We start from the raw sequence: 101369 nt of genomic DNA, 5'->3' as shown, positions 1-101369 counted from the left end.
CAGCTCTAGATTATAAATCCTTGACTTTATTTTGGTACTACCTACCCACAAAATGAACACTGGAGTTCAGAAAAGAATTGTAAGGAATTTCATGTTCATTACTCTGTCATGTCCCAAGTTCTCAAAGAAAAGTGAGCATCATAGCCTATAAAATTATCCCAAACTTGAAAAAGATTAGTCAAACAATCCTTGACACATTTTAGTGGAAGTATAAATTTGTGCCGCATCATTGCAGAGCAGTTTGGCAATACCAAGTTTTCAAATGCCCATATTCTCTGACCTATCAGTTCTACTTTGGGGAATTTTGTAGATTTACTTCTTCATTGTGAGCAGTATCTAAGGATATTAGTTGCAGAGCTGTTTAAACCAAGGGAAGAATGGAAACAGCATATTCCACTGCTATTTATGGTGGCAGAACATTCACAAGAGAATTAAGGGGTCAGGAATAGGTTACATTTCAGTTTGCCCTTTCATACTATTTTTATATTGTGTGCACCTGTTACTTTTAAAAAAGAAAAATGGGTTAGGCATTCTAGATCAGTGAGGGAGAAATAGGTTGTTTGAGATGTGAATCCGGACCAGCGTGCCAGCCATTTGGGAAAAAATGAAGTTGCTCTATCCTTCACATCTTACATCAGAACAAATTCCACTTGGCTCATGAACTTAATTAAACATTAGAAAATGAAAACAAATGCTACAGCAAAAGCATGTACAACAAATTCTATAATGGGCTCGGAAAGATATTTCTAAGTGCTCATGAAGAAAAACAGATTTGAGTACATGCAAATTTAAGAGGAAAACTAGCACCAAGGGAAAAATGGAGGTAGAACAAGAAATTCACAAAAGAAATAGGGATCAATAATTGCATATGAAAAGATGCTTGGCTTCATTAAATAAGGAAATACAAGTGAAAACACTGATAAGACTATTTTTTTTTAAAGATTTTATTTATTTATTTGACAGAGAGAGATCACAAGCAGGCAGAGAGGCAGGCAGAGAGAGAGGAGGAAGCAGGCTCCCTGCTGAGCAGAGAGCCCGATGCGGGGCTCGATCCCAGAACCCTGGGATCATGACCCGAGCCGAAGGCAGCGGCTTAACCCACTGAGCCACCCAGGCGCCCCAAGACTATTTTTGTCTAAGACAGCCAATAGCCAGTTTTGCTGATAATATGGGCAAAGAAGAATTTTGGTGGGAAAGTAAAATGAGTTAACTTCATTAAAAAAGTAATTTGGCAATATATGTCCAAGTTTCACTGTGCATAATCTTGGTACTGGCCACTGTACTCTTAGGAATTTATTTAGAGATATGCACCTAAGGCTGGGTTTTTGAGAGGATTTTGGGAAAGCAGCACATGTTCATTTATAGGGAATCAGCTAAATTATGTTACTCTTTTCCAGAGACTACAGTGAAGGCATTTGAAGAAGTTTTTGGATAGCTATATACATAAAAATTGAAGTATCTCCATGGGAAAGATCTCGAAGACATTACTCTACCTACATGGTATGATTCCCACCTAGAGCTTTCAAACTACATATGTGTACCTGTGTGCTCAAACTCAGCTAATTTGTTGAGCATCTGCTCCAGAGGTTGGGTGAGTGCTGGGACCAGAGAGAACGCATAGGCACAGCCTGCCCTGCCTTCCAGGGCTGACTTGGGGTGGGTGGCAGCTGCTCCTACCCTCATGGCTACCTCCACACTGAGATGGTAAAGAAAGCTCCCAGTTCCGAATCCGCCAGGGCCCAAGCAGGCAGTGCAAGGGCCCAGGACATCAGCAGGCCTCTGGGCATTCTGGTACAGGGGATGAAAAATGGCCACTTATGAGGTGCCTCCTTTGGCTGCTTGGAAGTGATGACCACCTGTTTGGAAGATTTACCAACTATAAACCTGTGTGTATAGTGTAGATAAGTTTCTGTAAGCCTTTCCCACAGCCTTTTAAACTTGAAGCCCTTTTCGGCGACCTGTGACCTTTCTAGATGCAGAGAAGCTATCAACATATGCTAAAAGGACAATTAGAGAAAAGACTTGTTTTGTGAACTTTTTGTTTGTTCACTCAAGAGACACTTCATCTGGAAATGACTTTTGGAAATGCAGCCTCTACATCACGTTTTGGATTCACATCCACATATTTTGTCCAGGGTTGGAGGGAAGGAGAGAAGACAATGAATGAGAGGCAAGGAAAGGTTTCCCCAGAACTGGTGTGTTGGAGCCATTTCCCTGGATGTGTGCTATCACTCAGCACTCCTGTATGCAGTATATATAGTGATTAAACTTCAGTCCTTAATTAAAGTATGTTGCTTTTCTAGATGTTTAGAGGTGCTCATCCTATTTAACAGTAGATACAGAAAGGGTTAACATTTTGCTCTTCTTCAATTGTCTTTCTAACAGAAACACTGAACCACTTTGAAAAATAATTCATCTATACTTTTCACTGAGTAGATGGAGAAGACTGGGGAGTGAATTATACACATTTCCTATAATGTTGCTGTATACATGGTGTATACACTAGAAAAGGGTGTGCTCTGATTTCATATGACAGAGGATTGATAAATATTTTGTATACTTTCTTGGTTAAATTTGTAGGAAGACTTTTAAACGGTACTTTTAGAAGTGAAATTCTTAACCTACCTCTGGAGTACAGCATGCCTGTATTTTGTCCTTTAGTTAGGTTGGGAAGACAAAAAATAAGAGATTTTGCCAAAATGTCATATTTTGGAGACACTTTCAGTTATAACCATCCTTCCCCCTGTGCATTTTATTCCAAACAGCTATACCTAGAGTTAACATTGTAGGTCCATATTTTAACATCTAGTCTTTCTAGATACTTTGAAGTGAAGATGTTTGTTACACATAGTAAAATAATGTGCTTTTGGTACTTTTTTTTTTTGGTTATTAAGTTCAAAACCTAATATCCTGTGATGGAGTTTATTTTAAAAGAAAAAAAGGACTGTCTTCTGAAACTGATGTCGTTTCCATCTCTTTGAGCTGTATCACATTTATGAACTCTTTCCTGGACAAATTACAAAAGAATGTATGGAAGGAAATGTCCTATGCCATCTGTTCATTTTTAGAAAACACTCCAAATTACACTTGATTCCATATGTGTGGGGGGTTTGGGGGTTTTGTTTTGGTTTTGGTTGTTAAATGATACTTTATTGAAATGTTTTTCTTTGTAGTTCTTAACTAGCGGGGCATTCCACTGCACCATTATTGATGTCATCTATGATGTCATGAGGGCAGCAACCATCAGCATTGCAGCCCAGGACCTCTCTAATGGTTTCAGACAGTTCTCTGGCTAAAGATTGGTGCCACATCTGTCGGGCATTGCTGACAATCTCATCAAAAGTGATATTTCCACTGTGCTTAATGTTTTCCTGCTTCTTTCTGTCTCTTGGCAGTTCCTTGAGGGCTTTGATAATCAGGGCAGAGGCAGAAGGTAGCCCTTCAGTCTGGGCCTACCTGTACCAAATGGTCGATCTCATAGTAATCCTCAAACCCTTCCAATCACCAGTTGCCTTAGTGATGTCATCACCAGCCATTTTTTCTAGAGACAGACCAGGGGGCTGATCGTAGGTGCCAGGGCAGATGTGGCACCAGAGCACCACAGGTACATGAGTGTGATCTCACTGGGGTCGAACTTAGGGGTTGTGGTGGAGGTGGCTGACTGAAGAGAACACTCCTCAGAACCCCAAACCAAAAGGTCCATATGTGTTTGTAGTGGATACAGTTAAATTTCTTGGAGTGCCTGGGTGGTTCAGTCTGTTAAGCATCTGCCTTCAGCTCAGGTCACGGTTTCAAGGTCCTGGGATCAAGTCCCACTTCAGGCTCCCTTCTCAGTGGGGAACCTTCTTCTCTCCCTCTGCCATTCCCCCTGCTTATACTCTCTCTCTCTCTCAAGTAAATAAATAAATAAATAAATAAATAAAAGAAATTAAGTTTCTTGTTTTGAAACAACCTAGATGTCTTGGGTGATGACGCATGATATAGAGCTAGTGGAATAACATTTTATAAATATCTTCCTGTTTAATTTTATGTAAAACTAGAGAACTATTTTAGAGGTAGAATTGTTAAACCACTTTGGGAAGTACACATTCAGTGCTATTTTATTGGTTTGTGAGTGAGATCAAAGGCAGTACAAGGTTGAGGTTCTACAGATGTGTTTCTATGTAAATTATAGCTGCAGACTGATCTGTATCAATCAGCATTTGATATAGCTATACTCTATAGATACATTGTTAAACAGTTAAATGGAAAACATGCTTTCTTGCTAATACTCTAGTAGTATAGGTCAAGTATTGATTAGAAGCATTCAATGATATATTCTGTGCTTTATTGTTTAATGTCTTATTTTATTCTGATTATTAGAAGACACTCTTCTAATTGAAATATTTATAGGGGCCTGATGTTCTTTCTTGCTTCTAAAATGAAACATTTTATTCTCCTACTGAGGACTAGACTATCTTTCTTTATTAACTGAGTTGGTGGGGTGCCTGGGTGGTTCAGTGGTTAAGCCGCTGCCTTCGGCTCAGGTCATGATCTCAGGGTCCTGGGATCGAGTCCCGCATCGGGCTCTCTGCTCAGCAGGGAGCCTGCTTCCTCCTCTCTCTCTCTCTCTGCCTGCCTCTCTGCCTACTTGTGATTTCTCTCTGTCAAATAAATAAAATCTTTAAAAAAAAAAAAAACTGAGTTGGTGATGTTCACTCATACTGATTAAAAAAAAACTAGTGCTTCCAAACTTTGATACAGAACATTATTCATGACAAATGAAAAAGTGAGGTACAAAACCATGTGTATGATCCTAAGTCATATAAAAAAAATGTGTTTGCTTAGATACCATGCTCTGATATTGTGGTTTTAAGTGAATTTGTTTTGGGACTCCTGGGCAGTTCAGTCGGTTAAGTGTCTGACTCAGTTTCAGCTCAGGTCATGATCTCATGGGTGGTGGGATCGAACCCCCAGTCAGGCTCCAGGCTCAGCAGGGGGTCTGCTTTTAGATTCTCCCCACCCGGGCTCACACGCTCTTCCTCTCTTAAAAAAATAAATAAATCTTTAAAAAAATAAGTGGATTTACTATTTAATTATTTTTCAGTTTTCTGTGATAAACACATTGCTTTTAAATCTGTGGAGAAAAACATACATAGAAACATCAAAGGAGACTAGAAGGAAACACCAAAACAGTTGGGAAAAGGGGGAGGGGTCAGCAGGGCACTAGTAAAGGGATCTTCTGTGTTTTGCTTTATATGTTATATACTACAGGAATCTTTCTTTTTTAAAGATTTATTTAATTAAGAGAGAGAGAACAGGGGATGGGGGAGGGAGAGAGATGATCCCAAGCAGACTCCCCACTGAGCATGGAAGCCATCACGGGACTGGATCCCACAATCCTCAGATGATGACCTGAGCCAAGATCGAGAGTCAGATGCTTAACTGACTGAGCCACCCAGGCATCCCTATGTAAATCTTTCAAAGTATGTATATTAAAACCAGATGAGAAAGTGAAAAAAAGGTTTTTGTGAGAAAAATTTATAACACTATCTTATTTCACTATTCTCCCAGTACCTAAAAATAGTGCCAGTCATAGTAGTCACTCAGTAGTTTCTCAGTGTAATTCCCTACAAAGAAAACAATAACTGTGCAGACATGGAGATCTGGAAGGATATTATTTTTGTAATCAGGAAAAAACGTTCAGTACTACCTTCTGACTGGAAGATTATCTTCCAGTACCAGTGCCAGGCATTGATACAGGAGTTCCACTTGGTGGGACCTGTGCCTGGGAAATGCAGCTATGTGAGTATGCCTGCACACAGATACACATGACAGCATCATTTGAGATTGGAAAAAAATCAGAAATAACTAATTATCCATAATGAAAGATATTAAATACTTAATGGATATATCCATTCTCTACAATACTATGCATTTTTTTTTTTAAGCAAAAAGAAGTATCTATATAGACTGACAGGGAAGGCCCATGATACATTGGTGAGTGAAGAACAAGCAAGTTCAGACTGTCGGTAGCTGCAACAATTCCAGTGGCTCTCAAGGAATTACGCTGAGTGAAACAAGCCAACATAATCCCATTTATATAACACTCTTGAAATAAAAACCTTCTGGAAGTGAAGAATAGATGAGTGGTTGACAGGGGTTGGGAAGTGGAGACTGGAGTTATAAATGGAGAGTGTGAGAAGCCCTATGGTGATAGCACAATTCCGTACCTTGATTGTGGTGGTTACACAATTCCACACGTGACAAAATTCCGTAGGAAAATATACACACTAACAAGTGAGTGCACGTAAAACTATGAAATTGTAGTAAGCCCTAGGTTGTACCAATGTCACTTTCCTGGTTTGGTACTGTACTATAGTTAAGTAAGATACTACCACTGGGGGAAACAGAGTGAAGGATACACAGGGCCCCTTAGTACTTTTTGCAACTTTCTGTGAATCTCTAGTTCCAAATAATAAGTTGGAAAAAGCAAGTTGCAGAACAAAGTATATAGTATGATTCCTTTTTTAAAGTATATTATGGGTCAGTCGTCTTGACTCCAGCTCATGTCATGATCTCAGGGTCGTGGCTTCAAGTCCTGTGTCAAGCTCCACGCTCAGCAGGGAGTCTCCTTGAGGATCTTCTCTCCCTCTACTCCCCCCAGCTTGCCTTCTCTCTCTCAAAACTAAATAAATCTATAAAGAGATAAACATATGTTATACACACACATGCACATGTGTTAGCATATCAATTTTATATGCACAGGAAAACACCTAAAGGGTAGATAGCAAATTGTTCCTACTACTTAGCCCTGGGGACGAGAGGGGCAAGCAGGAGTGGGCTGACACAGGAGGGAAGATTTCACTGCTTCCTCCACATGTTCACACTGTTTAGACTTTTTTCCTCAATGGAAATATTATACTTTTATGTTATTTCAGTAACCAATAAGAAATGTTTTGAGTGGTGCCTTTAAAACAGAAGGACTGGGGCGCCTGGGTGGCTCAGTGGGTTGAAGCTTCTGCCTTCAGCTCGGGTCGTGATCCCGGGGTCCTGGGATCGAGCCCCACGTCAGGCTCTCCTCAGCGGGGAGCCTGCTTCCCTTCCTTTCTCTGCCTGCCTCTCTGCCTACCTGTTATCTCTGTCTGTCAAATAAATAAATAAAATCTTAAAAAAAAAAAAAAAAACAGGAGGACTATGGCCAAGAAGTTGTCACCTCCCTTTTTAATGAAATCTAAACACCATGGGAATCAGCTCAGTAAAATTCCCACAGCATCAAAATAAATACAAAGTAATATCTGCTTCTTAGAAATTTCAAGGAGGCAAGGGAAGCAAGGGCAAAAATGAACTATTGGGACTTCATCAAGATCAAAAGCTTTTTCCCAGCAAAGGAAACAGTTAACAAAACCAAAAGACAACTGACAGAATGGGTGAAGATATTTGCAAATGACATATCAGATAAAGGGCTAGTATCCAGAATCTATGAAGAGCTTAGCAAACTCAACACCCAAAGAATAAAGAATCCAATCAAGAAATGGGCAGAGGACATGAAGAACAGACATTTCTGCAAAGAAGACATCCAGATGGCCAAAAGACACACGAAAAAGTGCTCCACATCACTCAGCATCAGGGAAATACAAATCAAAACCACAATGAGATATCACCTCACACCAGTCAGAATGGCTAAAATTAACAAGTCAGGAAATGACAGATGCTGGTGAGGATGCAGAGAAAGGGAAACACTCCTACACTGTTGGTGGGAATGCAAGCTGGTGCAGCCACTCTGGAAAACAACATGGAGGTTCCTCAAAAAGTTGAAAATAGAGCACCCTACGACCCAGCAATTGCACTACTGGGTATTTACCCTTAAAGATACGAATGTAGTGATTTGAAGGGGCACATGCACCCGAATGTTTATAGCAGCAATGTCTACAATAGCCAAACTATGGAAAGAACCTAGATGTCCATCAACAGATAAGTGGATAAAGAAGATGTGGTATATATACACAATGGAATACGATGCAGCCATCAAAAGAAATGAAATCTTGCCATTTGCGACAACATGGATGGAACTAGAGCGTATCATGCTTAGCGAAATAAGTCAATCTCACAAAACAAACTGAGGGTTGCTGGGGGTAGGGGGATAGGGAAAGGGTAGTTGGGTTATGGACATTGGGGAGGGTATGTGCTATAGTGAGTGCTGTGAAGTGTGTAAACCTGGGGATTCACAGACCTGTACCCCTAATAATAATGCATTATATGTTATACATTATAATACATTGTATGTTAATTTTAAAAAAAAACTTCAATGAACCTTAGTTGTCATCATAAATAAAGAGAATAGTCAACAGAAACAACCTTGACTGTGGAGATAAAGCTACCTGGCTAGAATCAGACTAGTGTGCCCTAAGGCTTTCAGGATCTGTGCTGACACCACAAATAACTCTCTTGATTTCAGTTAGGGACAATTTATTGAACATAGTATAAGAGGAATTTAGGATTGTGGCTAGAAGTAAAGTTAATGTGAAACAATATATATGATCTTTATTGTGCTGCTCATGCATCTTATGTGGGTAAATTATTCATGTTCAAGTTAAAGTACAAAGAAGGAAGAAAAATGGCTGGAATAGAAAGGCTTCCTTTTTAACAACATCCTTTTTAAAGAAAAACAAAGAGGGCAGCAAGTAAGAAAAATAAAATGAGGAATCAATGATTTGAAGTTTCTGGCTTCTGGTATGAGAAAATGTGAGTTTCCATAATAGAGAAGGCTAGTAAGAAAGTAGATGTTTTGAGGTGGAAGAGAGAGTTTGGTTTTGAACATCTTAACTTTGAGATAACATGTAGGTAAGATATCAAATAATGGGATGTTTCAATATGGAGCTTAAAAGAGATAGTACAAATTTTGTGCATCAGATCTATAGCCTGGAAATGATCACCAGTAATGGCAAATTCATAGAGAAGTATGTAAAATTATATTTTATAATTTCTCTAAAAGCTGTTCTTCTTTAAAACAAAAATTATAGGGGCACCTGGGTGGCTCAGTAGGCTAAGCCTCTGCCTTCGGCTCAGGTCATGATCCCAGGGTCCTGGAATTGAGTCCCGTATCGGGCTCTCTGCTTGGCAGAGAGCCTGCTTCCTCCTCTCTCTCTCTCTCTCTGCCTGCTTGTGATCTCTCTCTGTCAAATAAATAAATAAAATCTAAAAAAAAATTTATAATGCTATATTGTGAGATTTGTAACATTAAAAGCACAAAAAATTGGGTTGGTAAATGAAACTATACAGTTGTAATGAAAATAGTGTAATATTAACTCTAAGTAGCTGATAAAGATGTAGTTCCTAATTCCTGGAGATGCCACTAAAAATTATGGTAGAGCAATATAGCCTAAAAGTGAACAGAGGAGCTAAAGTGGAATAATAAAAGATGTTAACCCAAAAGAAGTCAAGAGAGGAACTGACACAAAAACCAAATGAGAGTAGTAGAAAACAAATAGCAAAAAGCAGACCTTAATCATAAATTAAATGTAAATATACTAAATACTACAATTCAACGATAGTAATTGTCAAAACTAGATTTTTTTTTTTAAGCAAGACCCTAGGGGGCAACTGGGTGGCTTAGTCGGTTGGACATCTAACTCTTGATTTCAATTCAGGTCATGATCTCAGGGTCATGAGTTCCAGCCCCACCTCTGGCTCTGTGCTGGGCACGCAGCCTGCTTACGGTTCTCTCTCTCCCTCTCTCTCTGCCCCTCGATCCACACTTACACATGCACTCTCTCACCCTCTCTCTCTTAAAAAAAAAAAAAAGTAAGACCCAATTATATGATTATATGCTGTCTCTAAGAAATGTATTTTAAACACACACAAAAAAACCTTGAGAGTAAAAGAATGAAATAAATATACATGTCATGCAACATTAGTCTTCAGATAAAATATGCTTTTATAATGATAAAAGATCAATACTTCAGGAAGGCATAATACAGATTTATATGTGCCTAATTACAAAGCTTCAAAATACATGAAGTAAAAACAACTAAAGGGAAAAATAGACAAAACTGGAGCATAATTGCAATATTTTAAATCACTTTCTTTATAATTGATTAAATGTCTATACCAAAAGTCAGAATATAAGAATATAAAGAGTTGAGTGACACTATCGCCCACCTTGACCTGACATTTACAGAGCAGTACACCCATTATCCATAGAATGCACTGATCTTCATTAACACATGGGATGTTCACTAAGACCACATGGTGAACTATAAAAATATTTCCAAATTTTGAAAGATTCGGGCACCTGGGTGGCTCAGTTGGCTAAGCGCCTACCTTCGGCTTAGGTCATGATCCCAGAGTCCTGGGATCAAGCCCCATATCAGGTTCCAGGCTCAGCAGGGAGCCTGCTTCTCCCTCCCCTCTCCACTCATGCTCTCTCTTGCTATCTCTGTTGCTATCTCTGTCTCTCTCAAATAAACAAAATAAAATTTTAAAAATTTTTCTGAAAAAAATATTTTTCAATGTCTTATTACCATGACAGAATAAAATTAGGAATTAATAGCAATAACACCTCTACAAAAGATTGAAGTAAGACCCAAGGTCACATAATACCTAAAATGTCCAAGATACAATAAAAAATCAATCATACCAAGAACCTGAAAAGCCTCAACTTGAGAGAAAATATAAAGACACTGACACAGATGTTGGAGTTATCTGACAAGAATTTTAAAGCAGTCATCATAAAAATGTTTCAGTGAACAATTATAAATATTCTTGAAATAAATGAAAAATAGAAAGTCCCAGCAAATAAATAGAAGATACAAAGAAGAAACAGATGGAAGTTATAGTTGAACTGAAAAATACAATAACAAAAAATAAATAAATACAATAACAAAAAAATAAATACAATAACAAAAAATACAATAAATAAAATAGAAAACATAATGGATGGACTTAGCAGTAGAATGGAGGAAACAGAAGAAAAATATAGTGAAGTTGAAAATAGAATTATAGAAATTAAATCTGAACAACAGAAAATCAACTCAGGGTCAGGGAAGAAGGGGGAGAACAGAGCCTCAAGGACCTGTGGGACTATGACAAAATATCTAACATTCCTATTATTGGGGGTCAAGAAGAACAGGAAGAAGAGTGTGGGGCTGAAAAAGTATTTGTAGAAGTATGATTGACAATGCCCCCAAATTTGACCAAATACATAAATCTACAGATTTAAGAAGTTGAGTGAACCCCAAATGATTAAAAAAAAAATCCAAGCCAACACCTATAATAATCAAACTTCTGAAAACTAAAGACAAAGGAAACAATTCTTAAAAACAGCAAGAGAAATGACACCTTTACCTAGAGGGAAAAACAAGTTGAATGGCAGTGGATTTGGATTTCTTACCTGAAAATAAGAAGCAGGAAGGAAGAGACACATTTTTCAAGCACTGAAAGAACCACCAATGCGGAATCCTACATATGTCTGGTGAAAATACTGATTAGGAATAAAATTCACTTTCTAAGTGAATTCATGGTGACAGATCATAGCTACACTTGTGGTGAGTGCAGCATAACAAATAGATTAGATATTGAATCACTATGTTGTGCACCTGAAACTAACGAAATATTGTGTGTCAACTATACTTCAATTTTATTTTTTATTTTTTATTTTTTGGGGATTTTATTTATTTGACAGAGAGAGATACAGTGAGAGAGGGAGCACAAGCAGGGGGAGTCGGGGAGGAAGAAGCAGGCTCTCTCTGTTCCGATATGGGGTCCCAGATATGGGGCTCAATCCTAGGACACCTGGGAAAGCTTGGCGCTTAATGACGGAGCCACCCAGGCGCCCCTATACTTCAATTTTTAAAAAGTAAGTGAATTTATTGCCAGCAGACCTACCCCAAAAGAATGCCTAAGCAGAAAAGAAATGATAAAATAAGAATTTTTTTTAAAAAATATTTTATTTATTTATTTGACAGAGAGAGATCACAAGTAGATGGAGAGGCAGGCAGAGAGAGAGGAGGAAGCAGGCTCCCCGATGAGCAGAGAGCCCAATGCGGGCCTCGATCCCAGGACCCTGAGATCATGACCTGAGCCGAAGGCAGCGGCTTAACCCACTGAGCCACCCAGGCGCCCTAAAATAAGAATTCTTGCAACATCAGAAAGATGGAAGGAGCAACAACTTAGATTTGGCTCCATGTTACATGTGATGGAAAAACTAGCTGCAGCGGCCATAACTACTAATCTTTGGAGGTTTGTACCCAATAGGAATATGAAGGAACTTTATCCCAGTACTCCAAGAGAAAGCATCATTGCACCCCATGGATCTCCGTGGATCACATAACATTCCCTGAAACAGCCACAACTACAGGTGTACAATGTGCTCACTGGACCCATTCTTGAGATGGAGGAAGACCCACCTGCAGCAAAAGACTGTGAAAAGGGATAATTCCCTAGTGGAAAATCAGAGACTTGTTAGCAGGGGGGAAAAAAAAGTGTTCTCAGAGGAATTAATAAACGTTTCACCGTAATGAATAAATAAAGATGAAGAGCAAATGGAAAAAAAACCCAAAAAACAAAAAACCCTTCACCGCAAAGAAAACACCAAACTCAGATTGTTTCATTGGTGAACTCTATCAAACAGCTAAAGAAGTAATAATACCAATGTTACATAAATCTTTAAGAAGATAAAGGAGGAAGCTCCCAGCTTATTTTAGATATGGTGTAACCCTAATACCAAAACTAACAAAGGCATTACAAAAAATTAAGTTCCTACATAAACATAGGCAAAACAATCCTTAACCAAACAAAGCAAATCAAATCCAGCAATATATAAAAAGAATAATATATATCATAACCAAGTGAGTTTTATCTCAGAAGCCCTAGATAGTTAGACATCTCAAAATCAACCAATATAATCTAGCATATTACCTGAATAATAGAGAAAAACCAAATGATTAAATCAGTGGATTCAGGAAAAGCATTTTACAAAATTCAGCATCATTAATGATAAAAAAAAAATGCTCAGTAAAGCAGGTATACAAGGAAACAAGGCAAAATGTCCACTCTCATCACTTCTATTCACTGTAACACGGGAGGTTCCTATCCCATTCTAGAGGTTCTGTCCCATCTGGTAAGGCAAAAAGAATAAATGAAATGCATAAGCAACATAAAATAAGCAAAACTGTCCCTACTTAGGCATAACAATTCCTTTTAAAATTCCCAGAAATTGGTAACAATAAAAAAAAAAAAAAACCTGCTATAACAAATAAGACTAGCAAGGGCTCAGGATACAAGGTCAATATCAAAAATCAATTGTATTCCTATATATATAAGTATCAAAGGCATATAATAGTTATAATAATAAATTAAGGGTAATGAAAATTTTCTACACTGAAAACTGCAAAACATTGCTGAGACAAAGAAGATGAAATAAATGGAGACAGAACACATTTGTGGAGGGGAAGACTCAATATTTTCAAGATGTTAAAAAAATACATTTTCAAGATGTTAGTTCTCCTCCAGATCTATTTGTAGATTCAATACAATCCTAACTCGTGATCACAACAGGCATTTTTTATGTTTAAGAAACTGAGAAGCTGGGGCACCTGGGTGGTTCAGTGAGTTAAAGCCTCTGCCTTCAGCTCAGGTCATGATCCCAGGGTCCTGGGATCAAGACCTGCATCGGGCTTCTCTGCTCAGCAGGGAGCCTGCTTCCCCTTCTCTCTCTCTGCCTGCCTCCCTGCCTACTTGTGATCTCTGTCAAATAAATAAATAAAATTTTAAAAAAGAAAGAAAGGGGCGCCTGGGTGGCTCAGCGGGTTAAGCCGCTGCCTTCAGCTCAGGTCATGATCTCAGGATCCTGGGATGGAGTCTCAGCAGGGAGCCTGCTTCCCTATATCTCTCTCTCTGCCTGCCTTTCCGTCTACTTGTGATCTCTCTCTGTCAGATAAATAAATAAAATCTTAAAAAAAAAAAAAAAGAACTAAATTGAGAGGCTGATTCTAAAATGTATTTAGAGGGGCGTCTGGGTGGCTCAGTGGATTAAAGCCTCTGCCTTCAGCTCGGGTCATGTACCCGGGGTGCTGGGATCGAGCCCCGCATCGGGCTTTCTGCTCAGCAGGGAGCCTGCTTCCTCCTCTCTCTCTGTCTGCCTCTCTGCCTACTTATGATCTCTCGGTCCAATAAATAAATAAAATCTTAAAAAAAAATAAATAAAAATAAAATGTATATAGAAACACAAAGGACTTAAAAGAGCCAAGACAACTTTGAAAAAGAAGAACAATATTGTAGTAGTTACACTTCAAAGTTTACCCTGAAGTAAAAATAATTGAGCCAGTACAAAACAAATGGACAGAACAGAATGAGTCCAGAAATATATGCACATTCATACAGTTGATGTATTTTCAGTAAAAATGTAATGCAAATGTAATGGGGAAGTATTCGAACAAACTGTACTGAACCAACAGTGTCCAAATGTAAAACAAAAGTGAACTTTGATTCCTATCTGATATCATACACAAAAGAATAGGAGAGAGAGAGAGAGCATCAAGTTAAACATACAAGGTAAAACTAAAACCCTTTCAGTGGGAGAAATAGAAGAAAATCTTCATTATTTGGTCACAAATAAAGATTTAGAATCTAAGGGGTGCCTGGCTGGCTCAGTCAGTAGAGCATGTGACTCTTGATCTCAGAGTCCTGAGTTCAAGCCCCACATTGGGTATAGAGCTCACTTTACAAAGAAGAAGAAGAAGGAGAAGGAGGACCCAAAGCAATAACCAAAAAACTGATTTTGGACTTTGAGAAAATTGCCAAATTCTAACTGGAAAACTGTTAAGAAAATAAGTTAGACAAGTCTCAGATCATGAAGTTGATGATATTTGTGAAATTTTCACAAAACATTTCTGACAAAGGACTTGTATCCAGAATATATATTAAGAAAACAACTACAAGGGGTGCCTGGGTGGTTCAGTTGGCTAAGCCTCTGCCTTAGGCTCAGGTCATGATTCTAGGGTCCTGGGATTGAGCCCCACATCGGGCTCCCTGCTAAGCAGAGAGTCTGCTTCTCTCTCTCCCTCTGCCTGCTGCTCTGCTTATTTGTGCGCTCTCTCTCTGCCAAATAAATAAAAAAAATCTTAAAAAAGAAAACAACTACAATTCATTAAGAAAAATCTAAACATGTGCAAAAGACTTGAATAAGGTCTTCAGAAAAGAAGCTACACAGATAGCCAAGATGTATGTTAAAATGTGCCAATCATTATTAGTCATCAGACAAGTACAAATTAAAACCACTCTGATACATTGCTGGTAGGACTGTAAACTGCTTTAAAACCACTTTGGAAAATACTTGACAATTTTTAAAACAGCTTTATTAAAGAATAGTTAACATAGGATAAAATGTACATATATAAAATGTGCGCTTTGCTAATATTTTACATATATAGAGCCATAAAATCATCACCACAATTAAGATAAAAATATCCATCAAGCACAAAAGTTCCTCACACCAGGTTGTAATCCCGTTCTTTCCCTGCCTTTCCCTGCCTACCCACTCTAAACCCAGGCAAGCATTGATCTGTCACTATAGCCTAGCTTGCATTTTCTAGAATTTTATATAAATGGAATGTACTTTATGGGGTCATCTAGCTTTTTTCATTCAGCCTAATTGTTTTGAGATTCACTCATATTATTGTGTTTACCAGATCATTCATTTGTTTCATTTGTACAAGGATATACCACAAATTGTTTGCCCATTCATCAATTGAAAGTTAATTGTTTCTAGTTTTTTTTTTTATTAAAACAATAGAGCAGATATGAACACTTAGGTACAGGCCTTTCTATGGACACATGCTTTCATTTGTCTTAGGTAAATACCCAGGAGTAGAGTGGCTGAGTTATGAATAATGAATGTTTAACTTTTTAAGGAACTTCCAAACTTGGCTGCAACATTTTACATTCTTACCAGTATATAAGTATTCCAGAAGCGTCATACCCTTCATAACACTTGGTATTGTCAGTGTTTTAAATCTTACACTAGAGCGTATCATGCTTAGCGAAATAAGTCAAGCGGAGAAAGACAACTATCATATGATCTCCCTGATATGAGGAAGTGGTGATGCAACATGGGGGCTTAAGTGGGTACGAGAAGAATAAATGAAAGAAGATGGGATTGGGAGGGAGACAAACCATAAGTGACTCTTAATCTCACAAAACAAACTGAGGGCTGCTTGGGGGAGGGGGTTTGGGAGAAGGGGGTGGGATTATGGACATTGGGGAGGGTATGTGTTTTGGTGAGTGCTGTGAAGTGTGTAAACCTGGTGATTCACAGACCTGTACCCCTGGGGATAAAAATATATGTTTATAAAAAATAAAAAATTATATTAAAAAAAAAATCTTACACTAATAAATATGTATTCTAATGGATAGGTAGTGGTAATCATGATGGTTTTAATTTGCATTTCCCTAATGACTAGGGATATTGAGCATTTACCCATGGGGTTGGTGGGTATTTTGTTTGTTTGGTTGGTTGGTTGGGGTTTTTTGGCAATCCATTTATTTTCTTTGATAAAGTGTCCAAATATCTTGCCTATTCAAAAAAAAATTAGGTTGTTTTCTTGTTAGCAAGTTTTTTTTTTTCCAGATTTTATTTATTTGACAAAGATCACAAGCAGGCAGAGAGGCAAGCAAAGAGGGGGTCGAGGAGTGGGGAAAGCAGGCTCCCTGCTGAGCAGAGAGCCCAATGCAGGACTTGATTCCAGGACCTTGAGATCATGACCTGAGCTGAAGGCAGAGTCTTAACCCACTGAGCCACCCAGGTGCCCCTTGTTATTGAGTTTTAAGAATGATTTACATAGGGGCGCCTGGGTGGCTCAGTGGATTAAAGCCTCTGCCTTTGGCTCAGGTCATGATCTCAGGGTCCTGGGATCAAGCCCCCCATTAGGCTCTCTGCTCAGTGGGAGCCTGCGTCTTCCTCTCGCTCTGCCTGCCTCTCTACCTATGTATGATCTCTGTCTGTCAAATAAATAAATAAAATCTTAAAAAAAAAAGATTTACATATTCTGGATATGAGTCCATCAGGTATTTTTCTTTGGCTTTTCTTTTCATTCTCTTAACAGAGTGTCTTTCAAAGAACAGAAGTTCTTAATTTTGATGAATTCTAGTTGATCAAATTTGGATTTTATAAATCGTGATCTTCATATACATTTAAGAAATCTTTGCCTAACCCAAGGTCACAAAAAGTTTTCCCCTATGTTTTCTGTGGGAAGATTCTTTTGTTTTTTTAAGATTTTATTTATTTATTTGACAGAGAGAGACACAGTGAGAGAGGCAACACAAGCAAGGGGAAGGGGGAGGGAGAAGCAGGCCTCCCGCAGAGCAGGGAGCCCAATGCAGGGCTCTATCCCAGGACCTTAGGATCATGACCTGAGCCAAAGGCAGATGCTTAACAACTGAGCTACCTAGGCGCCCCATGTGGGAAGTTTTATACCAATTTTAGGTTTTATATTTAGTCCATGATCCATTTTGAAGTAATTTTTGGATATGGCATGAGAGCAATTTTTTGCATATGAATATTCATTTGTTCCAGTACCATGTTTTGAAAAAGATTATCCTTTCTTCACTGAGTTTCCTGTGTGTATCTGTTAAAAATTAAGACTATACACATGTGGTCTGTTTATGGACCTTCCATTTTATTTATCTATCTATGTATCTATCTATCTATCTATTTATTTATTTTTTTAAGTAGGCTCTACACCCAGCATGGAACCCAGTGCATGGCTTGAACTCACAGCCCTGAGATCAAGACCTGAAAGGAGATCAAGAGTCAGATGCTTGACCAACTGAGCCACCCAGGTGCCCCTATATATCTTTATGTCAACATTATACCCTCTTAATTACTGAAGCTCTATAGTAAGACTTGAAATAATGTAGTATTAAGTCCTACAACTTTGTTTTTCTATTTCAAAGTTGTTTTGGCTATTCTCAGGCCTTTGAATTCCCATATGAATTTTAGAATTACCTAGTCAATTTCTAAAAATAAGAAAAAAATCCTACTGGGACTTGAAAAGGGACTGTATTGATACTATAGTTTTGGCAAAATTAGTAGTTACCTTATTGGCTCTTCTGACCAATGTGCATAGAATATCTCTTCATTTCTTTAGGATTTATTTGATTTCCCTCAAACACTTTATAATTTTCACTGTGTGGCGGTGTACATTTTTTTCAGACTTATTCTAAGTTAAGTTTCTCTCTTTCTTCGTAAGTGAGATTAATAGTTTGCATCTTTAAAAGATTTGTACATTTCATCTACTAGCCCAGTTTGTTGGATAGTATTTCTGCCACGTGTCCATTAGTAATACTCTCCATAAAGTCAAAGACATCATTTCTTGTACTTTCCTGGAAATTACCCTTCCTGAGTCTTCCAACCTCCTGATCCAATCTGGACCTATTGACTTTTACACAAATCCCAAACAGTTATGTTTGTACTTTCCTTCCCTGCTCTCCTATGTCAATTCTGTGCCTTTTTCATTCTTGTTTTACTCTCTAGTTTTCCTGGAGTTCATCATCCAGCTGCTTTCCACATGAGCTTCTTGGGAGGCTCTTTGCCTCTCTCCTCAGATGTTTATTTATTTTTTTTTTTAAGATTTTATTTATTTATTTGACAGACAGAGATCACAAGTAGGCAGAGAGGAAGGCAGAGAGAGAGAGGGGGCAGGGGGGAAGCAGGCTTCCTGCGGAGCAGGGAGCCCGATGCGGGGCTCGATCCCAGGACCCTGAGATCATGACCCGAGCCGAAGGCAGCAGCCCAAACCACTGAGCCACCCAGGCGCCCCTCCTCAGATGTTTAGATTTCAACTTTCTTCCCTTTGTTATGTCAACATCCCAGACATCCTTATTTCTTCCAAAATATTCATTGAAATAGCTCCTATTGGTTTCTCTCCCTTTCTTCTCATGGGTTAATAATTTTAAAAATGTCTTTACTGTCACCTCACTAAAGTATTGTGAGAGAAACCTATGTGTTTGATTAATCATCATAAAATTGGAACCCTGGCATTGCGTTTGGAACAAGGGATATATCTTTGATTTTAACAAAGGAGAGAAAATTTGGTGCTGTGAAGATGAAGGGATTCACATCCATGGGCTTTAGTTTTATCAGTAAAATATGAGTCCCCAGCTGAGAGTGATGATGGAGGAAGGTCTGTAGGTAAAAGGCTTTTGGAGAGAAAAACGTCATCTCACTGAATAGGAATTACAGCAATCAGAGAAACATGATATAGGCTTATTTGTGACCCCCAAATACATATGTTGGAGTCCTAACACCCAGTACCTCAGAATGTTATCATATTTGGAGTTAAGGTCTTTAAAGAGGTGATTAAAACGAGGCTATGAAGGTGGGCCCTAATATAATATGGCTGTCCTTATATGAAGAAGAAATTTAGACACACAGACTGGTATCAGACACATGTAAGCACAGCATGACAAATGTGAAGACACAGCAAGGTAGTCATTTGTAAGCAAAGGAGAGATGGCTGGAACAGATCCTTCCTTTGGCCCTCAGAGAAAACCAACTTGCCAACACCTTGACCTCAGACATCCAGCTTCCAAGTATTATGAAAAAATAAATGTTCAAGCCACTATGAATTTTCTTCTGGCAACTCTAGCAAACGAATTCACATGGTCAAGTTCCTGGGCAGTGTTCGGTTCCAATCTGAGGTTTGTGGTCATTTAAGAGTTTTAAACAGAAACTAATAATCCTAATTAAGTTATTTTCTCCAGCAATATTCAGCAGTTCAGTGGGTTCCCAACAAAAGGAAAATGATCCAGTCATCCAGGGGATTTTTCAGGGAATATGCTGGAGAGGGAGACACTGAAGGTGTATGGACTATCCAAATTAAATCATAAAGTACCCTCCATTGAGGGACCCAACGCAGAAAATTAGCAGTTATACAAATGGTCACAAACTTCTGTTAATTCTCTTAACCTCTTTCCACCTCCACCACCCAAATATCAATATGTAATTTGATTATTTTAATAGCTACCACGTGTTTCTATTCCTAGTCATTTCTTTTTTCAAGTCACTTTCCACAATGCTTCCCATTATTTAACTGAACATTTTTTAAAAAAGATTTTATTTATTTATTTGACAGAGTAGGCAGAGAGGCAGGCAGAGAGAGAGAGAGAGAGAGAGAGAGCAAGCAAAGCAGGCTCCCTGCTGAGCAGAGAGTCCGATGTGGGGCTCCATCCCAGGACCCTGGGATCATGACCTGAGCCGAAGGCAGAGGCTTTAACCCACTAAGCCACCCAGGCGCCCCTTAACTAAACATTTTTGGTGGCTCCCCATTACTTACAGGATAAAAGCCAAACCACTTGAAGTGTCATACAAGAACTTTCACAGCCTCATTGTCTATCACTTCTGTTCCCCATTCAGATACCCTATATTACAACTAAACTACTGGCAATTCCAGGACTAATCATTAGACTGTTATTTCTACCTTTACTTCCTGCCAGGCAAAGGAAGAATTTGTTCAAAGATCACTTCTTCTGAAGTTTTCCTGACTCTTCAGGTAAGATTAACAAATGGTCCTTTCCCTGGACTCTTATTATACCTTATACTTATATCCATGAAGCCAATCATCATGTTTATTATTTACATTGTGCATTTTATCCAGTGTGATAGTAGAGTCCTTGAGCTTAATGATCAATAGCACCAGAATGAGTCATGATAGATCTTCCATAAATATTTGCAAAGTGAACAACGGGATGACACACAGAGCCTTAGGAGCTGTATTACAGATAGAAAGGAGGAACTGTTCCTAATGTACAGGTTGGCATGGATATATCTTATTACAATGTAATTATAATCAGCTGTGTGGCAATGAACTCTGTTGATAAAAAAAGATTAACTTTATGATGACTGTGGAGGTAATAATTGTAGAGTTTCAAGGAGAAAATTCAGCTGTTTCAATAGTATTGCTTTGACTAAGAACAGATTAAAACAAAGCTACAATCTTTTTTTTTTTTAAGATTATTTATTTATTTATTTGACAAAGATCACAAGCAGGCAGAGAAGCAGGCAAAGAGAGAGAGAGAGAGAGAGAGAGGGAGAGAGAAGTTCCCCGCTGAGCAGAGAGCCTGATTTGGGGCTCGATCCCAGGACCCTGAGATCATGACCTGAGCTGAAGGCACAGGGTTTAACTCAGTGAGCCACCTAAGCGCCCCTAAAGCTACTGTCTTTTTATTTCTAGCAGCTAGTAAGTGAATATGAAAATATAAAATATAAAATAAATATGATCTTTTGAAAAACCTTATCCTGAATTCTACCTTTATCGTTTATTAGCTGTGTGAACATGGGAATGTTGCTGACATTTCGGAGCTTCAGTTTCTAACCTGCATAATGGGGATGAAACACCTCTCTTCTCATGAACTGCTTTCTATTTCTTCAGACTCAAGATTTTAGCATCTTTTTCCTTCTCCAAGATTCAATTAACCATTACTTTTTCAAACTCCAAAGTCAAAGAAAGTTTCTGAGTTACATGAATATCAAAGCAATTATAATTATGGTTTTAAGCAAATCCCCTGGGCCCACTTCAACTTTCTCCTAAACAACATCAGCTGTCACCATTTCCAGGTGTGAAAATAAAAGGTCACAGGTACTAAATTGCTCACATGAACCAGAGACATTTCTGTAAGCTATAAAAAGCATTCAAGAGGCGCCTGGGTGGCTCAGTGGGTTAAAGCCTCTGCCTTCGGCTCAGGTCATGATCCCAGAGTCCTGGGATCTCTGCACTGCCGGGGGCCTGCCTTCTCTCTCTCTGCCTGCCTCTCTGCCTACTTGTGATCTCTGTCCAAAAAAAAAAAAAAAAAAAAGCATTCAAAAAGTATACACCACCAAGAATATGACATATTAATAAGGGTTCAGCCTGGTTAAACATTCAGCTACCATGTGGCAGGTACTTTTTAGGCACAATGACTTAAAAAAAAACAATTATGTGCACCAAAGCCTATACATTCCAATGGCAGACATTTAAATATAAATCACGAATCATTTATTAATGAAGGTAACAGTCAATATTGGCAAATGAGATTGGCACACTTTATACATAATCTTGCTGTTCTACAGTCTTTCTGGAAAGCCACTGGCAATATGCATCACGATCTTTATTTTTTTTTTTAAAGATTTTATTTATTTATTTGACACAGAGAGAGAGAGATCACAAGTAGGCAGAGAGGCAGGCAGAGAGAGAGGGGGCAGCAGGCTCCCCACCGAGCAAAGAGCCCAACATGGGGCTCAGGGGCTCAATCCCAGGACCCTGAGACCATGATCCGAGCCGAAGGCAGAGGCTCTAACCCACTGAACTACCCAGGTACCCCGCATCATGATCTTTAAATGTTTTAGAGTTTTTAGCTCTAAATTCTGTTTATGCATGTAAATTCATTATTTCATCTCTGGGTAATGCAGCTGAGTTATTTTTCTTCTGTTTTGAAAGTGTTCTATTAAATATATACATAGCAGTTATTATTTCTAGACTACACAAAAACTGAAATCCAAGTCACACTCCTTATTGGGTATGATTTTGGACAAGTTTCTTAAATATGTCCTCACATGTGAAATAGCCCCAGGTGATAGGATTGCTATATTTGGTAACACCTCTGAAGTGCTTGACGGTTAATATTCTTCAAAAGGTAATTTGAAACAACAAACATCTTCAACTGGTGGACTGTAAGGTTATTAATTACATCCCAGAAAGGTCTTTTTAAATTTTTTTAAAAATTTTAAATATTTGAGGTAGGGGGAGGGGCAGAGATAGAGAATCGTTAAGAAGCGCCTGCCCCCACACCCTTCCGCCCAGCATGAAGCCCTATGCAGGACTGGATCTCACCACCTCCGGGGAAACCACAAGTTAGAGGGGCTTAACTGACTGTGCCACTCAGGTACCTCAGAAGAGGTTTTTACATTTGATTTTTTTTAAGCTTTTATTTGACAGAGAAAAGGAGAGAGCACAAGCAGGGAGCCTGACCCAGGGTTCAATCCTAGGATGCTGGGCTCATGATCTGAGCTGAAGGTAAATGCTTAAGGACTGGGCCACCCAGGCACCTCAAAATGTTTTTAAAATACTTCATGTAGCAGTTCTGATGAATACCTTTTACTTCATTTAAGTATCTTTTAGTAGCAATCCCGGAAGAAAATGCTATTTTTAGGAGTATGTTTAACCAAAAAAACTTTTTTTCCACTTATGTTTAGGCAATTATTCTTCGTAAGAAAGGTAAGGCCCCATCAAGTATCTCATACTTAAACATAGATTCCAAACCATAGTTCGTAGCTTTTTTTGAAGCTTTCATCGGAATACATTCTATATCCTCTGTGACTTCGGAAATCTCTTGTATCTTCCCATCAGGGTGACGGAATAGGAAACACTGTCACAGAGACTGAACTATGAAGTTTTATTGAAGAGTCTGGAGCCCCAGATACTCTACATGCAGACCACCACACTCGTGCTTGCTGTTCAGGAAGACTGGTCCGAAGGATCCTCCCCCCACCCCCCCTTCGGTTCCAGAATCAGTCCAGAGGTGGCAGCCCTGGGACTGCCTCCGGGTCAGGACCACTTCTTGCTCACATTGAGATGGTCGAGCTGGTCTGCCACAAATCTGTGGGGGGGGAACTTGGACATGCTGGCCGCCTTAATGGCCTCGAAGGCCGCCGCCCTGCGCTCCGCGGCGTGGCCGTGCTCCTGCTCCGCGGTGAGGTAGGGCATGCTCAGCCAGTAATGGTTCTCCGCCTCTATCTCCAGGCGGCGGATCATGTTCTGCTTCGCCTGGGAAGACACGGTCCGCGGCCGCCGGTGCTTCCCAATCCACTGTCTGCCAGGAATGCGATTACGGCGGAGGAGGGCGGTCAGGAACATGGCACCTGCTGAGACGGCAGAAGTCGCGCGAACACTGACGCCGCGGAAGAAGCAAGGCGGGCGAGCGAGCGCGAAACCGGCTCCCTTGCCACTCGGCCAACCCCGACAACGCACACCGCACCCCATACAAAGCGGGGATCCCAGCCAGGCGCGACAGGGGAAAGAAGGGCACTCGTTTAAGAAGCAAATATGCCAAGCAACTCACCGGCTGCGGCCCTCAGGAGACCACGGCTGACGTCCTGTCCTCCGCAAGCTGGCGGTCGCGATCCCGGAAGCGCGCTGGTCTCTCGGAACGGCCTTTGCCCCTTCTCGCGACACTTCAGCTCTCGCGAGAGAGGACTTGAGCGACTCCGCGGACACAGGGACGCTTCCGGCGCAAAGAGATTCAAACTAGTGGCGGGCGCGAGCGGAGCGGTGGGATTTTCCAGCGTCTAGTGTCCCGCGGGGGAGTCCTTACCATGGATCTGATCCGAAGCTTCCACGCGAAGCTACGGTCGCTGGCCATCACCCTAGACAGCGAGACGGCTCGGCTGCAGCGAGCACTGGACGGGGAGGAGAGCGGTGAGTGAAGTGGGCGGGCATCGGGGAGATCGCGGCTGCTACGACCCACCCGGCCGCCCCAGCCAGCCCCGAGTGCGGCATTTGAAAAGGACCTTAACACGTGAAAACGCACACACTTGCAGAAAGGTTATCGTCTGCAGTGGGGAGGAGTGCTTCGAAAGAGATACGGAATGGGGCGTGGTACGCCTATCAAAATGCTCGATGTTTGTCGTTAGCAGAGTTCCGAGGTGACAAGTGTCACCTTTTCATTATTCTTATGCGCCCCTCAAATATGTTGTGGCTGTTTCCACTTTTATGTACGACTACATTTGCTCTCCTCAAGTAATGAAATAGCGCTATTACTGTGTTGCGAAGAGAAACAGCATAGACTAAGAATGTAAATTGACAGATTGAGCTCATAATGCGTGCATGATATGCTTTCGAGTCACATATAATGGGTATTTATCAATAAAAATACAATATAATAAAACAAAATGCATTTATTTAGCAGGGTTCTTTACATGCACAGTGACTTTGTCTCACCCAAATTGTCCACAGTTGCAGGAAATGCCCGTGTTTTTTCAGCAAACAGTATTGCCAACACAAACACTAGGACTCAGTACTGCTTTTTTTCCCTCCCTCCCTTCTTCTACACCCAATGTGGAGCTCGAATTCAAGACCCAGAGACTGAGAGTCACATGCTTATGAGACTGAGCCAGCCAGGCACCCCTGAATACTGCTCTTTAAAAAAATAAATATAGCAGAATTCTTCACCACTAATCTTTTTTTTTTTTAATATTTTATTTATTTATCAGAGAGAGAGAGGGGGAGAGAGCGAGCACAGGCAGACAGAATGGCAGGCAGAGGCAGAGGGAGAAGCAGGCTCCCTGCCCAGCAAGGAGCCCGATGTGGGACTCGATCCCAGGACGCTGGGATCATGACCTGAGCCGAAGGCAGCTGCTTAACCAACTGAGCCACCCAGGCGTCCCATTCACCACTAATCTTTATGCTAGAGTTTTTTTAATTGTTTCATTCAGATTTTGAGATTATTTTATAAATGTCATAATTGTTATTTGCCTTAAAATATTGCATCCTGTAGACACAGACTCCTTTTACTTTAGTTATATTATGAAGTATTCCAGCTATTTAAAAATATTTATTCTTTTGACTGTAAAACAATTCGTGTACATGGCAAAATTTTGAGATATATATGCAAAAGTAGAAAGAGGAAAATAAATATTTCTTGTAACTCAACCACTTAAAGACACCACTATTAGTATTTCATTATTTTTTGTTTTCTCTCTCTCTCTCTTTTTTTTTTTTTTGGTTGTTGAGCTCTGTGCCTGATGTGGGGCTTGAAATCATGATCCTGAGATCAAGAGTCACATACTCAAGGGTCTGAGCCAGCTTGGTGCCTTTTTGGATTCTTGAGATATAGCTGAATTGCTTTCCACAAAGCTTGTGCCAATTTACCCTCTTACCAGTATATTAACTGTATACAGACATTTTGCATTTTCATCTGGTTTTATAAGAAAAAGTTAGAATGATTTTTCTATTTGCAGCCAGTATGTATTACAGAAAATATGGAATTGTGATAGAGAAAATGATCACCAAAAAATCTCACCTATTATGATCACAGTGATGAGTCAGCATGGAGTCTACTAGGGATTCTCTCTCCCTCTGCTCCTTCCCTCTGCACATGCTCTCTCTTTCTCTAAAATAAATCTTTAAAGAAATAAAGGATACAATTCAATGGTTTTTTTATATACTCACAGAGTTGTGCAACCATTATAGTAAGTTTAGATTTTCATCACCCTCAAAAGAAACTCTCTTGCTTGTTAATATCCACTCCCCATAGTCCCACCTCCACCTACCACACTAGTTTTATGCAAACACTAATCTATTTTCTGTCCGTATAAATTTGCCTATTCTGGATATTTCAGATAAAACAAATCATACAATTGGTGGGCTTTTGTGATTGACTTATTTTAGCATAATGTTGTAAGGTTTATTCATGTCATAAACATATATCAGTACCTCATTTCATTTTATTGCTGAATAATATTCCATTGTATGGCTATACCAGCCCACTGTGTTTATTTATCAGTTCATGAACATTTGGGTTGTTTCCACTTTGTAGCTATTATGAATGTATGTAAACATCTATGAGTGAGTTTTTGGGTGAACATAATGTTTTCAGTTCTGTTTGCTATGTGATTCAAAGTAGAATTGCTGTGTCATGTGATAACCCTATGTTTATCTTTTTGAAGAGCTGCCAAATTATTTTCCAAAGTGTATACATGATTGTACATTTGCACCAGCAATGAATGAAGGTTGCAGTTTCTCCACATCCTCATTTATTATTATTTATCTTTTTGAATATAGTCATTCTAGTGGGTATGAAGTATCACCATTGTGTTGACTTGCCCTTCTGAAATGAAAATTAGTCTGCTTTTAGCAATGAAGGGACATCTTCAAAGGAGGTGTGTTTTAGAAAGAAATTATTTTAAAAACTGCTTTTACATGATGTATATTATACATACTGCAACTGATTAATAAGGTGACAGTACAGTGGGTGAAGGATGTCTTTTCAATAAATGGTGTCAGGCTAGTTGGACACTCATGGAAAATAAGAATGGATCTTGATCCTTACTTCTTGCTATATTAAAAAAATCAATTAGATTGTATTGTAGCTTGTAGCTACAGGTAGGCTGTAGCTCTAAATGCAAAAAGCAAACAATAAAGCACTTAGAAGAAAATGTAAGTGTTGTCATTGGCAAAGATTTTAAAACTAGGAACCAGAAGTTTCTCACCATAAAAAACTTGCTAAGTCAGATTACATTTTCTCCTTCTCCCTCCCTTCTTCCCTTCTTCCCTTCTTCATCTGAGTACTGACTGTGTAGGGTATGTTTGCTTTCAAAATTCATGAAGCTATATACTTATGATTTTTGTATGTTATAATTTCATAAATTTTGAAAGAAAGGCCTTAACTTTTTTTTTAAATTGATGGATAAATTATGAGTAAATATTGACAAGGATTTTATGATTCTGGGAAACAACACTAAATTATATTTTCTATTTTGTACTTTTTCCTTTCTCTATTCATATTGAAGACTATGAAGATTATCCAATGAGAATTTTATATGACCTTCATTCAGAAGTCCAGACTCTAAAGGTATAGCTTCTGCAATATTAATGTATCATCTTTGTGTCATAATTTTAAAAATCTAAATAGACTTAGTCAAAAGACAGAAATTATAATGTACTTTTTTCCTTATAAAAGGATGATGTCAGTATTCTTCTTGATCAAGCAAGTTTGGAAAGTCAAGAAAGCATTGGTTTCATAAAGGCAACAAAAGTATTGATGAAAAAAAATTCAGTGGATATCATGAAAATAAGAGAGTTTTTCCAGAAGTATGGATATAATCCACGTGCCAAGAAAGATTCAGGTGTGGACAACTTGTATTTTACGGTATTTGTGTAGTATTAAAGAAGGAAGCCTTCATGATTAAATATGACTACTCTGGACTTGGCCATGCTTTCTGGTTCTAGCTCTGCCATTATGACTGTCATGCGTGATCATTATTTATTCATCACTGTGGTGGATGCAGTGCTGATTGGTGTTGTAAAACAAAGACAGTCCTTGCTCTCTTTTCCAAAGTACTAGGTAAAAGAAGAGTACAGGATATAAATCTACATGATTTCAGGATAGTTGGTTTCTAGTCAGCTTTGCCAGTAAATAGCTGAGGGACTAATCTTAAAGTATGCTATTTCCTTTTTCTTCTCAATTTTCTCTTCTGTAGAATGAGAAATTATAAATTGAAAAGGCCTTTTTAAGTTCTACAGTTTTAATGAAGGTTAGTATAGCATGGTGGTTTAGAATTTCACCCACAATCTGAAGGCAAATCTCTATTTCCATCATTTATTAGCTGTATTATCTTTGACCAGTTACTGAGCGTTGTACCTCAGTGTCTCATCTGTAAAGTGGAAATGTTTAATAGTATCTACCTCTGAGGTTGTATAAGGATTGAATGAGATAAAATTTGTTTAGAATAGTACCTGGCGTGGTAATCACCCTGTGTTAAGTACTGTTAGGCCCATACCTATGAATGACTAATTTCAGTATGCTTCATTGTCTTTGTTTCTGTGAAGAGAATGATCTTTGTACATAAGTAAACCATTAATTAAATTCAGCGAATGTATATTGAGGATATGTGTGGAGAGTAAATTGAACAGTCTGCACGGTACAGTGGAAAGAATTCAGTTGACTTAATTGTAAACAAGCTATAGATTAAAGTACTGGCTCCACCAGTTACTACATGTGTGTGACCCTGGATAATTTCTTTGAATTGCTTTTTCCTCACTTGCAAAGTGGGAATGATAATATCTCCCAAGAGGCACTGATATGATGATGATTTTATTAATCTCATCAGTGATAACCTTGTGATAGGTTATCACAAGAATAGGTTTTTGGTAGCTTTTATAACATTTCTCCAAATTAACAGAAAGCACAATGCCTAAACAGAAAGTAAATCATCAGCTTTTCCAGGGGCCAAAAGTCAAGAAACCAAAGTCTGTAACTTTTTTTTTTTTTTTTTTGGTATGGTACATACTCCATATTTAACACATCCTTGTTTATCATGCATACAAAAATAGTACCCTATCCTAGTTCATTTCCTATTACCAGTCAAAACAAAGAAAATCCTATCTTTAAAGAAAAAAATGTGCTCGTCTTCACTTCCTCCAGTCTGTTGGATCTCTTAGCTGGACCAGAAAATGTATAGCCTAAATTTATCCCTTTTATATTCTTTTGGATCCAAAGGATTCTGGGACGGATGTGTACCAATGTATGAAAGACCCCATTTTATTTTTATTTTTTTAAAGATTTTATTTATTTATTTGACAGGCAGAAATCACAAGTAGGCAGAGAGGCAGGCAGAGAGGGAGGGAGGAAGCAGGCTCCCTGCTGAGCAGAGAGCCGGGTGCAGGCCTCAATCCCAGGACCCTGAGATCATGACCTGAGCTGAAGGCAGCGGCTTAACCCACTGAGCCACCCAGGTGCCCCTGAAAGACCCCATTTTAACTACAGATATTCCTTTAAAAGATGAAGTGAAGAAAAACAAAAAAGGTCATTATCCGATTTGCAAAAATATGTTCCAATTCATAACAAGAAAAGTACAAATACTTCTTTCTTTCTTTCTTTCTTTCTTTCTTTCTTTCTTTCTTTCTTTCTTTCTTTCTTTCTTTATTTGACTGACAGAGATCACAAGTAGGCAGAGAGGCAGGCAGAGAGAAGGAGGGGAAGCAGGCTCCCTGCTGAGCAGAGAGCCGGATGCAGGGCTCAATCCCAGGACCCTGGCTGGGATCATAACCTGAGCCGAAGGCAGAGGCTTTAACCCACTGAGCCACCCAGGTGCCTCCAAATACTTTATTCTTTTTTTTTCCCCCCAAATACTTCATTCTTAAAAAGAATGCAACAGGGGCACCTGGATAGCTCAGTTGGTTGAGCAGCTGCCTTTGGTTCAGATCATGATCCCAGGGTCATGAACGAGCCCCGTATTGGTCTCCATGCTCCAAGAGAAGCCAGCTCCTCCCTCTCCCTGCTGCTCTGCCTACTTGTGCTGTCTCTCTCTCTGTGAAATAAATAAATAAAATCTTAAAAAAAAAAAAAAAAGTGCAACAAATTATGGAGAAACTTTTTCCCATTTCTTTCAATATGTGCAGTTGTTACAATTCATATTTCCAGTTTGGCAACCAAATGTTATCTATTCAAGGTCATCTAAAACAGATCTTTGTATGAACTCCCTCCCTCCTTATTCTTAAACAAATGGTAGTGTTTGGAATCAAAAGATGTGGGTTCAAGTCTTGCTCTTTAAATTTTAATCAGCTGAGTGTTTTCCAGAACGTTGTTTGATACCTTTACCTATAAAAGCAAAGAAAAAGATCCTAAGGTATTTCATGCTTGAAACAATTAATACAAAAATTAAATGGAGGGGCGCCTGGGTGGCTCAGTGGGTTAAAGCCTCTGCCTTTGGCTCAGGTCATGATCCCAGGTCCCACATCAGACCCTTTGCTCAGCAGGGAGCCTGCTTCCCCTCCTCTCTCTCTGCCTGCCTCTCTGCCCACTTGTGATCTCTGTCTGTCAAATAAATAAATAAAATCTTAAAAAAAAAATTAAATGGAGTGAAACATTCAAGCACTCGTCCCGGTGGGGGGGGGGGGGCGCGGGTGTCTAAACACGTTTTTATTTGTCTTCCTTCATCTCAACTCCTCCATTTTTTCTTCCTTTCTGGTACTCTTTCTAATTACTGGTTCATTTTCTTCTCCACTGCATGCTACACATTTTACATCTGTCCTGCATTTTCTTTCACCTGTTCCGTTCTCCATACCTTGTTATCTCACTGAAGCCCTGTCCTTTCTTAAGTTAGTCTCTGCCCAGATCCTGGCCAAATCCAGTTATCTTCTTCTGGTTATCCTCTTTGACTTTCTGTTGTCTTGCACTAAAACCTGTTATTTCTCTTAATCTTTCTTGGCATCATAGTGCAATCCCAGACCTTTTAACTGCCACTTGGGTCCCACACTAAATTCATTAAGCATTAATGTTTGCGGGGCACGTAGGTGGCTCAGAGGGTTAAAGCCTCTGCCTTCGGTTCAGGTCATGATCTCGGGGTCCTGGGATCGAGCCCCGCATTAGGCTCCCTGCTCAGAGGGGAGCCTGCTTCCTCCCTCTCTCTTTGTCTGTCCCTCTGCCTACTTGTGATCTCTCTCTGTCAAGTAAATAAATAAAATCTTAAAAAAAAAAAACCCAAACCATTAATGTATGCAAGGAATGGCAAAGGACTGTGGCGGAAAAGTGTAGTTGTTTTTCAGTTATTTCGTCTGAAATGCTCAGTGTGGTGGTTGGGCATATGAGGTCTGGAGCCAGATATAACCTACTCAGGGTTGAGAGACTATATTTGTTTCTAATGCTCTCTTGTCATTTTCCTCAACCAGACTTTTGTTACATGTGTTCTAGACTGAGGATAAAAATTTATCTTGGTTTAATAGTCTTTCCTTTTTAAGTTAGGTATCTATAAATGAAAAATCTAAAATAATACTATACTTCATGTTAAATCTAGATCATCGTTAATTCCACCCTGTGCTTAATGTCATAAAATGGTAAAGTGATTCTACAATCTATTAAGAGAGATGGGTAAATCACAGTAACTGAGAAAGTAAGGATATTGGACTTTTATTTGCATTGATTTTTCATCGTTTAACATTTTAGTTTACTTCTTAAATGTCCTCAAAATGGGATATGGCTACACAAGAGGTACATGTCAGAAATTTCCTAAAGGGACAATTGAAATAAAACTTTAGAGACTAATAAATAAATAAAATCTTAAAAAAAAAAAAAAAAAAACTTTAGAGACTAAGGAGGGAATCAGGACCTTTGCTGATTTGGGACATTTCAAATGGAGCTGTTTTATATGGTTTTAGTACATGGAATTTTGTGGTTTGATGTTTGACCAAAATATGACCTCTTTGGTTCTTCCTCACAGTGAGGGAACAAGAAATCATTGACTCTGAATCAGAGTCCACTAAGCATGAAAATTTTCAAATGCCTGATGTGAAGGACAGTCTATCTGATCCTGCTATTCCGAGGACTTCTGGTTCTGAGAAGTCTCCACGGAGTCCGCAACTTTCCGATTTTGGACTTGAACGGTACATGATATCCCAAGTTCCACCAAACCTTCCACAGGCAGTAAATGACCATGAGGAAGAGCCAAAAAATTTAACTCCATCTTCTAAACAGTCACTAGATAAAGTACTAAAAACTCCAAAATGTGCTCTGAAGATGGATGATTTTGAGTGTGTAACTCCTAAATTAGAACACTTCGGTATCTCTGACTATACTGCCTGTTTAAATGAAGACTACACAATGGGACTTAAAAATATGAAGGAGAATAAAAGGTAAGCCGCTTTCAAAAAAGGCACATTTTATCTGACTTTCTAAATCTTTTGTATGATTGATTTTTCCTAGAAGAGATATGACATTTCAGACTGTAACTTTCCTTCAAATAAACTTTACATTTCAAACTTCCCTGAATCACCAATTCCGTAAGTAAAGTGTGAGCTCTTGGATTCCCAGTTAGATGCTGTAGGAGTAATTGATAGGGTTTGGCATTTGGAGGGATAGAGAAGAGGTAGAGTCAGTAAGAACCTGTGAATGATTTTGCATGGAGATGTGGGGAAAGACTTGGGGATCCAGGATAAATCACAGACTTCGGTTTTGTTACCTGCGATGATGTTTGGGAAAACAATGAAGACAGGAAAACCTGCAGCCTCGGTTAAAGGTGGATGTGTTTCCATGTTGATTTAGAGGTCCCGGTAGAGGTGTTCTTGAGTGTAGGTATTTTAATATGAATTAGAAGCTCAGTGACCCATTTTTGTGGAGTGAATAGTGTGGAAGTGGTACTTAAAGAGTTACAATGAAAATGAAAATGCCCCTTGGGACGCCTGGGTGGCTCAGTTGGTTAAGCAGCTGCCTTCGGCTCAGGTCATGATCCCAGCGTCCTGGGATCGAGTCCCATATCGGGCTCCTTACTCCGCAGGGAGCCTGCTTCTCCCTCTGACTCTGCCTTCCACTCTGTCTGCCTGTGCTCGCTCTCACTCTCTCTCTCACAAATAAATAAATAAATAAATAAATAAATAAAAAGAAAATGAAAATGCCCCATATTAAAGCAGCCAAGCAAGAGCTAAAGATAAATCCGTATCGTTAAGAACTGTAATTATTAAAGAAGTCAAATAAACATTCAACCTAAGGAGTCAATTAAAAACCTCAAAAATCTTTGTTGTGGGACAAAGAGAGGGAGTAAACACCAAAGATAAAATGTGATTATAAAAGATTTTTAGAAGAAAAAAAAAAAAAGATTTTTAGAAGAGTAGTGTTGATAAATCTAAGAACTGGTTCATACTTAAACGTAAATGCAAATAGCAGAATTAGAAAGGAAGGGCTATATTTATTATTCTTTAATCTATTAGAAATACTATAGGGGATAGTATTGGGAAATATGGAAAATTCAGATAATTGAAATTTTTTTAAAATAATACACAGTTATCAAAATCATCTTGAAATAGAAAACCTGTACAGACCAAAAGAGAAGAAAACTGAAAAAGCTATCAAAGAACTAACTACAAAAAGCTCTGAGCACAGATGGTTTTCTGGATTAATCCTTTCATAATTTCATAGAATATATACATTTCATCTTACATAAAAAGTTATTTTCCTGAGGAGGGGATATACATTATATTGTGGGTCCCAGCATTTCACCTGGACTCTTCAGATTCATAAAACCTCTGTTTTCCATTTCCTCACTAGTAAAATGCATATAACCATACCCATTGCTGCTTACCACATTGAGTCAGTGGAATAGAGTGGATAACAAAGTTATAAATTGCCTTAAGAATGAGATGCTATAAAAATAATTACCTTTAAAAGGAGCTCATTATCAGGGGTCTACAAACTACTGCTGCAGGCCAAGTCCAGCCTGCTGCCCATTTTTTGGTAAATAAAGTTTTACTGGAGCATAGACTAAAAAAAATTCTTTTTCTAAAAGTAGAATAAGACAGAAAAATGCTGCAGTTTAGTTTATGAGGTTGACATACCCTTGATACTAACCCTGACAAAGCACACAAAAGGAAAGTATAGCCATTCTAATTTAGAATATGGATGTAAAATCCCAATTAAAATACTCACAAATTGATTTTAGCAGAATATTAAAAGTGTAGTGAACAACTTTCAAGTTAAGCTTATCCTAGGAATGCAAAGATAGTTTAATACTTGGAAACTCATAAAATACATTATTTTAATGACTTTATAAGAGAAAGGATAATCTCAATAGATACCAATAGGAATTTGAGAAAAATCTGATACTCATTCCTCATTTAAAATGCTTGGTCAAAGTCAAAATAGAATATTTCATTAACATGATAAACTATGGGTATCTCAATAATGAAGCTATCTGTCACCATCATTTAATGTCATTCTTGATATCTGGCCAGTAAGAAGTATGTTTAGGCCATGTTTTGTACCTGGGCTACTCAAGAAACTCATCTAAAGTTTCAAGAAAGAGACTGATATATGTTATACAGTTAGAACCATGTAAAATAATGTGCTTTCCTTTATTTTATTAAAACATAATTTTTTTTTTAAAGATTTTATTTATTTATCAGAGAGAGAGAGCACAGGCAGACAGAATGGCAGGCAGAGGCAGAGGGAGAAGCAGGCTCCCCTCTGAGCAAGGAGCCCGATGCGGGACTCGATCCCAGGACGCTGGGATCATGACCCGAGCCGAAGGCAGCTGCTCAACCAACTGAGCCACCCAGGCGTCCCTTATTAAAACATAATTTTGTGGGCACCTGGGTGGCTCAGTCTGTTAAGCGTCTGCTTTCAGCTCGGTCATGATTCCGGAGTCCCTGGATTGAGCCCCACATCAGGATCCCTGCTCAGTGGGGAGTGTGTTTCTCCCTCTCCCTCTGCTTCTCTCCTGGGTCTTGCTCTCTCTCTCAAATAAATAAATAAAATCTTAAAAAAAAAATAATTTCTAAACAAAGTGGAAAAAAACAAAATAAAATACCAACATCGGTGGTAGGTAAAAAGGTCTGTGTGATAAAAACCGTAAGACATTTCTGAATTATATAAAGGGGAAATTAGGGAATGTAATGTTTTTCTTCATCTGAAGATGGACTGAATATTGCTAAGATGTTTAATCACAACAAATTAACTTACTGATGTCATGCATTTACAGCAAAGCTTCATTAGGATTTTTTAAGGAGAAAGGGATATTTGATAAAATGATTCCAAAAGTTATTTGGAAGAATAGGGGCACCTGTGTGGCTCAGTTGTTAAGCAACTGCCTTCAGCTCAGGTCATGATCCCAGGGTCCTGGGATCAAGCTCTGCATTGGGCTGCCTACTTGGCAGGAGGCCTGCTTCTCCCTCTCCCACTCCTCCTGCTTGTGTTCCCTCTCTCTCTCTCTAGCTCTGTCAAATAAATAAAATCTTATTAAAAAAATTATTTGGAAGAAATAGAAAGTAGGAGTAGCTTAAAAAAATAATGAAAAATAAGAATAATGAGGGAATTTGACCCCCTAATATGAAAATATATAAAGCTATAATAAGTAAAACAGTATAAAACTGTCCCAGAATAGATCTGTAACTAGAATAGAATAGCCCAGGAACCAACTCTAAATTTAAATAATTTATATAAGAAGGCGTTTTTGAATAAGAATGTTCTGTAAATTATGCTAGGACAGGGATGCCTGGGTGGCTCAGTTAATTGTCTACCTTTGGCTGGTGGGAGCTGTTGAGCTCATTGGGCTCCTTGCTCAGTGGGGAGCCTGCTTCTCCCTCTGACTGCCGCTTCCTAGCTTATTCTCTCTCTCTCTGACAAATAAAATCTTAAAAAAAAAAATTATGCTAGGACAGTTGGTTAATTGAACCAGCTTGTAATACTTGATGACACTCCTCTTTATAACTATATTTCAGACATCTGGGTAATTGACTGGAATACCCTTAGTAACTAGATGACAGGATCAGTCTTTTTAGTCCAAAAAAATGAAAAGTTCTTAATCTATGTCTGGTTATGATTGCAAAATTCCACTTCATGGTTTTGAAACCATGAGCTATATAATTCCTATATTTGAACTAATGAGTTAAACTTGTGGCTTGCCCTTAAGTCAAGAGTTTCTTTTCTTTTTTTTTTAGATTTTGTTTATTTATTTGACAGAGAGAGAGCACAAGTAGGCAGAGGAGGAAGAGAACCAGGCACCTCACTGAGCAGGGAGTCTGATGCGGGACTCAATCATGACCTGGGATTATGATCTGAGCCCCTTAACTGACTGAGCCACCCAGACATCCCAGGTCAGAGTTTCTTAACCTGCTTCTAAGTCACACCTGTCAATACAAAATGGTGTATAACCTTTTTTGACCCGTGGGTATACATTAATTTAAAAAAATTTTTAAAAAAGATTAGTTCCATGGGACTTCTGTTCCTTAAAGCAGAACTGAATGTTTGTCCAGACTTCTTGATTTATAGTAAGATTGATTTTTTTCCCAGAGGTTCAATATTAACTTTTTTTAAACTTAATTTCCCTATGATTCTCACCAGGGAAGAGGCCACAGAACCAGAACCAATGACCAGTGATAATTTCTTTGTCACTCCTGGCCTCCAGCAGTTGAAAAAAAATGGTAAGTATAGCAATCACATTACTTCTCAGCTATCCTCTTTCTAGATTATCTTTGTACAGAAATGGTTCTGTATCTGCATCTTTTCAGTTCATAACACTGAATTATATAAAGTATCATCCCATCAGGTGCAACATGATTTCATACTGTAGAAAGATATAATTCTCTGGTATGTTTTTCATATTTTTCCTGATTATAGTATCTCGGCTTGTTGTTTTTAACAAGTTTACTAAAAACGTGTGTGTGTGTGTATTTAGTTATCAAACTTTTTTTTTTTTTTTAAGATTTTATTTATTTATTTGACAGAGAGAGATCACAAGTAGGCAGAGAGGCAGGCAGAGAGAGAGGAGGAAGCAGGCTCCCTGCTGAGCAGAGAGCCCGAAGCGGGACTCGATCCCAGGACCCTGAGATCATGACCTGAGCCGAAGGCAGCGGCTTAACCCACTGAGCCACCCAGGCGCCCAGTTACCAAACTTTTGATACAGAGCCAATAGTACCTTTTTAAAAAGATTTATTTATTTATTTTAGAGGGGAGGGGCAATGGGAGAGGGAGAGAAATTTAAGTAACTCCACGCAGAGTTCAAAGCTGGTTTCGGGGCTTGATCTCACAACCCTGAGATCACAACCCAGTTATTATGACCTGAGCCAAAACCAAGAGTCGGATGCTTAAGTGACTGTGCCATCCAGCTGCCATCAGTAGTACCTTTTTAAAATTTAGCATCAGCCTAATGATTAGAATTCTACATTATTTTTCTTATATAAACCACACTCAGAATACATTAGCTACCATTTCAAATTCTGTTTTTTTAAAATACTAAAAGATCTGAAAGAAAATTTTCATGTAGTGTTTTCATATTTGTCCCACGAAACATGAAAACATTAGTTTTCACAGAAATGTAAAAAATTCTAGCGTTTGTGATTTTTTAAATTTACAATTGTCCATATAAATTTATTGGCATATTTTTTTGAAGTAACTTGTCTTCATCAGGTCTTTCCAAATTTATAAACATATTTTCAGAAAAATTCTCTTTTTGTACTAATTTCACTGACATGTTATTAAGTTAAATGTTATTAAATTATTTAATATGAAATGTGTTATTACATATGTTATTAAATTATCAGGTACTTCTGGTATACACAGAAGTGAAAAAATACAAATGACTTCTAGTAAACTTAGACCTTGGCTTGTTGGAAAGAGCCTGCCTGTACCAAAGAGAGGGAGAGAGTCGACCACCACCTCATACAGACCCAGAATTAATTCCCAGTGGAGGCAAACTTTTAGAAAATGATGAAGGAGGGGAATATCTGTGTAACTTCTGAAGTGGGATGGATTTTTAAAGAATAGCTTCCTGACTGAAAGTCTTCAGTAACCACAGGCAGTGTATTTTGTGAAAGGAATGGCAAGCTCAGGTTTATCCACTAGTACTTTGGTTAAGTGGAGCCTTGTTAAGAGAGTTTCTGTTGTATTTTATCTTGACCCTATTCTTAGGCCACAAAAGTACCATTATTGCAGTCCATACCTGGGAAAGTTTAGTAACTTGTTTACCATTTTCTTTACTTACTCTTGCTTCTTATATCCCACTCATTCCTTCTGGGTTCAGTTTTCTTCTTGTTAAAGTACATCCATCAGCACTTCTTTCAGAGATGTTATTTCTAGTCTGCGAGAAGTCATCTCTGGTTTTGTGTCTGAAGACTTTTTAAATTTTTCTTTCTCATTCATTCATTTTTAACAATAATTTAACTGGTTATAGACAATAGGTTGACAGCTGACTTTCTTCAATATTTTATAAAGAAATTATTTCATTGTCATCTGGTGTCCATTGCTGATAAGCAGAATACTGTGGGTCTGATTCGCTTTTCTTTGTAGATTGTTGGTCTTTTCTTCCTGGTAGTAAGATTTTTGTCAATATCTTTGACATTCTACATTTCTCTATAATTTTAAAATATATATTTTTAAAATCTATTATGCTTAGAATTTGGTATGATTTTTGAACTAAGGACTCATGTCATTAATTTTTGAAAATTTTTGAAAATACTCTGAGATTCTCTCTTTAACAAAATTACCTCTCCCCTAATTTTTTCCTGGGTTTCCTGTACACTGTATTTTAGAATGTTATTCTTCAGTATTTTAGAATGTTATTCTTCAGGTTAACTTCCCTTTGATATTTTCCTTCCTTTTGTCTCTGCTACCTTGTGCTTTAGTTAGAACTTTCTTCCATTTTGCTATTTTTCTCTTACCCTGAGTCTAAATTATTATTTTAATCTATTGAATTTTTACTCTGGTGATATTTTCTGTTTTATACGTTTTTCTTTCAAATGTGACTGTTCTTTTTCCGTTCCATAATACTGTTCTCTTGCCTCGTAATTTCTGTGCCTTCCTTTATCTCTTTGAATATTTTCTTTTTTTTTTTCTTTTTTTAAATGAGAACCACTGGCTTTCTTCTTTCTTTTTTTTTCTTTTTTTTTTTTTTTTAAGATTTTATTTATTTATTTGACAGACAGACATCACAAGTAGGCAGAAAGGCAGGCAGAGAGAGAGGAGGAAGCAGGCTCCCTGCTGAGCAGAGAGCCCGATGTGGGCCTCGATCCCAGGACCCCAAGATCATGACCTGAGCCGAGGGCAGCAGCTTAACCACTGAGCCACCCAGGCGCCCCTCTTTGAATATTTTAAATATATGTATCTGGAAGACTGTTTAAAGTATTGATACTTCTCTTTATTTTGCTCTGTTCTTTCCTGGAGGTGCCTTTCCTCACAAGCCTTTAATTTTTAACTGTGAACTCCTCTTCTGGTGACACTGTTTTCAGTGAAGTTCTGGGAGTCACAGGTTGTCCTGTGGAGCTGTTTCATGCTCACCCCAGCTAAGGCTCTACATTACCAGTTGCACACAGGTTTTTAGGTGAACTGCTGGACTCAGGATGCCTGCACTGGACTTCTAGGGTGAACTTAGACCCCCACAACACTGCACTGGGTAGAGTTGATATTCTGATTTTCAGTCTTTTCTGAAGACTTAACCCTTAGCCTGGCTGACTTCATCCTGTTCCACTGGAGCTGGCGCTGGTGAGCAAGTATTTTCCAGTCTCTGCTTCACATACCTCACTGCTCTTCCAGGCTCTTGGCTTGATACACCATGCTCTGTTTCAGTGCCTTCTACGTTGGAGACTATGCCCTTAACTTCTCTCTGTGCTGGTCTTAGAATCCCAGGTGTCTGGATGTGTACTTGGAAATTTTGGATTAGGTTTATGTTAGCATCTTACTGAATTTGCTGCAGATCTTCATGTTACACCTAAAGCTAAATCCTCACTCTGTTATTCTCCTTCCCTTCCTATCCTAAAGTGATGATTATTCTAGAGTTGTGTTTGAAAATTTCATTTAAGTTGCAACATCCAATTTGTGTTCTTCTGCCACTTGCTTTTTTCACTCAATTCGTGTAAATCCAGTTCATCCATTTTAATTGTTGAGTGTTGTATGAGTAAGCCGTATTTTATTTATTTACTTGCTTATTAAGGAGTAGTTGTTTTTTGCTATTACAGGCAGTGCTCTGACAAAATTGTGCCCTGATGAAATTGTTCCTTGTACACGTGAGTTACTCACGTTAGAAGTGGAGCCTCTAGGGCGCCTGGGTGGCTCAGTGGGTTAAGCTGCTACCTTCGGCTCGGGTCATGATCTCAGGGTCCTGGGATAGTGTCCCGCATCGGGCTCTCTGCTCAGCGGGGAGCCTGCTTCCCCCTCTCTCTCTGCCTGCTTCTCCGTCTACTTGTGATCTCTCTCTGTCAAATAAATAAATAAAATCTTAAAAAAAAAAAAGAAGTGGAGCCTCTAAATCAGATGGGATGCACATCTTCCCCTATTCTAGAAAATGCTAACTTGCCACTTGAGAGTGGCTGTTCTGATTCTCACCAGCAGTGTTTACATTTCTATTTCTCCATCTTTTCCAGCACTTGATGATTTTCAGACTTCATAAATTTTTGCCAGTCTTGTCATTTTTCTAACATTTAATTTTTCTTTTTGTTTTTTTTTTTAAAGGTTTGTTCATTTATTTGAGAGAGAGAGACTGTGTGTGTGTGTGCAGGGGTTGGGGCAAAGGGAGAGAATATTCAAGTAGACTCCCCACTGAGTGCAGAGTCCTGTATGGCTTGATCTCACAACCCATGGATCATGACTTGAGCCAAACCAAGGGTTAACCAGCTGAGCCACTCAGGTGCCCCTCATTGTTTTTTTTCTTCTTTTTAAGATTTCTTTCATGATACTATATATGGTAGAGGTATAAATGTCTTTATACCCATAATTCTGTTCCTGGGATCTCTTTCTAAAAGTTCTGATAGTCAATTACTGCTTCAATTACTGCTTTAGAAAAACCCAGTGGAAGTCTTAGAAGGCAGATCTCCTTGCCCTCTTTCTCCTCCTTTTTCTTCTTCAGAAATTTTATTTTCTCCATAAAGATCATAGATTTTAATAGAGTCACATGTAGGTGTCATGTCTTCTTTGTTGTTGTAAAAAAAATCTTTTTTAAGATGTTATTTATTTATTTGAGAGAAAGAGGGAGTGAGAGGGAGCACACAAGCAGTGGGAGAGAGAGAAGCAAGCTCTCCACTGAGCAGGGACCCCAATGCAGAGCCTGATGCCAGGACCATGGGATCATGACCTGACCTGAAGGCAGACATTTAACTGACTGGGCCACCCAGATGTTGGCTTTTCTCAAATTATGTTTTTAATAGTTTGTTGCTCTTTTGCTAGAACTATTCATTTTTATGTATTGTTCTTATATCTTGCAGCCTTGCTGAGGTTTTATTAGTGCCGATGATAACTAGATAGGCAAATATGAAGTTTTATTTCTTCCTGTCTAGTCAAGCACACACTATAGCTATTTCTTAAGTTATTAAGAAAGTGCACAAATTATCTTGACTACATTTATAACCTAAAGTTGAAATAAACATTTCAACTTTATTTTCAAATATATCTTTTCATGCCATTGTTTGTGTCTTTTAGATGCTGACTGTGCAGATTCTCCCTTAGCACCTACATTCTGCACTCCTGGTTTGAAAATTCCTCCTACAAAGAACAATATAGCTCTGGTATGGTTCCGTAACATTGAAAGCTCTAATCTATTTCTTGATGACTCCTATATACTACTGTTTCTAGACTCCAACAGTCTGTTTTAAAAACTTAGATTATTGTATGTCAACTATACTTCACTTTAAAAAAAGCACAGATTAATGCAGGCTTTACGAGTATTTTTACTCATTTCTGGAAGGGAGTTTATTTATTTATTTATTTATTTATATTTTTTAAAGATTTTATTTATTTGACAGCGAGAGACACAGTAAGGGAGGGAACACAAGCAGGGGGAGTGGGTGAGGGAGAAGCAGGCTTCCTGCTGAGCAGGGAGCCTGATGCAGGGCTCGATCCCAGGACCCTGGGATCATGACCTGAGCTGAAGGCAAACACTTAATGACTGAGCCACCCAGGCGCCCTGTCTGGAGGGGAATTTAGCAGTGTATAGCAAAAGCTTTAAAATTTTTTCATACACTTTGACCATATCTCAGAATTTATTCTAAGGCACATTGGCACAAAGAATTATAATAATGAAGTTATAGAAGAAAGAACAGCAAAGAATGGGAAAAATCTGGATGTCAAGTGGTAATGGAGAAGCGAAATACACTGTATGTTTTAAAGAATAGATAAGAACATATAAAGAATATTTTCAAGAAATATTTAATGATGGAAAATGACATGCATACATATGGATATACAAACACACACACAATATACTTTATTTCAAGGAAAAAGAGTAAAAGAATGAAAACTGTCAAAATGTGATTATTTACAGGTGATTACAGGTGATTTTTTAGGCTTTTTCCAAATATTTCTCAATGAACAAATTTACTTTAAGCATATCTCAACCCTTTTTTAAAGTTGCTGTGAATACTTAGAAGACAACCAGTGCAGAAGACTGCACTGTCCAGAAAACTGTAGTGCTGTCCATAAAATGTGACCATATATCTGTGGAGCTAAGTTTTTATTTTTAAAAATTTGATGAATTTAAAATTAAATAGCCCCATGTGGCTTGTTGCTATTGTATTGAACAGTGTTGCTCTAGACCAACCAAATGCTATTTGTATCAGTCTAAGTACCTCTCGGGTTATTGCCTGCTAGTACTTGCCTTTTACAGTTAATCCACTACTTGTGTTCCAGTGTGGAAGGCACTATACTGATGTGACTCACCCTCTTTATTAACTCTGACCCTAGGGAAATGAGGGGATGTACTGGATTGGTGAGTTTAGTGTGAACTTCATGCTAAGCTACGTCAGATGGGCTTTCTTAGTCTTGAGAGTGAGGGTGTGTGGAACACTTGTGCTCATCCGTGCTGTTACTCTCACCTGGCCCAGCTGGTTGCCTGAAACTGGTGGGTGAATCAATCTAAATCTAGATCAGTCAAGTCCATTTAGTTTTCATATTAAGCTGTAACTCAGCCATTATTAGTGACAAAGGATGGTATTTTGTCCTCCCTATGCCATTTCTTTGTTTTCTCAATTTTCTTTAGTCGAGGAAGAACAGGTCATTTTTGTGCTTACTTCTATGTCACTTTCGTGCAACAGAACTAAAACTGACTCAATTTTTGTTCACTGTATTTTATACCATCATAATTTAATGATTTATTTTTGTTCACTAGGGGGGCACAGATTATCCATTACCAAAAACAAATATTTCATCAAATGATTTGGAAATGAAAGACTGTACATCATTAGTTTTAAATTCAGACAAGTGTTTTGAGAGTTTTGCGGATCCCTCTTCTCCTGTAATTTCTTCTTATGAGAATCTGCTGAGAACACCTACACCTCCAGAAGTAACTACCATTCCAGAAGATATTCTTCAGGTTGTTTTTCCATGCTATTTCTTTCTCTGACACATTCTTTTCAAAATTAGATATTTGAAGACCTGAAACTGTATATAAATGGTCTTATTTCTCAGTGGGCTAATGTGCTGTTTTTGTGAACTAAGAAAATCTAAATTCTGTGCCCTTCTGAGAGCACCTGGCAGAAGCTCTTCTGAGCTGAGTACAAGCTCATGACTTCATCATACTTTTATGTCCTCACACTGTATTTTCTGTCTAGCTTCATGTTCTGAAATGTATTCTTACAATATTTTGTAATAATTGTTCAACCACAGTTGCCATGCTGGCCATTGTTTCCACTGGAGCTATGGCTGGCAAAAAGCACAAATGTCGTTTACCCTCCCGTTCTCTAGGGTAGAGTATCCTGAACCACTTAGATCAGCGTTTCTTGAACCCAAGACATCTTGGACCTCAGTTTGAGAAACACTGATTTAAATGTTAGAATATCATCTAACATGAATATCATCATGTATATCATCATTTACCTCTAGTCTACTCCTGGTCTGTACACCAACTGCCAGCTCTGTTAAATAACCACCAGTCATTCCCCCTCCTTAATGGAAGTACAGTGCTTGGTGGAATGGCTTAGGCAAGTGGAATTGTTAAGAACCATTCTAGCAACTGACCTAGATTGGGAGAGCTGTGAGAAGGATGAAAGTACTTGGAAGAATACCTAAATGCCATTAGAGCAGACTCATCCTGTGACAATCAACAAAGTATTTGTTACCCTTTTTTCTTTGTCTTCTGTTTTCCTGGGCATTATAAGAAGTAGGGTGGGCATTTTCTGTCTTTAAGGAGTTTTCTTGAGTTTCCACTTTACTGTGGTTGATCCTTCTCTTTTTATTTCTACATGGAAGAGGGGAAACCTTGTATTTAATGAAAAAAATCATAGGTGATATTTCAGACTCTTTATAATCTTTAAGAGCTGATGATCTTTTGAGCATGTATCTTGCCTTTTTCCTACATACATTTTCCCTAACAACTTTGTAGAGGCTTAATTTGCTCTGAGGGATGATTTGCTGCTTACTCCTATTAATCTTAGAGTACATTATAAAAGGCTCTAGAAATCAAGCCTCCAAATTCAATTTCTGATAACTCCATCTTTTCTTTGCTGTTTAACGTCTGTCTGTGCTGCTGAAAAATTATTAATTTCAAAAACTCGTATCTTTCAATTTTCCTTGGCTTTTCTTGAATGTTTTAAAAGACCTTACAAATTTGTTGTGTTGTTTTAATGACTTGGTAAAAAGGAGTATGTTTTGTTTCAGATTTTATCAAAATACAACTCAAACCTAACAACTCCAGTAGCAGTGAAAGCCGTGCCACCCAGCAAAGGGCTCCTCACTAAACATGAAGGACCAAACATCCGAGGTGTTGGCAACAAAGAAAACTGGTGAAGGTATGTTACCGTTCTAAAGAAATTACCTGTGTTATTTGAGAACATTTAAAAATTAACATTAATATGGGGGGGTAAAAAAAAAAGTCAAATTTTATTTGACATTTCGCAGCTTAGGTTAACAGCCTTCTCTCTTTTGATACAGAGCTTGTTAACCCTGGAATTCAGACTTCACGAGCAGGTTGGATGACATCATTGGAAATCTATACCCAGTTATTTTATTATTGTATATAGCCACAATATTCTAACATTTTATTCGTGTCTATAAATTATGCTTGATTTTTTAAAAAAATTGCATCTTTTTGCAAAAGTTGTAATGGATCCACCCCCAATAGAAACTGAACAGAAAATTGGAAGCAGATCGGGACTTTGTTGTTCACATCGCCTTACATTTTCCCCTTCTTAAAAACCAACCCATATTAAAGATGATCATGGACACTGGTGTGATAACATGGTTTGTTTTGTTTTTGTTTTTAAAGTAGGCTCCATGCCCGGTGTGGGGCTTGAACTCACAACCCTGAGAACAAGAGCAGCATATTCTACTGCCTGAGCCAGTCAGGCGCCCCTGTCATAATGTTTTTTATTGAGATCTGCTTTAGTTTAACCTTGGTCTTAATCAGTTATTCACTTTTCAAAGATCATTAGTATTTCACTGATTTCACATTTACACTGCCTAATCTGACAGAATGGCTGAGTAATATCAGGAAGCAGGGCAAATAATTTAAAAATTTAAAATGTTTGTTACTCGAGCAGGGCCACCCTGATCTTATGGTGAAGTGGTGTTGCTGTTGGCTGGAGCTGGGCTTCCTCCCTGATTCTGGCTCTGCCCTTGTCCTGTCTCCTCTCACAACTGCCCCCAGAGCCTTTCACACCATTTATTTCAGCAGTGCTTTTAAGACTCTCTGTCCACAAACGACAGCTCAAATAACTTGAGGAAAAGGGAGGAATTTGCAGGTCTGGACAACTGTATAGCAGGTCTCAGAGAGTTGGAAACAGACTACCCGTCAGGATGTGTTTTTTTTTTGTTTTTACTCCCAGCTATTTACTTCGTGTCAGTTTTATCCTCTCAGATCAGCTCTTTCCATCACATGTCTGCTGACCTCTCCAAGCACCCTCTCCAGTTCGGCTACCCAGCAGCCTTGAACCTCTATCTGGAAGGTTCTGATGACTCTTCCTGGACTGGGTGCCCTTCTGTGGCTTGTTACCTGAGAGCCCAGGAGGCGGGAGACCTTTGCCTCTCGAGCTCTTTGATAGCTTCAGGCTGCCCTGTCCATTGAGCCCAGGATCCTTCCCATTTAAGTATAAGCAGGAAGTAGTTCAAAGTTCATGCAAGTATTATTGGCAAACTCCAGAATACAGCCAAAGAGAAAATAAGGACCTGGTCTATTGCAGAGAGCAGTTAAAATGTTGAAAAAAAACAGTTTGCAAATATTGTGACAAGGTGCTTCAAAGGCTTAGGTTTCGGAAATCTATTGCAGTGAAGACTACCCTCTTTTGGGATGCCTGGATGGCTGTTGGTTAGGGGTTGGCCTTCAGCTCAGGTCATGATCCCAGAGTCCTGGGATCAAAACCCATTTTGGGCTCCTCACCAGCAGGGAGCCTGTGTCCCCCTCTGCCTGCTCCTCCCCCTGTTTGTGCTCTGACAAATGAATACATAAAATCCTAAAAATAAATAAAGACTACCCTCTGTTATGGTATCTTGGAAGTTCATTGTGAAAACCTGTCACATTGTGCTTTTCATCTTGTCAGAAAATCATCACTAAAACAAAACTTTGCTCTTTGTTTTAGGAATTCCTTTGTGGTTAGAATATTATAGTGTAAAACAAATTATTTTCAAGGTAAAGCTCTGGTCAACTTTATATATGACAGAATCCAAATTGCTGTCAAACTCTTGTTCGCTGTTTTCCATAGCTACATGCACGGAGATCCACAGAGCAGAGACAGCTTGAGGAGGGAGGGGCAGATTCAAAGCAAACTCAGGACTGAACCCTGGAGTTCTCCTAACTTTGGAAGAGCAGTCTAGCAAAGGGGGTTGAGAAGAGGCCAGTGAAGGAGGAAGAAAGTATTTCAGAGAGTAATCAATTCTGTCAATATTGCTGAGAATCTAAGTGGAAAAACAGAACTGACCACTGGACGTGGTGAAACTGATTGACGGCACTAAGGTCACTAGGTCCACTAAGGACCCTAGGACCAGAGGTCTGCAGTGGGCTGAAAAAAAGGGGGGTGGGATGAAGAGCAAAGGGTATTTTAAAATGAGAAATAAATAATGCTGTAGTGTCTGCTAGTATCCCCAAATTGTTTTGTGATGGCCCCCCAAGTTCCATTTGTCTAAAACTTTTCTTTCCCTGACACTTCCCGCTTTTCTGCTATGATCCTAGTTTCTGTTGTAACTATGATGCTTCCAGGTTATCAAGTTAGGATCTTGCAAGCCTGTTCCTTGCTTAAAACCCTTGGAGTGTCTCCACATTGCTCTCAAAATGAAATCCAAGATCCTATGTAATCTGACCTTGAGGTTACTTCTCCATGTCCTCTTGCACCTTGTGCTCAGCCCCGCAGGCCAACTTTCCTTTCCTTTCCTTCTTTTCTGCTTCGGGGCTTCAGGCACACTGCTACTTTTCCCTACCTGCTCTGCTTAGCTAACATCCTCTCATCCATCTGCCCCCAGATGCCTGAGGTTTGTCTGCCCACCACTACTAGCCATTTAAAGGAAAAAAATATTATTTTCCTTGAAGAACTGACAGCCCTCCTCCAGGCTCCACCAAGCAGTATCACCATCCCTGACTGGTGTGATCAGTGATGAGCATATGACCCATTAAGTCCGTGAGAGCCAATTCTTGGGACTTTGGGAACTGCTGGGAAACACCACTTCTTTTCTGGGGGCACAGAGATGCAGACCTGGAGCTCTTGGCCACCATCTTCTCACCATGATGGGAATGGACCCCGAGCAAAAGAGCAAGAGTGAGCTGAGGTGTGACAACTTGGAGTCTCATCATCTAGCTGGGCCCACAGCGAGCTCTCGCTAGCTGGAGACTTCGCAGTTAAATGCTTCCTAAACTGTACTATGCTAGCTGGAGTTTCCTTGTTATCTGAATGGAGTTTCAGCTGATCTGTTTCAGGTCTCAGGTTAAATGTCACTTTGTTAACTTTCCCTGGCCCAAAGGTCCTCCTTGCTTAGTTCTGAGCTCCCTATTATCCTTCACAGTACCTAGTAGAATTTGTTAGAAAATATCTTGTGTTATTTTAATTTTTTCCTCTACTACTGGACCAAAAACTCAGTAAGGGCAATGATCTTGTTTGCTTTTGTTCATTACGCAGATACTTAGCAACTTAAGCTCCTGAATCATTTCATGGTAACATCAAACACTGAGAGCACACTATGCAGATTAACCAATTCTTAGATCAACTCTTAGGAAGTAGGTACTATGGTCCCAACTTTTCGGATGAGTACACTGTGGCTTTAATGGCTGACTTAACTTTTCTGTGCCCCATTTCCCACCCCAGATCTTGGCCACAGATCTTTTTGACGGCCTAAGATCTCTGGGACTCGTTCCCTCCCCCATTCCCTCTACCACCATTGCACTTCTCACCTAGATTATTGCAGTAGCATCAGACATTCCTTTTTATCCTCAACTCCAGTCAAAACAGTACTTCAGTGCTCTAGAGACTGTTCCTTTTTCACATTCCTGCCTTTATTCATGCTAGATCTGTATCTGGAGTATAAATCCAACCCAACTTCTCTGAGGAGTTCAGCAAGCTCAAATGCCACCTTCAGTAGCAACTGTCTTTGGCATACCCTTTCCCCTCCACCTTTTATCATGTTTATACGTCCATGACTAGACTGTAAGACTTTCCAAGGAGGACCTGTATCTGGGTCAGATTTATCTGTGTACCACACCAAGCCCAAAGTACTACCGGGAAGCACTTTCTAAATCTATTTTATCCCCTGGTACAGTACTGGAAAGCGAAAAGGGTTAATCAGGAATCCTACAAATTCTGACGGTTCCCAATAGTCATGCTACAGATTTTGAAAATGCCTCAGGAGGTTCAATTCATTCACAGTGGAAACTGCTTTAATCTCATCAACTCCTATCTGAAATTTTCTTAGGAGCTGCTAGCCTGGACAGGAAATTCTGACAGCTGAAAGCACAAAACAAGGAAGCACCAAATGCCTTTTTTCTTCTTTGTAAATTGCTCTTCACTGAATATTCACCATCAGGCACACTCAACACCATTTTATTGGCTCCTCCCAACAAGCCTTTGTGGCTGGTACTAATGAGAACACCTTTCTACAGTAAATTATGCATAACATTCCTGGTTCATTTTTGCTTAGGAAGATTATTTTTTAGTATTAAGTATTAAAATTGCTTTTTAGACGTTAGCTTATTTGCTTGGTATAGGGGGAATGAAAATCCATAAATAAACATACTTCCTTCAAGCTTGTTCCACTGCAGGCTCCCAAGAAATTACAGCTGTTGGTAAAACAACCTGTATGCAAGCAAAAGAACACACTTTGAACACAGACCTCTTTTGGCAGCTCTGGCCCTCCAACTGGAAGCAGAGACCGTATCAGTTAAGACACATGTTCTGGTTTGTATAAAAACTGAAACCAGTCCATACTCAGGACAATGCACCTTGGCAGAAATCAGTTACAGAGGATAACTTCCCTAAACAAACAGTAACCTGGGGGGTGCGGGTGGAAGCCAGGGTGCAGAGTTGAGGATCAAGTAAACCGTCAAAGAACACCACTTTTGGAAATGTATTATTTCAACATCTGTTCAGTACCTAGGTTCATGTGACCCACTTGTGACCTGTTAAAGCAGGCTTCAATCTCACCTCTAAATGGGAACTAGTCTTTAGAGCTTGGTTGGGAAGGTTCGTTGAGGGGAAACACTGTCAAGTTCCTCATGCCCAGCCCAGCACTCCACTGACTGTAATTCTGATGAACTGTTTCAGGGTGTGACCCTCTTGGGAGTCTGAGAAGTACTCAAGTCTGGAATTTGACTGAATAGAAAGAGGCAGGCTAAATTCAGCTCTTTATTGAAGAAGAACAGTTTTAAGTTTTTAGAATTCTAACCTAACAGTGTAATAGCTCCTTCCCCCTCACATGCGTGTGTGCACTCACACACATGTGCACATGCCACCATCTCAAACATCACCTGAGCCAGCAATTACTGTGGGTGTAATGGTCCCACAGCCACATTTTGTAAAATCCAAATATAAATTTAACAGCGAGACTCCCTACTGAAGATCTGGTAAATAACTCAAAACACCAAGTTCACATATACTATGAGGAAACTCAAAAGATAGGCAAATTATAGGCAACACATGAGCTAGAACACATACTCTGAAGGGAAAATTTCAACTCCAGAAATACCTTCTGAGCAAACAAGGCAGTCAGGACACTAAGCACTGAGCATGGTACTGTCACGGTGACCATTTATTTCTATTTTATATTTGAGGAAACAGCTCAATTACTTACCTATAAGCCATACTTACCAAAACCAGAGGTAAATAAGGACTAAGTACAAGTCATCTGATTCTTAGCATTATGGTCAATAATAAATCCATCAGGTAGTCTTTAACTGTACTTTTCGTAGAAGACTGAAATCTTTAAAGGAAAAATTCCATATTGGAACCAGGCAAATAAACCACTTTAAAATTACTGGGAGAATAACCTGGAATTACAGGAGAGCCCTCATTGTAGTTCACGCCATATAAAAAACTGGCTTACAAGTCCTGTATTTCATTCCTACCTTCTTCTCTGCATAGTAAATCAGTTTCTTCCCCACAAATAGGAAGATAACCATGGTTCCTCTTCTCAAAAAAAAAAAAAAAAAAAAAAAATGGTTTAAATTACTTTTATGACTGACAGAACTCAAGTCTATCTAATCTGAAAGCAAAAAATCTAAGGGTTTGTGGTGAACTTCAGAGAAGAGGCACTACATCTAGGTTCTGGGCTGGTTCTCTGCCGCCTGGTGATGGGCTTTGCTGAAGGGACATCGATTCCACAGAACCATTACATTTAAAAGGCTGCTTCTGTATGTACAAGATAAAATGACTGGAATCTGACTGAAAATCACTGCTAGCACCTATTTGTTCATTTTGGAATATAAGTTTTCCATTTCCTACTGTAACAGACTATGGTAATTTAAGCTACTACACTCTGGCCACACTCTAGAAACTTCAAGAGGCGAATGTAATAGAGCCACAGAAGATTCAGATCCAGCTTTGACTACTTTATGGCTACTAGCTAATATTTACTGTTTCTTACAGGTCAAGTCCTAGAAATATTTAATCACCACAATCCCATGGGCTGTCCTCTCCATTTTACAAATAAATACCAAGAGATTCATGTAACTGGTCCAAGGCTGCCAAGCTGCTGGTGCAAAAATGTTTAGCCCAGCTTGTCTTCAGCACGACGCACGGCGACTCGCCAGACACTGATACAAGCCAATCCCCGGCACTGGTAACTCCAAGTGTCGATAGCCTCTATTTACTCAACTTCACCAAATCCCTAGCTCTGCTCCCAGGTCTTGGGATTCCTCTTTTGTCCCTCCATTTTCAGACCTTCGAAGTAAACCTTCCCAACTTATCCTAAGTGCTAACCCTTGTTTCCTCTATACTGGTTCGTCTTCAAAATGCCCTATTCTCCCCATTTTTCAAACATAAAGAGCCCTCACCATGGCACCCACTTTCCTCTTTTTACATCACTGTACCTTGTTTTAGGCAGGTCCATCTCTTTGAGCAGACACAGCGTCTTCAACTTGCCTCAGCTCATGCTATTCCAAAATGCCACCTCATCCTTATTCTAACTGCAGGCAACAGTCCAGGCCACAAACTCGCCCTCTAATTCATCCCAAGGCTCTCTTAGTCAGCCCCATTTGGGCTTAAACATACCATCCTCCATTACTCAGCATAAACCCCAAATACTACATTAAACCCTGTTCCCGTGCCTTCATGAATTTTCACACTCTGGTTGATTGCACACATATATTTAACAATACAGTTTTACAAAGAATGCTAAGAGCACTTTTCTTTGTATTCTATGGAAGGACCAGAAACATATAGACTTTCTATTAATATCCATACCAAAGCACAGCCAAATCTAATTCCTAAATAGACGCATTACAATTTGTTTAGACTTTAAAGGCTTAATGGCAATGACGAGGGGAGGAAAAAGAATTTATTTTACATAACTGAATGAAAAATAATTCAAGAAATAGTAAATAAAATTTAATATGGTCTCATGCGCCCCGAAGGTGGTGGTGCCCGATTTGGAGGTGTGATTGCTATGTCCAGATAGTCTCCTATTTGGAACTTCTGCGACTGCAGGGTCATCGAGTCATCAGTCCCCTTCCTCCCAGACATGGTGCTGCCAATCTCCTTTACTCTGCGGAAAAGGAGACCCAACTGTTAATGGATCACAAGTCAATGAAACTAAATATGCACTGCAAAGTAAACATGGGACTGGATTTGCTCCATATCTTATGGCACAATTAAAAATTAATTACTGCATTAAGCTAAGCCAGAGTAATAGAATTTATATCCCCCCCCCCCAAACCAGAGACTTATTTAAAGGTGAGGGCTTATCCCTATCTATTAACCAAAGAGATTATAGGAATTAAAAATTAAACGTTACCTACCGATAGCCAGGCCTTTTAGGATCTGTAAAAACAATTGCAAAATTGAAGTGTGTGCCCTTCTTTCTAGCTTCTGGGTAGACTTCTTTTACTAAACTAGTCAGTTCTTTCAAAGTTGCATCCATCCTGAGTTTTAAAAAAAAGAAAACATATTTGATTAATCAATAATAATAACATAACAAGAATATTGATATCAATGAGTTAATTATGTGTGAATTGTGACCTGTTAGAATTACAGCTGTCAAGGTCTTATACTTTAACTTTATTTTCTTTCTTTCTTTATTTTTTTAAAAGATTTCATTTATTTACCTAACAGAGATCACAAGTAGGCAGAAAAGCAGGCAGAGAGAGAGAAGGAAGCAGGCTCCCTGCTGAGCAGAGAGCCCGATGCGGGGCCCGATCCCAGAACCCTGGGACCATGACCCGAGCCGAAGGCAGAGGCCCTACCCACTGAGCCACCCAGGCGCCCCTTTAACTTTATTTTTTAAGAGTTTATTTTTAAGTAATCCGACACATAACATGAGGCTCATATCACAATAGTGAGGTCGAGTCACATGCTCTACCTGAGCCAGCCCGGTGCCCCATGCTGGATTATAAAGCAGCTAATAATCCTATCTGCCCCCATAAACTCCCTGTACCAGCCCCAATGATTGAAATGTTAATACATTAAAGTCAGACTATTAGTGCTAAAAGGGAATGCAAGCTGGTGCAGCCACTATGGGAAACAGTATGAACATTCCTCAAAAAAGTTGAAAATAGAGCTAGCGTTGACCAACAAGTGCCCTGTTAACCGCAAAGATACAAATGTAGTGATCCAAAGAGGCACCTGCACCCCAATGTTTTTTGTTTTTTTTTCCTAAAGATTTATTTGACACAGAGAGATCACAAGTAGGCAGGGAGGCAGCTGGAGACAGGGGGAAGCAGGCTCCCTGCTGAGCACACAGCCCAATGCAGAGCTCTATCCTAAGACCCTGAGATCATGACCTGAGCCGAAGGCAGAGGCTTAACCCACTGACCCACCCAGGCACCTCACACCCCAATGTTTACAGCAACAAGGACCACAATAGCCAAACTATGGAAAGAGCTCAGATGTCCATTGACAGATGAATGGATAAAGATCATGTGGTATATATACACAGCCCTCAAAAGGGGGAAATCTTGCTATGTGTAATGACATGGATGGAACTAGAAGATATTATGCTAAGCAAAATACGTCAGAGAAAGACAATTATCATATCTCACAGATATGTGGAATTTAAGAAACAAGATCATAGGGGAAGAGAGGAAAAAAATGAAACAAGATAAAACCAGAGAGAGAGACAAACCATAAAAGACTCTTAATCTCAGGAAAGGTTGCTTGAGTGTAGGGGGCTGGGACGGGGCTGCTGAGTGATGGGTCACTGGGGAGGGGAATGTACTGTGGTGAGTCCTGTGTGTTGTGTAACACTGATGGAATCACAGACCTGTACCCCTGAAACAAATACTACATTATATATTAATAATAAAAAAAAGGAAAAGAAAAAAATAAATATACCTATCAAAAAAGGGGGGGGCACTTTAGGGATTATATTTGCTATCTTTCGTTGCTATATAACATCTTACTGGCATAGTGATTTACTTTTTTAAGAGTAACTACTTCAAAGTAATCCAATTAAATTATATTTCCTTATCTCTAAAGCATGTACTTTTCCACCTTTCATGTCTGAAGTTGGAATGCATCTTAGAATCAATAACAAGAAAGCATTTTCATTAAGATGTAGTATTTTTTCTTTCTAAGATGGAATCTAAGAGTTTTACATTAGATAGAGCCATAAAATCAATGAAACATGAAATTTTCTTTAGGACTAAGCATAGTTTCCTTTCACAGTACATATTCTTGCCCTGCAAATATTTATTTCAACTCAGAACTTAAAACAGTCCTTTGAGCACAACCTGAAAAAAATCTAAACATGAGCAACTTGGAAAAAGTTAACAAACTATAATAGTGTATATTTTTATAGTTTTCTTTCATGACAACTGAAAGAATGAAATGGATGATGTGAAACTGAAACAACTTTGCCTACAGGGGGCCATAAAATGAAAACAAGGGACACTAGATACTCTCCAAGAGTGTTGTCCCCAAAACATGCCCTGACTCTCCCCTAGTACCATCAAAACTACCATCACTGGGGCGTCTGAATGGCTCAGTTGGTTGAGCATCTGACTCTTGACCTCAGCTAGGGTCTTGAGTTTGAGCCCCATGTTGCGTTCCACAATGGGTGTGGAGCCTACTTAAAGAAAAATAACAAAAAAATCTCTTATTATCACTCACGTCATTGCTCAGGCCATAAACCTGAAAGTTTTTCCCATCTCCATCCCGTTATTTCTTACCTCCTAAATACAGAGCATATAATTTTCTCCATTTTTCATCATCACAGATTTCTACACCTCATTATTTAGCTGCCTTTGATTCATCTTCATCTCAGTTTTTTAAAGATTCTGTGTAAAGCTGTTGTCACATGAGTGACACCTGTTACCACCGCCCAGGGAGGAGACCAACCACCTGGAGGATAGCAAAGAGCCCAAAAATGCCTTCCACTAGGAGCAGCAATCCCAGAATATCAACCTACTGCCTTAGCTTGCAGGTGCTGGGGTTGCCAAGACAGACACAACTCAGAGACAACAGAGGGAACAATGCTTTACTTGCACTGAGAAAAGACAGCAGAAGATATGCTTCATGAAGTGTGGATCCCCCATGACCTGCAGGTCTCCCCCTGTAGCTGTTGCCCAGACAGTCTGCATATACCCTTCTTGAGCTGCAGGTAAAGACCCCTGAGAACAGATACTGCAGGTCAGGTCCCACACAATGGCACACAGGCAGAACAAAGATCACATCAAACCCAGAATAGGGAAAGATACTCCCAAAGACATTTACCAAGCACAGTTGTGAGAGCTCTTTTAACTATTTGCAAAAAACAAAACAAACAAACAAACAAAAAAAAACCAGGGGCACCTGGGTGGCACAGTGGACTGAGCCTCTGCCTTTGGCTCAGGTCATGATCTCAGGGTCCTGGGATTTAGTCCAGCACTGGGCTCTCTGCTCTCAGGGAACCTGCTTTCCCGCCCTCCCCCCACCTCTCTACCTACTTGTGATCTCTATCAAATACATAAATAAAATCTTTGAAAACAAAAACAAGAACAAAAAACCAAATGAAAAGACCCTTCTGGGCCCCAGGTCACGCTTACGTGGCCATGCAAGGAAGGGGTGAGAAGCTGTGCATGACTGCCTTTCTCCACTTGACGGATCTTCATGTTTCTTAAAGAGGCAGGAAAACCATATGCAAAAAGGTAGTAAATTATATCCCAAATTTCACCAATCAGAAATAACCAGTGAGGGGCACCTGGGTGGCTCAGTGGGTTAACGCCTCTGCCTTCGGCTCAGGTCATGATCCCAGGATCCTGGGATTGAGGCCTGCACCCGGCTCTCTGCTCAGCAGGGAGCCTGCTTCCTCCTCTCTCTCTGCCTACTTGTGATCTCTGTCTGTCAAATAAATAAATAAAATCTTTTAAAAAAATAAATAAATAAAATAACCAGTGATATTTAACATCACTTGTAGGCATCTTTTTTTACATATACACAATACAACAGAAAAAAAATCTTAAGATTATCAAGCATATTATACATACTAAGATTATAATTGTAATTATTTATTATTAATAATGAATAATGCAATTATTAATAAGGTAATTATTTTATATAATTATAAGTGTAATTCATGCTTCAAATATTACATGTATTTTTAATAAAACTCACATTTACTTGAGTTTAACAGAATAAAAAACAAGTAAAATTGAAGGAATTATAAAATTTCAATAAAGATTCAGTTCCCCTATCACTACCTAATTTTGTAAATTCTTATTTACTCTGTCAGAGTTCTACTCTGTTCTGCAACAATTCCTGGCTACTTTAACTCTGTCCCCATTAAGTCTGAGGCAAGACTGATTTTTTTAAACCCAATCTTCTGATGCTAATTACTCTGCATCAGCTATTCCCTGGTACACCTTACATGATATGTGCAAGAAAGGGTCCTTTCTACCTTTCTAAAAACACTTCCCATATTGTCATCTTGTTTACATCTGTTAAAAATCAGTTCTGACAGTGAATCTCCTACAAGCTTCCAACCTGACGACCACCTCCCTAGATCAGTAGTTGGGAGTGCCAAGTATTGCTTTCTGACCACTGGTCCAAAGCTTGAGTACACAATGAGGAAGCAAGAGCTCTATTTGGGCTGAAGTCTTTGTGTTGCCAATGTGAGACTCAGTTTTGTGTCAGTTTGGCAAAGCTACAACCTCAGTTATTCAATCACAATAACAAAGTGTTACTAGATGGTATTTTGTGTATATGGTCAAAGTCTATAACCAGTTGGCTTTAAATTTAAATCACCCCAGTTAATCTGAGTAAGCCTCACTCAATCAAATCAGAGTAGGCCTGATTTTATTAGTTGAAAAGGGCTTACGAGGAAAGCAGAGGCTTCCGTGCAGAAGAAATTCAAGCTGCTATGGGGAGCCTTAGCTCTTAAGAGTTCCTGCCTGGGGAAGAAGAAAAAAAAGAGTTCCTGCCTGGAGGTGCCTGGGAGGCTCAGCCGTTAAGCACCCGTGTTAAGCCTCTGCCTTCGGTTCAGGTCATGATCCCAGGGTCCGGGAATCAAGCCCGGCATCAGGCTCCCTGCTCGGCAGTAAGCCTATTTCTCCCTCTCACACTCTCCTTGCTTGTGTTCCCTCTCGTCAACTAAATAAAATCTTAAAAAAAAAAAAAAAAGAAAAAAGTTCCTGCCTGGCCCTTCCTTAGAGCTCACCTCACAGATTGGGGATTTAAGGGGACTTAAGAGTTATCGAGGTAGCCCTCGGAATCATGTAAGCCAATTCTCTGCAATAAATCACTTCATAGAGATCTCCTACTGGTTCCATTTTTCAAGCTGAACCCTGATAGAGCTACCTAGGTAATTCTCTTTCTATATAACATGTTTAATGATCACCCAAGCACAGGAGATTGACCACTCCTGTGGTGTCTGGCTTGTTCCCCCAACTCCCAACTCCACACAGTGCTTTGAACTTTGGCAAACTCAACTTGCTTCTGTTAGGCTCCTCTGGACTTCACTCCTTTTTCTCTATCTTAGGACTACCTATTTAGTCTCTCAGTCTACTTCTACAAACAGAGAACTCCCAAGATTTGTTGACTAATCTTCCTTCAGTACTCCTTCTGGAAAAGGGGGCAGGGCTCTGCTGTCACACCAACCACTCAATCTTTTAGAATCTTTGTCTCTGGCCATCACTTTGAGGTATAACATAAGGTTGCCTTTCCTTATTCGGTTGCAGTTTAGGGATAGGGCAATTTAGGGCAGAATTTCTTCTGCATTTTTTTTTCCTGGATTAGAAATACAGGACTTCTAGAACAATCTCACTCTGCCATCTTCACCCTAAAGTTTTACCTAATTATTATTTATTATTTACCTAATTATTATTTATTGCTTTCTCCGTCAGACTGAACTTATTGCAGGGAGGGGCAGTACCTTCTTTCCTTCATACCCTCAGAATCTAACCACAGCACCTAACAAACAGAACTCTTACTGCTGGAAGAAGTATACACTTTAATCTCCAAACAGAGGTTTTCATCAATACATTAGTAACAGTTCTTCGTCCTAAGTTAAATCAACCTTTCTGGAACTTTATCCTGGAATGATGCTGAACTAAAATCATACTACATAAATTTAACAAGTACCTACAAAAGACAAATAGGGTCCCAATCTTTAAAAGAATCAAGTTTTACTATGCTGGGCTCACAGTTTAAAATTACACACCTTTCTGGGGCTGTAAAATGGTGCAGCTCCTGTGAAAAGCAGTTTGGCAGTTCCTCAGGAAGTTAAACATACAGTAACAGTATGATCCAGCAATCCCATTTCTAGGTCTATACCCCAAATAACTGAAATCAAGGACTCAAAACAGATACTTGTATACCCAGTTCATAGCAGCGTTATTCACAAAGCCAAAAAAATGGAAACTCAGGTACCTATCAACAAAAAAGTGGATAGACAAAATGTGGTACGTTGATACACACTGAATATTCATCCATAAAAAAGAGTGAAGTTGTGTTACATGCTACAACATGGATGAACCCTGTAAATATTATACTAAGTGAAATAAGCCAGACACAACAAATACTGTATGAGTCCACTACACAAGTGGACACAAATATCTAGAACAGGCAAATTCATATAGATATAAACTAAATTAGAGTCTAACAGGGGCAAGACAGAAATGGGGAGTTATTGCTTACTGGGCACAAAACTTCTGCCAGGGGGTAAAAGAAAAAGTTTTGTAATAAGTAACGGTTACACAAATGTGAATGCAATTCTACCACAAGACATATTTTTAAACCTTATTAACCTTTCACTGCTACTAACAGCTATTATGATGTCAAACTCAGGAAATATATGCAGCTCTAAAGATACGCTTGTAATATGTAATGGCCCTAGACAGACTTGGGGGTATAGAAGGTACAGGTAAGAGAGAAACTTTAAGGGGCAGGTCTTCAGGAAACACACATCAAAAGCTTTTCCATTAAGCACCAGATCAGAAACCAATTGGTTATTTTTATTTTTTTTAATGCACCCAAGGCCTAGTATTACACAGAAATGCTCTTGATGAGTCCTCCTTAGCATGTTATTCCAGTACCACTTATTTATGAGCCCCTTAACGGGAGCTACTGCATTTTATTTATCTACATATTGTATTTGTACCAGGCAGCCACAACAGTGATAGCCATCTTGGGGGTATCAATTCTTCACAACCCACAACTTTTGAACATTAAACCTAACAGTATTACCAGATGGCGTGAATCGCCTTTTGCCTACCAGCTAAAATCTCTAACTTTCCGGGAGCTGGGCCCAAAGACCCCGAGTGACAGAAAGCAAAGTCGAGAGGCTATTTCTCCACTAGCACAGGGAATTATTTAATGTTACTGCCGGCCCCGCCCAACCCCCAACGGCCGCGCCCCCCACCACCCCCCGCCCTCACCAGGTGTAGATCTGCAGCTCGCTGGACGGTACATTTCCGCGGGAAAACTCGTCCATTCGGTGGTGGCGGCCGTTATTGGTGGTGAAAACACGCAGCAGCAGCGGGCACGTCTGAGAGCGAGAGGAGGAAAAGGAAGGGCAGAAGTTAAAGAAAACGACTGTGAGTTCGGAGCTCCCTTTCCTTCCGGAGATGCCAGGGCCTCCGAACTGCCCGGGGAGCAAAACACCGCCGCCTTCCGCACACAGGCCGCGCTCTCCGCCCCGCCGGGCCCACCTCCACCTCTTTCCGGACCCCATACTTTCTCCCGATCGATCGGTTTCTCCGGCTCCTTCTTAATTTCCTCCTGGGTAACGCGCGACTCCACCGCCATCTTCCTCCTACGGCCCGCGAGACGTTCCGTCTGACCTCCGACCCCTGCAGCGAGCATGAGAACGAACTCTCTCGCGAGGAGAAAGTCGAGGCTTTATAGAAGACCGGGGGAGGAGGGGAGGGGCGTTCGCAGGCGCAGGCGCAGTTCATTGTGCGGCGCCTGAGCCCGGGCCCGGCCGCGCTTGCGGGTTGCGTCCTCAGAAAAAGGCGGGCGTTGGCGTCCGCGGGGCGGAGCTTCTGAGGGATACTCGACTTGGTGGGTCTTTGGTGGTCTGGGAAGTGATCACCAGGGATGAGCACAAGCCACACGAGCTTGCGGAGGCATTTTTCTTACGCAATGAATAAGTTAACCACTCTTAAGAGTGGTACAGAAGGTAAGTGAGTAAGCAAAAGCATATCTTTATTAGCAAGATCCTACTTTTTATAAAGGAAAAACAAGCTCTGAAATGCACCCGTGTATGTGGACCCTTGAGTGAAGACAGAAGACGCTCTGCAAAGCTGAGGGGAAGACAAAATGCCCTGCAGTAAGTGCTCACGTAATAATTAGTGATCTGAACGGGGGGAACGTGAATTGGACTCTTCCCGCACCACAGTGGAGCAAAGACCGAAATGTGAACAGCAAAACTAGAACTTTGTGGATATAACATCATAAACTATCTTCATGATCAATGGATTGGAGCACCAAGAAAAAAAAAATCAATCAATAAAAAGCAAATCCCAAGATTAAAAAAGTAAATAAATAAAGGAACACATGCTATAAAAAGCACTAACCAGGAAAGATTGATAAATTTGACTAGATTTAAATTGAAAATACACACACACACACACATACAGACATACACACACAACCTGACCTTCAAAATACACCTTAAAGAAAGACAAAAACCACAGAGTGGGAAAAAATATCTATGATGCATGTGATTGACAAAAGCTAGTATCCAGGATATATAAGGAAAAGGACAGAAATCCCAATAGAAAAGGGGTAAAATAATTGAATAGATACTTCTAAAATGAAAAAATCCAAATGACCAATAAACATATAAGGTACTCAAACTCATTACCAACCAGGGAATGCATTAAAGCCATAGTGATTGGCTTTAATTGATTGGTTTGTAACAAACTATACTCACTAGCTTGGCAAAAATTAGAAACTGATATTTGTTGGTAGACTAAAGGGAATTCTCTAATACTTGTGGTGAATGCAGAAACTGGTATACCCACTTTGGAAAGTAGTTTAGGATTATTTAATAAAGTTGAAGATATGTATACATTAGATCCAATAATCTCACTGCTTGGTATATACCCTAGAGATAGGAGATCTTGGTATCCAGAGACATTATAAGAATGTTCTTAGCCATTTTGTAAGAACAAAAAGCTCAAAACAACCCCAGTTCCATCATGAAGACAATAATTCCAAGAATCGTGCTGTACTATACAGAAACAAAAGTACCAAACAGCAATGGAATACTATACAGCAACAAAAATGAACAAACTACAGCTACATGAAACTGCAACTATGTGAAACAGCATGAATTGACTCTGGGAATCAATTTTTTTTTTTTTTAGATTTTATTTATTTACTTGAGAGAGAGACAGTGAGAGAGAGCATGAGCGAGGAGAAGGTCAGAGAGAGAAGCAGACTCCCCATGGAGCTGGGAGCCCAATGCGGGACTCGATCCCGGGACTCCGGGATCATGACCTGAGCCGAAGGCAGTCGTCCAACCAACGGAGCCACCCAGGCGCCCACTGGGAATCAATTTTTATAACGTTCAAAAGCAGGCAATACTAAACTATACTGTTCAGGAGACATTCCCAGGTGATAAGTCTATAAAAAGAAAAGTAATGAAGTAATTGCCACAAAAGTCAGAATGGCAATTACCTCTGAGAAAAGATGGTGATGAGGATAGGGGAGCGCAAAGGAGGTGTTGCTCGAGTGTTGGCAACATTCTTTTACCTCTGTGGTGGTTGCACAGTTTTTAAATCATTCATTAAGCAGTGTGTTTATGTTTTACACTCTCTGTATGAAAGCTGTATCTTGCTATTTAAAAAAAGCCCCCCGCAAGAATGCCTATCAGTTTATAAAAAACATACACTCCAATAGAAAAGTGAGCACAAGTTGTGATAGGTATTTCATAGAAGAAAAAACACAAATTACATATAAACATGAAAATGCCCAATCTCATAAATAATCATAGAAATGCACATTTAATCCACAACAAGGTAACATTTCACTCAGATTGGTCAAAATGTAAAAACCTAACAAGTATGGGCAAGGATATGGAGAAAATGGAATTGCCGTAGACCACTCTCATCCACTGTAGAAACACTGGTGTTATCTAGAGAGACTGAATGTGTGCATACCTGAGGACCCACTGTTCCACTCCTACTTGAACACCCAGAGAAACTGTTACACATGAGCCCCAGGCAACAGGTTCAAACACTTATTCTTAATAACTAGAAAAAGCTGAATGTCTACCAAGAATATATTCATAAAATGAAATTCCATAAAGATTTGAAAATATGAATCAATATGCTTTTTTAAAAGGTAGACTTAAAAAAAGCAAGTCACAGAACAATACGTACAATAGGATTCAATTTATGGAAAGTTTAAAAATAGGAATTTTCTCTCTCTCTTCCCCCAAATACTGTTTAGGGAAACAAACACTAAGTGGTAAAGCTTAGAGAAACAAGGCAATGATTAACACTATATTCAGGATAGTGTTACCTCTGACAGTAAGCTAGGGCAATATAATTTATGAAGGGCATCCAGGGAGCTTTTTAGGGACTAATAAGTACTCTTTCTCACTAGAGGAGGTATGGTTTTTAACTGGCTACATTGTAGCTATACATTATAAATACTGGTGTGTATGATTTAGAGCTCTGTTAAAAAAGATTTTTTTTTAACTGCTTAGAAATGGGTCCTTGTATGTAGACAATATTCAGCTTTTTAAAAGGTATTTAAATTTCTTCTCCAGTTCTATGATTCTATTTTTTAAATTAAATTTTATTTTTTTATTTAAGTTTTTCTTCTAATTCCAGTTGACATACAATGAAATATTAGTTTTAGGTGTACAATATAGTGATTCAACACTTTCATACATCACCCTGTGCTCATCCCAAGTGCATGCCTTGGGATGCACTATTATCATCTTATCATCCTATTTCTCCCATCCCCCCACACCCTCTATGATTCTAATACCAAATCTTTTTCAAAACTTTCATAGCACAAAAATACAGACACATGAGGGCACTCTAACCAATCAGTTAAAGGGACAACATTGAAACTGGGAAAATGAAGAACTTCACAGTGTGTTATTGCTATTATTGGGGAGGTTTTGTTTCTTACACATAAGCTGTCCTTTGGAGCTTTACAAATGACAAGCTTTAATCAAAACAGAGTTTTCCAATACCCTGAGGCAGTGGAACTGCATAGTTAAGGTAGATCTTCAGCATCCCTCAGTCCATGTACCTGGGCTTCTAGGTCCAGCCCTGAACACAAATTATAATATTTAAGTATATGCATCCTTTAGAATTTACACACATGAATATTACATTTGTAGGTATATTCCCCAGAGAATTGAAAGCAGGGACTCCAACAGGTATTTTTTTTTTCATTTATTTATTTTCAGCATAACAGTATCATTATTTTTTCACCACACCCAGTGCTCCATGCAATCCGTGCCCTCTATAATACCCACCACCTGGTATCCCGACCTCCCACCCCCCCGCCACTTCAAACCCCTCAGATTGTTTTTCAGAGTCCATAGTCTCTCATGATTCACCTCCCCTTCCAATTTCTCCCAACTCCATTCTCCTCTCTAACACCCCCTGTCCTCCATGCTATTTGTTATGCTCCACAAATCAGTGAAACCATATGATAATTGACTCTCTCTGCTTGACTTATTTCACTCAGCATAATCTCTTCCAGTCCCATCCATGTTGCTACAAAAGTTGGGTATTCATCCTTTCTGATGGAGGCATAATACTCCATAGTGTATATGGACCACATCTTCCTTATCCATTCATCCGTCCAACAGGTATTTGAACACCAATGTTCATATCAGCATTAGTCATAGTAGTCAAAAAGCGAAAACTACCAACTGTCTCTCAACTAGTGAATTGATATACCTATAATGAAATTTTATTCAGACTTAAAAAGTAATGAAGTACCTATACACGCCAACAAGGACAAACCTTGAAAACATTCTGCCAAATGAAATAAGCCAGACACAACAGAGCAAACATCGTATGATTCCACTCATATGAGGCACTTATAATAGGCAAATTCAGAGAGACAGAAAGTAGAAAAGAGGTTACCTGGGGGGGTGTGGGGGGTTGCTGGGTAGTTTAGTGGATTAAACCTCTGCCTGCAGCTCAGGCTATGGTCTCAGGGTCTTGGGATCAAGCCCTGCATCCCTGCATCAGGCTCTCTGTTCGGCAGGGAGCCTACTTCTCCCTCTTTCTCTGCCTGTCTCTCTGCCTACTTGCAATCTCTCTGTCTCTGTCAAATAATAAATAAATTCCTAAAAAAAAAAAAAATAAAAGAGGTTACCTGGGCCTGGGGACAGAGAAAGGAATGCGGAATTATTGTTTCATGATACGGAGTTCCTATCTGTGCCAATGAAAAAATTCTGGAGATGAACAATGGTAATGATTGCACAAATTGTGAATATACTTAATGTCCCTGAATTTTAAACCTAAGAATGGTTGAAATGATAAATTTCATGTTATATATATTTTACCACAATAAATATTTTTATTTATTTTTATTTTTTATTTTTCAAAGATTTTATTTATTTGTTTGACAGAGAGAGAGAGATCACAAGCAGGCAGAGCAGCAGGCAGAAAGAGAGGGGCAGGGATGCAGACTCCCCGCTGAGCAGAAAGCCTGATGCGGGGCTCTATCCCAGAACCCTAAGATCATGACCTGAGCTGAAGACAGAGGCTTAACCCACTGAGCCAAGCAGGTGCCCCTATTTTTTATTTTTTAAGGATATTTTAAATTTATTTATTGGAGAGAGAGACCACAAGTGGGGGGCAGGGAGGGGAAGAAGCAGGCTCCCCGCTGAGCAGGGAACCTGATGTGGGGCTGGATCCCAGGATCCTGGGATCATGACCTGTGCTGAAGACAGAGGCTTAACCGACTGAGCCACCCAAGTGCCCCCACAATAAACATTTTTAAAATGAATGAACATTTGAAGTATGTGAACTCTGAAAATATCTCATCAAACTCTCTCTACCTGCTATTTTCTCTCTCTTTATGATGTTCTGGCATTCTGAATCATTTGAATCATATGGCATTTTGAATTGGGGAAAGTAGATTGCCCTAATTAAAAAATCAGAAATATGTAATGTGAAGTTTTACAAAATATGCCTCAGTCAGTCACTGCAAGTGCATGTTTTTTGTTTTTTTCTTCTGAGGTTCAGAAAGACAGCTTTCTCATGGCAAGAAAACATATTCATAAACATGTACAAACTGTGTTTCTGGAAAAGGTTTAATAGAATGTATTATTTGTAGAATTTTGTGATTCCTTTTACAAAAATTGTGGGTTGTAAATTTGGATATTTTGGAAGGTTTTTAAACCTTTTCAAATTCTTTCAGATGTATCTGTGGGAGACTAGGTGTACAGCATTTATAAGCACAATATTATGGGTTCTTTTTTCAAAAAGAAGTGTATGTAAATACTCTCATTTAAGCATCTGCTTATTACCAAGAGTAGAAAAATGTGTATTTCCATAATCATTCCTAGAAAAGTTAAGCCTAGAGACAATATAATTACTACTTAGAAGATACATTGCTTTATATTACCGTAAGAACTGTATTTTTACAAGTGAGCATACATGCCTGTTCGGCATTAGCACTGAAAGCAATGCTGCTGTGAGCCAATCCTGATGCTCCCAACTGGTCTCTTTGTGTTACCCCTTCCTCACACTATAGCCAGAGAAGCAGTGTTTTTAAAGGCTGCTCCCACTAAAATGTTCTCTAAGGTATGGTTCTGGGTATCAACTTTTTTTTTTTTTAAATTAAAGGTTTTTTAAGTAATCTCTACACCCAGGGTGGGGTTTGAACCCTGAGATCAAGAGTCACATGCTCCACTGACTGAGCCAGCCCGGTGCCCCAGGAATCCACTTTTTAACCAGCTTCTCGGGTTGTTCTGAGAACATCTCATTTACAGTACATTTTAAGCCATTGGAACAGAATGAGGACACATTGGTTTTTCAGAGAATGGAAATATCTCTTACTTTCTACCCCTATTTTATGCATTTAAATAATTAGATTGATAATGGTTTTTAAAGACATCCTCTTCTTCAAGAGTCTGCAGTGCCACCAACATATTCCCCAGAAGCAAGCTGTAGAGGGCAACCAAAAAGTTTAATTAATGGTTGAAAAATCTTGGGCTTTGAATTTAGATGGATTTTAAATTTAAACTTTACCTTAGTCACTTGCTAGCTGGTTAATCTTGAATCACTTAATTGTTCTGAACTACAGAGTCCCGATCCATAAATTAGGATAATAAAATATCAAACATCCCCTTATAAGGAATAAATACAACTAAAACTGTTGGCACAGTGTCTGCTCAATGAATGTGAGCCACTTAAAATCATCATCTCGTAGACTGCATCTCCTTTTGCAAGGAGGCAAGGGGGCAGATTAAGAGGCTAATTCCCTGTCAATTTCCCTCAATTTTGAAGGGTAGCAGATTCTATGAAAATTTCAATGGAAAAAACAGCATTGCTGTCATGATTCTTTAATTATAAATCTTCGCCAACTCATTATCATGTACATTCAAATAGTTATGTACTAATCACTGCAAAAAACTGAGAGTGTGTTTATTCACCTGAAAATAAAAGAGCAGCTAAGAAAGTTATTTGGCTTAGGTATTTAACTATCAAATCTGGAATGATTGGTATTTTGGGAGACTCAGGGTGGCTCTTCTGGTCCTGATTCCAAGGTGGTACATGAAGAAGGATCTTTGATAACTTACTAGTTCTTTGAAATTAGGAAATGCATTTAATAGATGTCCTTGTGGTACTGAGACCATCATAGCATAAATAAAATTTAACATCCTCCTTTCTGTATGTCTAAGACTAAAATATGTATGATTAAATACATTGTAAAGTGCTTAGGTAACATCTCATTATCATATTATCACCTTTTAGATTCATAAGGTAATAATATCAGTTTATATCTGTTGCTCACTGTGTCAGTTACCTTTTTAGTGCTGTGTAACAACCACCTGAAAACTAAGAAGCTTAAGACAACATGCCTTTTATTAGGGCTGAACTCAACCGGGCAGTGTCTTGGGTCTCACCTGGCTTCCCTCAAGCAACTGTAGTTATCTGATCACTCAACTTGGAGGTAAGGGGTTAAGATGCTCTAAGATGACTTTGCCTCCTCTGTAGGTGATGATGCTGGCTGTGGGCTGGGTCCTGTGTCTTTACCAGGCTAATGCAGGCTAATTATAGCCTCAAGATTCCAAAAGAGTGAGAGCAGAAGCTTCCAGCCATCTCGAAGAGTTGGCTTATGAGCTACACTACTTCACTTTGGCCACATTCTCTTGGTCAAAGCAAGTCACAAGGCTATGCCAAGAATGAAGAAAGTAGAGAAATAGACTTCACTTCTTGGTCAGAGTTGTGGCCAAGACACCCTACAAAGGGGCATGCACATTAGTAAGGAATTTGTGGCTGTTTGTTTTTGTTTTTTACAATCTACATTGCTAGGCACTTTGCTATATATTTTGCATGCATTTTTTAATTTCACAACATTCTTTGAAATGAATGAAACCCATCTTACAAATGAGAAAACTGAACAGATATGTAATTTAACATTTATAATGAAGGAATTAGTGAGTAAAGTCATGCTAATAATGGAATGTTATGTTTAAAAGAATGACAGAATATTATAAAATAATTCCATTATATTTTTAAAAAACATGTACACACATGCAAGCATCCTGGAGGGCAATACTAACAAATATTAATAACATTCTCTGAGTTAGAAGATAATGAATAACTGTGATTCCTATTTCTTGTATTTTCTACATTTTTCATAGTAAGTATATATTTACTTTCAGAAATTAAAAGTAATGTTTTAAAAAGTAAATCTCTGGGGCGCCTGGGTGGCTCAGTTGGTTGGGCATCTGATTCTTGATTTTGGTCATGATTGATGGGTTGTAAGATCGAGCCCCACTTTGGGCTCCATACTCAGTGGGGAGTGTGCTTGAGATTCTCTCTCTTTCCTTCTGCCCCTCTCACACCTCTTTCTCTCTCTCAAATAAATAAATCATTAAAAAAACTAAAAAATGAAAAAGGTAAATCTAGCAAACCTCACACAAGAAGATATAGATTATCTGAATAGCCCTATATCTATCAAAGGAGTGGAGCCAGTAATAAATAACTTCTCAGAACACAAGCAACAGACCCACATGAGTTTACTGGTGAATTCTACCAAAGATTTAAGGAAGAAATCATAACAAATCTCTACAACCTCTTCAAGAAAGTAGAAGCAGAGAGAATACTTCTTAACTCACTCTCTGAGCCCAGCATTTCTCTAATATCCAAACCAGCCAAAGAAATTTCAAGAATTGTAAACTACAAACTGATATTTTTCATGCATTGGATGTAAAAATTCTCAACAAATATTAGCAAATCAAATCCAACAATGTATAAAAAGAGTCATAAACTATGATCAAGTGGGGTTTGTCCCAGGCAAACAAGGCTGGTTCAACATTTAAAAATTAACATTTAAAATTTTAATTAATGTAATCCATCACATCATCAGGCTAAAGAAGAAAGATCATATGATCATATCAATAGATGCAGTAAAAGCATTTATCAAGATCGAATACCCATTTATGGTAATGACCCTTAAAAAGCTAGATTAGAGGGGAACTTCTGAATCTGATAAAGAACATCTACACAAAACTTACAGCTACTACTATACTGGTGAGAAATATTATAAATATTATATATAAATATTATATTATAAATATTATAATGGTGAGAAAGTCGAAGCTTTACTAAGATCAGGAAAAAACCACGATTGTTCCCTCTCACCACTCTTACTCAGCTTCATACTGGAAGTCCTAACTAATGCAACAAGACAAGAAAAGGAAGTTATAGACATACAGATTGGGATGGAAGAAATAGAACTGTTCTAGTTCATAGATGACATAATTGGTTATGTAGATAAATCCAAAATACTGACAACACCAAATGTTGACAGGGTGTGGAGCAATGAGAATGGTCATTCACTGCTGGTGGGAATGCAAAACAGTACAGTTACTTTGAAACACAGTTTGGAAGTCTCTCACAAAATGAAACATATTCTTTACAGAGGATCCAGTAATAATGCTCATAGGACTTAAAAAACTTATGTCCACACAAAAACCTACTCATGGATATTTATAGCAGTTCTATTCATAATTGCCAAAACTTGGGGAAAAACATGATGTCCTTCAGTAGATGGATGCGTAAATTCAGGCAATGAACTATTACTCATTGCTAGCTATCAAACCATGAAAAGCCATGGAGAAAACTTAAATACATATTGCAAAGTGCAAGAAGCCAATTTGGAAAAGCTACATATCATATGATTTCACCTATATGAAATTCTAGAAAAGGCAAAACTAAGGAGGCAAGAAAAGGTCAATGGTTGTCAGGGATTGGGAGAAGGAAGTGATGAAAAGGCACATCACAAAGGATATTTAGGATAGTGAGACTATTCTGTATGATGCTATAGGGTGGATATATTCTATTATAAATTTGTCTGAACCCATAGAATGTACAACACCCAAGAGTGAACCCCCATGAAACCCATAGACTTTGGGTGATTATGTTATGTCAATGTAGGTTCATCAGTTGTAACAAATGTACCACTATGGTGGGGGATGTTGACAATGGAGGAGGTTATGCATAGTTGGGGATGGGGGAAATAAGGATACTTTGTATTTTCTGCTCAATTGTGAAGTGAACCTAAAATTACTCTAAAAAATGAGGTCTATTAAAAAATGTTTAGTGAGATTTTCAAAGTTGTGACTCTCATCTTTGGATGAAAAGTTAGTCTTTACATTATTCCCTTCAGGTTGTATTTTCATTTATGTGTTCATCATCGTGTATATCTGATAATTTTCTTAACTCACTATTTTTCCCATTTTTCACCATTCTGATGTGGAACATCTCGGATCTTACCCTGATAATTTCACTAATGGTAAACATCCTGCAAACTGGTAAGGGCCCCTTGTAGAAAATTTTATATTTGGTCACTTATTGTTTCTTAAACTAATATAGTTATTATTCAGATCAAGAGTCCTCAACTCCCTGGAAAAAAAACCAAAAGTGATTAATAAAAATTATAACTACATTTTAAAAAGTAAATCTCTAATTTTTACTCTAGTTTTATTTTGTTCTACTTTCACAAAACCCTAAACTAAGTTCTACTTGATGTCTGATCTAGATCCTGGTAATTAATTAGATGTCTAGGCAAAACATCTCAATGTTTTACCTTTATACAGTTTACTAAATGGTTCCTAAATAGTCTCCAATAGCTCAAAGCAGTCATAGCACTAATTGCCTAATTCTCTCATGGAGAACCTCATGCTGGACCTCAAAGTCCACAAAAGGCAGATTCAATATCATACCTTAAAATCACATGATCAGGCAAACTACTGAATGCTTTTTCCTGGTAGGCTGACAAACCAAGAATTACAAAGTTATAAAATTAATACTTGTGGCCAGAATTTGCAACTGGAATTCACTGATGTGGATTGTCATTCTCTCTATAAAACACACCTGTTTAAGTGTTGCAGCTGTTTTTAGGTATTCCACAGACAACTCCAAGATCAAGAGTTGCATGCTGTACTGACTGAGCCTGCCAGGTTCCCCAAGGGCAGAAAATTTCTAAAGAAATTTTTTATGAAACTTATACAAAATACTGAAACAGAAACGGCTCATTTTATATCTTTCAAAGCAGTTCAATCTTATAAGGGGTTAGAAATCATAAGCATTCAGGTTATTCACTAGTATATGTGCTGAATCAAATTTCTTTGCTAAATATTACACAAAGTATAATTTGTATTGTGAATTTCACTAAATTGTGAACTTTGGGGCACCTGGGTGGCTCAGGTGATTAAGTGGCTGCCTTCGGCTCAGGTTATGATCCCAGGGTTCTGGGACCTTGCAGCATCAGGCTCTCTGCTCAGTGGGGAGCCTCCTTCTCCTTCTCCCTCTGCTGCTCTGCCTGCTTGTGCTCTCTCTCTCTGCCAAATAAATAAATAAAATCTTTAATAATTAATTAATTAATTAATTGTGAACTTTAACTGCTAGTACTTATCATGATTCCACTTTGGGTTTTTAGACAAGAATTGTACAGTAAGAAATTTTTTTTAAAGATTTTATTTATTTATTTGACAGAGATCACAAGTAGGCAGAGAGGCAGGCAAAGAGAAAGGAAGGGAAGCAGGCTCCACGCTGAGTCCCGACGTGGGGCTCGATCCCAGGACTCCAGGACCATGACCTGAGCTGAAGGCAGAGGCCTTAACCCACTGAACCACACAGGAGCCCCCCAAATTTTTACTGTTTACATGTTTACTGCATGTTTACTGTGACTTACATACATGTATTTTTTAAATGTTACAAGTATCTCAAAATTTATTTGATCTCCTATATAATCATAATGCCAGTATAAGGACACTCAGTTTAAAGTGAGGTCAATACCATTACAATCTGAAATCATCGGGCAAAAAATATTCCATTGCTTTAATATAAAGCCTTCACTTACTTGTTTTTGCAACTAAGCATTTGACATGAGATCTCTTCCACACGGAAAGTATTAGGATCACAAAGGCAAGAGCTGAGAGTTTTGATGGTCTTCAGAACTTACCTGCTGTCATGAAAAAACAAACAAACAAAAACCAAGAATCCGCCAAGTCATGATTCAGACCAAAGTCCCAAATTACTGCCAAGGTGCAGGTACTAACTCTCCCTAGTTAGGACTGCCTGGATGCCTCCCTTTCATGTCTCATCTTCTGTGTGCGATGTATCAGCAAGCCGTGCTGGTCCTGCCCTTCGTTTTCAAATCCCTTTACTTCCTTCCATATCGGCTGTCATTATTTTTTTAAAGATTTTTATTTATTTATTTGACAGACAGAGATCACAAGTAGGCAGAGAGGCAGGCAGAGAGAGAGAGAGAGAGAGGGAAGCAGGCTCCCTGCGGAGCAGAGAACCCGATGCGGGGCTCAATCCCAGGACCCTGAGATCATGACCCGAGCCGAAGGCAGCGGCTTAACCCACTGAGCCACCCAGGCACCCCTCTGCTGTCATTATTTTAATCTAATGAATGGGCAGGTCCCAAAACATATGGCTTATACAAATGGCATTGTTTTTATTTACATTAGGATGAGTGCTTAGGTATTTTGCTAAGAAGTTTCCATTTTGAAGGAAAAAGTAGTATCTGTTCACTGGGTCTTTTAAATGTTTGTAAAGTATGTTATGGTGTAAAGAAGATCAGATGTTTTCCGTAAGGGTATATAAAAGTAATGAAATCTAAATTAATAGGAGCATAGTAGTTCCCCCTTTTTGTTGCTGATTGTAGCCAAGGCTCATGGTCTCCCTAAAAAATGGATACGCTAGGACACACATTTCCTTCACAGGATTATTGTGAAAATCAAATAAAAGTAATGTGACACTGGAAACCAATTCACTAATGTAAACAATCATTTACTGAGCACTCACTGCATGATACACTTACCACTCTCCTAGGTACTGAGCATACAGCGGTGAAGGATGACTTCCCTGCCTTCGTGGACAGGGACCATAGGGCAGAGGAGACCGAAAATAAATGAATACCAACAAAGACGCACGTACACGCACTCACACACACACACCTTCACAGAGGAATACATGGGACGGTAGGTTCTTGAGTTCTACTGATAGAGGCAAGAGGAGCAGCGATATGCAGTTCTGGAAAATGGGGTTCCAGGCAGATGAGCTCCGGCATGGGGCTGAGAATGAAAAGCAGCCAGGATGGCTGGAGCAGGGAGGACAGAGCAGAGGAAGGAATCCGATAAGGCCGAGGAGGTGGGCAGGAGCCGAGTCACCTGTTGGAGGCTACCGCAAGAGTTTCAACTTTATTTTGATTGGAATGGGAAACTGCAGTGGTTGGGAGCCTTATGCAACTAAAAAAAAAAAAAAAAGACTCCAGTCAATTGAAGAAAAGGAATTGACTGAAAAGAAGTTGGAAAACTCCCAGGGGATGCCTGAGTGACTCAGTGGGTTAAAGCCTCTGCCTTCGGCTCAGGTCATGATCCCAGGGTCCTAGGATGGAGTCCGAATAGGGCTCTCTGCTCAGCGGGGAGGCTGCTTCCCTTCCTCTCTCTCTGCTTGCCTCTCTGCCTACTTGTGATCTCTATCTGTCAAATAAATAAATAAACTCTTTAAAATAAAAAAAGAAAACTCCCAGGACCACCCCCAAGAAGCCCGATGAGTCAGGTTTGGAAAACGGGCAGCTGCTCAGTGAGGCGGGCAGGCGGGCAGAGTAGGCAGGACCATCTCCCAGCACTGGTGTGGGGGACCACAGATGCAGCTGCCAGAGTGGACCCAGCAGGCCTGCCCCCACACCACCTGCAGCCCCAGACCAGTGTCCACTGGTGTCCTCTAGCCCCTTTGGTAGCCTGGCATGGAGGGAAATAAAGAGAGAGGCTCCAAACATAGGGCTGCCAAAAAGGTAGTGTCTGCTTAAGTGTACCCCTGGGGCATTTTAAGCATTGACCCCAACTTCACTAGGCCCGCATTACTCCCTAACACCCTGAGTTAATTATCCACTTCATATTCTTCCTTCTGAGCAAGAAAGAAAATAGCTCTGGGTGTTCTTGTTCATGCCCATGTCACAAATATCACACAGTTGGTTATAACATTGTCTTACTCCAAGACTAAATGTTAGGACATACTACAAAATATGAGATGTCCTGGATTGAGGCATAACACTCAAAATAGAAGCATTTGCTTACCTATTGCAATGGTAATGTTCTCTGTTAAAGGATGTCATGGTGGAAGGAGCAAATTTTTCCCCTCACTGAGAATCCTTCTCATGGGGGGTGTGACTCACATTCTTGGCAACCGATTCAAGTTCCTGAGAATATATATATTAGTCAGTTTCTTTCAAAATCCTGAATTCTGAACAAGGAAAAGAGAGAAAAGGCAAATGAGTAGGCTTGTCTTGTATGCAGAAGGCATTTCAAAATGGCTGGCCAAAAGAGAAGACAGGAATGAGTGTGTACACACGGCTTTGCCCAGGGAAAGTCACTGCCTTTCAGGAACAAGGATCAGCCGTAATCCCGGGCTTCCGAAAGGAGGCAAGCAGGGAGTCAGTGACAGGCCAGGTGAAGAAAACTTTCCCTGGCATCCGTCCAGGATGATACCATTGTGGGTCAGGAAATAGCAGGATGTTTCTGGCTGTGCTGTAACAGTAGAGTAGTACCAGGAAAACAATTGAGACGTCTGGATCATTTCAACAATGGTGATGGGTGTGTTACATGGAGGTGGTATTTTTTTAAACCTCCAGATTGGAAGTTTCCAATCCTGGCTACACATTAGAGTCACTTGGAAAACTTAAACACACACACGCACCCAGACGTACACACACTGAAACCAAAATCTCCAGGGAAAGTCCTGGGTCTCAGCACCTCTAAGAGCTCCCAAGGGATTGCTATGTGCAGCCAGGACTGAGAATCACTACTCAGGCTTCATGCTTCTGACTCGGGAAGCAGGAGATTTGGAATTCAAGAGGCTGGAGAATTTCTTTGCAAGGTGACCGGTGTCTCAGGTGCCTCTTCTTCATTATTTCTATAGTTCTAAGTTCAAAGAACTTCTAAGACATAGTCCCAGGTCTAATTTTTGCTTCATCTACTTTGGTAGACCAGATAACTTGCCTCTGTTTTTGTTGTTGTTGTTCTTTATGGACTTAAAGTTTAATTGTCTGTGCTTAAAAAAAAAAAAATGGCTAAGTCTTGAGCATTTATAACGGTATATTTGTCTTTATACCCATCATCTTTAGAATTTTAATATCCATCTGGTTTGTAAGTCAGCCTAATTTTATTCTCTGCTAAGGTATAAAAGTATGAAACTGTAAATTTATAATATCGACTGAGGATATGGGTTGGGTGAGATTGGGTAGCAACCGGAACCCTACAGTGGACTACTTGTCATTCTTCAGGACAAAGGGAACTTCCTGTTTTGTACTCAGACACATGCCCTGGGGCTTACAGGGAGGCTGGGCCAGTCTGGGAGGACTCTAGGGCCTGTACTGTCCCCAGTTGCTTCTGACAACACAAGCTGCCCATGGACAGCAGGGCTCTGGACAGAGCCCATGCCCACTCTGGGTAAGCGGAGTGCTCTGGGACCTGGACAGACACATGGTCAGTGAGTCCTGTGGACTTTTCAAAAGTTATAAACTCTCAAAATCTTGGTTTCCCAGCTAGAAGGAAAACAAAAGACTCTCAGAGGGCACCCACCACCCCCAGCGTTAGCAGTAAATATACCTAAGGCTTCTAGAAAGTTCACTTCCAGGGAGTATATCTTAGTAGGTTTGTGTGGGGCTCAAGGAGCTCCCTGGTTGATCTGAAGCAGTTGGCCTGTGGGTCAGTCATTGAGAAACAGTGGTCATGGGCCGGGCAGGAGCTTTCCACAGGAAGAGAGTCTAATTAAGAGAGCTGAGTTCCTGATTATAAAAAAGGTTATTTTTACGGGGTATGCAAGCCGTAGTGAAGCTTTCTCTCCCTCTTTTTATCTTCAATCCTTGTTTATCACCAGCACCTTCCATAGAAGCCTGGAAACCATACATCCCAGAAACCCTAGCCTTCTGCATTCTAGGGTTTATATTCTCCCACAACAGGCACTCATGCACTACTTGAAAGGCAAAGGGACCCAGAAGCAGTGGGCTGATGTGTGGATCCTGACAGCCAAGGCTCTGCATGGCCACGAGGCTCCTTAGGGAGGCCCCCTCCTGCTGCGGCTAGGTCTCCAACCTAACCTTAGGTGGAGTTCCCTAATCAGGAAACAAACAGCCACAGATTCCCAAGTCTCTGCCCCACCGCTGGCAGGACCAATCTGAAAACGAATGTCTGTTTCCCTTGACTTTTGCTCTCTTAGAATTTCCATCATCTTTTTTAGTATGTGATTCCATAAATCAAATCCCTTTTTGCTTAAAATACCTGTGATGGGGGCGCCTGGGTAGCTCAGTTGATTAAACATCAGACTCTTGACTTTGGCTTGGGTCACAATCTCAGGTGGAGATGGAGCCCCACATTGGACTCCATGCTCGGTAGAGAGTCTGCTTGAGATTCTCTCTCTCTGCCTCTCCTCTGCTCCCTCCAGCTCCCTCCCCCGCGGCCCCGCTGCTGGTATGTGCTCACTCTCTCCAAAAGAAAGAAAGAAATTTTTCAAAAAATATCTGGAATAGTGTCTTTTTTCGATAAGACACTGACTGATGAAGTATTTGGTGCCAGACGTGGCTCCAGGAAATGCCCCTCGAAGGTAGGGATCTGGGAGTCACTGTCCAAGCTAAGTGGGTTGGAAGGTGGTGATGGCCGCATTTCAGTGGTCACGGGGACTCTGTACCTGCAGGGGGTGATTCAGCCAATATCCCTGGGTGTCAGGCATGAAGACAATGCTTTGAGTGCCAGTGGCCCCTGAGAGGGGCACAGTGGTGGGAATGCTGCTTTACAAGGGCTGCAGAGTGGCTGCGTGGAATGCTTATAAAAAAACAAACAAACAAACAAAAAAAACTTCAGGGATGTCTGGGTGGCTCTGTCTGTTAAGTGTCTGCCTTCAGCTCAGGTCATGATGCAGGGTCCTGGAATTGAGTCCCACACTGGGCTCCATGCTTGGCAAGGAGCCTGCGTCTCCCTCTGCCTCTGCTGCTCCCCCTGCTTGTGCTCGCTCTCTCACCATCTCTCTGTGTCAAATAAATATAGAAAATTTTTTTAAAAAAAGAAAAAACTTCAGGGGTTCTGAGGTGGCTCAGTCAGTCAGGTGACCCTTGATTTCGGCTCAGGTCATGGTCTCGGTTGTGGGATAGAACACCACGTCAGATTCTGTGCTCAGGGGTGAGTCTGCTTGAGATTTCCTTTCTCCCTCTCCCGCCTTTCTCTCTCTTTTTTCTGAAATAAACAAATAAAACTTCAAATCTCATGCTTAGGACTTGTCATTTTCAACTGAAGTCACAGTCAGGAAACCAGAGATTTTCAATAACCACTCTAACAGAAACTTGTTTTTTATGGCTGCAGGACCAGTAAACTACCCCCAAAAGGCCCAAAGGTCAAACCTGTGGATTTCAGAATTACAACACACATTGAATCCACAGCCGTGGTCTATAAATTTGGGGGACTTGATGGCTGAAGGGAAGTACCCTGTGCATTGTACTGAGGGCATTTGGGTGCATTTGGATGGATGTGAATGCTCTGAACCTATCAGCCCCACTGATTACTTCTTGCCAGGAGAAGCAGCCTTTCCTATATGTCTGAGGAGACTCACTCCACCTTGCTTGATGCCCTGAATAATCTCTTCTTGAGCTAATACATTTTAAGGGAGTGTAGATTCTCCTCGAGATCTAACCCATCTCATTTTTTCCAGACTGTAATCAAAGTCAGCAGCCCCCAGGGATCAGGTTCAAATGTGACCCAGGTTCAAATCTCCAGAAGAGAGACCTAGTCACTGAGGGGACTGCAAGATGGTGGTGGGAACCTGTACCATTTACAACCTCCCAAGTCTTTCCAGAGAATGTCTCCAACACTCCCATGAGGAGGTCTGCTTGGCCAAGCATCACCAATAAGCCTGACTGCCTGTAGGCCAACGTATAGGAAGGTTCCAGGCCAAGGTGCATCCTGCCCCAACCCCCTAAATGTCACACCATGGTATAAGGAAATCCACACAATCCCTCTTGTGTGCCAGTCGTCCCCTCATACTTGGAATACGCCCTTCATTTTTAGTTCTTATCCCCCATCCCCTCCTCACCGTTGAATTAAAAATGAGTCCATGGCCATTTTGCAAAGAGTTAGCTGGGAGAGAGGGAAGAACTGCTTGCTCTGGTGTCAATCTCACTCTCCTTAGGCGACCCAGACTTCCTTTAGTATTTCCTCAAACCTAAGACTTACCGGGTGTGAGGCACATTGTTATTCTATGGGCCACTAACAGGGAAAACATTGCCAACTGTAATTGTAAGATGCCAGCAATTGTAAGATACATCCTGATCCAGAGTGTTAAAATGAAAGAAAAGAAATATGCCTTAGAATGAGTGAAAAATAGTAAATCAAGCTCCTTGGACCTGGCTCCTCTCCTCAGAATTCTTTGCTTTGTTTTAAAGTTGTATTTATTTAAATAATCTCTATGCCCAATGTGAAGCTCAAAATCACAACCCTGAGATCAAGAGTTGCACGCTCCACTCACTGAGCCAGTCAGGCACCCCCAGATTTCCCTGTTTCAAAGGAAGTTCCCTCTCTCTCATACATATCATCCAGCACATTTTTCTGGGTCAGAAGACATGCCCAGACATAGCGGATTTCAGCTTCTACCAACCGGGAGCCCTGATTTTAAAGGATTTTTTAAAGATACGAGAAAACGTTTATGGTCATGACAAGCTGGGAAAGTCTATAATGTAGTATGCAAAATATATTATCAATAGCGTAAGAAAATGCATACAGAAAACTGGAGACAAGTATTCTAAGAAAATACTTAAAGCATATTGACAAAAGGCTAATATCTTAACTATGTGAAGAACTCATAAAAAAAAGACAAAAATTCTGATAGAAAAAAAACAAAAATTAGGTTTATCAATAAACATTAATGAACATTTATTGAGTTTCAGGCTCTGTACAGGCTGAGTGTTCAATAAACCAGAAAAAAAAAAAAGTCTGTTCCAGTCACTTTTATGGTCTTTTGAAGGAAGAAATGGTAACAAACAAGTGAATATATGGGCAGACCTCCGAGATATTACAGGTTCAGTTCCAGACCACTATAATAAAGCACATATCAGTTGAATCAAAAATTTTTTTGGCTTCCCAGTGCATATAAAAGTTATGTTTAGGGTGCCTGGGTGGCTCAGTGGGTTAAGCCGCTGCCTTCCGCTCAGGTCATGATCTCAGGGTCCTGGGATTGAGTCCCGCAACTGTAGCAGAGAGCCCACTTCCTCCTCTCTCTCTCTCTGCCTGCCTCTCTGCCTACTTGTGATCTCTCTCTGTCAAATAAATAAATAAAATCTTAAAAAAAAAGTTATGTTTATATTATATTGTAGTCTGTTAAGTGTGCAATAGCATTATGTCTAAAAAAATTACATATGTATCTTAATTTTAAAATACTGTATTGATAAGAAATGCTAAGCATCACCTGAGAGTTTTCAGTAAGTCCTGATTTTTTTGCAGTGGAGGGTCCTGCTTCCATGTTGATGGCTGCTGACTGACTGGGGTGGGGTTTGCTGAAGGCTGGGGTGGCTGCGGCAGTTTCTTGAGGTAAGAGAACCATGAGGTTTGCCACACTGATAGAATCTTCCTTTCGTGAACTATTTCTCTGTACCGTGCTGTTTGATAGTAGTTCACCCTTAGTAAAACTTCTTTCAAAATTGGAGTCCGTCCTCTCGAACCTTGCTGCTGCTTTCTCACTAAGTTGATGTAAGATTCTAAATCCTTTGTGGTCATTTCAATAGTCTTCATGGCATCTCCATCGGGAGCAGTTTCCATCTCAAGAATCCACTTCCCTGGCTCATCCACGAGAAGCAGCTCCTCGTCCGTCCAAGTCTGACCATGAGACGGCAGCCGTGCAGGCCCATCTTCCCGCCCCACTTCTAACTCCAGTTCTCTTGCTGTTTCCACCACCTCTCCAGTGACTGCCTCCGCGGATGCCCTGAACCCTTCCAAGTCCTCCTGGACGGTGGGAACCAACCTCTCCCAAACTCCTGTTAACATGAATCATTAGCCACCCGAGAAATGAATAAATTTTTAGATAAACAAGCAAAACAAAGCTCACTGAGTAAACTGAGACTCTACTTGAGATTTAGCTCAATTGTTTGTCATTTGTGTTAATAGTCACCTCACACTTGAGAGATACCTGTGTATTGGAGGGAAGAATAGTATCAGAGCACATGGCAGAGGCAAAGTTAGAAAAGAGAACCTATTGGGGTGCCTGGGCGGCTCAGTCTGTTAAGCATCTGCCTTCAGCTCAGGTCATGATCCCAGGGTCCTGGGATGGAGTCTCACATCAGGGTCCTTGCTCAGCAAGGAGCCGGCTTCTCCCTTTTCCCCTCCGCCTCCTCGTGCTTTCTCCCTCTCTCTCTCACATAAGTAAATAAAAATCTTTTAACAAATTAAAAGAAAGAAAAGAGAACCTATTGCCTATGTTTGCAGGTACCAGCTGATGCCTCCATCTGAAGGACACTTCATTCCCCCTTCCTCCTGTACCCACAGAATCTTAAGTCACAGAGGCTCTGGTTAGCCTCTCCAAGCCCCAAGTCTTTACTCTTCTAATCTTACAAATTCTATTTTAATTATTTGTTACCACTTCTATCTTTCCAACTCGGTAACACAGAGTTGACTCACATTTATCCAGTGTTATTTCTCTTCTTTCTTCTTCCAAGACAATAGGTCTGTATTTTTCCCTTGTGTCCCAGGGCCCAGCTTGCGCCTGAGTTCTAACATTCAATAAACGCTGGTTGAAGTTATGTGTGTATGAATGAGTGAGTGAGGACAAATTGGCCCTGTCTAATACATTTAAGAACATATGGGAAAATAAATATAAAGCAAAGGTGGTTATTGTAGATGCATTTTGTACGAGGAGCAAAGTAGAAAATCCCCTGAATTTGGTCTACATTCCAAATTTCACGTACACATGACCTGTCATTGCTAAGTCCAGGATGTCATCAGAACCTTAGAAATAGAATGACCTCCAATGGGAATCTTCAGAGGGTTCCACTCTAGGTTTGAATTTTCTATAAAAGATATGCTACTGTTTAAAAGGGTAGTTCAAGGGGCGCCTGGGTGGCTAAGTGGGTTAAAGCCTCTGCCTTTGGCTCAGGTCATGATCCCAGGACCCTGGGATTGAGCCCTGCATGGTGGGGGGAGGGGGTCTCTGCTCAGCGAGGAGCCTGCTTCCCTTCCTCTCTCTGCCTGCCTCTCTGTCTACTTGTGATCTGTCTGTCAAACAAATAAATAAAATCTTTAAAAAAAAAAAAAGAAAAGGTAATTCAAAGGGGCAAGCAGTAATTACAGATATTCAGTAACATTTGACTCTGTCTTGACCTCAGTCCAGATTCACTCCGGTGGCCTGCCATGGAGTTAAGGCAAGGCTGGAATTCCCTCGCTAAAAATATGGGGAGGGCTCAGCCCTGAGGAGCAGCTGCCAGGTGCAGGGGCTCTGCTTCCCAACAGGAAGTTCAGCCAATAATCTCCATTCCCAGAGTAGGTGGTGGTCCCAGCAGGTCAGGGCTGAGTTTAGTGACATGGCAGTGACAGGAAATGCCGAATGTGGCATTTTCCAGATCTTTAGCCTGTGAATAAATATGATGCTCATTTCCCATACTCTGTCCTCCAAATCCAGGTAATGCAGACATGAGATTCCCAGGCATTTTAATTTTGCTCCCATTCTTCCTTCTTTCAACATTATTTGCATTGACTTAAATAAACTTGAACAAATATATCTGTTTATGATCCTTATATCAAGATCATGATATTCACTACGTGGGAATGAGAAGAAATTCAGCAATGAGTGAAGTGGAAAAAAGAAAACAGTGACGACGGTTAAATAGCACCATGATTTCTGCTTTTGCTGTGAACATCAGGTCCTTCTCACCTTCACCCCTTCTCCCCCACACACAAGGACACACATGGAAGCCTTGGGTGTGGCATCTGGCGGCCCATTCAGGAGGCATCACTTCATCACTACCACTCGTGTAAATCTGGCCAATTACCCGCCCTCTTCAAAACTAATCTTTTCCACCCTTATACTGGGATAATAAAACTCTCAAGATTATTGAGAAGAAGAAAAGGAGCAACATGGTTCAACAGGAGCTGTCCCAGAGCATGTCTTCACTCAGGGGCTCTAAGCTCCAGCACTCAACCCTGCCACATCCTGAAAGAGAAGACCCAAGGTGCCCTTCCTGTTTGGAACCCCTGCACAGTTCCGTCTTGGCTGCCAGATGTTCGTTGTCGTTTTCATCTCGCCTCAGGTTCTGAATGCGATGCTTCAACTCTGTCCCAGCCTTGTGAGATTGTCAAGAGGACTAAATTTAATGACTTGATATTGGTAAAGCACGTACAACAGTGTCTGCCACTTAGTGAGTGCTTGTAAGTGATACGTGTTTGGTATGAAGGTCGTGGGGGTCCAGTTTGGGGAGCATGGTTTTGACTTTTTATCAGCTTTAATAACATGTTGTTGAATAGAAAGATCCACTGTCTTGTACGATGTCAGTCTGTCAAAATGGCAGGATTTGGGTGTTTCGGGATAATTAATTGCAGAGTCAAAGCTCTGCAGAGACAACATAAAATTGCTCACATGGCACAAACCCAGCTCTGCACCCCTCCTCTGATCTCTGTGCTCCTGGTAATTGTCCCGAAATAGTACAGTGACTGTGATGGTTTTCCTGCAGGGGGCGGTAAGGGATCTGGAGGAAAGCTCCCTTTCCTCCCATTGCGTAAAGGTGATTGACCAGCGAGGAGCCTTGGCTGTTGGGGCAGAAGCTTCAGGAACTATGGAGGGGCTTCGGGACGCAGTGTGCCAGCTTCCCAGGCTGTTGGATGTGAGCGCACCCCTGTGCTTGACCACCTGCTGGGGATGGCCCTGGCTGTTGTGGCCAGCCACTCACATCTCTGCAGCCCACCCATCACAGACCATGTCTTGCTGCATACTTTGGATAAATCAGGAAGTTTACAAGTATTTTAGACTCTCACGTGATTTGTCACTCTGAGTACACACAGACAAGCCCATTATGGCTGTTAGCATACTCAAGTGTAATCTGAGGTCTGGTTGGTCTCACATACTTGGGCCTTATTACTTTTGTCAGCTTTCTCCTACAAGGACCCTTTCTTCAGGAAACGGGTTAAAATGTATCCTCCTCATTCTGTACCTTTATAGGTCTGTAAGTGACTAGATCTGGGGTCTTTTACTGGTTTGCTTTTTGTAACATGCAACCAGAAGAAGTCATGCCTAAACACCACATTTCTTTATGTTCTAAATCAAATTTGACCCATCACATTTTATAATTTCTAAATCATATTAAAGCATCACATTTCTTTATTTTCTAGTTAAAAATATATCTTGAGAAATGTCCAGGATTGTAGTCAGAGAGAAATTTAGAGACTCGCTTGTGTTTGTTAGTAAACATTTTGCTATGCTTACCAAATTAGCAACAAAAGGAAGATTTCTTTTCTTTTTTTTTTTTTTTTAAGATTTTATTTATGTATTTGACAGAGAGAGACAGCAAGAGAGGGAACACAAACAGGAGGAGTGGGAAGAAGCAGGCCTCCAGCTAAGCAGGGACCCCAATGAGGGACTACTAAGACCCTGGGATCAGGGCCCAAGCCAAAAGCATAAGCTTGATGGCTGAGCCACCCAGGCACCCCTAGACTTCAATTTAAAAAAAAAAAAAAGAGTGAATTCATTGCTGGCAATGAATGCCTAAACACTCTATGTATTCTGATTGAAGACTTTAGTCCATTTATATAACATTTTTTGATAGGTATGTATTTCTTGCCATTCTGTTCATTGTTTTCTGACTGTTTTTGTAGTTCCTCTCTGGTCTTCTTTTGCTTCCTTACTTTGTGGCTCAATGACTTTCATTTTTTTAAAGATTTTATTTATTTATTTAATAGAGAGAGCACAAGCAGGCAGAGCGGCAGGCAGAGGGAGAGAAAGAATCAGACTCCCCAGTGAGCAGACATGGGGCTCAATCCCAGGACTCTGGGATTATGATCTGAGCCAAAGTCAGCCATTTAACCAACTGAGACACCCAGGTGTCCCTCAATGACTCTCTTTAGTGGTATGTTTAGATTCCTTTCTCTTTATCTTTTGTGTGTTTACTATATGTTTTTACCTTGTGTTTATCATGAGGCTTATGTAAGAACTTATATTTATAATAATTTAAGTTGGTAACAACTTAATTTTGATCATATTCTAAAGCTCAAAATTTTTTTGTTAAATAAATAATAATATATTCACATAACAAAATTTTACATATTCTCACTCATTGTTGTTAAAAATCCATAATGCTAATGGAAAAGAAGAAGAATACATCCAAAATTGAAAATAAATTCCTCTTTGCCTTGTGGGATTATGTCTAACCAATGTTTAGTTTCCTCTCTGGCTCTTTTACATTTTCTAATTTTTCCACAATGAAAATTTACCACTGTATAATCAAAATCTAATTTTTCAAATGTAGGGCACCTGGGTGGCTCAGTCAGTTGAGTGGCTGAGTCTTGGTTAAGCTCAGGTGGTGATCTCAGGGCCATAAGAGATCATGGGTCATAACCCCATGTTATGTTCCACACTCAGTGTGGAGTCTGCTTCAGATTCTCTCTCCCTCTCCCTCTCCCTCTGCCCCTCCCCATTGTGTTCTCTCTCTCAAATAAATAAATAAATCTTAAGAAAAAAATTTTAATGCACTCCTATTCAGAAGTAAATCAACTTTTCATCTAAGATTCTGAGAGTCATTATGTTGAGCCCTGTATTCACGCCCTCTGCTCCTTAGTTGTCCAGCCAAGTCAAAATCTCTCAAACTCAGTTTATCTTCTGAAATATGGGAATATCAACTGTTGTTCTTGATATAGAAGTGTGATGAGGCACAAGTGACAATGTCCACACACAAATATCTGACATACAGTAGGACATTCTGAAGGATTATTACTAGCAGCTCCTTTCTAGGATATTGGTGAACATTACAGAGTTTGTTCCCTTCTTGGCAAAGGCATTGGCATATCCATGTTTCATTCCTAAGGGGTGATTCATGATGGAAACATCAGGCACTTTAGAATATGGATTACACCAGAGCTGGAAGTCTGCTTGATAAGGGTTCCTTTGGAGTAATTCCCATGTAGAAAGCTGAGTTTGAGAAATAGGGTCTTTCTAGCAGCTCAGCTCCATCCATGCCACCTCTGCCAGGTGCTTTCAAGATAAACACATTTCCTTATGGACTGCCAGAGCATCAGGGTGTCTGGTTGCTCAGTTGGTTAAGTGTCTGCCTTCCACTTAGGTTGTGATCTCAGAGTCCCTGCGTTAAGCCACATCTTGGGTTCCCTGCTCAGTGGGGAATCTGCTTCTCCCTCTGCCTTTGTTTGTGCTGTCACTCACTCACTCTCTCAAATAAATAAATAAAATCTCTAAATGGTCTCTCTGGAGGTTAAGAAGGCTGGACCATTTATTCGAGATTTTCCTGCCACAGTAGTTGAGGGTTTGGCCTTGGGTGTTAACATCTGACACCGTTCTCCTCGGTACCAGAGGAAACCCTTGGGCAGTAAAGGGAGATGCAGGTAGAAACTGTAGGTGAGTCCAGGTGGACTGAGGGGGATACATGGTGTGGCATCAAGAGTCACTGCAGTAGCCTTGTCCCAGAGTAGGCAATTCTGGGGTACAAGAAGTTGGTGACTATCCAGATATGCTATATTACAAAAGTTGAGATGACAAATGGAAGGAACCTAGATACCTGAGTCACCAGATGGAGGAGAGCTTTTGCCAATCTGACACTTGGAAGCTGTCACGAGTCAGAACCTTTGGGGCTTTCCAAGTGGTCAATTTGGACATACTGTGGAGACACAAGGAAGCTTCATTACAATACTTCGTGACCTTTTCCTAGGAAGCTCACCATAACATAACCAATTGGATCATGGGTCTATTATAAAAGGAGATAACTCGGGAACAGCCAGATGGAAGAGATGCATGGGGCAAGGTATGGGAAGAGGTCTCCAAGCTTCCATGCCATCTCAAAGGGGACCATTTTCCACAAATATCCCTAAAGCTCAAAATTTTTACTCTATTTCTCCCCACGTTTTCTGTTTTTAATGTCAGATTTTACCTCTTTTTCTCTTGTATCCTGTAACTAGTTATTATAATCATACTTATTTTTACTACTTCATTTTTTGACCTTCATCCTAGCTTTATATGTGGTTAGTACACTACTTTATATATATTTACCTGTTCAGTGAGACTTATTCTCTTCTCTGCTCTTGTTACTATCATATTTTCTTTTCAGCTTAAAGAATTCTCTTTAACATTTCTTGTAAGTCTGATTTAGTCCTTTACCTTTTGCTTGTCTGTAAAATTATTTATCTCTCCTTCAATTCTAAATGATGTTTGCCAGGTAGGCTAGGTTGATAGTTTCTTTGGTTGGAAGTGTTTTCTTTCAGCACTTTGACTGTATCATGCCAATCCCCTCTGCCTTCATGGTTTCTGCTAGAAAATTTGCTGATAGTTTTATTGGAGTTCCTTTGTATGTTAACAATTTATTTTTTTTCTTTTGCTGCTTTTAGGATTCTTTTTCTTTAATTTTTGACATTTTGACATTTTAACTATAATGTGTCTTGGTGTGGATTTTCTTGTTGGAATTCTTTAGACTTCCTCATTCTGGATGTCTTTTTCCTCCACCAGGGTAGGGAAGTTTTTAGCCACTATTTCTTCAGATAAAATTTCTTCCCACTTTTCTACTTCTCCTTCTGGGAGCACTATAATACAAATTTAGTCTGTTTTATGTTGTCCCATAAGTTCCTTGGGCTATCTTCTTCTTCTTCTTCTTTTTTTTTCTTTTCCATCCTTTTTCCTATTTGCTGCTCTGATCAGGTGAGTTCCACTGCCTTGTCTTTACATTCACTGATCCTTTCTTCTGCCTCATTTAGTCTGCTGTTGAACCCCTCTACTGTACTTTTCATTTCAGTTATTGTGTTCTTCAACTCTGTGACCTCTCTTTGGCACTTTCTTATATTTTATCTCTTTGTTGAAGTCCTCACTCTATTCATCTATTCTTCTCCCCATTTTGGTGAGCATCTTTATGACCATGACTCTGAAGTCTATCAGATAAATTATCTCTGTTTCATTAAGGTGTTTTTTTTTTTTCCCCTTAAGTTTTCTCCCCCCCCCCCCCCCGTAGCACATATTCCTCTATTTTTTTTCATTTTGCTTGATTCTCTGTATTGATTTCTATGGTATTGCAATTGCAATTTCTGTCCCAATCATGAAGGAGTGCCCTTGTGCAGGAGATATACCTTGTGTTCAACCCTCCCCCACGTCTGTATTGTCTCTCAAACCTTTGTTTTTGTCCAAGCGGTCTATTATATTTTTAGTAGTTCCATGTAGTTACATATGTGCACAGACTTGTCAGTATCCCAAAGGGGAAGATCTTAGCACCTAGACTGAGGCTGATTGGAAGCAAGACCCTCAGTCATCAGCTTTTAAATGTGTACAAATATATACAGTCTTGAAGTTATAACAATCATTAGCCCCACTGGCCACCAGAGCCAGGAGATATATAGGTGTCCTCTGGGTTGCAATTACAAAATTGGGGCCCTTGGGTGAGTGTATAATCTCTTTTTTGGGAGATACCAGAAGAGAAAGGCAGAAGAAAAGTGCCAAGATGGTGTCTATAGCCTATATTCCTTGAGAACAGGTCTGTAGGCCATTAGACACCTGCTAAGTCTGAAACCTGCTCCTCAGGCTTTTCTGTTTTTGTTTTTATTTATTTACTTATTTGGTTAATAGTGACCATCTGAATAGATGTGAAGTGATAGCTTATTGTGGTTTTGGTTTGCATTTCCCTAATGATTAGCTATGTTGAGCATCTCTTAATGTGCTTTTTGGCCAGGCATCTGGTTTTAAACTATTATAGAGTGTCAAATTATAGCTGCTTTCAGCCAATCTGCATGTCATTTATAAAACTACATAACAAAGACATCCCCAAAACAAACAATCTGAAGACCAAAGAGCTTTTTAAGGTGACTCAGAAGTTAAGCACATGTCACTTCAGTTGGGTTCTGTTAGGTTGGAGATCTTCATTGTGGGCCCAAAGCACACAGCACTTCTAGCTCAGTCAATGTTTAAGTAAGCAGATGAATACCATACTCACTTGGGAGGTTATAAAGACCTCTTAAAAGAGAAGAGATGTTTTTAATACATACAGTAAACTGTAGGTCTACTTGGCCTATATGGTTTCACCTGTGCATTCTTTCATCCATTTAAGGAAGAAATAAGATCAACTCTAGATGAATTTTCCAGCAAATAGAACACTTCCCAACTCATATTATGAAGCTGACATTGTTCTGAAACCAAAGCCAGACTATGTATATAAATACACATTTTATGTATATGTATTTATTTCTATGTATACATTTTATGCACATATATCCATAAAATTCTATAAGCATCCTCCTTCTCCTTTTTACACTTATTAGTTATCCATTACAAGTGAAGGGGAGAAAATGGTTTTTTAATGCATTTCACATCTTTTACCTTGATGGTTGGAGGTACCAAGGATGGAAGCATAGCGTTGGTAATGTAGGCTGCTCCTGGGTGTGACCCATACAAATTACACCCCATGCTCAGAAACTTGGCCTTTCGAACTGGCTGGCTACCTTCTGAAAAAAGAAAAAATTCTGTAAGCCAAAATGAATTGAAAGATTGACCTGCCTTAAAGGAGCCCTATTAAGGATAAAAATATACCATTGGAGGTTCTTCTGATAAACAAAGTAAACAAAACCATGGGATAGATCCATTAGAAGATATTTTTGTGAGACACTCAGACTCTGAGAATTGATACTTGAATGAGTTAGAAGGGCAGGGAAAGATTAGAGGGTTAGTTTCCAATTGAGCAGGGGTTTGTTTACACAACTCTCTGAAGTCAGAGCCAACATATCTACCAGTATTGACTGTGTGCAATGTTCCTTTGGATTTGAGAGATGAGCAGCACTGTCACTAAAAGTGGGTTTTTCTGTAGAGTGGGGTAGTGATCTCATCTTTGAGTCCCACACAAGCCCAGTAGGTAACCCTCCAGGCAAGAGTGGGATTCCATTAGTGGATGCTTCCCATCAGTGCATCAGGAGGAATGAAAGGGCTGTCCCTAGATGTGGAGTTTCCTAGGGATCACATTATAGTTCTTCATCAGTTTTCCCACTGTGATGTTAGCTATTCGATGGTAGGGGCATTGTTTTATTCAACTTTGTACTTCTTCATACCTGATCCATTGCCAGGCATCCAGTTTGTGCCCAGTAAATAGAGTATACCTAGTTGGGGCCCTTAGGAAAACTCTTATTCCCCGAGGCTTTCATCGCAGGAGGGACATACCCTGAGTGGGTATCTGTGAGTATCTGTGCTTTTCTCCTGAGCTCCCTGAAGCCCATTCACCATTCATTACTTAATAATTATTTGTCTTTTGAATTTAACAGGGAGGCCCAAACTTGAGCAGTTTTCCACAGTGGCTCCCCCAATGTGGCTCAGCAAACCCATAGACACTTAGAAGGGTGGTCCCCATTTGACTGATTCTGGCCTCCAACCCAGTTCTCAGCATTAGATTCTTCCTTCTGTTTCCTGGTTTCCCTGAGCTCTCAATGGGGAACTCACCCCCTAGACTGTTTAGCAAAAGTCCAGGCTTTCAGCTGGGGGTCCAGGACTTTGGGAACTGAGAGATTAAAATTATTCAAGGGTACCATATCAGCAGAGAGCAGGGACCTCTATTCAACATGTCTAAATGAGTTTATTAATACCTATTGCTTTTTAGTACACAGGTTAGATTGCTCTAATGAAAAGATTTGGAAAAACAAAGCCCTGAATAATACAGAAGTTCCTTTCTTTTTCATATAATAATCCAGGTATAGTGGTCCAGGCTTGTGGGACAGCTCTGTCATCCTATCTTTGGTGAAGGTTCTGGTTGTTGATGTTTTCCTACTAAAGAAAAGAAGAAAAGAGATAGGGGAAGTCCTCCTCTGATTTCTTTTTTTTAAAGATACTGTACATGACCCTCCCAATTACAGTCCAGTGTGAGAATCTAACACAGAGCCACAATGAGTCATGGGCAAGTCTCAGGCTGCACATCCAGACCCTTGCTAAAATCCATCCTCCAGAGCCTGACTATCCCATCCTCTTCCCTTCACACCAAGAAACCTCCTACCACTGTAAAACAAAATATTTGCACTTGCCCCTAAAGGTGACATTTTGCCTTTTGTCTCTGTATTATTGTATTTGTTCTCTCTGCTGGAAAACTCTCCCTTTCCCTCCAAAGACAACCCTTACTCATCCCTTTAGGTGGGAAGCTGCTGAAGTACCAAATCCAAGAGATTTGGAGCCAGCACTGTACAAGGTGCTCCTTATATTCTGAAAAGCACTGTGTGTCTCCACCCACTGCTCATGCCACAGCCCTGGGAGACAACATGCCTCACCCCTACATCTGACCCGTCACCAAGCTTAATCTATGTCCCAAAGAGCTCTCAAATCCCAGCTGGTTTCTCTCCAACTCCACTGCCACTGTTGGAGCCTCCAAACCAGGTTGTGTTTGAGAGTGAAAGGCACCCCAACAGATGGCAAGAGATGACAATAGTCACAAACTTGGGTAGGTTTTAGGCAAATCAGGGCCTGGGTAATAAGGCTCTAGGGTTACTCTAGTTTCTAGCCTGGTTTGGGTCTCTGGCCCTCCTGCCTGTTCTGCCTGTTTCCAGGTTGGACCCCTACATTCCATTCTCCACACAACAGCCCAAGTATGCTGTTTTTTTTTTTTTATAAACATTTTATTTATTTGAGAGAGAGAGAGAGAGATAAAGAGAGAGAGAGAGATCACAAGCAGGGGGAAGGGGTAGAGGGAAATGCAGGGAACTTGATGGGAAACCCGATCCCAGGACGCCGGGGGTCATAACACGAGCTAGAGGCAGGTGCTTAACTGACTGAACTACCCAGGCATCCCCAAGTGCTCTGTTTAATACACAGAACTAATGATAGCACTCCCTGCTACAAACCATTTGGTGCCTCTTAGTCATCTTAAACTCTCAGTGACATTATTATTATCGTATCCTAAATAATTGATTGGTTTGGGGGTTTTAGTTTAAATGATGTGAGGTTCTTGCTTTAACAATAACTCATGGTGCTGTCTGTTTCCCACATTTTATAATTACTTTATATCTTACAGTTTTCATTAGAAAATTAGCTATAGATTTAGTTAATTAATAAAGCAGGGAACTTCGAAAAAATAGATGATAAAAATAGATTATCTCCCAATGGCTCCCCAGTGTCTTCAGGACAAAATACAAATTGATTAATGTGGTCTAGGTTCTTGGAAACTGGTTCCTTCTACCTACCAGTCATAACTCGCCTCTCTAGCTAGGCTCCTAAATATTCTATCTCCTGTCTCTGAGCCTTTGCACAATGTTCACTCAGCTTGAAGACCATCCTACACACCTTGTACCCAGCAGGTTTCTATTCCCTTTTAAAGTCTCAGTGTAGAGGCGCCTGGGTGGCTCAGTTGTTAGGCGCTGCCTTTGGCTCAGGTCATGGTCCCGGGGTCCTGGAATCGAGTCCCGCGTCGGACTTCTTGCTGGGTGGGGAGCCTGCTTCTCCCTCTGCCACTCCCCCTGCTTGTGTGCCTCTCTCACTTTCTCTTTCTCTCTGTCAAATGGATAAATACACTCTTTGAAAAAAAAATAAAGTCTTCCATTTACTCTAGGAAACTGTACATTCCAATATATTACGTTACATTCCCATGTAACAATTATCCAACTATTTTGTGTCATCCATGGATGTCTGCAAGTTCTGTGAAGGGAAGGCCTGTGTAAGTCTTGTTCACTGTTCTATTCCTAGCCCTTAGCACAGATGGCCCTGGTCCCACGTGGTCATTGGTCAAGTGTACGTGTTTTTGGAGTCCTCCTTGTCGCTGTGTTAAGGCTCTTCTCTCAGCCACCTCCACATTCCTTTCATGTGCTGTGATGTGCCGGATGACATGAGGCTATCCTCAGGCCATCTGCTCAGGAGCCTCACCCATCCAGGCTCTCGTGACTCAAGAGGCCTGGGGCTTGGGGCTCTACAAAGAGCCTTATGGCTTCCCTGGGCTGTGGCATCCCCTCAGTGTTTTCCAGGGCTACTATTAGCTTTCATCCAGGCTGAACGAGGCTGCTTTTCAGAGACACCATCAAAGTGTGTCTCCATGATTCTTATCTTCATCTCTCTGAAGTTCATCCTCACCCAGTGACCTTTAATCTCCTCTTGGGTAGAACAACTTGCTTTTACATCACCATCAAATTTTCCTGAATCATTTGTTTATGGCATAAACTTTGAAAGTTTGGCTCTCGTACTAGGTTTTGGTAACTCAGAAAGAATTTTCTTTCAAAGCTTCTGTCTCTGTCATGAGCATCAAAAGTCCAGTTTGGTGATTCATTTCTTTATGAAATTAACTGATGACTTAGTACGTTCAACTCTTTTGAGTTGCGGCCCTCTCAAAGGCAGTAAGCATATCTCATGGTCTGGATTTAATGATGGAAGGGAATGTGGGATAAAAAGGAACTAATGAGAATGAGACACAACAAATGCACAGACACTTTACAATGACATGAGGTCGCATGCACAGGAATCCCATTTCCAGGGATTTATCCTACAGAAATACTTACAACACAAAGTAAAAATGAATGCATAAAGATGTTTTACAGTGTTTTGTTGTTGTTGTTTTTAGAGACAGAGAGAGTGGGAACAGGTAGAGGGAGAGAGAGATAATCTGAAGCAGTCCCCACGCTCGGTGCAGAGCCTGACATGGGGCTTGATCACATTACCCTGAGATCATGACCTGAACTGAAATCAAGAGTCAAATGCTTAACTGACTAAACCACCCAGGCTCACCACAGCATTTTTTATAATACTGAAAAATCATAAAAACCTAAATGTCCATCAATAGGGACTGGTTAAAAGATGATAAATGGTTAAAGAAGAGATGGTACATATATAGATAAGTCTATCTATCTATCTATGAATATTACTTAGCCATATAAAAGAATAAAATCTTGCCATTTACAATGACATGGATGAAGCTAGAGAGTATTATGCAAAGAGAAATAAGTCAGTCAGGGAAAGACTGATCATATCATATGATCACATTCATATGTGAAATTTAAGAAACAAAAGAAATGAGAAAAGGAGCAAAAAAGGAGAGACAGAGGCAAACTAAGACACAGACTCTTAACTATAGGGAACAAACTGATGGTTACAAGAGGGGAGAGGGGAGGAGGAGCTAGAGGATGGGAATGAAAGATCAAACTTACCATGATGAAAAAAACAAAATGATAAAAAAAATTTACAACTACCTTTATGATAAGCTGCTTTATCATGTACAACATATTGTGAACATCTCCATTTGTAACGGAAGCACAGTATTACATCCCACAGAGACACCAAGACTATCAACTTTTCTGCACTTAGGTTTTCTCTAATTTTTAAAAACATTTTTAAAACAGGGGCCCCTGGGTGGCTCAGCTGGTTAAATGTCTGCCTTCAGCTCAGGTCATGATCTCAGGGTCCTGGGATCGAGTCCCACACTGGGCTCTGTGCTCAGCAGGGGATCTGCTTCTCTCTCTCCCTCTGCCCACACTTTCTCTTTGTCTCACTCTGTCAAATAAATAAATAAAATCTTTTTAAAAATTTTTTAAACAAAGTTGGGTAAGTGTTCTTTTAAATATTTGCATACTTAAATACTGACTTTTAAAAAGTTTTTATCATGAAATGTTCAAATACGCAAACACAGAATAGTACAATGACTGTCCATGTATTAAATCCAAATTCTTCAATTACCATCCAGGAGCAGGTCTTGTTCCATTTATACCCCACCTACTCCCCCTCCCAATTATACTGAAGCAAATCCTAAAAATAATATCATTTCATCCATAAAAATTTCAAGTATGTGTCACTAAGAGATAAGATTCTTCTTTTAAAATATAACTGTAATACCAACATTACACCTAAAATCATTTTAAACATTAATTTCCTAATATTATCAAATGAACAGTGTTCAAATTCTTGATTGTCTCACAGAACTGTAATTTTTTTGTGTGCAGTTTCTTCTTCAAATTAGGATCCAAAAAAGATCTATATGTCTCTTGGCTGATAAACTTCTTAATTCGTTTTTTAGAGCAGCGTGATTGAGGTATAACTTGTACAACATAAAACTCACCAACTTATTTTTCTTTTAATCCATAAACTTCCCTTCCATTTCTTTTTCTTTTTGCAAATTTTTGGTGAAGAAAGCCGGTAACATTTCTCACTGCTGCCCCACGTAATGTCACTTAGCAAGTTTCCCCTTTCCCCTATACTTTCAGAAAATCAGTGGTTAGATTTAGATGTGGGATCAAATTTAAGCTTTACATTTTGGGCAAGAATACTTCACAGGTGGTGGTGTGTACTTTCACACTGTCTGCTTATTTTTTGTTTATTTATCAGCCATTGACACTTCTTAACTAGAGCCCATATAAGGGTCACACAGTGCTAATATTCTACCTTGTTTTCTTCATTTATTAGCTGGAATACTTTGTAAATAGAAGCCTCCGCTTGTCCCTCTCTGGTTACCCAGTACAATAGTTCATACTGGAATGGAAAAATAAATACCCAATTCTTTCTTTTATTTGCCAATCTTGACAATAAAATGTGGGTCCCTAGCTCTGAAGGTGACCAACAACGGTGTTATCATTGCTGTTTTTAGTATCCTTTTGAATTTGTAGATGTAGACAGTTTTAAAGTGTTTCCATCCAATGCTGTAAGATTCCTTGTTACTCAAACCATCTTTTGGTCGATGGGAACTTTCACTTCCATAGGGAACTTTTCTGACTTAACTGGAGAAGTCAAGCCAAGTCTTCCTTCTTGTCTCAGGAAGATAATCCAGGTTCATTCACACCCACTCACCCTAGAACCTAATAAATCACAGACCAGGGAAGAAAGGAGGAAACAAATAAAAAGTGAACAAAGGCCCTCAGCTTAACTGGAAAAAGCTCTGGGGCACAAGTCAGACTATCTGGGTTTAAGTGCTGACTCTGTAAATGGCAGAGTATTTCATTTGAGACAACTGGTCAACTCTAATTCTATCCCTTTTAAATTTTTTCTCATTTGTCTATGAGGATAATAATACCAGGAACAATAATAGGAATGACAATGACAATGTTGCTGGTTTCACAAGTGTCTGTGTAAAGGCCTGCTATCACTGTGGCTCCCTCAGCCTGCGCTCCCTATCTGAAGAGCCCCTCCACAAGAGCAGGTGGTGCTTTCTCTCCCTTCATCTGTCTAGCAGTCTCTTTGAAATGCTCTCTCTAAAGGGCTCTGAAACCTCCTTTCAAAAATATTAGGGAAACCTGGGTGGCTTAATCAGTTAAACATCTGCCTTCCATGCAGGTCATGATCCTGGGATGGAGTTCTGCATCCTGCTCCCTGCTCAGCAGGGAGTCTGCTTCTCCCTCTGCTGTCCCCCCTGCTTGCGCTCAAATAAATAAATAAAATCTTTTTTTTTTTTTTTTGAAAAAGTCTGCATTCCTTTGATTCAGCAATCCTACCTCCTGGAGGGAATAGACAATTGAGATAAGATGTATTTGTGAGAATGGCCATTACAGGGTGATTTACAAAACCTTAAAAATTGGAAAGAATCTAAATATACCAGCAGGTATGGAAATGATGAAACATCCATTAAATAAAATGGAATACCATACAAAAACTGAAAATAATTTTGGAGGTCTGTATGGACTGACCTGAGACATATTGGCGATCTATTCCTAAATCTCAACAAATCAAGACACAGAAGCTGGGTGGGGCCGGGTGAGGCACACGGGAAGCCACTGGGTGATGGAAATGTTTAATGTTTTGGCCTGGATAGTGACTAAACAGGTGGACACTGAGCGACGTACTCAAAATTTAAGTACTTTACTGTGTGTACGTTTTACTAATAAACAAGAAAAAGTAAAGAAGAAGGAGGAGAAGGAGGAGAGGAAGAAGGAAGGAAGGAAAGGAAAGGAAAAGGAAGGCAAGATCGTCAGAAGCAAGGAAGCAGGCACCAAAAAAGTCACACCAGCCAAAACCCAAACCAAATAAACCACATAACATGATCCTGCATATATAGTAGGAACCCAAATTTTTGTTTTTAAAAAAGATAATTAAAATGATATACTTCTAGAAGACCATTTGTGTACCAAATATTAAGGGATAAGGGTGCCCCAGTCTTTTAACCTGTTTATCCAGAGAGTGGGCAGTTCCAGCTCTGTGGGCATCTCTTCTTGTCTGTACTGTCTTCGTAGCACCTCCTGCTGTGTCTCCTGGGGACCCCCTTTACCCCCCAGCTTGTTCTCCTCCAGCAGCCAGGGGGAGCCTTGGTAGCCAGGACCCCTCAGTCCCTTCCTCACGTTCCAGTGACTTCTTGTCACAAAGAGAACAAGATGTGACCTCACCTACCTCAGTGACCTCCGTTCTGTTCTTTCCAGGACAGGAGTTCTCGCTGTTTCTTGAACACGCCAAGGCAATCTTCACCCTTGATGCTTTTCTCTCAAAAATTCACATGGCTCTGGGCACCTGGGTGGCTCAGTCGTTAAGCATCTGCCTTTGGCTCAGGTCATGATCCCAGGGTCCTGGAATCGAGCCCTGCATCGGGCTCCCTGCTCTGCGGGAAGCCTGCTTCTCCCTCTCCCACTCCCCATGCTTGTGTTCCCTCTCCAGCTGTCTCTCTCTCTCTCTCTCTGTGTCAAATAAATAAATAAAATCTAAAAAAAAACAAAACAAAAAAACTCACATAGCTCATCCTCTCCTTTCCTTCAAGTTTCCTCCCTCAAATGGCATTTCTCCAGAGAAACCTTTCCTGAACTACCAAGCTAAACTGTTACTGCCATAGCCAGTAATCTATTCCCACTCTTATTTTATTTTTCCGCACAACATCGACCACACCCTGGCTTTTTGCTGCATGTTTATTGATTGACTTCTCTGCTTGTTGCTGGCTCTTGGAGCACAGGTGTTGCCTTATGCCTTGCTCTGGGGTGTAGCCCCTCACCTGACTATCTCCGTGATGATCTGCTCCATGCAGACAGGAACACATCTCCCATGATAGGAGCCTTGGTAATGTTCATTTTTCTCCCCTGTACTTTTTCTCATTTTCTGAAATGTTTTACGAAGAGCGTACATTATTGTTACAACAGCAAAAGTTGAACGAAGTTGTATTGGTTTCCTAGGCCTGCAAGAACAAAGTATCACTCTCACAGACCATTGTCTTCCGGTTCTAGAGGCTGGAAGCCCAAGGTCAAGACAAGCAAGACTGGTCCTTTCTAAGGACCGTGAGGGAGGATCTGGGCCAGGCCTCTCCCCTAGCTTCTGGTGGTTTGCTGGCAGTCTTGGGCGTTCTTTGGCTTGTAGATCCATCACCCCAATCTCCACCTTCATCTTCATGTGGCGTCCTCCTTGGTGCACGTCTGTGTCCAAATCTCCCCTTTTATAGCAATACCAGTCATAGTGGATTTGCTACCCGCATGACCTCACTGTAACTTGATAACATCTGTAAAGGCCCTGTTTCCAGTTAAGGTCACATTCTGAAGTGCCAGAGGTTAGAACTTCATGATATCGTTTTTGGGGGAGAGAGTGCACAATTCAACCTATAGCAGAACTGTTTCCTAAAAACAAGAAAAAACAGATTTCTGAAACTTAAATGTCAGAAATGTGTGGAAACCTAACTGTGAGGGGAGGATACTTCCCTGGAAACAGGACCTCTTAGATAAATTTTTCTTTCAGGTTAATGATTTCACTAATGTCTAAAGCTGCCTGAGGATCTCTCAATCACAGTATTCTGGCTTGTGCCAACAGAACACATCTTTCTATAAGATGCTATTTCCTTTGCTTTAGTTCTCCACCACTGAAACTTTTCTGCATTAAGGGATTGGCCCTGCTTTCTTGGAGCAAAAGGCCTCTTGACTGAGCAGAGAAGAGCCAACCACCTCTCAGAAGGACCCTCCTCTCTCATGGTGGGGAATCCATCTTAGCCACCACTGTCTCCCGGCTCTGCAGTGAGGAAGGGCTTCCCTTGGAAGTGGGGCTTGACCTCATTCATGCTTCTAGAGTGCCTTTTTTTTTTTCTTTAAAGTTTATTTTTGTATTCGTTGGTAAATGAAATGCAACCTCCCTCTGCGCAGAATGGAAGGAATAGTTACTTTTCTTTTTTTTAAATCAGAAAACCTAGAATTTTTCTCCCAGTTGTGCCGTGACTGACATAGCTTAGTCACTTTTACACAGTTCTTTCCTTTTCTCTTTATGTTTGTTTTGTCCTGAGGTAATTCCAGTACATCAGCTTCTGTGGCCCTGTGAGGTTCACATGTGCTTTGCCAGCTCCCTTCGCTGCGGGAGGATAGTGGGGGTTCCTTTTCCTCTTCTCCCCAGCTCTGTTTGCCATTCACACACCACTGACTTTTCCACACCGCCTGCCAGATGAAGTGTAGGTCCACCTGTGAACATCAAAGCCCCTTTCCCACAATCTTTGATCCTGGCCTACAGGGGAATCCTGCCCAGCAAGTAGGGGGTGACACAAACTAGAGAGGGGGAAGAGAAAGCTAAAATGGGAGTTGATGCTAGAACCTGCTGGTAGGCTTTGCAAAATCAGCCCACCAGGTTTTGTGGGGAGCCCACTGAGAGAAGACGTGGGCTGGGAAAGGCATGGAATGAGACCAGAAGTTGTGGGCTAGCACTGCCCGAATACTTTCCCCTCCCTGGTCCCTTAGGACCCAGCGGCTAGACAACCACAGGGCCTAAATCTTCTGGCAAAGTCCTTTGATCAAACATTTCCTCTGTTTTATTCATTTATTCACTGATAACATATTTTCGGCAGCAGCATTAACAAAACATTAATTGCACCTCTCCTGAGTCAAATGTACGCTCAACACTTCACATGAATTATTTCATGTAAGGTTTACAAAAACCTTGTGAAGGAAATAGAGTTGTTCTTCCCACTTTTTTTTCTTTTTTTCAGATGAGGAGCTTCGGAGGCCTGACAGGGATACAGAGGGCAGTGTCCTGGCAGTGTCCTTCCAAGTCGCTCAGCTGAGGGCGTCTCCTGTTGGCTTCACTTGTGAACGCTTGATGAAGTGTCTCGGTTGGTCACAAAGTGCCCCAAAACCACACAAGCCAGACGCAAATCCAGCCCTACTGTGGTCTTCCCAGTATACTAGGAACTACCCAGCGATATAGCCAGATGGGACCCTTAGCAAAGGAAAGCCTCCCCAATGGAAGGCTGTGTTGGCACTTGCCAGAAGCCAGACAAGCCAAAACGCTTTTAGGGGTGGCGGTGTCTTTAAAAGATGCTTTCACTTTCTAGAAAATATATGTATTGTAAATATAAAATATATAAATGTAAAAATACATTCACATCCTCAGATGTCTCCTTTGGAACTGTCAATCAGTGCACATTGACTCTATCCATCTTCAACAGAAGAAAAGCTTGGGTTGGGTGCAGTTCCATTTATTTATTAAGGCAGCAAGTATTGTTTTATAGTACCTCTTAGGTTTCAGATCTGCTTGGGGCCCTCCGGTCCACCCCTGGGCTTTGATGTCCCATGAACTGGAGGCAATTCCCTGCCCTGCTCGTGTCCCTACAACTTGGAGCAGCGGCACCTTCCTCACCTCCGTCAGGTTCAGTGGCATCGAGACACAAGGTGCCTGGCACCTTGTCAGTGCCCAGTGGGCCAAAACTCCCTGAAGGAGCTCCCAGCCTAGAAGACAACCTGACAGCTAATGTCTTCAATTTTACAGCAATCATGCAAGTATATGGAACACAAATGGTATTCATTTATATACCCAATGAGAAAACACGGAATTTTGTAAAAAGCTACCAAATGGAATCTTTTCCTAAGACTTCATTTATATGGTGAAATGACTACTGGTTGGGCTTATCTTTCAAGACTGATCTTTATCAGGTATTGCCTCAAATTGTTTATTATTTTTTACAAACATAGCACATGTTAATTGCCCAAAATTCAGGGAAAAATCAAGGTAAAAGAAGAAAATTTAAGAATTCTCCATGAATCTGTCAGGTAATAGTAAGCCCTGAGTATATTTTAGTGTTCTTCGTTCGTTTTATTTAGCTACACATTTACATGTAAATATATATTAATAAATACATGCAGATAAGGCAGGATGCTGTCACATTTATTTGATAATTTTATTTTCTATAAAACTTTTCATCGACATACGACATCATACAGGAAAGCACGCAAATCTAGTAACCTTTCTTAATGCAATGTATAACAAATAACATATCATTCATGTTTCATAAATCCAGTATTCCACTTTGTGAACATACCCCTTTTCTGGGATTCTTGAGTTGCTTGAGGCCAAACAGCTTTTTAAAATGAATGTCAATTCTTAAGCAGGATTCTTATTTCAAGGTCCTGTACATTAATAAATTTTTAGTGTTGATGGCATGCTAAAATAATAATTTGGGTTAAATAAAATATATTGTTAAAATTAATTTCCCTTTTGTCCTTTTCCTATCGTGGTTAACTAGAAAATATTTAACTGTATATGTGAGTTGTATTATATATATTTTTTGAATAGTGCTATTCTAAAGATATTTTCAACAAAATACTTGAATTAAAATTCCCAAGTTAAAAAGAAGAATGTCAGCAATAAGAAAACAAATGATCCCCATCAAAGCAGAAAATCAATAAATAAACAGAGCATTGAATGACACATTGGATCAGATGGACCTCATAGATATATACAGAAAATTCCACCCTAAAACAACAGAATACTCATTCTTCTCAAGTGCACATGGAATTTTCTCCAGAATAGACCACATACTGGGTCACAAATCAGGACTCAACTGATACCAAAAGACTGAGATTATCCCCTGCATATTCTCAGATCACAGTGCTTTGAAACTGGAGCTCAATCACAAGGAAAAGTTTGGAAGGAACTCAAACACCTGGAAGCTAAAGACCACCTTGCTTAAGAATGCTTGCATTAACTAGCAGATCAAAGAAGAACAGAAACAATTCATGGAAACCAATGAGAATGAAGACACTTCAGTCCAAAACCTATGGGATATAGCAAAGGCGGTCCTAAGGGGGAAATACATAGCCATCCAAGCCTCCCTCAAAAAAATTGAAAAATTCAGAATACACCAGCTGTCTGTACACCTTAAAGAACTGGAGAACCAACAACAAATCAAACTAACTCTACACAAAGAAAGGGAAATAATCAAGATTAGAGCAGAGATCAATGAGGTAGAAACCAGAGATACAGTAGAATGTATCAATGAAACTAGAAGCTGGTTTTTGAAAGAATCAATAAGATTGATAAACCATTGGCCACACTAATCCAAAAGAAAAGAAAGAAAGCTCAAATTAATAAAATTATGAATGAAAAGGGAGAGATCACAACTAACACCAAGGAAGTAGAAACA

General features: G+C 39.9%; 3 protein-coding genes, 1 long non-coding RNA gene and 1 pseudogene across 7 annotated transcripts; 1 reads left to right on the top strand and 4 right to left on the bottom strand.

Annotated features, from left to right (window-relative positions):
- Positions 1-1401: 1401 nt before the first annotated feature.
- LOC309849288 (large ribosomal subunit protein uL11 pseudogene) lies at positions 1402-4447 on the bottom strand (annotated as a pseudogene). Its single transcript has one exon. The product of its transcript is annotated as a large ribosomal subunit protein uL11 pseudogene (transcript).
- Positions 4448-23394: 18947 nt separating this feature from the next.
- MRPL57 (mitochondrial ribosomal protein L57) lies at positions 23395-24513 on the bottom strand. Of its 2 annotated transcripts, none has more exons than XM_082701698.1 (2): positions 24073-24513; positions 23395-23875 (listed from the first exon to the last, which is right to left on the bottom strand). In XM_082701698.1, exon 2 carries the CDS (start codon positions 23865-23867, stop codon positions 23559-23561), a length of 309 nt encoding a protein of 102 aa, XP_082557824.1. In that variant the 5' UTR covers positions 23868-23875; positions 24073-24513; the 3' UTR covers positions 23395-23558. The 2 variants fall into 2 exon arrangements, with proteins under 2 accessions (XP_082557824.1, XP_082557825.1); XM_082701699.1 differs by having other exon boundaries at positions 23395-23872.
- SKA3 (spindle and kinetochore associated complex subunit 3) lies at positions 24261-45371 on the top strand. 2 transcript variants are annotated; one of them, XM_082701687.1, is made up of 9 exons: positions 24261-24428; positions 27521-27582; positions 27691-27856; positions 31949-32360; positions 36559-36638; positions 41623-41708; positions 43307-43510; positions 44794-44924; positions 45067-45371. In XM_082701687.1, exons 1-8 carry the CDS (start codon positions 24326-24328, stop codon positions 44920-44922), a joined length of 1242 nt encoding a protein of 413 aa, XP_082557813.1. In that variant the 5' UTR covers positions 24261-24325; the 3' UTR covers positions 44923-44924; positions 45067-45371. The 2 variants fall into 2 exon arrangements, with proteins under 2 accessions (XP_082557813.1, XP_082557814.1); XM_082701688.1 differs by lacking the exon at positions 43307-43510 and having other exon boundaries at positions 24301-24428.
- Positions 45372-52087: 6716 nt separating this feature from the next.
- On the bottom strand, positions 52088-60183 carry SAP18 (Sin3A associated protein 18). The gene is made up of 4 exons (XM_082701691.1): positions 59913-60183; positions 59615-59724; positions 52565-52687; positions 52088-52311 (listed from the first exon to the last, which is right to left on the bottom strand). The coding sequence occupies exons 1-4, from the start codon at positions 60039-60041 to the stop codon at positions 52155-52157; spliced, it is 519 nt and encodes a 172-aa protein (XP_082557817.1). The 5' UTR covers positions 60042-60183; the 3' UTR covers positions 52088-52154.
- Positions 60184-72909: 12726 nt separating this feature from the next.
- Positions 72910-96319, bottom strand: LOC309849293. Its single transcript, XR_014303635.1, has 4 exons — positions 96167-96319; positions 88451-88575; positions 73990-74155; positions 72910-73158 (listed from the first exon to the last, which is right to left on the bottom strand). It is a non-coding gene; the product is annotated as an uncharacterized lncRNA (long non-coding RNA).
- Between the last annotated feature and the right edge of the window lie 5050 nt (positions 96320-101369).

Source organism: Mustela nivalis (assembly GCF_964662115.1).
Source record: "Mustela nivalis genome assembly, chromosome: 15".
NCBI classification, from domain to species: domain Eukaryota; kingdom Metazoa; phylum Chordata; class Mammalia; order Carnivora; family Mustelidae; genus Mustela; species Mustela nivalis.
This window is presented reverse-complemented; position numbering and strand designations above follow the sequence as displayed.

Coding starts and splice junctions, on each gene's coding strand:
- MRPL57 (XM_082701698.1), bottom strand. CDS start 23,867: ATGTTCCTGACCGCCCTCCTCCGCCGTAATCGCATTCCTGGCAGACAG.
- SKA3 (XM_082701687.1), top strand. CDS start 24,326: ATGGATCTGATCCGAAGCTTCCACGCGAAGCTACGGTCGCTGGCCATC. Junction 24,429..27,520: donor ACTGGACGGGGAGGAGAGCG/GTGAGTGAAGTG, acceptor TTCATATTGAAG/ACTATGAAGATTATCCAATG. Junction 43,511..44,793: donor TTCCAGAAGATATTCTTCAG/GTTGTTTTTCCA, acceptor GTTTTGTTTCAG/ATTTTATCAAAATACAACTC.
- SAP18 (XM_082701691.1), bottom strand. CDS start 60,041: ATGCTCGCTGCAGGGGTCGGAGGTCAGACGGAACGTCTCGCGGGCCGT. Junction 59,725..59,912: donor AACCGATCGATCGGGAGAAA/GTATGGGGTCCG, acceptor TCTCGCTCTCAG/ACGTGCCCGCTGCTGCTGCG. Junction 52,688..59,614: donor GAGCTGCAGATCTACACCTG/GTGAGGGCGGGG, acceptor TTTAAAACTCAG/GATGGATGCAACTTTGAAAG.